Source organism: Talpa occidentalis, unplaced genomic scaffold, assembly GCF_014898055.3.
Source record: "Talpa occidentalis isolate TD23 unplaced genomic scaffold, MPIMG_talOcc4v2.1 talOcc4.9, whole genome shotgun sequence".
Taxonomy (NCBI): Eukaryota; Metazoa; Chordata; class Mammalia; order Eulipotyphla; family Talpidae; genus Talpa; species Talpa occidentalis.
Window position 1 is genome coordinate 20,481,170 of NW_023605305.1, and position 108,724 is coordinate 20,589,893.

The 108,724-nt window shown below is 46.6% G+C and overlaps 1 long non-coding RNA gene across 3 annotated transcripts; it reads right to left on the bottom strand.

Moving 5' to 3' along the window:
* Positions 1-3,750: 3,750 nt before the first annotated feature.
* LOC129145119 (uncharacterized) lies at positions 3,751-61,837 on the bottom strand. Of its 3 annotated transcripts, none has more exons than XR_008550208.1 (3): positions 61,803-61,837; positions 59,443-59,577; positions 3,751-3,773 (listed from the first exon to the last, which is right to left on the bottom strand). It is a non-coding gene; the product is annotated as an uncharacterized LOC129145119 (long non-coding RNA). The 3 variants fall into 3 exon arrangements; XR_008550207.1 differs by lacking the exon at positions 3,751-3,773 and adding an exon at positions 26,604-26,691; XR_008550206.1 differs by lacking the exon at positions 3,751-3,773 and adding an exon at positions 50,069-50,195.
* Between the last annotated feature and the right edge of the window lie 46,887 nt (positions 61,838-108,724).

Below are 108,724 nucleotides of genomic sequence, written 5' to 3' on the forward strand. Positions count from 1 at the left end.
GAGAATGAGCAATGAATGGGATGCTGCCTTACCTCCCTTCTCGCCAGGACTCACTGTGTTCTGAAAACTTCTGTGTGGCTAAAATGGCTTGAAAATCTAATTGGAGTAAAACTCTGCAGTTGCCACTACAGCCAGGGCAGCCCTCAACCCTCACCACCCTTTGTGATCAGATCAGGGGAAACTGCTCAAAAGACATGTGTAACTGACAAAGTGAAGCCATGTGGGGGGATTGCCATTTGTGGAAAGAAATAATTTTATTATTCTGTGGCTCTACCAGGAGCCCAGTGTGAAGGCAGAGAGGGGGTGTGAAGAAGCAAACAGAATCTAAGCTACTGCCTGGAGAACTAACAAAGCAAAGGACCAGCCTTGGAAATTTCTAGCAAATATTTGCAATGGGTGAAAACATCTGGCAATTGCTCTTACCTGGTCCAGGAAAAGGGAAACTGAAGCTGTTCCTGGGTTAGATGCCCTGGCTGCTGGTTCATCACCAAGTTGGATAGTCCATATACATTCCATTATTTAATCCCCCCACCACACCCAGAAATCTATGCCAAGGTATAGCTGTCCTCCTTTTACATATATGGCTCTTAAGGGAAGAGTTGCCAATAACAGGCAAGAGGTACTGAGGACTTAAAACATGCAGGGCTAATGCATTATGTTATTTCATTTATCTACATGGCAGTTCCATGAGGTAAGTACCATTATTATCTCCACTTTACAGATGGGAAAATGGAAGCACGAAGAGACTTGCCTCCATCCCACAGGGAGAGAAGGTGACTCAGGTATGGTGGTACATGACTAAGCTCCACAGCTCCTAGAGAGAAGAGCTTGGGTTTGAACCCAGAGTCCCGGCCATGGGTCCCAAGTGCTTTCAGCGCAGCGCTGCCTCCTGCTGCCATTCCTGCTCATCTGTGTTTACCTGCAACTGACCCCATGAGGGCCCACAGGACCAACAGAGTACTTGAGCCTGTGCTCAGGGGCTCAATCCTGCCTCCTGCAGTTCTGAATTCCATCTCCAGAGGGACAACAGCAGGGCCCTGCCATTCCCAAGGAGCGGAGGAGCCCACCTCCCCCATCCATGACTCCATGTGGTCTTGTGTTTGCTCCATTCCCCAGGAAGCAGCAGGGACCAGAGATGACTCTTCCAGGCAAGAGAAGACTAGCAGCATGGACTCCACTTGCAGTCCAGTAACTTGGAGGAGGGAGGGGTCAGGAGGACTCCAGTTGCACCACTCCCTCAGTGCTCTTGGATAAACGGCTTACCTGAGGTCAGCTTCCTTAGTGTCAGGTACAGAAAACAGTGCCCGTCTCTGAGATGTTTGGATGGGATGAGCTAGTCAGCCCGGCTGTGCTGGACTATAGAAGAGACCCCACCTGCCTCTTCCTCTCCCCACTTCTCTCTAAAGTGGAATTCATTTTTTGCATGCCTCAGAAAGCCTCTGTGAGCATGAAATGACATAAATCCAGCCTGACAGATATTAGGCACTCAGTAGATGCTAATTAAAACTGAATGTCCTAAAATGACTGACTTTATGTTGCCACTATGAGGCCTCAGCCTGCGTGCATTGAGCAGGGCACCTGGCGGGAGAGTCGAGCCCATTTTGCATGCTGGGACTAACCAGGCCTGTGGTCCTGGGGCCTGGCGGTACAGCATGCACAGACAAGCCAGAGTCATCTTTCCAGAAGACAAAACTAATCATGCCCCTCCTCCAAACTAAACTCTCTTTGATGACTTCCTATGGCCCTTGGAGTCAAATTCAAGTCCTTGAACATCCAGTATAAGCCCTTTGTCATCTGTCCGGTAACTATTTCCAGCTTCACCATGTCACTCCCTCCCTCCCTCTTTACATTTCTAAATACTCTGAATTTCTTTGGAGCTGGGCTCATTCCCTGATCATACACTCCCAGAACATCCCAGTGTCCCTTCCATGACAGATGTCATGCGTGCCAGGCATGGTTTATGTCTCTACGCTGCAAGAACATAAAGCTGCATGGGGGCAGGAGCTTCAAGTCCATGCCCCCTTTGCTCATTAATATATTCCCAATAATCAACACAAAACACATAGTAACAATTGAGCAGAAAAAATATATCATTGCTCAAGTGAGTGAGAAATGCCACTTTTTCTATGTACCCCGCTGTCTTCTTCCTTCTGGTAAGCCAGCGCAGATTTCTGAGGCCCCATTCTGCAAATGGAGCAATTCTGACTCCAATCCAGTCTCATGGCATGGGGAAGGGAAGGAGCAGGAAAGGCATAGGATTAATCCAGACTAGATGTCCACAAGGCTAAGTGCCAGAGAGCATGTACACACACACACACACACACACACACACACACACAGACACACACACATGCATGCACGCGCACACGCTCACACCATGGATTCATTTAGAGGCATCCAGCTAACACCACGGCAGGCCTGGGTGGGAGCATGCTCATATCTCAGTGTGACATCTCTAACACAATGGTGCGTTTCTGTGTGTGTATTTAATGTGAGTATGTCAACTGCTTTTTTAAAGTCACTCTTAAATGCTTCTATCTTTTCCCCAAAGTCTTTTCTATCACGGGTCTTTCCCTTCACCCCATCAATATCCTTCTCCCCTATTATTCAGAGTAATTCAGCTCTGTTCCCAGACATACATACCCCACTCAATCTCTTTGCTCAGCAAGACAAAAGTCCTGCAGTTAATAGCACCTACCCTCTTTAGAAGGTAGTTTAGCTATAATCTATTTTACTTAAGGATAATCTCACAGGTCTCACCCAATACCCAAACCAAGTCATTTATCAAAATAGCTCTTCTAAGAACATCTATCATTTGGTCCAAGAATCTTTCATTCCGGCAGCTTGGAGGATAGCATGAAAGGTAACACTTCCTCTTTAGAGTTACAAACCCATACATAAAATCAAGGTGGGGTTCCCCTTGCCAGCAGTGCTTGTGGGTAATGTGGTTTGCCTGAGTTTGGGCATAGGGAAAGGAAGGTAATTCATGCTGGGTGAGCACCTATGTTTGCCCAGCCTATTCCTTGATGATTTATGGCACTAATTTCAACCTCACATTATCCCTTTAGACTTCACTAAAAAGGCTGAGGGTCAGAAAGGGCAACAAATGTGTCCATGGTCCAGCAGCTATGGGGCAGAACTAAGATTTGAACCCAGATCTGTCCAACCCTGGGTCCATGCTCTTCCCACTACCCCAGGATGCCCCCTTTCAGTATAGCAGGGGTAGACATTGTGATGAGGGTTCTTAAATGTATATAGGACATCAAGTCACATTTGAAGTGAGATTGAGATCAACAAAGGGAATGGTTGAGGCTAATAAGGTGGCACAGATCACACATGTTAAAGCTAGGCAGGGCCTCAGAATATTTTGTCTATTTTGACTCTTTTCCCATATCTATTTTATAGGGAGGGAAACTGAAGCCTAGAGAAGAAAAGTAATCGGCCAAGTGAGACCTAGTCTCAGGTCTGATAACAACCTGGCCAAACTCCATCCCTCTGCTGTCCTGCAAACCATTGACATCTTACTCTCATGTTGACTTGCAGGAAAGTGCCCAGCATCTTGCAGAACTTGAGATAAAAAAAATGCATCTGTCCCAACCGGAAACAGCTGTTGAAAGATCTCTTCCCTGGCTACCCCCACATTCCCTGATCCCGATCTCATCACCCGCGGACCAAAGTCCCACCTGAAAACTTCATCCATGCAACCTTTGGACAGTCCAGCCGCTGAGGGTCATGGCTGATGCTATGGGTCTAGGTCTTGGTCCACGTCCTTCCTGGAAATGCAGGTAACACTCTGTTTTCCAATGAAAAGATCTGGAAGTTTCCCCTCCTTGCAGTGAAGTCTTCCCACCCTCATGGGGCAGATCTGGGGCTGCTCTGGGGGTGCTGGTAATGGGATGGGGGTCTTTACTCCTACAAGTCAACTTTGGAGCCAGGCCTCTCCACCTCTGGTGCAGTGCGCCACTCCTGAGAACCCAAGGCTGGATGCAAAAAGATATGCCTTTGGCTCAATATGTAAAAACTCTCCAGCAATAAATTTAAGCAATTCCATTTGGGGCTCTCACAATTTTCTCCACTCAGACAAACTGCTTTTTATTTCAAACGTTCCTGAAGGAAATTGGCCAATTGCTTACTTCAACTGTCAATGCCATTATGCTGAGCCTGGCGGCAAGACACAAATACAACCTGGGGATTTCTCTGAGCTGGATCCTTACAAAGCTGGCCACTGAACGGGGGTCCAGCCCAAGGGCATATGTAGACATTGACCCCCTAGGAACTGCTCAGCGGTCCCACAGAAGAGAAGAAAGTGGGACCAGGGCAGGGCTCTGGAGAACTAGGAATATGGAAACCTAGCACCCAACTTGGCCTTTCTGATTGATTATCACTTCCTAAATCCAAGGGGATGAGATGACCTCCAACCACCCTGGGGTGGCATCAACAGTCAAGGAAACCCAGGCAGGAGCAGGAGATGGCAGGAGGAGGCAGGAGGTGGCGTCAGTGTCGGAGGAGTCTGATATTAATGGCAGCAGCTCTATTTATGAAGCACATCTGCACACCAGGTGCTGTGCTGGGCATTCTACATGCACAGTAAATGGCAGTAAATCCAAACTCCTCGCTGTGTTCCCTGGAACAGAGCAGGTACCTGGTCAGTACTAGACAAGCACCAGCTAATGCTGTGGTGCTTAACAAGGAGGCCCCAATGAACCCCTGAGCCCACCGTTGCAGGCATGAAATAGACAATAGCTGTCAATCTCTAAGACACCCCAGCATCAGAGGTGGATGTGGCAGCAGGCATTGGTGGATAGAACGGTCCCCCTTTGGAGCTGAGACCTGATGGCTCAGAGGTGGGCCCTGACCCTGGCTCCCTGACCCTGACCAGCAAGGCTTCCTCTGGGGCCCACACCAGCTGGCTCAGAGGTGGCGCATGCCCAATAGGGGTGCCTCCCACCCTCACCTCACAGCAGGAGACGTTTCACCTGACACTTCAGGAAAAAGGAAGAAAGAATTCACTTTTTACGTCAGAGCAGAGTTGGGGTGAGCGGCTCCCGACTCCGGCATTGCCATGACAACAGCTGGAAGGCATCCCGGCTGAGAGCTATGGTCTGTGGAGCCAAGTGGCCGTCTCAGGTGAACAGGTTCTGGAAAGACTTCTCCAAGCTGAGGAGAAGGGCAGGCAGGGGCGTCATCCATTAACAGGACTGGCCTGGGGACGCAAGGGGTTGGAAGCAGGTCTCCTGGTGACCCGTCTCTTCTGAAGCGTGGACACACAGGGCTTCCACTCCCGCTCTCCAGAGGAACACCTGCTGCTTCCCGCCTCCAGAATTCATCTTGGACTGCTGACTCGACCCCCGATACCAAACTGGGTCACAGCCACAAGAATCTGCTGAACACAGATCATTTCCTGGCACTAGGCCAGGCACTGGGGATATAGTGATTTTCTTTTCAAAGGGCATTCCTGGGTTCCCTGGGAAAACAAAGCTTGAGGCCAAAACAATACCAGAGATTCCATCAATGTCAGCATCCCAGGAAAGAGTGGAGAAGAGCAGATGAAAGGGACTGGGCTAATCAAATACCCTGCAATGCATTAGAGACCTGAGAGAGAAGTCCTCTCCGGGAGCGTATTCTTTTTGCTTTGAGAAGACTTTGATATGCCGGTGGGGGGTGGGGTGAGTGGAGCCTCAAGACACCTAAGAAATAATGGGTGCCTTTCTGCCTTCTAAGGAGAAGGGCCTGATTTGCTTTGCTGAGTGGAGTGAGTGAATTTGGGGGGGTGGGGAGAGAGCTGCGCAGCTCAGCACAGGACACTCCTGTCCTGCTACCCCCCCTTCTCCCCAAAGAAACTGAACTGACATGCAGAGTGTTGCTTTGAAGGGGTGCCAAATGTTCATCCCTCCTGGGTACTCACACCCTGGCCTTGCAGTGGGCTCTGTACCAAGACCGGAAGACAAAGTGGCTTGAAGGCAGGCACCTGAAGGGTGGCCAGCTGGCCACGATACGTCTCAAGGTGTGAGATGGCCTGCAGACTCATTCAGCTGCCCAGGTGGGCCAAGCAGCCTGCAATCTCTCAGACTTCAGATCGGCCCACACCTGGCATGCAGAGTCGGCCCTACCTGGGCCAAGAGGCGCCGATGCTGAAGGAACCCATCGTGACCAGAGGGGTCTGGCTTTCCAGCAAGGTGGGCTCAGTTCAGCTCACAATGTAACGCTGCCTTCTCCTTCCAGAACCCTGAGGTCAGCCAAGGAAGGACGCCGTTCCCCTTGAGCCGTTCAAAGGTACTGAGGGAGACTGCTGTGCAAACAGAAAATTGCCACAACTAAACACTCTAGCCACACTGCTGTCCCAGGCCCTGGGAAGCGCTTTTTGGAAGAACAGTAACCTCAGGAAAGCTTCTGAGGTGTGGGGAGAAGGCTGTGTGGGGGACAGAGACAATGGGAGAGAGTAAAACCGGTTGACCAGGAGGAACAGGATGAACAATAGAATAAAGGCCTGAAATGCCAACATACATATGAGGAACAAGTCCTGGGGGTATTGGGTCAGAAAGCAGGTGCCAGTGCATGGGAAAGGTGATGCCATAATGAGAGGGAAGAGTAAGATTGTGAAGGGTCTCAGTTGCTACATGTGCCCAGAATTTTATCTTGAAGGCGCTTGAAAATGTAGAGACATTAAATGTCTACTCCCGCCACTACCATTAAGACAACTATTACTGTCAGTGTTATTTGCATGAGTGGAGTTCTTTAAATATTGAGTGATCCCTTAACTGTGGGGACACCAGTTCCTGCCAGTGAAATGCAGTTGGAGTTAATTATCCTGAATGGAAAGAGTTTGGGATGTACAGTCTGGGGGGGTGTATTCAAATCTCAGTTCTACCACCACTGAATGAAGAGACCCCCCAAAATCACAAAAATTCTGTTGCATAAAACCAAGAGGGTTAAGAAGCTTCTGGGGGGTCAGATTTCCCAGGAGTAACAGCTTGGTGCAATGCCCAGCCCTTTGTAGGAACTGGCCGATAGGGTTTCCACACATCAGAGGCACTTTGAGGAGCCAAATGGGCCAGTCTCCAACCCCAGCACCTGTGGGTAAAGCCAGGGCACCCACTTTTAGGCCTCTGAGTATGTCAAATGGCTGCATGGCAGCCCAGGTGTGAGTTCCCTGGGAACTGGCTAGGATAGGTCAGGTCAGACACAGGATGGCCCTGTGTCATCCTCAGCCTCCCAGAAACCAGTGGCTGAGGAGTGCTGAGGCCCGGAGCTCTGCAGAGAGGTGCAGCCAGCTGACCAGTCCTCCCTGTTGTCATTGCAGGGCAGACCCAGCATAGGAACTTGGGGTTTGTGCAGGAGACAAAGCAACACAGTAGATTTCAATGGAAATTGTCAGCAAACACCAACACAGCGAGAGGCCATCCAGCACAGCCTGTGTCCTCCTGCATCCATCACCAGAGAGGACATAGGGAAGCCAGCAGCCCACTGGTGGCCTGTCCTCCCACTCCCTCCCGAAGCTGCTGACCTGCCAGAATCTGGGTTTTTCTCTGATATAAGAGGGTTTATGTCATAAAACAAAAATGAGGGTGTGTGCAATGCGGAGCGCAGGGAGGGAGTGGTGGCCTCTTGCATGACCCAGGCCCCGCAGAACACCCCTCCAGACCCCCTCCTAGGTTCCCACCATCTCCAGGCCTCCTTAATGAACACTTGCTTAATGACAAGGGGCCTTATCAGACCACCTGTGGACTCGAGTACCACTCACATTTCCTCTTTGTGTTGTTGATTAGGTGAAGGGTGTCAGGAAAAGGCCAATGTTTTTCCTAAACTGGGATGGTCCTTTGGGTGCATGCTTTCCCTGGGCTGGCCTGTACATTTGGGTTCAAGGCTGGCACAATGTCCAGGTAAACCACAAACAACCTGCCAAACTGACCAGTGCGGGCCTGGAGGGAGAGGTACAGGCCAGTATGTGGAACAACTTTTTTTCTAAGCACCAGAATGACCTGAAGAAATAGCATGCTGCCTGCACAGTAGTGAGCTCCCTGTCCCTGGAAAGGTTCAAACAGAAGCTGGACGCCCACCTGGTGGAGAAGTTGCAGAGGGATAACTTGAGCCTATAAAGGTCTCCCCCAGCCCTGAGCCCATGAGTCTGTGCCTTCTCAAGCCTCTCCCTGTAGGGTGGGCTCCTCCTGCTTAAGATGCATGTGCCTGGGCCACCCTGAGCACCCAAGGCTTTGGCAGAACAGACTGTACCCAATGGCAGCAGAAGCCAACTCTGTTTCCAGGCCTGGGATTCCTCCTAAGCAGCAGGCCACCCCTCCCTTGTTCTTCCTGTTATAAACACAACTAGCATTTAGTCCAAAGAAGGGAGTTTGTTTTTTTTTAAAGCTTTGTTATCGACCAAGACATAAATAAAGATGATGTGAGTAAGCAGAAGAGGCAGGAATCCAGAAAATCTGCAGCCTTCTCCCAGGATTTTACTTCCTGGGAGAGACCCAGTGGGATTGTCCTGGGCTTCCCTAAAGCTGCAACGACCCATTGAGAGGAGTGTCCCTGTGTCTCTGGCCTCTCTCGCTGAGGCAGGCCTACTGGTGAGAATAGAGGTCTTCCCAGCAGAGGAGACAGTACTGGCCAGCTCCCAGTTACTTTGCTGCCCACCCAGGAGAGGCAGGATTCATCCTCTATGGCTTGCCACCATAAGGGAGGTAGACAGTTCCAGAAAGTGTGCATCTTCTCAACAGTTGGTTAGATGTGTTTATCTCCTCCAAGTCCCTAGTAGGGATTAGCAGTAAAACCCCTAAACTATAAATGCCCTACTTACTTTAAGGGGCAGGAAGACAATGCCCACTTGAAAGCCAGCCATAGTGGGGAGACGCTCCAGGGGTAGAGTGGCAGCTTAAAGACTCAGATGCCTGCTGTACCAGTGAGAGAGGGAGTCAAAGATACCCTACCATGTACCCATCAAACCCTTCTCAGCTTCGAATTCTTCCATGATACACTGGAATGGCCCTTGGGCAGCCGACTCTGTGCAGTGTGGCTCCACCCCCGGCCATAGGACTGGACGTGTGATTAAGATGGGCCAGTCCATTTTTCACCCAAAAATTTGGACAGAGCTGGATGTTGAGAGCTGAGTCAGGCTAATGGTAGTGTCTCCGGCCAACCAACAGGAACAACACTTAGATGCCAGTTAGAAAATCAAATTAGCGCTGGGGGTTGGGCCCAATAAGTCCACTGGGTGATTCTGACTCGAGTTAGAGAAGATTTTTGCTCCAGAGGGAAGGAAATCTGTGAAATCCTACTGCTTAACCCCTCCCTCAACTAGGTTGTTCAATGTTTCTGTGAACTCTGTGAGACACTCGACTATATTTCCAATAAATCAACTATATATTCCTTAAGCTACTTCAAATTGGTTTCTATTACTTGCAACCAAGAGAGCCTCAGCTGATACAGCTGGTTGAGCTGTAAGAGGTGGTTGAGATAAGAGAAGCAGCCCCTCCACCACCCAAGTCATGACCACCAGCTCCCAATGCTGCTCCACGGAGAAAGGTACCCCGTTCCCAGCCCACACGTTGTCCTCCAGCAAGAATCATCTTCCTGCCTTTCCCCACCTGCAGTTCTTTAGATCCATCCTTTTATGAACTTGCTTTTTCACTTCACTTTATTTCCCTGGTCCTTTATTACCATCTCGACCTGGAATCTGACATGTTACTCAAACACCCTGACTTCTCCTCCTTGAGTCAGTACTATATAAGCTCCTCCCAGATTGCCCCTCTGTTCTCCAAAGCCAGGCATGGCCCACTATCTCCCAGAAATGCATTGCTCTTCCATTTCCTTTAGGGGGCTGGAAGCCCCTCACAGGGTCACACAGTTACTAAGGGACACAGTCAGCCAACAAACCAAGTCTGTCTGACTTCAAAGCTCACATTCATTCCAGTGTCTCACTGCTCTTCATCTGCAAACTGTCTCCTTAATCCTCCTTCCTTCCCCTGAATGAAGAGTAGTGACTGCACCAAGTCTCCCCATCCCCTCCCCCAACCTGAAGATTGTGCTCTGCAAAGCACAGATTTCACCCTTCAGTTCCCAGCCTCTTTTATGGGTGTGCGTGTGTGCACACGTGTATGATGCACACCCATCATGCTGGCTTGTGTGCATGTGTGTGCTAACAGTAAGTGCAGCTCCAAAGAGCACTTGTAAATCCATCTGTTTGCAAGTCCAAAGAAGCTAGTGAAGGTTAAGCTTGTAATCCCTGGGTACATTTCCACCAGATAGAAGAGTGTGCTGATACTTCACATAATTTGTTTTGTTCTGATATATGTTCTTCATTTTTTCCAAAATATCCCTGGTTCTTCCATTTGAAATTCTGTTGTGGTAGGAAAATCCCTCTTTCAAGGTCTCTGCAAGAGAAGTCATCAGCAGACACAGTGTGTCACTTTGACCTGAGTGGACATCGGGCCCCTGAGCCTAGGGAACCATGCGTGGCTACAACAGGCTAAAGGTGCTGCCCCTCTCTAGCCACATACTCAAAAAGTTTTTTGACTTTTGATTTTTGTCAATTCCTTCTCATCCTATTTTATTGATTCTTGTCAAGGGCATGAGTACAGCATTTTTTAAATGTTACCTGATTCACTCTTGGTCCTTTACGATCAGAGCACTGTCAAAACTATGTCGCATTTTCACTTGCAACATCCATTTTTTTACCACTTTCAATTTCTGAAATTATTATTCCACTTCGGTTTCCAGCATAACCATATGCCTCTCCTCACTAGCATTTTCAACACGCTCGCTCGCTGCTTCTACGCTTATTGGTCATGATGATAACAATGTTTGTAAAATACCTTCAGTCTAAGCACCAACAGGGCAAACAAGGCCCTAACAAATCAAGTGGTAACCGTTATCGCCATCTATGGGTGGCAGGAAGAATTGAAGGGCTTTTGCTGTGGAGCAGAGGTGAACAGACTTTTATTTGTAAATAAAGTTTTATTGGAACACAACCATGCTCATTCATTGATTATCAGATGTCAGTTTTCAAGCTATCATGGCAGTTGAATAGTTGTGACAAATCAGATGATCCTTAAAACCTAAAGTATTTATGATCTGAACCATTGCAGAAAAAGTTTGCCACCCCTTGCTCTGGCGTATTTGTGGAAATTAATGAATTTGAAGTTTGCAAATAGAGTGCTACACAACTCGAGTCTGTGCATGACTCAGAGACATGGCCCTCCTGAAGCTCAAGAGCCTTTGAGAGAATTCATCCAAAGTAAAGTAGGCACCAAATCGAAGTCACTTGACCCACTCAGTCAGAAACTCTCAGTCACTGCACAAAGACAATTTCTCATTACTAGACAGTGGCTGTACCTCAAACTCATTGTGATCTCATTCCTATGGATGTGTGTCTAGATCTTGAGGGGAAGATGGCTTATCTAATTCAGTTATAGTCTAAATAATGTTGGATAACAAACCCTCTCGAAATTCAGCGACACGCAGCCACAAGCATTTATTCCTCACTTTACATCTGTAGGTCAAATAGAGAGGCTCTGCCTCAAGCCACAGGTGTGCTGTGTAGGGTTCTGCCCTGTGTCTCTTATGCTCCAGGGCCATGGTCCGGCAGGGCGTGTGCTTCTCCTGGCAATGGCAAAACCCAAGAAGGCAAGACCAACTGCACAAGCACATTTCAAGCCTTGGCTTGTTTTACATCCACTCATAGCCCTTTAGCCAAAACAAGTCACGTGGCCAAACCCAACATTAGCGGCTGGGAAATACAATTGTCTCATAGAACTACAGGGGAAGGAAATGAATATTTGCTGCACTATCGGATACCTAAGTACAGACTGGAGGGACTGTTTCATCATACTCTGGAGGACTTTGTGATGTCTCCAAGATGGAGCAGCACAAAGGGAGGAAAGTCTCTCTCCTCTCCTCTCTATCACCACCGACTACCATTCCACTCAGACTCTCGGAAATGTGTCCTCTGACAGCCAGGAGCAGTAACAGAGCTCAGGGAAGCAGCGGTGCCTGGAGGTGCCTGGTAGACACTGCTGGGCCTGGAAGAGCAGAAGCAGGACTTCACAGGTTGCCCAGGAGTGGAGAGGGAGAGGCTTGGTGCCCAGCAGGGCTGCAATGGTGCCCACGTCTCCAGCCCCTGCAGAGAAGCCATGGTGTGTAGATGCCAGCCCTGCCCAGTGGAGCAGCAGCAGCCCCTAGAGGAGAACACGGTGCTTGGTGAAACAGCAGCATCCTTGTCCTGAAATGCCAGGGACACACCTGGGACTCACAGGACAAGAAGAGGAGCCTTTTCACAGGGGGCGAAGGTGGGGAAATCTATGTCAGCTTATTGAGAAGTGCAGCTGGCAATTCCTGGGGAAATGTGATTATACAAACTAGAAGTGCTGGCTTCAAGCCCCAAGCCCCTGAGAGCAGAGAACAGATTCCCTTAAATACACACAAACACACACCCACACACCACTCTTAGGTCTCACCCATTAGAAAGAAATAGGAGCATTAGCCTCTCACTGAGGGAATTTCCTTCCTTCCATCAACTCACCAGATGTAGGCTCCAGGCTACTCTAACCCAGACAGGCCAGGGCACTGTAGCTAATCCTGTGCCCCGGGGATAGAGCAGCCTCAATTCTGGAGTCTCTGGGGAAGAAGTTGGCACTCCTTTTTGTGGGGAAGCACCTCCCTGCTCCCCATCTGCCCAGCCCCACCAGGGCCTATGGCTGGTGATCATTAAGCAGTAAGTGCAGTCCTAATGGTAGCTAATGGCAAGCTTAAGTACTCCTTACCCAGAGGAACTCCTGGGGTTGGCTCACTTTCATGTATTGAGTGGCCCTGTGGACCCAGGAACCGCTCTTCCTAATGAGAAGATCGACTAAATGCTGAATTGGAGCCCAGGAAATGGCTGGAGAGAGAAAGAGAGCCCTGCCAAGGGGCAGTGTGAGAGCACAGGCTCCTGTGCTGCTTCCCTGGGGCTCTGGTTGCCTGCGCTACCCTGCCGGGTTGGATAGTTAAGGTATTGTCAGGTGTTAATACTTAAGGCTTCCAGGCCAACCTTGACCTTCCTCTGCTCCACCTCACTCAGTGTTACTGTGACCACACCCTGGAGTGCATGCTTACCCAGAAATGCTGTGCCTCAGAAATCCATGTCACCTGCCCTCCAACTCTCTCCCACCTGCCTTTCCTTCAACATTCTCTAGCCCAGTAATGACCAGCATTCTTCCAAGTATTCAAGCCAGAAACCTCGAAATTACCCTAATTACCTATCTCTCCCCCAGCCTCCATATCAACCCATCATCAACCCTACTGATTCTTCCCTCTAAATGTCTCTTTTTTTTTTTTTTTTTTTTTTGTGGGACCCTCGCCAGTGGCCAGGGAACGAACCGGCGCTGCAAAGGCTGCGGGCAGCCTCGCAGCCCAGCGCTCAACTGCTGAGCCACCAGGGAGGCCCCCTCTAAATGTCTCTTAAATTTGCCTACTCCTCTCCATCTTCCTTGTCCAACTCCCCAGCACCTCTTGCTTAGATTTCTTCAGTGGTCTCCAATGGTGGGGACCCTACTGTATCCATCTGTATATTTCAAATATTGTACCCGGACTTGGCACAAGAGCTCAGGAAAATCTTACTGAATGAATGAGTGAATGAATGAAAGAATGAAAGTGACCAAACATCTTCATGTGTGATTGTTCTCAGCATGTCTCCCACTCCCCATGGCTTGTCACCTGAACTAGTCACCTCGCTACTCTGAATCCATTTCCCCACCTGTTAAGGAGAGATAGTCCAATCCCAAGTAAAGATGTAAAGATGAAAGAAAATAATATTAAAGGAATTGTGTTGTGCTATAATCATCTGAGAAACAATGACGTAAGCCAAGTGGGATTTTTCTTTCTACACTGGCAGGAAGCCTGGAAGAGACCACTGCTAGCTTTGGGCCAGAGACTAAGGAACACCTAGGCCAAGACTTCTGTGATAATCTTGCCCCTTTCCTTGTCTTTAACTCATGGCTGCAAAATGGCAGCTGTACCTCCAGCATCAGCCCACATTCCAAGTGAAAAAAAGGGTAAACGCCAAGGGCAAAGAACAAAAGGAGTGCATGTTGACTGAGTCCGTCCCCTTTAAAGAACTCCATAAACTTCCAATTTGGCTAAAAAAGTAAAACCTCAGACCAGATATCTGTCAGGTAGTATTCTTGGTTGCAATATCGGAAATTTCTCTGGCTATATTAACTTTAAAAAAAAAAAAAATTCTTACAATGCTATTGAGGCTTTCAAAATTATTAGGAGACTGGGTCCATGATTGGAAAATAAGCAAGAACCAAGGACACAACACAGGAAACAAGCTGGCCAGGATGCTGTGGCCACTACAGCAGGATGTCACAGACACTGGACACAACTGCTGCCTCCTCTAGGCACCACCAGGCCACCACATTTAAATTCCCAACCACGTTTTTTGTTTTTTGTTTTTGTTTTTTTTTTTTGCATTATTTGCTCCAGATTCACAGTCCTGGGCAGAGCAATCAACACACCAAGCCCATTGCATCAATAAGGGTTTTTGCAATGAAATTCATTGTCTTACTTCTTGACCAAAGTGTCCCCTGGTTGGAGGCATTATTGTGTAAGATACTATGGGGTAAATAAGGAATTCTCTAAGTCCAGAAGTGATGTTTCTGGAAGAAATGCTGTGGGCAGGAATGTCAAGTCCATCCTTGCAGTGCAACCTACTCAGTCATGCTGAGTGATAGACCGCGGAGAACTTTGTTTTCACCAAAATATTAGGAAACACATTGACCAGAGGGCAGCAGAATTCATGGAAGTTACTGGTCTTACTGTCTCTCTTGGAGCTACTCAGCTCTGCCCTTAGAGTGTCAAGGCAGCTATAGGCAACACATAACAAATAAGTATAGCTGTGCTCCAATAAAAAGTTACTTATGGACACTGCAATTGGAATTTCATATAATTTTCACGTCTCACAAAATATTATTCTTCTCTTGAAATTTTCAACTATTTAAAGATGCAAAAACACTCTTAGCTCCAGGTCATACACAAACATGCAGGAGGCTGGATATGACCGGTGGGTGTAGTTTGCAACCCTCAGAATAGACAATTAACACCACTCCAGTGCTCAAGCTGGGACACCCATGTCAATGAATTTGGCCTGAAGAAACTGCAAACCTTACTCTCCTCCTTTGCTAACCTCCTGCCCATGTACCCCAGTTGCTAAACTGCTTACTGGGACACAGAGCAAGATGGAGAAAGACGGGGAATAAACCTAGTGGGGGAGGGGTGGCATATGGAAGTTTCCCTGACACTCAAGGCACAGACAGGAGGAGGGAAGCCTCCCTCCTTCAGCTTCCTAGAGGAGGCCTGGGCTTGCAAAAGAAGGGGGTGGGGGATTGCAGTATTTAAATGTGAAATATCTCCCTCTGTTTTTTTTTTTTTTTTTTTCCATCGAAGTCAGTTGTTTGCTTGGTGTCATGTGGATACACACAGACAGGATCTGCAAATGCTGTCTGTGACTGCAGAGCAAACATATAGATAGCCCCCCATGTGTCCAGGGAGTGTCCACAGAACACTTGTCTCCCTGCTGAACCTCCAGACCATCACCACGGCCAGCCAGGGGTACTTCAGACACAGTCATCGCAGAGATGCAAACACATTGCATGCAAACCTTCCTAATGTCCAGCCTCAGTTGAAGGGGTCCACCAGCATTCAGCACAAGCCAAAACACCACCAACTGTGTGTGTGCACTGGGTACATTTCATATACCCTGGGCACTCAGCAAAACCACAGAGGTCAATGACAGTGGTTCACGAGGGGGCTCCCTGACAGCCATTTACTTGGCCAGCCTTGAGGTTACTCTCAGGCCAGAGCCACACAGGGATCCCCAGCTGTCATGAAGCATGGAGTTTCATGAAGGTGGGTGTGCACACACCCCATACTCAGCACACCACCCTCATCATCACAGATGCACACCTCACAGAGGGGCCCAGACAACACCCCAGAAGCAGCACCACACATGCTCTCAGACACCAATGCAGACCGTGGATCTTTCATTCTCTGGGGCTACAGAAAAGACTTCAAAACTACTTAGCAAGTCCAGAGGTTGGGGCCTCCCTGGTGGCACAAGGGGTTAAGCACTGCACTATGAGGCAATCCGTAGCCACTGCAGCACGAGTTTGATCCCCGGCCTGCCAGGGAGGGAGCAGCCCACATAGCGCAGCAGACCTCTCCTGACTTGCCCGCCGCTCCCCTCAGCAGTGTATTTCAGTTAATCTGCCTGTTCTGTTCCCCACTCTGTCTCTGGTGAATCCTCTCACCCCCTGCATCTCTGGCCTGTACCCCAGCTCTCTTGTATGCATAAATAAATAAATCTTTAAAAAAAAAAAAAAAGAAAGAAAGCCATAGGTCCTGTGTGGGAGGCAAGTCGGGGCCTGGGTGAGGGGAGGAAGCTTGAAACCAGACATAAATGGAGTAGAGGGAGGGAGGGCCTCCTGGAGTGACCATGCCGAACTCAGTGGTGGTTGACATGGCAGAAGGTAGGAAATGAAGAATGGAGCATCTTCCACCATGAGCTCAGTGAGACGGCTATCTGGAAGTGAATTCCAGGGGAGGGGAAGAGAAAGAGTTGGGGTTGGGGGGGGGGGTCTTTGTCCTCAGAGGGACTGAGAACACCCTCTCTGTAATGAAGAAAACCCGAGGCTAGAGACAGCCAGCCCGGGTTCCAGCTGCACTGATGAGCTACTTGACCTTGGTAAGCCACTTCCACTTCCCCAGTTTATAAAGTGAGCTGCGGTTTCCCAGATTTATAAATAGGGTGTCTGCAAGCATTCAAGGAGATGACCCTATAGGAAGTGCCTGGCGTGATGCCTCACATGGAGAAGACATCCACAAACGCTGTTTCTCTCCTCCTTCCTATGGAGGAAGCACAAGACGTGCACCTCCTTCCTCGCGACCCGCCGAGCCCGTCTCCCACGCCCAGTCACCCCCTCCCCGCCATTCCATCGTCATTTCATTTCTGTTCCTGAATTGATTCATCCCAGGATATTGGACTTTCTTGCGCCCCTGGTATTTGGATTCTGTCTAATTTTCGGCCCCAACACTGGAATTTCATTTTCTGTCTGCAGAAATGTATGTACAGTGAGTCCCTTTCACCAACCCTGCTTCCTGACTCAAGTGCATTCTGCCTTTTTCCTACTTGTCCCTCCCTCTCCTTCCCTGCCTCCTCCCTTCCTTCCTTCTTGGCTGAAATAGCTCTAGAGAATCTGCAGGGTGTCCAGTGCCACACGAGGCAGGCAGCCTAATGGGTCATCCGAGATGCAAGACAATGTGTTCCTTGATCCCAAGGCCCTGCCATCAGGTAGGAGAGACGGACAATGAGCAAACTATAACAGGATGTAAAATGGAAGTGTTAGCCAGGGCACCAAGAGACATTAGCTCTCATATTTCAAAGAAGGTGTTAGACCATATGCAGAATTTACAAAGGAGATTGTCAAAACCAGTTTCACACCAAGTGTACTTATAGGTCAAGAGTTGGATTTGGGGGAAATATTTTTGCAGAGAATGTCTTGGGGTGAGCTATGCTGTGCTCCCCCTGGGGGGTGCTTTCCACCCCCAGGGAGTACTAGGCAGCCATGGCACCCACCCACTACTACTACCCACTATTCTGGCGTCTGGGTTTTCCCTGAAACCAGAGATACTGGACTTGAGATTAGGGGTGACCACATAACTTGGTTTGGCCAGTGAATTTCATAGCAGTGCACTGCCCCTCTGCCCCCCCCTTTCTGTAACAATGGTAGAGAACATTTTTATTGTTATTAAACTCTATTAAAGTTATTTAAACCATCAATATCTATGCCAAGTGCAGAAAAGAGAAACTATCGACAATATCCATTGAAATTCTAGCTCCTACTTAAGGTCAAAATTATATCCTTGTATGAAGCAAAAGTTCACTAAAAATAATCTTTTTCCCCATACAATATTTTTTGTATAACATAAAATTTCCTGCATTAGCCATTTCTGAGTGTATGGCTCAGAGGCACTAAGTACACTCACATGGTCGCGCCACCATCACCACTATCCAACTCCAGAAAGTGTTTGTAGAAGCAATTTTGAGATGTTGATGCCAGGGATGAAAGCAGCCTGGCTGCTGAGCCAGCCTTGAGGATAGCAGCCCGTGGATTGTCTGGACCCATGGGGGCCTGAGAGTCAGAAGTGAACTTGTGTGGTTTTAAGCCACTTTGGGTGGACACTGTTAGTGAAGTCAGCATAGCCTATCCCAGCCTCATTAATGCTTAGAGGCTAACTCCTAACCCCAGGGCTACAAGAGAGTGGTTTTTAGAGACCACTTAGAGAACGTAAATGGGACCCCTGTAGTTTCACTTGAGAAATCCAAATGTCAAGAGGCTGGCTGCTGCAGCCTGTCAAGCAGAGGAGAGGGCTACAGTTTAGGAAGTAACTTATTTCTAGAGTTTGTCAGAGCAAAGGAATCTGATATGAGCCAAGTGAAAGAAAGAGCCAGTGTGACACGATTTGGGACAGTGTCAATGAGACAAACCAGAACACTCTGGGAAACAAGATGGAGGTTCCTAAAACTCAAAATAGATCTACCCTACGATCCAGTAAATCCATTTCTGAATATATACCCAAAGGATATTGAAAAGATAAGGGCATGCCCATGTTTTTTGCAGCATCATCCATAACCAGGCTAAGAAACAGTCCCAAGAGGCCATCGACAGACGAATGGATATATGGATTTATTATATATAATGGAATGTTATGTCTATGTATTATAATGTAATGGAATATTATTCAGCTATCTGAATATTATTCAGAAAGGCTATCCTAACACTTATGATAACACAGATGGCCTGAGGGCATTGTAAGTCAGACAGAAAAAGACAAATGCCATATGATATCGCTTATGTATGGGCTCTAAAACAACCAAAACAGAGTGTAAAACAGTGGTTACCAGGAACTTGGGGGTGGGAGATAAGAGATGTTGTTTAAGGTGAAAATTTGCAACATGTAATGAATAAGTCCTGCAGACCTAATGCACAGTATAGTGAATAGACAACAGTATTGCATTATAATCATCAAACTTGTTAGGAGCCTAGAAAATAATTATTCCAACCACTAAAGGGAAATGATAATTATATGACGTGACGGAGGTGCTAATTATCACTACAATGGCAATCATACCATAATATATAAATGCAGCAAATCAACCTGTCATACACCTGAAATTTACACAATTTACACAATGTTATATGTCAAATATATTTCAATTTAAAATAATGACAGCAACAACAACAGTCATAATTAAAGAGAGAGAAACCTGAGATGCTGCTGGATTCCCAGAAGAAAGCAAATAGCCAAAATAGAGATGCATACATTGTAGACCATGTATACATTGCTGCAGGTGAACCATCAGTGACCTCCTGCTATCTCTACCCCCTTGCTTCTCAGGAAGATGGTCTCTGCTTCGTGTTTTTCTGCAAAAATCTCACCTATTTGTATATTTTTCCACCCAGAACCCAATATGCAAGGGAGTCTGGAAAATATAAGTTTTTTTTTTAAGAAAAATAATCTTTCCAGTCACTCTAGTACAGGAAAGGGGTGGGCATCTCTGAAGTCCCACAAAAGTGATCCTGAGAAAACAAGTTCACTTTTAACATCTGCCAAGTCCAAAGAGTGTTGAAGCTGGTCACCCCCATGGAAAGAACCAAGTGAAGACTACTTCTGCTACAGCTCCTCTATCCCATTCTGGAGATAAAAGCGTGGCGAGAAGATGGGAAAGGGAGAACATGTCTCCTTTCCCCAAGAGCTTCCAGCCCTCAGCAAGTGTGAATGGAGGAGAAGCACACCCGACCTTGAAGGCAAGATTGTGGGCTGCATATTCTAGTTACTAAATTAGAAATATCCTTGAAACTTAAAGAATGCACAGGACTTTTTCATTACCTAATGACAACTATAAATGTCAAGGGCCCAGCTGAGTTTTTATCCAGAGACAAGAGAAGAATTTGTCCCACAGAACGGATTTAAACTGGGGCACTAAGAGACAAAAAGATCATTGTTTTATGATTACCTCCTTCAAGTCATGCTTATTCAACATAATGATGCAAATAAATCTACAGATATTTCCAAGATCAGCAAAATCAGATTAAAAAAAAATTGACAGGGATGTCATGGCTAAAGAAACAAATCAAAATAGGAAAACCACTGGTGTGTCCAACCTCACTGGGATGGTCTGGATCATAATGTTCTGCCGACTTTGATCCTCCCATTTTTGATGGTTTTTTGGTGGCAAGCACAGAGGTAGATTCTTTAGGATGTCTCAACTTCATGCTATTCAGCTTTAAAGCATAGAATTAAATCCCGTTGTTCTAATGCCATAATGCTAAGTGTAATGGAAAATGGACTATTCCTACCTTCTATTGAGCATTCCTGTACTAGAATGACTGGAAAGATTATTTTTCTTAAAAAAATTTACATTTTCCAGACTCCCTTGATATCGGGGTCTGGGTGGGAAAAATGTACAAATAGGTGAGATTTTTGCAGACAAACACGAAGCAGAGACTATCTTCCTGCTGACAAGCAAGGGAGTAGAGACAGTAGGAGGTCTTTGTCAGATTCTATGTCTCAATGTCTAGGGTGGTAGTGGCAGTAGAGTCCTGAGTCCTGGGTCACATAGCTATGCACCTTGACTTTGGTGGTTGCAGGGTCAACCCCTGGATCTCCCACATTCAAGATTATTTCATAGGCCACAGATCTCCTGATGGGTCCCTTCCTGGAGGCCAAGCACTTAATTCTTTGTAATAAATAAATCTCTTTCCTCTTCAACTATTCAGAGTTTCCACTTCCAGCCTTGAACCCTGAATGATGCACAAAAGCATCTTCTGGTTGTAAACTAACTTCTCACTTGGCATGGCCACAAAGAAAGAATACTTCCTTTGAACACACAAGGAAGCATTCCCCTGGTGATATTTCTCAATGATGTTCAATGTTATACATCAGACCCTTAGGAAGTTCTTTTACATAAGTCAATATTCCTGAATTTGAGCAATTCTAGGAGGTGGAGACTACTTCTATATGTAAGTCTTGGCAAAAGCCTTAGCACAGGTGAATTTACCCTGTAACATGCCACCTTGTAAGGCCTTGGGGGACTAGGACAGCTAGCTTTCTCTGGTGGTACCTCAATATTCAAACACCCCATGAGTCCTTGGCACCTTCTATGTCCACTTCAGTTAAGTCCAGCTCTACAGGGATCTACAGCTTTTCTAGCAGATCTGGATACCCTGAACATGTTCTCTGTCCCTTGTCCTGCTTCTGCTGCAGGCCCAGTCAGTGGCTCATCAAGAAACCCTGTCATTTAGACTATAAAAGCCTAATTTAGGGGCATTTCCACCCTGGCAAAATGCACCCAAATTGTGCTTCCATCAACCACATCAGGGAGTCATGAATCAAAGTCAGAGAGTTGGCAGAGTCCACCTTGATAATTTTTTCTTAATTCTTCCTTTGCTGTCTTTCACTTGAGCTACCTGGACAGTAGATAATTTTCAAGGCAGAAGCTGTCCTTTTTATCTTTACATCTCAACATCCAGCTCTAGATTATGTGGGGAATGGAGGCATAATCGTGCTTTGTTGAATGAATGAATGAATGAATGAATGAATGAATGACATTTCTATCTGCCTCATTTCTTTTTACTCTCCTCTTGCACATTACATATTAGCTGCACAGGATGATCTTTCCTACCATCTGCCTTCACATATTCTTTTCTCTCTATACCACATACACATGCTCCTTCAAGTCACCACTTATACATCCTTTTTCCCAAGAACCTTCCTTGACTCCTTCAACTAGTTTTATCTAATATAGGAGCAATTCCCACAGCTCCATGTTCTTCCTACCTCAGGACACATCACCTCTGAGTGTAGTTATTTGTGCTACATTCCCTACCGCATGGTAAGGGGGAAGGAGGAGTGGACCACAAGTTCTGTGAATATATGTTGAGTGGATAATTTCTCTTTCAAATGCACACACTAGGAATTAAGACCTTTCTCCCAAGAACTCTCAGCCTGATTCTATAACCATGGAACATTGAAACTTCTATCTTTCTGCCCTTCTAGAAGATAGTTCACCTTGTCCCTGATCTGCTGCAGCTTTGTCATGCTTAAGTCACCCGTGAGGTCCCACTGGTCTCTTGAGGATTGATATTTCTGTCCTTTTCTATGCTGTGTTTACTAGAGTGAACTGTTTTACCCTTTCCCAATTTTTCTTTTATTGTGCCATTTTTAGCCTGTCTTACTCCTTTTGTTATGCTTCCTCCTGTTTTCTTTATCGCCATTTTAAAGAAAGTTCCTTTGTAAGAAGGCATAGCTCTAAGCAGCTGACTGATCCCACCCAAGGAACACTTAAATGTCACTTTCTGTCTCCTTCCAAATCCTCCTCACGAGCTAGCAAAACAGCTATTTCCTGTGTCCAAAGGAAACCTCTGGTTCAGTCCTGGGAGAGGTCCTCGCCTGTAAAAAGTTTTCACTAGAATAGTGAAATTTCCCAGCAAACCCACTACATACAATCACAAAGAAAAGCCAAAGGCCGGGCCTTCCCTGGTGGCGCAGCGGTTGAGCGCTGGGCTGTGAGGCTTCCCACAGCCTCTGCAGCACTGGTTCATTCCCCAGCCACCAGCGAGGGTCCCACAAAAAAAAAAAGAAAGAAAGAAAAGCCAAAGACCATCAGGGAGTAAATAAGTCCAGCTTCCAAAATGACACTATTGCTTCTGTAGCCATCTGTGTTTCTCAGAGACAAGGTCAGGAGTTTCCATCTCTAAAGTGTCAGAAAATTCATGAAAAGTGGATAAATAACAAAAAATGAATGAATGAGCAAATGATTGAGAGAATGAATGCACAAATGGATGGATAGATAGGTGGTAGATGAGTGTTCTATTGAAACTACATAAATAAAAGGAATGAATGAATTGGTGAGTGGATTAATAAGCAAATAAATGGATGAATAAATAGGTAGATGGGATGGGCAAAGGTATGGACGAGTGAATGAAGGAGTGAGTGGGAGAGTGAACAGTGAGTGAGTAGATGAGTGATTGCATGAGTGAAGAGATGAATGAACAAATAAATAAGTGAATCAATAAATGAGTTTGAGTGAGCACTATAACTCAGGTATAACTAGGCGTGAGGTCCTGGCAGGAACCATAAACCAGGCATGTCCAGAAAATGGAACTGCAGTCTTAAAACACAATAAAGAAATTAGAAACAAAAGCTAGTGGTGATAATACAGTGCTTATTGATCGCTGTCCAGGATCAATATTTGCCTGGACAAGTCTTTTGTGTGGCCTCAGCCGCACCCACTGACAGTCACTGGAGCAGTGGACGTTCTGAAAAAGACAGACTGAGAGGTGTGTGTGGGTGTTGGGGGTGTACACTTGATCAGGCCAGTGGCTCGTTACACTCACTGTGCTTTAGTGTCACCTGGAGACTTTCAGGTAGAGCTTTCAAAACTTTTAATGCTTGGCCCCACCCCCAAAGATTCTGGTGCACCTGGGTTGAAGACAGAGGTGGCAGGTGGGAGGCAGTGGGGAGGAAGACACTACCTTCTTTCTTTGTTTTTTAAGGATTCAAATTTGCAGCCAGTGTTGAGAACCTCTGGTCCCGTGGAAAAATGACATTTTGGTGTGATAGTATAGACGCAATCATTTAGAAATCCTCATCCAATGACATCATCATAATGCCAGGGGAAAAATTAGCCTTCCTGCTGTTTTCCTAACCAAGTAATATGTGAGACTTTCATCCCTCATTCTACAAGACATTTTCCATTGCCAGTCCTACCCACACCTTCTGAGAGAAGCAACTTCACCACAAGACTCCTCCGACCTCACCCCCACACTTGGCTGATTTGTGGGGTGGACAACAGTTACAGGTGCAGAGCTTTTGGGCAGAGCTCAGAGAGGCCCCAGGTAGAGCTCCAGAATGAAGCACAGTTCCAAGGAAGAGGTAGCCACAGAGACAGAGAGGCTCAAATATGTCAAAAATTCACACTATCTGCTCATTAAATTTTTTTTTACATTTTGATGTCAGCACTTTGATATAGTAACATTGAAATGCTCAGCACAAAATGTCTCGTCTGTCAAAATGTCTTGCTTCTGAGACAAGGTGGCAGATGAACTTTGTGATACAGGAACAGCCAGACTCCTGGCTACCACCTGGCCAAAGGTAGGCAAGAAATCAGGTGGAGAGTGAACCAGTCACTTGGAAAATAAATAGGTGTTCTTGGTGCCTGGGAACCAGTGGCTTGAAGCTTCTCTGCCTCGGTGGAAGGGCGTAAACGTGGCCCTCTGGATAATTTCAACACTATTTTCTGCTTCTTTCTGGCCTGGGTTCCCTTTGTTTCCAAGGAAGTTCTTTTTTAGGAAGCTATTCCACTCTCTTCACCTTGTCAAAGAGATCAAAGGAAAGGTTTGGAGGGAAATGAGAACACAGAAAATCTCTAGTTCTCTTGTAAAGAACAATAGGGTCCATGCAGGGTAGAGCAGAGCATAAGAAACTTCTCACTTATTCCCAGGAGCTTCTTCCACAGGAAGGCAGAGAATGGGGGGGGGGAATCCTGGAACTTGAAATTTGCAGGAGGTAAATTCAGGATCAATAAAAGGAAGTGCTCCTTCACACAGCAGAGAGCAAACTTCCAGACCCATCCTCCCAAGAGGAGATGCATGTGAAAACACAAAGAGGACCCCCAAGCCTGCAGATGTAGGTCGAGTTGTTGAAAGAAGAGGGGGTGTTGCGTGGAAGCCTTTCCTCTTTCGTGTCCTGGACTGACAAGACCCAGGCCCACAGGCACCATGGAGAGGACCTAGTGATCTAATGATCTTGTGTTTGATCTGGGGCTAACAATTGCCTAGGAAACCAGCTTCTTCTTTCTTCCTAGTTATAAGTGCCAGTGACAGACTCCATCTGTTAAACACCTTCTATTTTCCAGGCCCTATTACTTTACACTGACTGTTTAATTTAAGTCAAGCATCCATTTTGCTTTGAGTACTTTTTTGTGCTCACCACCCAATGAGGTTCTGTGGTAGCGGAGAATTACAAGACTCCATCTAGGTCTTTAAGGAGTCTGTGATACATTTGAGAAAGCAGAATAAATATGCATAATTTATTCAACAATTGACAGATATAGGAAAGCACTAGACATGATTGATAGATATAGGCAACCACTATGTGTTTGAGATGTGTATGATAAGCGACCGGTGAGGACTGAGGACTGAGCAATTGTGTGTTTAATGGAGTCAGAGCAACGTGGCTGAGAGGAAGCCCTGCTCCAGACGGCCTGACTCAAGTCCCAGCTGTTCCATTTACTCACTGTGAAGTTTGGGTAAGTTAGCCGTCTCTCTGAAGCTTGGCTTCTTTCTCTGTGGCATGTGGATACCAATACCTTCCTCGAGGAGCCTTTGATAGATTTAAATGAATCATTGTAGAGCTACCCAGTGGCACAAGGGGTTAAGACACAACCTATGAAGCTATATGCAGCCACTGCAGCACGAGTTCAATCCCTGGCCGGCCAGGGAGCAACCACATGGCGCAGCAGACCTCTCCTGACTCACCCGCTGCTCCCCTCAGCAGTGTTTTTCAGCCAATCTGCCTGTTCTGTTCCCCATTCTGTTTCTGATGAATCCTCTCAACCCCCACACCTCTGGCCTGTACCCCAGCTCTTGTATGCATAAATAAATAAAGCTTTAAAAAAAATGAATCATTGTACCAACACACTTAGAACATGCCCAGAATAAAATAAGGACTCAATTAATGTTCAGTATCACTATTTTTATTAGAGCAAGAGCCATCACAGGGAGAGCGGTGAGCAGAAAGCAGACCAAGAAGTTCCTCAGCTGCCTGGTGGTCAAGACGAAACGCAGATGACTCTTAAGAGCTCGCGAAGTCCCAGAGGCTCTGCCCCCAACCTGCTCTCAAAGCTTACCTTGTGCCCCCTCCCTGCTCCCTGCATCCCAGGCAGGTGCCCTGCTCTCTCCGCTGTTCCTTGAGCACCACCAGCTCTTTGCCACCTCAGAGTTTCACCAGAGATCCCCCCGCCTGGAGTGTCACTCCGCCCCCATTCTTCACATGGCTGGCTCCCTCTCATCCCACCAGTCTAGCTTAAATGTCACTTCCTCGGAAAGGGTTTCTGTTGCCATCTGTATCCATCAGGGTCCTGCCGGGAAACAATAGCACCCTCACATGCGGATAATTCAGGAGGGTGACTCACATGACTACTTACACAAGTTTGGAGCAAGGTGTGGCAGAGACCTCTGGGGCCAGAGTAGAAAGAACCCAAGGTCAGAAAGACAGAGGAGCAGGACAGGGACGCTGCCAGCCCAGGCGATCCTGCATAAAGGAGTTAAGAGTCAAACACCCAACCACATCCTCTCTTCTCATCTCCTGCTGGGCTTTCCCTTGGGCTGAACCTACTAGAAACCAGGGCCTCACCAATGCCATCCATCCAGGCAGCCTACCAGGGCAGAGAGTGGAGTGAAGAAGGGTAAAGGGAGGGTCTAGGTGGTGCGAAAGGACAATACCTGGCATCCAACCTGACGAGCCGGTCCCCTGTTACCCTCACAGTCAGAACCTTGTTCTTTTTAAATCACAGTGACAACAATTTGTATTTCGGATCCATCTCCATGAGCTGCAGGACCAAGTTCGCTTTGCTTCCCAAGACCTAACACATTGCTGGGGACACAATATATAATTGTAAAGGTTTGAGACCAATGAATGAGTGAATAAAGTTGTTATTACCCAAGAAGTGATCACCAAAAGTCCCAACTATATTGTCTACAGATATGCAATCATCTCTAGCTTGGCCCAGACAGTAGCCAAGAACGTCAGTACACAAGAGACCCAGTTCAGTGGACAAAGATCCCCTTGGCTTCCAGGTGACTTCTCCATTTTGAGCAGGACCTGAATCAATAGCTGAGAAAAGAAATGGAGTCTGTGGGCCTCCCCAGTGACACAGCAGGTTGAGCGCAGCCCTGTGAAGCTGTCCACAGCCTCTGCAGTGTGGGTTCAATTCCCTGCTGGCCAGGGAGATTCCCACATGGCACGGCAGACCATTCCTGTTGCACCCACTGCTCCCCTCAGTAGTGTATTTCGGTCGTCTGCCTGTTTTGTTCCCCACTCTGTCTCTGGTGAATGCTCTCACCCTCCTGTGCCTCTGGCCTGTACCCAGCTCTTGTATAAAAATAAATAAATCTTAAAAAAAAAAAATGGAGTCTGGCCCCACAAGAGAGACTGCCAAGGGCCAGGCAGGGTCCCAGCTGGAGGCCAAGTCCATATGGGAACTGAGATGCTTGAGAAAAGACACTGCCAAACCAGCTTCCCTCCATTCCCCTCCTGCAGTCAGTGTGACTTTTCTAAATTATAAATCTGATCATGTTATTTCCCCACTGCAACACTCCCACTCACTTTCTCAACAAACATTTACTGCATGCCTATATCGTGCAAGCCCAATCTTTTTTTTTTTTTTGCAATCCCAATCTTAATAGCACATTTTATAAGTCCCTATGTATCCTGGACCCTGCCTGCCTCTCCACGTTCATGCGCTTGTACATGTGCATGTGTGCACATACACACATGCACACATACACACGTGCACACTCACACACACGCGCACACGCACACACACATACTCCACCCAGTTTTCCAATACATCTTTTCCTCTTTCCCCCTCTGTATCTTTTCCCATGCAATTCCCTCACCTGGCAAAATTTTGTTTCTTCAAGTCTCAGCTTAGACATTGCCTTTTCTAGGGAACCAACCCTGACTTTTCAAGGTAGAGATAAGAGCTTTAGGTTATCTCAGCACCCTGTACTTTGTGCTATATCTCCCTTCCAAATATTTGTCTCCCCCTTAGACAACAATGTCATGAAGGTGAGAAAAACTCAGTGTTATCCAGCATGGGGCACCTGATACCTGGCAGAGAGCCTGGCACATAATAGGTGTTTAAAATATTGCTGAATTATTGAGTGGATGGATGGATGGATGGATGGATGGATGGATGGATGGATGGATGGATGGGTGGGTGGATGTACATGACTGACTAGAAGAGAATACTTTGATTTAGGCCTGTTCAACAGAAATTCATCAAAACATACTGAACACAGGGCCAAAGAGAGGCAGAAAGCACTAGTCATTCCAGGCCCTCCCATGGAGTCTGATACTCTAGAAAGACTCTCACTAAGTGAGGTTTTATCACCAGCAAGTGACCAAGGTCAGGGACAACCAGAAGGATGTCACTCAGGAAAGAGTTATTCTGAGAAGTGAACACTGGCACTCAGAGGAAGTGATGCACAGGGATAATAATCCTGTTACAGCCTGCATTATGGACGGAGGGCTTATTTTATGTCAGGTTCTGTGCTAAGAGCTGTAGCCATTTTATTTCACTTAGTTTACAATGAGGAATGTGAACCCCAAAAGTCTGAATGAATGTACAGCAAAACCTCTCAAAGCTTGGGTGAGGAGGAAACAGAAAGATGTGTCTCCCAAGTGAAGACATCAACAAAGACAAAAATGGCAATGAGCAAGTCTTGAACAAGATCTGGCTGCATGTCAGCACTCAGGGGTACACCAAAGCAGAAGGCAGAGGATAAGGGAAGGGTTACTAGGTGAGATCGAACATCAGGCTAAAGGCTTTAGGGTTGCACCCATAGGCAATAGGATGTTGGGTGGAATCATGATTTACAGATTCTTTTCTTTTTTAAGATTTATTTATTTATGCATATAAGAGCTGGGGTACAGGCCAGAGATGTGGGGGTGAAAGGATTCACCAGAGACAGAGTGGGGAACAGAACAGGCAGACTGAGTGAAATACAGTGCTGAGGGGAGCAGCCGGTGAGACTGGAGAGGTCTGCTGCACCATGTGGGCTGCTCCCTGGCTGGCCGGGGATTGAACTCGTGCTGCGGAGGCTTCGGATTGCTTCATCATGCGGTTCTTAACCCCTTGCGCCACCAGGGAGGCCCCATAATTAGCAGATTCTTGAGACAGAGCCTTCCACAGGAGGACATCTGACAGGACAGACAATAAGGGAAAGAGGAAAGGAAAGCCAGAAGAGATTTCAGGAGATTTCAGGGTGACCCGGGTGACAGGTGACAAGTAACTGATCTTAGAAGGTGGCCTAGAGAATAAAGAAGTCCTGACAGAGGGCCAAATGGTCCTATTTGTGGTAGCAAGAGACATTGGGCAACCCCCATTCAGCCTTCCAGTTCTCTTTTTACTCTCAATTCAAACTAAAGTATTAATTCAGTTCTGGCTCTTGCCCCAGACCCAAACTTACTTCTGTTTCTATTTGTCAGCTTTAGCGGAACACGAGTCACCCACACTGGTTAATTGCCTTGCTGCTGCGCGGAGGGGTCCATGGACCTCAAAGTCATTAGCCAGGTCTGGTTTTAGAATCTCTGACCTCTAGTCTCACCAGGATGCTGAGAGAGAAGCTTAATTTAATTGCCCTGATTTAAAAAACAATTTCTGTGATGACTTGCATGGAAATAGGCCACTAGCAGGGAGGCCTTGGTGACAAATATTCAAATTCTTGAAGGGCTCCCACTTTCAACAGGTCCAGCACTGTGAGCCTGATTTCCCCAGTGACTTGGCTGCCCCCCAAGAGTACACTTGACCAAGCAGCAACAGTCCACCAGTAAGGGGACCACCTTGGAGTTAGGCCTTGATTGAAATAAATGGGCTTGTGAAAGAGAAGACCCCCAAACTTCCCCCAGATTGCCTGTCTGAATGGAGAGAACCAGCATGTACTACAGTGAACAAGTCATAAATCTAGGCCTCCTCTCTTCCCCTCATCTGTCACATCCCATTGATCACCAAGTCCTAGCTATTCTGACTTTAACATCTCTCTAAGCACCCACTCTTCTCCATCTGCACTGTCACAACTCCCATGGTTACTACAAAGCAGATCCCTTACCTGCACAATCTTACATTCTATGCTTTAATCACAGTCAACGGCCTTCACGCAACTCCAATGAAACTCCCCATACCCCATCATAACCACTGGGGTGGAGGCTACCCATACCCCACACAAGCTGACACAAGGGGCTGATGAAGTGCTAGTAAGTTTGAATGACTTCACACTTAACTTTGGGGCTAGAATTCATTTCTTAGGGATGGTATAACGAATCACCACAAGCTTGGTCACTCAAATAAATAAATAGGAATTTATTCTTTACAATTCTGGAGTACAGAAGTCCAAAATCAAGGTGTTGGTGGGCCCAAAAGCTAGAGGGGAGAATGCTTCCTTGCTCCTTCAAGCTTCAGGGGTGTCAACATCCCTTGGCCTGGAGCTGTGTGGCTCAGATCTCTGCCCATCTTTATAAACAAGCTTCTCCTCTTCTCTCCCTGAGTCTTCTTTCCTGTCTCTTATCAGGACACTTGTCATTGCTTATGGTGTCCCCAGATAATCCAGGACTACCTCATGTCAAGATCCTTAATGCAATTATATCTGTCAAGATGTTTTTACCAAAGAAGATCATTTCACAGGTTCTGGGATTAAGGACATGGTCAGATCTTTTTGGAACCTGTCCAGAGAAGGGTGTGGTGGAGGTGATTCTGGAGCAGGAAGACTGCTATAGACAGATTGTGGTGTCCCTTCATCCCTTCAACATTCACTTGTGGAAATCTAATCCCCAGTGTGTTGCTATTTGGCTCTGGGGCCTTGGAGAGACAGGGTGATTAGACTGTAAGGGTGAAATCCTCATGAATGGGATATGTTGCCTTACAAAAGTTTCCAGAAAACTCTTCTACCATGAGAGGACAAAGCAAAAAGAAAGCTGTCCATGAAGCAGAAAGAAGGTTCTCATTAGACATAAATCTGGTGGTGTCATGATCCTGGAATTCCCAGCCCCCATCCTAGAACTGTGACAAATAAGTCCTATAATTTATGAGACGTCCAGTCTATGATAGTTTTTTACAGCAGTCCAAATGGACTAAGACAAGGACCTTCCTGAAAATACAAGTAGCAGATGAAATGTGACAGCATGACCCAGGGAGATGACAGAAAGGGCAAAAGTGTCAGCCAATTTGTTCTTCAAAATGTATCCCAGTTTTGCACTGAAGTCCTGACCCCCCAAGGAATCCTGGGAGCAACCAGAAGTAGACCTGAACCTGAGACTTGGCTTCCTGTGAATTTGGTGCACAGTGACACAGTGCTCATCATCAGCCCCTGTCCAACATGCTCTAGCACCCCACACCCCTAATTCTGTCATATAAGCATCAGGAACAGAGCTGACAGAGGGGAAACTTAACAGTGAGCTGATTGGGTTTGGACCCTAGCTCAGCGACTTCCTAGATGCTTCTGTCTCCTTCACTATTAAAAGGGTAATGATCGTTATCTCTCAGGGCAACTAGGGCACATGAAGCATAAGCACTGTGCCCAGCACATAATGGGGGTTCTAAGACAGTCTCCCAACTGCTTCCAAGGCCAATGGTTCCTTCTGTCACTAACCAGGAAGGACAGCCCCACCCCTCCCCCATCCTGCAGTCATCCAGTTTGATGGGGAGGCTTAAAAAGATAGATAATCAATGAGAAGAGGGAGTTATAATAGACTCCACTTATGCAGCACCAAATAATCTTGAGTGAAAACTCCTCCTCCTTTGTTCTTGGGACCAGATAATGCTTCAGCCCCTGCCATCCTGCATTAAGCCACATTTCAACATTCTGTCTATCTTTATCCAATAAACGGGGCCACTGGGTGGACGCCTGTGCTCCTTTGGCCTTAGATTGCTTTTTGCTTCCCTGCTGGTTGCTATATAGGATATGATTTCATTCCCCTAATTCACTGTTGCTAGACTAAAAAGGGGCTACCCAGGTTATACTTCAGGGGATGAAAAAGTCTAGCAAAGCTCGTATTCCTCGAGTTTGACAAGTGCCAAATAACCCAAGATGCCCTAAGACACTTGTGGGCAGAGACAGAAGGGGACCAGTGAGAGCGAACATCACCACTTTGGGATGAGAGTCTTTGAACCTCCCTTCCCCCACAGGCCCTGCCAGTCTGCTTCTTGCTATGCAGCAGGAAACTCCAGTATGGGGAGGAGGCTGGCACTAGGGGATTGGCAGTGCTGGCAGTGGCTAGAAAACATGGCCTGAGGAAGGAGTTTCCTGCATCCTATGTAAGTCTTGAGAAGGGTCCTCCATTCGAGGTTTCACATTTTCTGCCTCCATGCCATTAGCTCCTAGGACCTGCCTGGAGAAGAAAATTTCCCAAGTAACTGCAAGCCAATCACTACATCATTGTTAGGCTAGCTTAACGCTCCCAGAGCCACAGTAACTAAACGTGGTTCCAGAGGCACAATTGAAGGAGACTCTAGTCTGGACCAGTGGTCTCAATAGTGGGGGTGTGGGGGAGGGGACAGTGCACCCTCCATCCCACCCCAGGGGATACTTGATAATGTCTGGAGACATTTTCAGTTTTCCCTTCTAGGTGGGGGTGCTGCTGGCATCTAGTGGGTAAAGACCAGAGATGCTAGAAACATCCTACAGAGCACAGGATGTCTCCATCACAGGGAGTATCATCCCCAAACGTCTGCAACCGAAGAAGCTGACAAGCTCTAGTCTAGACCCTTCACCCTCAATAACACAGAAATGCTTCTCCTGGTCACACCCAGCTCTGTCTGGCAGCAGGGGTCCGGCCCTGCATGCAGGTTGGGGGAGCTGGCTGTTCCTTCCAGCTGAGGGGGGCTCCCCCACTCTGCAGCCTGCAGCCCCACCCCCCGGGGGCAGCACTCACAGGGAGCAGATGAAAGGCCCCCATGCCAACTCGCCACTTGATTGCTTTTAATTAATTCTGCTTGATTACAGCACATGGGAGTCGCATCGGAGAGATAAGACAGGCTCTTTATATTCTGTCTTCATTAAAAAGTTTGGATCTGGAAGATTTTTCAAAGAGCTGTGTGTCTCCTTTACTTTTGTGTCATTTTTAATTGAGATGGGCTCTGGGAGAGGTGCTGAACTATGCTGAACCGAGACTTTGCAAATGAAAGATGAAATGTCTGTAGTCCCTTTTGGGGAAAAAGCAGCTGGGATGGGGTTCGGGGTGAGATGGCCAGAGCAGAGCCAGTCCTCTGTGGCTGAAAGGCAGGTGTGGGGAGAGATGTGTCTCTTTTGCTCCCTGTCTGATAGGACACTAGCCCAGACCTATGGGTCCTTGTGGGTTGGATTCTTTGCAATGCATGGGGGACTCCAGGGACAGAGCTGGGAGACTGCAGTGACGAGGTGGGGAAAGGAAGATGGCTAGAAGACAGTGTTGTCTGTACTCATTTTTTCTAGCTTTGGGAAACCTTGCCCAGCTTCTGCGTGAGGTCTAACCACTGCTGCCTCTACTCCTCCAGCACATGCTCCATCTCTCCAGCAAAGCAGCACGTCATATTAGTTATCTATTGTTGACAAACAAATTCCCTAAAATTCAGTGGCTTTAAACATACCACCGGGCAAGCCCCAGGCCAGGGGTTGATTCATTTCCAGGCTCATTGACGTGGCTATTGGCATGGCCTTGTCACTGGCCACTGGCCAGAGATGTCAGGTCCTTGTCATGTGAGCCTGTCCATGGAGGGGCCCCTGACACTGTGGCAGGCTGCTCTCAGAGCCAGAAAGGAGAGAAGGAAAGGGAAGCTCAAGACAGAAGCCAGCGTCTTTCTGTAACTTAATCACGAGATGATTTATCTATGTGTTTATCAAAGGTGAGTCACTAGGTCCGGCACACACAGGGTGGGGGGGGGAGGTATACCAGGGCACAAATGCCGGGAGGCAGGAGCCCTGGGAGCACCTAGCAGGCTGCACACTCTCCCTGTGCATTCTAATAATCTCTCTTCTCCTAAGATAGTTGCTCCTTAAACCTGTTTACTCACCTCTGATTCTCCAGCTCCTAGCCCAGTGCCATTCAAGGGCATTTGGCATAATGAACAAATGCACAAATGCTTGCATACATGAATAAATGAATGAATGAATGAATGAATGAATGCACCAATAAATGAAATAATCATTTCTTAAACCTTATTTGTACTTATCCAACCAGTCTTCAACAATGAAAACGTGTTTGTCTCCAAACTGCTATGCCAGGAGCCACTCCATCCAAGTCATCTAAAAACTTCAATTAACATAAGTTCAAAATAACAGTATGCAATCATTTTATTCCATTTAATATGGGGCCATAACCATTCTCTCTTATTATGGTTTAGTCAGAGTCTACTCAGATATTTTCTCTTTAGGGACTAATGACTGACAGTAAATCAATAATGCCGGAAAAACAAAGCTATCTGGTCATAGCAAAGCGTGCAGCCATGGTCAGGAGTAAATCTGTTGTGTCTAAACCTAGTTGGTCTTCATGCAAGGTTGGTCAGCAGCAGAGCCGGAAACTCAGGAGCAGGGGGCTGGGGGGACCAGATGCTGCTGGAGTCTGAAGACCCAGCACACCAGCAGGATGAGGCAAGCGCTAGAAGGTGAGTCCAGCTGGAGCAGATTGACATAAGTCAAGCCATCCTGTGGTGCCTCAGGCTAACAAGGATTGAGAAGATGGACAGTTGTCCAAGCAAGTTCAGCCACAAGAAGGCTTAGGAGATGAGGGAAGTGGGACAGGCAAATGCAAAGGCTCTGGTAGGGAATGAGGAAGCTAAAGTGCCAAGGCCCTTGGCTCAGAACCAGAGTCTCGTATCTCCAAGGATGGTGTGAGTCAGGTAAGTCCTCACTGTGAATAACACTGGGGTCCGAGGTCAGAACATAAGATGGGGAGGGAGGGAATGCAAATAAGCCCCGGACACCAGGGGTACAGAGGGCTTGTTTTCAGGGTTAAGCAGAGGACCTCGAGACTGGACTGAGCCCTTGAGCTACTGAATCCTAAATGAGAACTCCTGAAATGTTTCCTTCCCCGGAACTGAACTGGGTCCAAAGTTTGGTGGTGGTGGAAAAGAAGAAGCTGGGTTCTAGGGCGAGATCAAGGCACCTGTCCTATCCCACCCATAGGCCTCCCTACCTCCTAGAGGAGGGTGTTGCTCCCTGCGCTCAAATCAGGACCAGCACTTGGGCCACAGTGCCACCGTATGGGGCTCCCCAGGGGTCCAGGAAATGTGCCATTTTAGGGATGTTCCGCTGTGAGATTAGATAAGAGGAGTTCAAAGGAGGCCTCCTGGGAGTGGGGGTGAGGATGGAGGCTTGAGGGTGAGCTAGGCCAGCTCAGCTCTGAGCACTGAGATCAATCTCCTCTCAGCCCTTCAGATTCCATTCATAGACATGAAACTTTAAACTGCTCTTTCCTCGCACTGAAATGGTAGGACTGAGATGGAGACGCAAGCTTTGGGGTAAAAGGTGAAGGAGACCAAACACTGCAGGCCATTAATGCCAAGAAGCTAAGGCAAAGGGAGCCCCAGTGGCTGAGGCTGGCTGACTTGTGCGCCAGGCTGGCTTTGCACCCAAGACCCCTGCGAAAATCATTGCTATGCGTGGACTACCCTCCGGTCGTCCTGGGTCCCCGGCCTGTGACCATCACACTATCGTATCACAGGTACACACACAACTCCCAGGCACTCCCAGGGGCCCATGGGACCAATCTGCCAGCCCAGGAAGCTGGCTGGGAGACCAGGAAGCCATTTCCTTCGTGGGTACCGAGACCTGCACAGGGAGTTTGCAGAGGAGACAAATGGCATAGCACCAGAATGACCGTAATTTGGGAGAAAAAGTGTACACCTTTTAGAAGATGAGAGAAAACGCATATTGAGTTCATCCTAAGGGAACAACTTCCAAGGAGTTAATTAGGATAAATCGTTCGGTGAGGGTTATTTATTTATTTATTTAACAACCCTTTATTGATGCCTGCCTGCGATGTGGCAGGCGCTGTGGGGAATACAAACATGCCCAAGGTATGGTCTCTGGCCTCAGAGGAGCTTGTAACATAGCAGGGGAGACAGATGCCTACATGGTCAACACAAGGGGGGAGTAGAGGGGAGGTGAGCAGGTAACAATCTGAGCCCTCCGGCTCAGAGGCTGGGGTCCAATTTAGAGTTGCAGCTCACTGGCAGGGTTGAAAAGACAAAGCCCTCCCAGGCCTGGGAATAGAGGGACATCCAGACTTACAAAGAACTTGAAGGCAAAAGTGCCTCACGGATCCAGCCTGAATCTAGCTGTTTCTGGTACATTCCTAAAACGTGTCGTCTAGTTTTGTATAATGTAGCCAGGTCTCACTTCAGAGAAGAGATGTTGTGGGTAAATGCAATTATTGAACTGCCCTAAACACTGGGTATGGGCCAGGCACACACAAACAGGAAGCAGGGAAAAGGATATTCATTCATTCATCCAAAATTATTTCATGTTTCGCTACATGAAAAGTTCTGGAGATGTGTGGTGGTGAGAGTCACACAACAGTGCAAACAGACTTAACACCGCTGAATTTCACACTTAAAAAATGGTTAAGATGGTAAATTTTATATACCTTTTACTACCATGAAAAATTGGGAAAAAAGTCTTGGCTTAATAAATATGTTCCAAGCATTCTGTTCCATGGTAGGCCAGATAAAAATATGAACAACCCAGAATCTCTGCCCTTTGGGAGCTCACAATCTGAGAAGAAAATGCAAGAAATAAATAAGTAATCTCCACTCTAATGTCACCTTTTCCAAAAAGACTTCCCTGGGGTTCCCCCACTGGGGCAGGCCTATTTCAGATTCTCCCTCAATAGGGTGGGCTGAAGAATATGGCCTCACTTTCTATTTTAGCGTGTTCATTTTTAACATGGCTGGGGGAAGTGCAATTGAGTCTACAGAGAATAGTAAAGGGACCAGGTAAGAGATTTCCTTACATGGTACTATCTCAAATACAGTTATAAGAAGGTGACAGCAATTAAGGAACGTTTAGGAAGTATGGTAGACAGGATTTTGCCACAAATTGGGCTGGAAGGCTTGTTCGCTTATTTAATAAATATTTATGGGACATCTGCTACGTACTAGGCATTGGTCTAGACACTGGGAATTTAACACTAAATGAGAGCCAGTGTCTTACCCCCATGAAACTTACATTATGGAGAGAGAGGGGAAAAAGAAAAGCAAGCAAACAAAAATAAATAGGACGAAGATACAAAGATGTGTGAGCTTGGAGAAATCACAACTAGGACAGCCTCTATCTCTCAGAGCCCACCAGTATTATTCAAACTAGCCAGTCCTAAGCTGTTTACCCTTCCCTGCCTTGCTCCCTGTGGAAACCCCAACAAAGGCTGCACCCTATGCCTCCGCATGCTCCTTGCTACCTAACTGACCCAGGAGCTTCCCTCTGTGGCCCTGCATGGTACACAGTGACTCCCCTTTCTAGAGGAACCATGAGTGACATTAATTTTTCCCTCAATGATACTGAAGTCTCCATGCCATAACCCAGTCACCTTTACGAATTAAGATCTACGCATAAAAATCACTCCGCCACGCAAGTAAAGCCCGGACTAGCCTGTTGGAGGGCAGGGCCATGTAGAGCAGAGGCTGCTGTCCCAGTCAAGGGCCCCTAGACCAATCATCCCCACCTTAACTGTCAGCTGACTACAGCGGAGAGAGTGATCGCAGGTGACACCGGCAGCAAAGCCACCCAATTGAGCCTGACCCCAATTGCTGACCCACAGAATTGTGAGCAATGAAAATAGTTATTGTTTTCTGCCTCTGAGGTTGGGGGTGACTTATTACACAGCAGTGGATGACTAACACACCTCTCTGCGGAGAAAGGCTCTCTGGGAATAAAAGTTGAAGCCACTGTCAGAGCATTGGTCCAGGCAAGAGCAGACGTGACTTGGCCTACAATGATAGCTGTGGTGATGGAGAGCAGTGGCCGGGATCAGATGTCAGACCGCTTGGTTCCTCGCTGCTGTGATAGGAGGAGAGGACCAGAGAGAGGCTGCATTGTTAGCCTCACTGATTGGGTGAACAGTGGCGCCCTGACTGAGATGGGAAAGCCCTGGGGAGAAGCGGAGTTGGGTTGTGGAGGGAGATCAGCAGTTTGCTTTTTGATGGGGTTAGTTAAAAATGTCACGGATCTCCAAGTGGAAATGCGAGCTCCAGGTCAGGCATTCACAATGGGACCCAAGAGAGAGATTAGGCTGGACCTCCCTGCGAGTCTCAGCTTCTGCGGGGCGTGAAGCCATGGTGTCTGCAGGCAGGTCTAGGGGGTCACCTAAGAGAGAGAGGGAAGAGGAGAGGAGGAAGCTGTAACTCCCTGGGGCTTTGGCATTGCCTCAAGGAGGAGAGAGCAGGCAGACACAAGGAGCAGTGAGCCAGGCAGGAGAAATCCCAGCCTGCATGAGCAAAGAGTGCTCTTGACAGGGAGGAAAAGGCTGACTGTTTTCTGCTGCTGAGAAGTTAGGTAAGATGAGAAAAGAGGAAGAACCATTGGGTGGAGTGCCCAGGGGTCCTTGTTGAGCGCGGCAAGAGCACTTTCCCTGCGCAGTGAAGCCAGAAGTCATGTTCAGGTGGGTGGGGGAGAGACTGGGGTATGGAAATGAAGTCAGTGGGTTCAGATAACTCCTCTGAGAAGTTTTTTGGTGAGTAGAAAAATGGGGCAACGCTAGTGTTGGATGTAAAGTCAAGAGAAGGAATTGTAACAGGGTGGTCTCCAGGAAAGGGGGAGGTTCCAGGTTCCCTGCCCCACCCAAGGGAGGGTAGAGCTGAGCAGGGAGAGAAGAAGCTGCAGCGGAGACTGAGGAAGGAAGGAAGCAGGATGGAGCCAGAAGGAGACCTGGAGGAGGCACGTGGAGCCTAGAGACACATGAAGAAACTGTGCTTGTCTTTTGGTCGTGGACGGGGTGACACAGATGTGTGGGGAGGTGTCAATGGCAGCTTTTATCTTGAGTTTGATTTTGCTCTTTTCCTTCCAGGCTTGTCTGGTTGTTTCTGACCCTTTTCTGTGGGTCCCCACTGGAAGATGCTTTAGACTTGTGGCAGGCTTTGGGGCCTTGCTCAGGGCCAATCCCATATGGATGGAGTTTTACCCACGAGGGGACGGGTCACTTTGGGTGCTTGATTTAGAAACTCGATTCTTTGCCTTTCCTGTATCGTTTCCTAATTGTATTAAAGTTCCTTCCCATTAAAGTCTCATACGTTTTGTGTTGATGCGGCAGACGGCAGAACCCACTTAGAATAGGCAGGTTTGTTGGGTTTGGGCTGCCCCTCTCCCTGCCCTGTAACAGAACTTGTGTTTTATTTTTTTCATTCCTGTGGAGCGTGTCAGCCATCCGGAAGCACAGCCACCTCAGGTTTGAGCTGTTTGAAGGGAGACTCGTTTTTCTTTCTTTTTTTTTTTTTAAGATGAGAGGTACTACAGCGTTTTTTGTATGCTAATGGGGATGATCCAGTTGAGAGGAGGAAAACTGATGATGCAGGAAAGAGAGAGGATATTTACAGGAACAAAGTCCTTGAAAAGGTGAGAGAGAACGGGATCCAGGGCCAAGTGGAGGGGTCGGCCTCTCTTAAGAGCAGAGACACGTCTCCCATTGTAATGGGAGGAGGTTTGTCAGTTTAGTGATGGGGAGACACAGGAGTTCTCGTCTGATTGCGTCCATGTCTCCAGGAAGCACAGGCAATGTCGTCAGCTGCCAGGAAGGAGGGGGCCGCAGGCCTGGGGGTAGAGCAGAGAGGCTGCTGCCTCAGCATGGCAAAAGGATGGGAGGGAGGATGTGGCTTGGCATTGCCAGGCAGTGCCGAATGCCGCCTGAGGTCCGCAGTCATGCACCCAAAGTGAGAGCGGTCGGCCAGGCTACAAGGGCTTCACCAGCCAGGCTCTGGGGCTCAGGTGCCAACTCAGTAAGGACCACTGAGCTGGGCTAGTTAGAATGGGGGTTTTGTGAGGGTGGAGGTTTTGCCAGGGAGGCAGTTGACGGACATTTGTAAGGAAATGACTGTAATTCGTCCTAAGCTGGTGGAGGAGGGGCAAGGAGGCAGAGGGCAGTGCCCGGGTTTTTGCTCTGTACCTACAGATAGGTGTCATTAGCCAAGATGCCATTCCCAGGTAGGAGGAAGCCCAGGTTTGGGGTCTGAGTGGAGACACCGATCACTGTGTCTGTGAGGATGCAGGTGGATGGTATACCAGCTCCCCTACGCTGGTTCCTCTCACCTGCCAGTGGAAAACCACCTGCCCACTGCCCCGCCCAGCTGGCAGCGGTCTGCCTTTCTGTGGGAACCTGTCAGGGCCTGCTTGCTGGTCTTTTCCATTTAATACATTTTAATCAGAAAATTAATCAGGAAACACCAGTTCAGCAGATAATTGAACAATGTGGAGACACGATAATTGCTGTTTAGTCTAATTAACTTTGTTAAGTCTTTATTGGTACCAGAGACTTCCTGAGCAAAACTTATTAAATATCCTTCCCTGGAAAACTCAATTCCTATTCAAAGGAAAAGTTGTAGGTTCTGTCTTTCTCTTTGCTTCCAGAAAAGGGATTTCGGTCCTGCCACAGTGCGGTGGCAGAAGAGACCGTGCAAGGCTAGGCTCAGCCAGGCCTCCCTCTCCCCAGAGTCACTAGTACCCAGTTTGGAAGGACAGAGCTCACTGCCTCAGCCAGTGTTGGGAACCACTGCCCTAGGCCACCCAGCTTTCTCCAAACCATGTGACTTGCAGCCATTCATGATGCTCCCCTCCTATGTTTTGATCTTCTTCAGTAGTGCCACCAAGGTCTCGGGGAGAACACCCCTCCAGGGGCTGGGGCCACCTGCGCAAACCACCTACACGGGTGACCTGACATAGATTATGTACCAACAGGCATCTGGCTCCAAGTTCTGCAAATGCAGGCGGGTCACCTGAATTTTCCATAAAGCACCACTTGATTCACCCCTTGCGAAAGAGCTGGTGCTTCCCCGGGCTCCAACAGTGTACGAGGTGGCTGGTCCACACACTAAATGTTTTTCTCCTTAGAGTTTTCCTGCTGTTTCCTCTGTGATCATCTCTTATGAGGTCTTCTCAGAGGGCACTTGTTTCTAATATGCTGCCTCGCTGCACACAGCTGGTTCTAGGAGAGCAGCGCCTGTGTCCCCCCAAGAGAAGGACCCTGGTGGCAGCACCCACAGATACAGTCAGGGAGTCTAGCTGAGCCAAGGCCTGCAGAGTTTACAGAGTGAAGCTTCATGGAAACTAGAAAATGGGGGTGACCTGCCCAGTTCAAAAGTGGACAGTCAGAATATGCCTGAGGAAGAAAGAGAACACCTCCCACACCCATTGCAACTCTGCACAGTCGCCTTCAGGCTCAATCCCCTCTCACTGCCATGACAACAGGACCGAGAGGGCCACTGCTATTGTGACCACGGCCTCCGCTCCGGGGTGCTCACCCTGGGAGCACCCCTTCTCTTTCCCCGTGAACTCCTGGCATTTCTAACTGTCAACGCCTCTTCATGAGCACTGAAGGGCCCAAGCTGCTCTAGACAGTCTTGTCATAGGTGGTATTATCTTGGTACTCTCTGCCATATCCAACATCAATGGGCCAAACAAATATTCAATTTTCTTAGATCCTGCATGTCAACCAGGGGAAAGGTGACAGGGAAATATTTCAAAACAAAAGGAAATGCAGATAATTACCAGGTAGTTTTGTTTAACAGGCAGAGAAATGAAAGGTGACATGCCACTGTTTTTGCCTATTCTGGAAGAACATCCTAACTGTTGGAAGTTGACCCCTCAAACCTCCCTCCAGCTCCTTCTGATAGTTCAGCAGGTGCCGCTGGAATGCTCCAGAATGAGCATCTGGGCTTGTGTGCTCACTCCTGCCATGGCCTCCAGGGAGGTCGTCGGGCTGCTGAGCCCAGCTGACCTCTGCTTGTTACAGACACACCTCTGTTTTGCCCCCACTTACATGCAGTCATGCTGGATTCTAAGTCCTAGCATGCCGTGAACTGGGACTTCCTGAATGGGTAGCATCTGGGGAGGAGTAAAGTTGGTAAATAAGGGCGGCGAAACAGTGGAGGAAAAGGGACTTGGAGGACACACTTGAAGGAGAGACAGATAGAGACTTGGCAGAGACACACGGGAGGCTGCTCCTGGCAATTGGCAGAGACGATGGCAGTTGTTACCTTGATGTGGTATATTTTGAATGTTTAGTCTTTCCTCTGTCCAGCTCTCTGGGAGCTGCCTGATCCCTTCCTTGTGACTCCTTGCCAAAAGCTACCTTAGACATGTGGCACTTTGGTAGCTCAGCAGCCCTGCTTTGGACAGTCTGGGCACTGACCCATGAGAGGGTGGGTAATTTGGGAAGTTTTATTGAGAAACTATTATTTTAAATCCTTTCTTCTCTCTCTCTCTCTCTCTCTCTCTCTCTCTCCACACCAATTCCATTAAAAATCTTTCACACATTCTTTTCACAAAGAGTCTGCTTCCTTTGACTTTGTACACACGGCTAGCTGGACTGCTTTTACATGTACCCCTTAGTTAGAGGTCCCTGGGTACCCCTCAATCACTTACTAGCCTTCTGATGCCACCAGACATCCACCTCTGATGACTTTACTGAACTATGGGTCATCTCCTCCAAACCACTCCCATGGCCGAATTCACTGCTGTGGACAGGCTAGAACTTTAGCAAGACTTTACTGAAGATCTGGGACTAATGAAAGAGAAGTACAGCATAAAACATAATGCAGAGCTCCTAGAAGTGGCCACATTTGGAACATCCAAGCACAAAGCCAGATTCAAAGTCTCTTACTGGACTGGTTCGCTGCCACCCGTCCCACCGTCCCGCCCCAGGGCTGCCAACCAGCCTTCCCTCTCCCAAGCACAGACCTGCCTCCCAACTCATCAGTCTTACCCCAGAATGATGGATAGTGGGAACCCCTACTGAAGCTGACCCACACCCACCCACTGGGGTCCCTGTAGGGAACAAAAATTTCCTACCCCAAAATGTGCCTTTTTTGCCAAAAGCTTGATTGTAGGGAGGGGTGGACATGACAAAGGCGGGTCTTTCTTTCCTGCCCAGGAAGCCAAAGTCTGAACCACAAGTAATGCAATGCCTTGACACAGAGGAGTTTATTTGAATTGACCATGAAGGGAACTGGTGGAAAAGGCACCCAAAGAAAACTAGCTCCCAGAACGGTAGGAGTGCTGGGATTAGGGGAGGGTGGGGGGGCGGGACAGAATGTGAGGGAAGTACTGGGCCTCCCATTTCCAGGTCCAGGAAGGTGCCTGGCAGTCTAGGTGACAGGAGTCAAGGCGTGTGACTTTCCCAGCAGGGTGTTTTCTCAGCAATCAGCTGAAGTTTGTTTCTGATGCCACTACCAACCCCAGAGGGGCACAGAGAATTTTATCAGCGATGTAACACAATCAACCTTTCAAGTTCCCAGGAATGCAGATGGAGTGACTTAATGGTTAATCATGAATAGGGAGTGGTGGGGAGGGGCTGAGGAATTGAAGATGAGAAGTTAATTCCACTCATTCCTAATTTTTAGAGGGGGGCGGTTTATTTCATTGCAAAATGGAGGTTATTTGGCTGGGAGGGGGGGGACTCTGCAAACTGGGTGCTTTTGGTATTTATATTGAAACTTCTCTCTCTCTGTAAGAGTCTATTCTAGAAAGACCCTTATCATTTTCCTAGGGAGAGGATGGTACTTTTGTTTCCCCAGTAAACACCCTAACTGATGACCCTATCTTCCCCAACCTCCCTTGCCCTCGCTTTATTTTTTTTAGGATAGTGTCTGAAGCCACATGGGGAGCCACTCAGTCTAGCTGGGTATCCCCCATTTCCACAGGAGGTCACATGTTAAATTAAACTGCCCCATGGCTCTTGCCAATCTATCTGATGTGTGTTTGGTTATTTGCCAGCCGAGAAGGACCCAGATGGGCATGTATTCTCTCTGTGGCCTGACAGCCCCAAGAATCCCATAGTACATTTCCCAAAGTCTGGGGCTCTGTTCTCTGCCTTCCTAGTTCCACCTTTCCTTCCAATAACAGCTCAAAGAACAGTCTCACCTACTTGGTACAAATGCGACAATTTAAGGCCTGGATGAGATAGTCTCCATCCAGAATTAGAAAGGAAATGTTTCTCTAAAGGAAACATAATTTGCAGAGACATCGTTCCACTAAAGTACCCTCCTAATTTACATTACTAAGCAGCACACCTAACATCTCAGTCTGAAGCAATTGCATTTAGGTCTCCTCCAAGAACCAGGAAGAGTACTTGCTTCTCATTTACATGACTACAGGAGCCCGCTGGGGAGGTTCTACGAAGAACAAAGGGACAGTCTGCCCGAAAGGTAAATTCCAAGCTAACCCCTAAAGACACATAATTTTTAAGATGAGTATATTGTAAGGTCCAATGTAGCAGGCACCCCATTATATAAGGAGTAGAAAGAGCATGATGAATTTGAAGGCAGACATGATGTTGTTTTAATCCCTAGACATGCTAATGCTCAGCTCAAGACTACACATGTTATAGATTGTCAATAAATAGTTGTTAAACGAGGTGGCATAGACAGGGGTAGGTGTGAGAGACACATCTGGGGCTGCCTGGAAATAAAAACTGAGAGACACTGCACACCTCTCTGTGTAAAACAGAGTTGCCAGAGTAGGTCTCCTCAGGCAAAATTTGCTATCGATTTAAAGAGGTCAAGTGCTCTATCAAGCTGAGGGCACATGGTTCTGGGTTCATGGGATTTGCCAAGCAAGCCTTGTGTAATAACAGTACTAATAGGCAAGTAATAATAACACTGATAGCCATTACAGCACATATATATATCAGCTTGTTTTATAAGCACAACTCCATTGTAACAGGAGGAAGGTGCCATTACCCCCTCCAATAAATAAATGAGAAAGCAAAGTACAGAGAGTTTAAGATATTGCCTTCAGTGGGCCCAACAGTAAATATTTTCAGTTTTGCAGACCATATGGTCTCCCTTGCAAGCCCACAGCTCTGCACTTGTAAAACAAACGGCAGCCTTAGGTAACATGTGAATGAATGGGTGTGGCTGTATGCCAATAAAACTTTATTTATAAACTCAGGCAAGAGACAGCTTACAGCCCACAAGCTACCATTTGCCAGTCCTTGAGCTAAGAGGTGATTAGCTGTTAAGTTCTACCTTCTTCACCATGACTGGAGCCTCCCCTCACAGCTCAGCAGGAATTGTCTCCGCAATCACCACTGTCAGACACCCTGGCCCAAAAAGAGTGGCTCCTTTGTCCTCTAGAGAAAGGACTCAGCAAGGAGTGGAAGGTGAAGTTGCACCAGGGGAGCCCTGGCAAATGAACACAAGCCATTGCCTCTGTTCTGGGAGGCCAACTCTGTTATCATCCCAATTCTACACAACCAGTAACTTGCCTATAGTCACACAGAGAGTAAGCATAGCTAGAATTTGAACCTCAGTTCTGCCAGATTGCAAACAGATAAAGGTCCCCTATAGATATTCCAAACAGAATATTTCACTCCAAAATATGCCTCTTTGGCATAAGCATTATTTTGAGCTGGAGACAATGGAGAAAGAGCAGATAGAAGAAAAGCTCACTGCCTCCCCACTTTACCTAAAAATAAGACATAAACATACAAAGATATCCCACCTCCCCTCTGCACCCAGGAAGGACAACTAAGCCCCAAAGACAACTTTAGACTCGGACCAGTGAAGAAGGCACCAACCTTCATCTTCAGTTGAAGATGGCGTTTAGCCTGAATGCTAAGTTACCTCTCTGCGTTACTCCTGTTTCCTTGGATATCTCCCGTGTACGCATTAGCTATACAGTGAGTAAACTTCCATTTCTTTATTTTTTTCATGTTCATCTGTCATTGTCTACAGGGGTCCCGACAAAGATCATAGAAGGGAAGAGGAAAATCTTCCTCCCCTCTACGTATTTTAACCACTTATCTGCACACACTGCGTGGATACGGTGGGAGAGAGGGGAGAAAGGCCTTATTCCCTCTCACAGATCCCTCCTTGCTCCAGCCTTAATGGGCGGGCCCTAACTTTGCACACTTCTGGAAGCCCCCCCTCTCCTCCCCATATTCTGTCTTGGAGAAGAGCTGGCTCTATACTCATAAGAGTTGGTTCTAGGGCCTCCCCGGCGGCACAGCGGTTGAGCACTGGGTTGCAAAGCTGCCCGCAACCTCTGCAGTGCCGGTTCGATCCCCAGCTGCTCCCCGGCCACCGGAGGAGGGTCCTGCATGGCGCACAGACCTCTCCTGCCGCCCGCTGCTCCCCTCAGCAGTGTATTTCGTCAGTCTGCCTGCTGCTCCCCGCTCTGTCTCTGGTGAATTCTTTCACCTCCCCATGCTTCTGACTGTACCCAGTGCTTGTATAAATAAATAAATAAATCTTAAAAAAAAAAAAAATAAGAGTTGGTTCTAGGGAGTGGGAAGTTCAGGGACTGTCATTAAGCAGTATCCCCCCAGGAGAAATGTGATTTCCCCTCCAGCACTAAGGGGCCCAGGGAGCTGTCAGTCCACCCAGGAAGGGCCCTCCTGATCCCTGCAGATACCACCCCCTAGGCCCACCCAGCAGGCACTGCGGCTGGCCTGTCTCTGCTCATTAGGCCTGAGGGCACAGCCGGCAGCCGGGTGTGGTTGGCTGCTGTGTCCTCTGCCTGGAGACCAGGGCTGGCTCTGGAGAGTCGGTGGCTGCCAACTGAGTCACCTTGTCCGCTCAAGGAGCCTCAGCCTCCCTGGCTAATTATCCTAGGACTGTCCAGAGAGGCCTTGTGCACAGAGACAGCTGCACGCTGGCCTTTCATGGACAGGAGAGGCCTGCTGGGCTGTTTTAAGAAAGCAGAATTGTCAGAGTCCAAGAGGTAATTAGTATTTAAGAGGCACATGTTGGCAAGGTTAAAAGCTGAGAAATAAACACACATGATTTCAAATGATTCCTAAGGATAAACAGGGAGAGATGGCCCCTGCCTGGGAAGCTGTTACAGAAAGATGGGATCTCACACCGAAGAAGACAGGACCCTCCCCACTTTGCCTTCCAGCCCCCCACCCCCACCCCACCCCCACCCCCCACCAGGACAGGCAGCCCAACTGGCCGCTTTTGGGCTGGAGAGTTCTCATTTTCCTTTAAAACCTGTTCTTGCTCCACCATTCTTGTCTCTGAGGTGGCTTTACCATCTGCTGGCCACCCAACTGCCATCCTCAGAATGCCCCAGCTCCCTGCCTACTCAGATCCCACATTCCAGGGTCTTGTCTTTGGCAAAGCAGCTCATAACCACTACCCCCAGCCCCAGCCCAGGCCTGTGGACTTGCCCTCACTGCAGCCTCACCCCTGCCCAGGCCTGTGGACCTGCCCTCACTGCAGCCTCACCCCTGCCCCGAAAAGCTCTCATTCTCCTCGCTAGACCCCCACATTCAATCCCTCAACCATGAAGAGTGTCATCTCCTCCCTCAAATCCTTCCATGGCACCCACTGCCAAGATGCCCTCTGGGGTAGTGCCCTGGTCCTTGACCTTCAGCACTGGATTTAATCTGAAGCCCTACCTTGCTTTCAGATCCTTGGGGAAGGTTTCCGAGTCCCTCCAAACTCAGTGTCTCCTCTGTGGAGATAATGATCTGACCCAATAGGGCTGTTTTCAAGGTCCAATTGACCAGTGACTTCAAGATGCTATGACCACAAAGTATGACTTTCATGGGCTTGTCCAGGTTTATCTGATAAATTAGCAGCCAGTCCAGGCTTTCTGACTCCACTGGTGCTCCACTGCCTCACAGAGCAGTCTCAACAATTATTTGTTGGATGAGTGATTGTCAACCAGTCAATTCCAGCCTCCTGTAGTGAACTACCCTCCTGTACTAACTACCCTTGCCAGTCAACTAAAATCCACTCAAGACAAAGGTAAGGAAACTCAACTTTCTTTTTTTTTTTTTTTTTTTTTGACCCCTGCTAATCTTACTCAAGACTCAAGGGGGCCCCCTGGTGCTCATATTTAGGATTGTGTGAACAAGCCGTTACTGACTCAATTCTTAAGCCTTGCCCTGGTTCAGCTCAGCTTTTCAGACTGGGAAGGGGCTGACACTTTGGTTCCTCACAGGAGAGTGCCTTTCCCTGCCCTGCAGCCCAGCATAGATTTCCTGAGCTCCTGTAGCTGACTCAGGTGGGACTTCAGGTAGCCAGTTGACCAGAGCTGTATGGAATGAATTCTACCTGCTGAGAATGGAGCCCCTGAATCCTTGAATGTGGCAGTATCAGGTGCTGTGTTTAGAGGATTCCTTTAAGATGTGCAGAAGGTCAAGAGTCCTGTGGTGACCAGGCTCCATGCCACCACTGTGAATTCACCTGGACCCACATGACCTGCCTCATCCTCATCCTGACCCCCTTCCTGCCTGAGCCAGAAACATGAGCATCTTACTTGACCCCTTTTCCAAATGACTCCACACCAAGTCCTCTCCATCCTACCTCCCAAACTTGTCTTTTCCCTTTAGCACCACTTTTTTCTCTCCTGGGCTGTTACAATAGCCTCCTTCCTGATCTCTCAGCTTCAGCCTCAACCCTTGCTATGACCAAGACAGTCTTGCTGAAACACAAACCCTGTTGCCAGTTGCCAATTGCCAAACCCTCCTCCCTGTTGACAACTTTGTAAAGTCTTCTCATTGCCCCTGAGAGAAAGGCCAAAATCCTCAACAAGGTTGACAACATCCTAACTATCCCTCACCCCTGGTCCAATCTGACCAGACACTCGACCTGCCTGCTTGTAGATCTAGTGCCAGATGCCCTCTCTCCTATGGCTTTTGGCGCATGTTATTCCATCTGCTGAAACACCTTTCCCCCTTGTCTTCACATGTTGAGTTTATTCAATGAGTGTGGGTGAGGAGCCAGAGATGGGTCAGGAACTGTGTTCACAATGGACACTGAGTCTTTGAAGGACTCAGACTAATCCAGTAACCACACAGGTATACACCTAAAAACTAATATCAGTGCAATGGAAGAGAATGACCTGGAGACTTAACCTTGCCATCTGGGAAGCCTTCCCTGAGGAAGGAAGCCTTAGGCTGAGAGGTGAGCAGGTATTCTGGAACCAGCTTGTCCAGCAGCCATAACCACTACCCCCAGCCCCAGCCCAGGCCTGTGGACTTCTTAATTAATTTGAAATCAATTAAGAAGTCCCGTTTCCTACTAAGTGGAAAGCACATCCCTGTTGGGAGAATCAAGGAAACAAGGAGATGAGAATCAAGGAAACAAGGAGGGTCCAATAGGCTATTGTCCCTGTGGAGGGTCCTGAAGCATCTACCTTTTATTTTCCAAGGCACCCCCATTGTCCTTTTACAGGTAAATAATGAGCAACTCTGCCAATAAAATGATAAGGCTCCCAGTGGACTGTGGTATGGGCTTTGACATCACAGAAACTTGGGCCCAAATCCTGAACCCTCCACTCTTCACTGTATGTCCTGGGCCAGTCCCTTGGCCTGTGTGTACCTCAGTCACCTTATCTGTTCACCAGACAATAGTCCTCCCTTTGTAGGATTCTCATGAGGACAGAATGAGATGGAAGGTGTATTCCTTCCAGAATGAGCTGCAAAGGGATGGACAGGTTTATGCAATTCGTTATCTGAGAGGGTAAATTAGTGAGGGCGACTCCCATGCTACCCTGGGTAGGCTCAAAAGGGCAAACTAGAAACCTTGAACATCCTCATCACAGAGAAAAGTCAGACATAGCATTTAAATTGCTGATGTATTCCATGAAAATTGGTAACTTTCTGGTGGAGAAAAAGTGTAATTAAATCTCTGGATCACTCAATACAGGTTACACCTGCTATCCAAAAATAGAACATTGTGTTCAGTATGATTTGATAGGTTATCCTGGAGGTCTGGAAGCACTATTATCTTTAATTTCTATGGAAAATTTTTGAGTTTTCCCAGACCCAAATAATAACCTAGCAAATCAGACCAAGCAGATAGCGAGGGAAACCACTATTACAGAGGTTCCCAGGCTCCCCTCCCCAACTCCACTCCGCAGCCCTCCAACTATGAAAGAAAAACAAAGGTTGTGTTCAGAATGTCTGCTGACCACCCTCCAAACCAAAAACCAAAACCATCTCACTCTGGGCAGAAAGTGACTGACCAGGCCATGTCCGCTCTGACCCCTGCCCGTAGGGCCCAGCAAGTGGCCCCTTCATCCCCTGGCTGAAGTCAGGAGTCCAGAAGATGGAGATCAAACACCTGCTGTATTTCCTCGGGTACAAAGCCCCACGCGCTTCGGGGGCTGTGGTTCAGGTGGCATCACTGGGCTTCCTATTCTGCCCTCACATCCAGCCACACGGGCAGTAGGACTTCAGGCTTCACCCTGCAGGGCCAGAGATCCCCAAAGAAACCAAGGACATAGTTGAACCCAGCACATTCAGCTCCTTCTCCCAAACTCACTAGTCAGAATAATCACTTGTCCTCTCTGGGAGGAGAGAGGGAAGGGGTGGAGGTAAGCCAGCAAACACCAGGGGTCCCCCTAATACTCACCCCATCCTGTGCCCTGTCTACCTTGGTCTTCCTTTCCACTGTGAAAATGTCATGCTTCTTCCCACCCAGGACCTTTGCATATGCTTGCTTTTTGGGGGGGACACTCTCATCTTTTCTTTGGGATCCTTTGGTGATCCTTCACTCACCTCCCAGATTTTCAATTAAACATGACCTCCCCAGCAACAGCTTCCTGATCTCCCACACAAGGCATCTGCTCCTGTTAGATGCTCGCCTAGCTTCTGTGCTCCTCTCTGGAGCCTTTGTCTGTGTGGCTGTCTGACTCGTGGCTGCTCCCTCAAGAGCCCAGTGCACAGGAGGCAGAGGCCCCATCTGGAGGCTGTGCCCTGGCAACAGTTCCAGCACTGGCACAGCCCAGGGGGTCAAAGACTGCCTTTTACCATTTGTTTACTTTTTAAGAATACTTTTATAGTATGTTGAGCTTTATTAAGGCTGTACATATTTCATGTACACCACTCGATGGGCACTCAGGAAGCCCACACCACAATCAATGTCATGAAATAGCATCATCCCCAAAAGTTCCCTTGTGCTCTTTGTTGGTTTGTTTAGGGATTTTGTTTGGGGGTGGAGGGGTGTTCATTTTTTTGTTTGTTTTTGTGGTAACAACACTTAAGAGGAGAGCAACCCTCAACAACATTTTTAAATGCTCCATACAGTATTGTTTACTTTAAATACATCAGAACAACGAAAGTGCTACAACACATCTAGAACGTATTCAGCTTGCCAACTGAAGTTTTATAGCCATGTATAGCAACTCTCCACTTCCCTTCCCGCTAACCACCCTCCACCCCTGGGCAACATCTCTGCTTTTATGAATTTGACTCTTTTGGATAACTCTCATATGTGCAATCATGCAGTATTTGTTCCACTTTGACTGGCTGACTCTTTGACTGGCTGACTTCACTCATGATAATGGCCTCAAGGTTTATCCATGATGTAGCATATTACAGGATTTCCTTTCTTTTTAAAGGCTGAATAATATTCCATTGTGTGTATATTCCGCATTTTTTTAATCCGTTCATTCACAGAGGGATATTTACGTTGTCGCTATGTCTTGGCTATTGTGAATAGTGAAGCAATGAACATGGGAGTGCAGATATCTCTTCAGGATCCTAATTTTAATTCTTTTGGATAACTACCCAGATGTGGGATTGCTGGATGATATGGTAGTTCTATTTTTAATTAGTGGAGGAGCCTCCAAATAGTTTTCCATAGCAGTTGTACAGTTTACACTCTGTGGGTGCCTAAAATATTAATGAAGGAACGAGTAATATTTAGTACCTAAAATTATTTAGTACCTCATACATTAACTCCTTTAATGTTCTTAATAACTTTGAAGCAGATACTTTGAGTACCTCCATTTTACAAGGGTGGAAGCCAAGGCACAGAGAGGTTAGGTAACTTGCTCAAGGTCACACAGCCAGCAAGTAGAGCAGGGATTAGAGCACAGGAAGTCTGACCCCAGTGGCAAGCTCTCCACCATTGCACTATATTGCCTCTTGGGGAAGCAGGAGGTGAGAAGGGTGTTCCTAAGAATAGAGAGGTAGAGGAGGGGAGTGATGCAGAGGGCTTTGCTGGCACAAGAGAGCAGACAGAATACAAAAACTGAGAAAAGGCAGAAAGGCTTTCCCAGGCATCACACCAAGGTAATGAAAGGGGCAGTTGGTGGGGGGGGGGGGTTCCTGTGATTTGGGGGTGAAATGCATTTCTGTCTCACTTCTATCTCTGGAATCTTAAGCTTGGCCATCAACTCCCTTCTTGGGAGTAAGTCCCTGGGTGTGGCTAGTCAGTTAGCCAGCTGTGGTCCAGCTGTGGGGGCCGCTGACTCCCAGGGGTTCTCACACTCCTGAGGGATAATATCTCCCTCATCCCACTTGTCATGAGATGATATACACAAACCCATCAGCACAGCGCCTGGTATGGTAAAAGTTTGATAAATGTTGATAAAACCTTTTAGAAGGGCCCACCTAGGAGGCACAGCCCTGACCAAGGCCTAATAGATGCCACAGGGAGCCTCTCCCTGGAGGGGATCTCCCTGGGGGACTAATCTTTAATTAACTGGGCCAATGGAATCCCATAGAGATGGAAGGCCGCCACCTCCCGGTGCCCACACCTGCGCGGTCAGCATCTGGCAGGCTCATTGTTTTAAGTGATGAGCAATTGTCATTTTCTGTCGCCTCCATGATAAATCACTTTAAGAACTCCCTTCTCTCGACAGCATAAGTAATTACAGCCCTGGTGTCTGGGGCCCTGGCACCGATTAGGAGGGAAGCAAACTACGCTGGAGCTGATGCTGACTCATTTTTCTTTTTCACAAGGGCCTAGAGGCTGCAGGGTCAGAACCAGCTGGCTGGACCCTTCCTGGACTGAAAGATGACCCCCACCCAAGAACCCCTCAGCACCAACAGAGCTGGAGCCTGGAGACCCAGCCCTCTGTTACCCACCTTGCTAAGCTCTCAGTCCCCTTTTCTCTAGCTGTCTTAAAGGCATTATTCCCAAATGGACCAGTGATTAGGAGAAAATATATTGTATTGTATGGGGAGAAATAATTAGGCTAGATAATAAGAAAGGGAAGTGTACCTTGTAAGAGGTCCTCTGTGCAGGCCAATATTTTATCTATTATGTTTTCTTGGTAGACATGGCCATGTATTGAATCAGGAGAATTAATAAACATCTTGGTCAGCAAGAACACATCTCAGTCGGTAAGAATCTTGGTGACCCAGAAATGACAATAAAGAAAAGACAGGATGCTCCTGACATTCTTGTAACCTGAGAAGGCGATTCCAGAAGGGAACTCGGGGCTGTGGGGTCTGTTTGTGCACAGGAGAGACAATGAGAATAGCTGGGTCAGGCTGGCATGGTGGAAGGGACAGAAAAATCCCAATGCTCAGGAACATCATGGGCCTGGTGCCCGCTGTCACTTCGCCCAGTGCCACACAGAAGAGCCCAGAGAGCTCACGCCAGGCACATGTGCCTCCCTAGGCCCAGAAGCAGGAGGTCTCTCCCAGTAGCTGCTGTGGCTCCGCCTGGGTGCCGGCTATCAAAACAGCATCCCATCTTGATTATTCTCCCAGCCCCTTCCCACAACCAGAGGGGGTGAGCTGGGGGGACAGTTGCAAGGATTCCTGGACAGCAATGTCAAAACCAAAGGCTGGAGAGGTGTCCATGATTAAACAAAACCAGGTAAGCCGCCCAACCATCATCCTCTTGAAGAGAGTCACAGCACAGTTACACGGTAAAGGCTCTGAGAAGTCCTGCAGTGAACAACCTGCTTGACTTGGTTTAACCCACTGTTTCCCAAACTGCTTTCAGTAAGAATCTTGGTGACCTAGAAATGACAATAAAGAAAAGACAGGATACTCCTGACATTCTTGTAACTTGGTTTAACCCACTGTTTCCCAGACTGCTTTCCTGGAGAGAGCTTGTTCACACAAATCATCCTGAAGAACCCTGTTTGAGAAAATGTTGCTTGGCCCAACTACAACTCTTGACAGCAGATGAGGGAGGCTGAGGCCTGATTTGACCCAGAACCACAGTGAGCTGATGAGAGAGGGGACATGGGGGCAGCTGTGTTCACCCAAGGCCATGACTTCCCTTGAAAATAGCTACAGCTCATATTTGCAGGTCACTTATTTACAGCTCGTAGGTTTCCAGGTGCAGAAACCAAGGCTTGGGGGAACCAGAAGTTTCCTACCCAGTGATCTATACCAAGTGGTCATGCCAGGACTAAGCCCCCACCCCCACAGGGTTATGTCAAAAAACCCTCTAGGCTTTATTTATAATTTGAAGGGGGGGTGGCAATCCCTGTACTATCTGATAAGCTGCAGTGAGGATCAAATGAGATAAAGTGCTCAGTGCAGCGTTTGCCACACAGTGAGTGCTTCTGAAAGGTCAGCCCAGCAGACTCAATGCAAGGCTGTCCTTAGAACCTGTCCAGTGACGGCAAGCTCACTATCTCACAAAGTTCCTGCCACTTTGGGGTAACTGAGCTCTTAGAATTGCTGCCCTGCTATTGAGCCAAAGACACTCTCCTTTCCCCTCACCCTGCCAAGGCCTAACTCTGCCCTGGAAGCAGCCCCATGCCCCCTCCCCTTGCAGCTCTGCCAACGCACGTGGCCCTGACACAGCCCCAGGGCCGCTGGTCTTCACTCTGCCAGCCTGAGCACACTGAGCTTGACAGACCAGGCACTCAGCCAGCCGGGGGCATTTCTCCCTCACGCTGCACTGAGCACTTTATCTCATTTGATCCTCTGGGAAGGACCCCTAGTCTTCAAGGGCTCCTCCCTTAGACAGCATAGAGACGTTTCTCTCTCGGGAAAGGCCAACATCTATCACAGAACACTCAGCCCATGGAAGCTGAAGGGCAAGGGCAGCCAGCTCAGCTCATCCGGGTGACCAGGAAGGGGACGGGTCAGCCTCACGCCTAACGCAGCTCCCTAAAGAGACGCAAGAGCAGGAGAAGGGACTTGCTGGCCAGTCCTCCCAACCACTCACCTCACGTCCTCACCCACTCACCTCAGACTGACTGAGAGCATCTCACAGCTGTAAGGCCTGCAAGGGCAGGGTCAGCCTGCCTGCTGGACTTGGAGCCAGTGAGTACAGGTTCAGAGAGGGCGGCAGCAGGACACCTCCCAGTGGCATCTGAAGGTGAGAAGTCGTGGGAGGTGCAGAGGGTGGAGAGGAGACCAGCTCTGGTGGGTTAATCCTTAGGGGGCACATACCGTGAGCCTGGACTGTCCTGCACGCTTTACCTTTAGATTAACTCACCTAGCCTCACAAGGCCCGCTCTACTCCCATTTGGGAGGTGAGCAAACCAGGTCAAAGAGTGGTTAAGGGAATCTTAATGAGAACATACAGCAAAGAAGTCATACAGCTGGTATTCAAACTCAGCTCCGAAACGCACACCCTTAACTTCCGAATCACAGTCGTTCCAGCACTATCCCATCTCGAACAGTCCAGGGAAGAAAGGGCCATGGAAATGGGTCAGAACAGACACTACAGGAGCAGAGATTAGAGAAGTTTGGAGAAAGAGAAAGGGAACAGCCTGGAGACAAGTCTGCACTGTGGGCAGGGAGGGTGCTGCCGTGGAGAGGGTTAGGGGTTGGTTTTGCCCACACAGAAGAGACAGGGCCCGGGTAGACATGGGAGGCAGAGTCCTACCTACGGCCTCATCCCACCCCCAGGCGCTCGAGTCTTGTGGGCAAGGCCTTTGCGGTGTCCATAGCAACGGGGCAGCGCGAGGGCCCCTTCCAGGCCAGGGCCTGCGACTCCGCACTGGAAGGGGATGTGCTCGCTGCTCCACTGCACCCATAAAGCAAGTCAGACTCCAGTGGGAAATCTTCTGGAGTCCCATTAGTGCCGAAACAGCCCAACGCCGCCTCCCTCCACCCTCACAATGAATTAACTCCGTGACAGAGATGGAGGAGATGCCAGCGTCCCCCATCGTCTTCCCTAACCTTGGGACAAATTAAATCAAATTCCACTGCACGGCCTGAAGGCATAAACTTCGTTAGCTGCACCAATATATTCTGCCAGGCAGGCAGGCTCCAGGTACTAATTACTTCATTCAGCAAGTTAAACAAATGATATGATATCTAAATTCAAGGGAGAGGCACCCAAGAGTTATGGAACACACACCACTGGGACTCACCAATGAACAAAGCAAAACAGAATTGCTAAATCAACAGCTCAATGTGTTTATCTGTGTACCCTTCAAGATTTAGCTCAGGGCCTCTGCTCACCCTTCCTCCGGGAAGCCCTCTGTAATGACACCCTCTCCCTGGACTTGTTCTTTCTGGAAGGCAGTATGAGCCGAGGGTTGGGAATATGGCTTTGGCCTTGACTACAGTCAGGTTCCTCCATGGACTGGGCATGTGGCTGAGACCTGTTGCTTAATGTCCAAGTCACCCTAAGCTTCAGTTTCCTCCACTATGAAGTGGAGACAATAATGATCCCCACCTGCTGGGGTCACAGGCAGGGTCTCCAGGAAGCCTAAGCGAGGAGGTTAGCACACAGGGACAGCTCCATAAGTGAGAACAGTCTTTATTACAACCCCTATAGCTATGACCACTAATTGTGTTTTTAGTAGTTACAGCAATATTGTCGGGGTCCCCAAGGGGTTCCCAATAAGTCACAGTCCCCTTCTTGACTTAGTTCTGAAAAACAATGTAAATAAAACAAATAGATGGAGATCGAATCATTGACATTATACTGACTTAGGCAGAGATAGACAATGGGCCAGAGAATGGACCCTGAGTGTGAGTGTCACTGCAAGGCTGATCCTGTGGGATCCCATGGGGTGGGGTGGCCTGACAGGCAGCAGGGAAGAGCCCCCAGCTCCCCTTGGGGTGAGGATACTCCCTGGAGAGAAAAGGTACCAGGCAGGCCAACGCCGTTATTCTTCCTAAATTTACCATTTGGTAAGATAAAGACTCATCCCATCTCCCCAGGGTACCAAAAATAAAGGGTGTGGCATGCACCCCAAGTTACACTAATTGAACTTCCTTTACAGGAAGAACCAAGTGTCAGAGGAAAGCTCTTCCCCCAAAACACAGGAGACAATGAGCTCTGATGGCTTTGGATCGACCGGGATGGATCTGAGTCTGTGTTCCCCCTACTTATATGCAGTGTAACTGGTGGGAGGGGGGATCTTTATCGCTTTGATGAAGGTCCAATAAAATCTAACTTTAACAGCACAGAAATCCTTCAGAAGAAGTCTCCTGGATGTCCCTGAGCTTGAGCCTCTCGAGGACCTTTGTTCCTAGAATCCAGACACTTCCGTGGCTCCTGAGTCTGGATTCTTCTCCATCACTGTCTTCCCCATTGCTGATCCCGCCCCCACTTCTAGAGCTTCTAAAGCAGAGACAATACAACCAGGCAGAATCAGGGCCAGTCTGGACACCCCAGATACATGTCCCCTCACTCCTAGTCAAAATGCAACTTAAACGATCCCACACAGGAAGTTGGGCAGCTGCCCCTCCTGCTCCTTCCAATGCAGAACTCCCCACCACCACCACCAGCAAGGAGGTGCCATGTGGCAAAGCAGACTCCTCGTTCCCAGAGGACAAGCGGGCACAGAGCCATCATCTGCATGTGGGCTTGGAGAGCCGACAGAGAACCCCAGGACTTCGCTCCTTCACCTTCACGGCGAGTGGAAATTGTCAACACATTCCAGAGCAGACACCTGAGGGTAGGAATAACAGGCCCTTTGGGGGCCTTGTGAATCCCTTTCTAGATTCATGGCTGACAAGGGCAGCATTAGGTGACGTTCTTGACTTCACCCTCCTGGTTACAGTTGGTTGGACAGAAGTGAGCCTGTGACTCCAGCGGAGCCAATCAGTTTCTCCCCCGTGGCAAGTGTGGAATTCAAAATCCACACTGCTGGGGCTTGGAAACTGAGGAGGCAACCACTGGTGCCCAGCGTAAAAGGAACAAAGAATCTGCACCAGAGAAGGAGAGTGAGACTAGAAAGTGGGGCATCATTGCAAGGAAACCAAGCTCCCTGCACACAGATAGGGGAGACTTTTCTCCTGGTGGCTTCACAGTGAATGGTCGCGGTATCACTACCCCCCAAAAAAATCTGTTTTCATTAAAGCCAAGTTGGTCTCTGATATTTGCAAACAAAAGAATCTTAATTAAAATCTTCAGGATGGAGCCTCCCCGGTGGCGCAGCGGTTGAGCGCTGGGTTGCGAAGCTGCCCGCGGCCTCTACGGCGCCGGTTCGATTCCCGGCTGCTCCCTGGCCACTGGAGGGGGGTCCCACATGGCGCGCAGACCTCTCCTGCCGCCCGCTGCTCCCCTCACCAGTGTACCTCGGTCCTTCTGCCTGCTCTGCTTCCCGCTCTGGCTCTGGTGAATTCTCTCACCCTCCCGAGCTTCTGACTGTACCCAGTGCATGTATAAATAAATAAATAAATCTTTAAAAAAAAAAATCTTCAGGATGGTTAAGAGTCAAGCTATGGAAACCAGAGCACAGGCCAGTCTCCTCTCATTCCAAAGCCCACCCTCTTGGCTGTGTGGGTTCTGGAGGCATCTGTGGCCCCTTCAAGGAGGGAAGAGCGAAGTCCTAAAGCTTAGCTCATAGGAGATGGCCAGGCCCAAAGCCTTCTCTCTGTGTCCCAGGCCAGGTAGAGTCTGGAATCCCAAACCAGAGACAACTCACATTCCCTGACTCCAACCAACCCTTTCTCCCTCAGAGGGGGTGGTGATTCTCAATTCTCCTGGGGAATTTTCTTCTAGCAAGTTTTTGGATGCTACCAACAGAGCAGGACTTTGAACCTTGCATTGGAGACACCCCAGCTCCCAACATCCCCATCCTCCTAGATCAGAAATCCTTCTTGTTAACACCAGACAGAGAGAAATTCCCCGTTCCCTCTTCTGAATTTGGTGAACCACACACGGGCGGTCTGGCTCTTGCTGGTGAGAGGTGATGGGGCCGTCAAGTCACCTGTTCCCCAGATGTGCACCTCGAAGGGTAGGTGTGAAGCAGCCTCTGGGTTGTTAGTAGGGCAAGCCAGAGGCCATGGGGGGAGGTATGGAGGTGGACCAAGATTACTGAATAGACCCTAACACAGGTTTCCCAGGGATCAATAAATTAATCCCCTCGGTCACTCAGCCTTCATCCCCACACCAGTTCCCATTCGTCCTATCAACCTACACTCCCTAAATGTCCTTCAGATCCTGCCTTGCCTCCATCAGGACTGCCACTGTTCTTGATTAGATTCTTAATCCTGGGCAAAAAATAATTCCCCAGGATGCCCATGCACCCTCTCTGCCCCCATTGGACTCCCACACCAGCAGCTGCCCAGTGGTCTTCCTAAAATAGCCCGCCACAGCCCAGATAAGTGGCCTCCTGGAATCTCACCAAGGTCCCCTAAGACCTGGCCCCAATCTCCAGTACCTCATCTCATACCTTACGCCTTGATACAGGAGGGCTACTGGTTTCAGGATGTGCTGTAAAGGCCCCTTAGCTTCACACAGGTGGTTCCTGTCTCTGGAGTGCCTTTCTCTCCTCCACCCTCCATGAGCCTAACCTCTAATTCCTCCTTAGGCTCAAGACTCACCTGGGACACATGAGTCCTCTAGGAAGCTGCCCAGCTCCACGGGTCCACTTCCATCATACTTGGTCCTCCGTCCAGCACTGCTCACCACATAAAGTACAGTATTCTTGTCGGTACCGACCACCCAGCCGCGAGCACCTAAAGGGTGAGGATGCAGCTTATGGTATCAAGAAGAAACCATCATTGCTATTCAAATAAGAACTGGCTATAGCTGCTTTTGCATGCTAGAAGAAGGGGAACTTCCTATCAGAGCAGGTGACTTTTTATTTTGGAAAATATAGATACCCTTCTTGGGAACGAAATGTGATACCCCAGAGACATGGCCTAGAGGGAGCAGGCATGTCACAGAGGGAGCAGAAGTGCAGGATGAGGTAAGGAAATGCTTGTAGCTTTCTGGAAAGTCCAGGAGAGGAGGTGTGGTTCCTGGGGAAACAGCAGCCTGTGGGGAGGGTGGTGGGCCAGCAAGACCACTAAGGGTGAGGAGGAGGGGTACACAGCAGGCCAGCTCTGGGGCAGTGTGGGCTGAGGGGCTGGAGAATCAAGATGGCATCTGTTCTGGTTGAAGGTGCTTCTTGTTCTGTGCCCTCCTGTGCTGTTACCCCCCTCCACCAGCCCCACCTCATGACTTCTATCTTCAGGAAAAAGTTGACCATATGATAGTAGCCACGTGGTGAAAGTGCTTTGAGAGGAGTAAAGGAAAGAGACCTTGTCCAGCATGGGGAGATGCAATGCACAAAGGAACAACTCAAGAGGGAGTTGACAAGGGTGTGACTGACAGGTCAGGGAAAGCAAAGTGAGGGCAGAAAAGTGATCCTGAGAGAGACACCCCCTAGGAATTGGCAGAAAGCTTGAGGGGGGGCAGAAGGAAGGCATGGACCGATCATGTTTTTTAAGTACAGAAGGCTTGCTGCCCAAAGCATGCTCAAAAGAATTGGGTCAAAACTCGGGCCAGCTGGGGACCCCTGAGACTGACCTGCCTGCATTTGGGCAGCTCTCTTCCGAGATACCTGGGAGAGAAGGGGAAAGTCAAAAACGCTTAGCAAAGAATATTCCCATGGTTCTACTAGACAAAGCAAGAGGCAGGAGACTGCAGACAGTTGAGCACTGACAAGATTTTCCCTAGAAAGACTGAGGAAAACAGCAGAGGAAACAAAATGTTCAGATGCCTGAGCGAGACAGAACCTTAGGGAACATCTGGTCCTCAGATGCCAAGTAGAGTTCAAATAAGTGGTGAGGGATGGGCTGGGAGTGGCTGTCAGGAGCCTCTAAGGTTCTGCCTGGAGTGAGCACAGAAGAATTCAATGATCAGTTAATACTGTCTGCATGAGTGCAAGAGGGGGTGAAGACGTGTGTGCCATCTATTTGTCATCCTTAATCTAGCCCAGCATCTTGATAGATGGAACCTACTCCAAATCGCACAGTCACTGGCTAGAGTCCAGCGTAGTATCTGTTGTCATTCTGGGCTTTTCTTTGTACTATGCCACCTCCTCATACACAAAGCAGAGCTGGCAGGTGGTCAGGTTAACATCTTAGCTAACTTTCCGGTCAAACGCATCAGTTCAGAAGCACAGACTGTGCCAGAGGGAGGTGGAAGAAGAAGGAACAGATCTGGGCCAATCTCTGTGTCCACTTTGAGGATCTAGAGCTTCAGGATGGCTCAGAAGAGATGCATTTCGGCTCACATGAGACTATGACTGGAGCCCAAGCTCAGGATGTGAGAAATACCCATGGCAGGGAGGGAAGACAAGCTGACCGAGGCAGTCTTGGCTGGTGTCTTTAGAGTCTTCTTCAGTCATTCAATGTTTTTGAGCACTTTTGAGCAAATAACTGAACTAGGAACTGGGGTTACAGTTCTTGAGGCATTTATATCAAGAAGAGGGTGGAGACAGGCATGGAACATCTAATTGTGCAATTAGTTATTTAATTATAAATGGAGATAAATGCCATGAAGAGGTACAGGGAGCTCTGACTGCAAACAGCCTGGGGATTTGATGTCATCTGGAGAAGGAGGGAAAGCTTTCCTGATGAAGTGACATTTAAACGGAGACTCGTAGGATTAAAACAGGAGTTAGTGATAGATTGGTGGGGGGGGGGAGCAAGAAGAAAGACAGGAAGACAGAGGGCAAAGGGAAGCACCTGTTAAAGGGCCTAAGGAGGGAAGAAACATGACATATTTGAGGAATTGAAAGACAGAAGGGCTGGAACTCAAAATATGCATTTTTTTTTCTCAGATCTCTATTGTCAGGGGAAGGAGTTAGGAGCCAGCAAGGAGAGCGCTGTGACGGTGGGTCTCAACATTAATGGGACACTAACTCTGTACCTCTCTCCCTGCACTCCCACCTGCAGACTATGAGGATTCTTACATGAGTTTTTAGAAGGCACCACTCCTGGACTACAGCTCAGGCAATCATCTGGATGAGTCCCAGGCTGTCTTTCAGCCCCCACTTGCCCCTTTGTGAGGCAAGCACATTGTGCAGCAAGCACATAACCTGCACAGCTGTACAGGACAGTCCTGTTTCCATCTCCTCATCCGAACCCTCAGTTGGCATAAGAATCACCTGGAGATTCTAGTAAAATGCAGATTCTGGTTCATTAGGCTGGGGTTGGCTCTGAGGTCTTGCATTTCTAACACACTCCCTGTCGCTGCTGAAGATGGTCTCTAGACCACACTTCGAATAGCAAAGAACTAGTGGTCAAGTTGGGAAAGACTGGGTGCTAGCAATCCAGAACAAACTAGGAAGAAAAAGAACACAGAAAATGATACTGTTTGATGAAATGAAATCCCTTTGGATTATTTGCAATGGTGTGCCAGGCTTTTCAAGCTGGATACAGGCAAACGTGGTACAGGCCTTATTCACAAGAAGCCTCCCAGGGTCGGGTGCAGTAGATGAGCATTCGCACAGCACTGGAGCAGGAGGTAATCACCACAGGGCCCAGAAGGACTACTGCTAATCAGGGAAGACTCCCCAGGAGAGGTGACATTTGTGGAACGAATAGGATTTCAATAGAGGAGAGGTAACCAAAGGCACCAAAGTATATCTCAACCAATCAATATGCAGACATATGAAATGTTTTAAAAGGTAAAGAATAAATACAAAAAACTAAAATGTAAAGTGACATAAAGTACCCAAGTATGAACCTTTGAACCTTAAGATTCATGAAGGGGGAGGGTTAAGGGAGGTAGAGCTAGAAAATTTGCCCATTGCCAGGTTAATCTGGGCCTTGAATGCCAAGAAGAGGAGAGAAACTTAGGATATTTGAATGTTTTCACTAAAAATGTAACAGTGCGGCCCCACAGGCAGAGTCTGGCGCCAACTTGGTGAGCTCCGGTAGTGTCGGTGCCCAACAGGACGCCGGGGACAGACGAGCCCCTGCAGCTTGAGGAGCCTGGAAATCCTGGCAGAATCGATACAGAACAGCTTTCCAGTGTCTGGGCTTGTGTTGTCAACACAGGAAGGTCGGCACAACAATGCCGGAGGGCACACATCAAACTCCACCGACAGAGAGGAGGCCGAGGGAGAGCGGCGGGAGAGAAGGGTTGTCAGCGCAGAAAAGCGACCTCTGAAAAGGACTTGGTGAAGAGAGATGGAAGATAAAACCCAAGCCCCTCAAAGAGCAACCCCGTAAAGCTGTGTTTACAAGATTGAAACTGATGAGGAGAAATGGATGTTTTGAGGAGGAGCTTTAGAAGAAGGGCGCTTCAGAAGGGGCCGCAGGAAATAAAAGAGCTAGTCCACGAACTAAACCCTCCCCGGTTCCCTGATACCAACACTTCAGCCCACAGCTAACATCCTTTGGCCCACCCCTGCAACCCTGGTCAACCCGGGACATATCCTGCCCCAACTCTGGCCTTGTGCCCGCTTCTGCCAATGGCCTGTCTTGCCCAGAGATGAAGCCTCTGCCTCATGTTCTAAGATGGCTGGATATGGGTCCCGGCTTAGTGACCTGTCCAGGATTCCCCAGCCTGAGTCCCCCAGAGCACTCCTTCCCTCTGGAAGTCCTCACCCCAAACCACTAGGCTCCCACTGTCCACGGTTACTCCGGTCAGCCTGATGAGTGACAAGGACCCGCTGAGCCAGCTGGCCAGTCCTGCCCAGAGCCCAGATGCTGACAGAGACCAAGGGCTTTTCCCAAAGGCAACAAGCAACAGACCAGACTCAGAGCTGGAGGCTGCAGGGAGGTCATCTGCCCACTTCCCTCTCCCTCCCAACTCCCAGAGTGTCTCTTGGGCACCCATTCACCCCTGGAGCACTTGCAAATTCCCACTCAGGGTTCAGCTTTAGGCTGAAGGCACAGAGGTGATGCATGATACAGGCGTGGTCCTGCACCAAACTTCTAGTCACGTGAAAACACCTCTGTCTCCCAGGTTCCTGACTCTACACATATCCTGCTCTGCCATCTGGGGTGCACTCTGCAGGGTGCACCCTCTTTCAGAGCTGCATCAGGATGCTGCCAAGGCTCCTGGTAGGTGGCAGTACTAGCCCTGCGCCCAGCCCTGCCCTGAGGCCACAGTGGGAGAGCTGGAGGGAGAATCAGCAGAGGAGGGTCTACTACAGTTAGCTCCATGCAGGACAGCTGTGGAAAGGATCTTCCACCCAACCCTGCTGCTGAGTCATGCGTTCTTGTGCACCCCATGCAGGTGAGGTGCCGCTGGGCATCCTGAGCTCTATGGTGGCAGCAGCAGACCCTACCCCCAGCCCCTTCTGCCCGAATCTAAGGCAAATTGTCAGGTCCTTGAGTGACATCTCAGGATCAGCTTGCAGAGGTCACATCATCTTCCAGGCTCCCAAGGTGGATGCCAGGCCCCTGTAGCATTCACAACCACAGTTCAAATGGCACGCCCAGGAGATGTCTATCCTGGCAGGACAGACAGATCTGGCACCTGTAGCCAGTGCGGCTGCATCACAGCTAACAACAAACTGGCCATGGCAGGAGGGGCTCAGATGAATTCTGAGGGATTGGAGGTAACAGGGTGAGCCAGAGTTTATAATGTACACACAAATAGAGATGTAGACAGAAAACTGTCTTAAATACACTTGCGTGTATTTAAGAGTATCTACCTCTATCTCCCTGTCTGGTCTAGAAGCAAAGAAGTCCCTGTAACAACTAGTACACTTAGCACCTAGATCTTGGTTCCTAACTACCATTCCCTGCTAAAATAAACGAGTGCTTTTTGGGTTTTTTGTTTGTTTGTTTTTTAAAGAAATGGCTGATCCCAGAACTTGGGTAAGGGAAACATAAGTTGAGCTGAGAAGATCTGGTCTTTGCCATGAGTAACTAATTCTTCTCACCCCATCCTGTGACACCCATCAGATGAACAGCGTATCCATGAGCACTCGGCCTGCAGACCCTTCGGAAGCCAAAGGACCTGGGTGCAGACGTGGCTCTGTCAGGTCCTAACTTAACCTGTCTGAAGCTCCACGTTTTCCTCTATGAAACAGCAAAACTTAAACCTCCCTCAAGGGGTGTGGGAATGCCTCTGGCAGGTGATACTCATTGACTCACACTGTGTTGACCCAGCAAGTGCTGACTGGGGCATTTCATTCATGTTGTGTTCACCTGCCTGAGGACATCTGAGCGCCATCTCATTTACTTCCTCTGCCCTCAGCACAATGCATTGCGCCTGGCACCCCAAGGTGCCCAGTCCAGGTTTCTTGGATCGCTTAATTGAATCACTAGCTGATATTTACTGAATGACCCTTATTGACTGAGCTGCACCCACTGGCATCTTCTGGCTGGCACCTTATTGGCGTGTATCCACCTCATTGATTTGAGCTTTTCCTACTGATGCCCCCGACAAACATTTACCCACAATGTCCCTCAGACCATCTTCTAGCCCCCCAACCTCCTGAGTAAAACCCAGCAGGCACAGCTCTCTGATCTTCCCTCCACCTGCCTTTTTCTCGAGCTCTCTCTGATGCTCCCATTTCGCTGTGTCTCCATCCCCGTCAGCTCTGTCCCTGATCTTTGTCTGTGTCTGTGTCTCTGTGACCCTGCTCTGTGGCCGGGTCTCTGCCTGCCTGGCAGGTCCTGTCTCAGTGACTTTTCCTCTCTGCCACCTCCTCTCCCTCCCACAGAAAAGCCACCCTCACCCCTTGCGGATGGTCCTCACTGTCCACACTCAAGGACGTGGCACTCAACAGCACAAAATGATTCTTTGTTGTTACCTCCTTATTGTTCTCCTGGCGACAGACCATCTTTTTGTCCCTACTCTTTGGGGATTTGATGCAAATGGTTTTCTTTACCAGCTCCATCTGGGATGTCTGGTCTCCCACTACTGCCCCTCCCCCCAGTCCTAGACTCTCCAGCTGCATGTCACCTTGAGATCAGGGGAGGAGGCTCAAGGTGCAGGCAGGAGAGGTTTGTGGAATCCCCCTTCCACCAAGGTATCACCTGCGGGGGTGCAGGAGGATGTGGTCACACGTGCCACACACGAGAGACGGGCTCAGGCAAGAGAAACACATCTCAGGCTCCAGGTTGTCACAGCAGCACATTTGAGGACACAATGGACGCAGGCACTGTGTGCTGGAGGATGGGGCGTTGGCAGTACAGGTGTGAAGGGGGGGCAGATGCACTATTCTGTCCTTCTGTTAAAGCCCATAGTGACACGTTCCACACCTGAACCCACACACCCAGTGTTCTTTTCTTCTACCCCAGACAAGGGCTGCTCCTTCAGCCCAGCAGCCAGCATGAAGACACACCCACAGAGACTTGACACGAGGCTGCAGATAACAGGACGGTAGACACATGTTGTTTATAAGCTGCTGAAATTCAGGGTTGTGTGTTACATCAGCATGTGTAGATGGACTGAAACGCCAGGCAGACGCTCTCTCTGAGCTTCCAACCACATGTCCAGCTCCCAGTCCAGTCTCTACTTGGATAGCTGATAGGCATATCAAAGAAAACATCCACAATGTAACTGAGCAAAAATTTGAGAACTACTGCCCTTCCATGTGCCATGTACAAGTCCTGTGCCATCACTTAAAACCCTGTAACATTATAGATGTCTGTTGTCAACTTGGTGTCACTCCTACATACATTATACTACATGCTCTTGTATCAAAGAGAACAGTCTTTTCACTTGATTTTCAGGGTTTTTTTTTTTTTTTTTACAGAATGTGTTTCAGATTACAAAAGTAATGCATGCTTGTAACAATGGAAATGGACAATAGAAAGATTATAAATTACAGCTTTCCCATTCCTCACTCCATTACCTCTCCACTAATGTAACTAATGTTATCTCCTGTGATATAACCTTCAAGTGGATGCATATTATGAACAATTTTAGCTGTCCCTAAAATCATTAATGCAAAAATCTGCCATCTATAATGGCAATCTGTATGAGCAGGACAAGGTATGAAGATACATTCCTTGTTTTCATCTACACATTAATGAATCCCCAGAAGTCACCAGGGGTCTCGAACAAGAAAGCACTGGCAGGTGAGCATGCAGTTCACATGGGCCAGAAAATGGCAGACCCGGCCTCTCACAGTGACAAAGGCTCAGGGGACGAAGGCTCTGGTACAAAGCAAGATTTATATGCCTGAGATTGTTCAACAGCCTGATTTCCAGGTCCTTGTTAATAAAAGGTGAAGTCTGGTGAGCAGGACAGTGCATCAGGCAGACCTGCCTTTTTCTGTGTGCACCTGGTGATTCACCTCTCTGAACCTCAGATGAGTGATCTGCAAAGCAGACTAAGAATCACATCTATGTATTAGGATCCAGTCAAAACCACAGAAGCCACTCTCTATACTCCAAGTAGATGTGACTTTAATAAATGGAATTAGAAGCATCCCCAGCTGCCAGAAGGGCTGGAAAAGCAACACTTGCAGAAGGCACATGGAGGACCTCAGCTCCATCAAGGAAGCATTTCCCCAGGACACTCCTGCTGACCTTCTCAGACAGCAGATTGGGAAGTTTGCCTGGCAGGTGCTTCAGTCCTCATGTCTATGGATCTGCCTGCAATTACTTCCAGAGAATAATGGTCTTGACTTCTTTTCTGCTTTCCAAATCCTCCATCAGCCTCTCCCTTGGCTGACTCAAACCAGGAGCCACATGGGGAAGGACTTTCTTGGGAAAGTAGATCCCAGCTTCCCCTTTACAAAGCAAAAGACACCTGAGAACAGGTAGTAGTGGTGCCAGGTGACATTCCACAATCCAGCACGCCCCGCCCCACAGGAGTCTTATGAGATTAAATGAAAAGAATGCAGGTAAATTCCTAGTAACGTGCTTGGCACACAGTTAATGTTCACTCAGTGGCAGTTATTATAATTATTTTTTATAAATTTGATTGTGAAACTGCTGGCTTTCCACGAAGGCCAGCATATCCTCTCCATTTAGTGTTACACAAAGCCTGAGGCATTTGCGTTCCTGTGAAAGGACACATTCCCCACCCCCTCACATCACTCAGCAGGTTCTATCATTTCCTTTTCAGATCTGATTATAATGGCAACATTTGTAAATTGCTGATCCTTTAATTCCCCATAAGCACACATTCTGGCTGAACGTATTCAAATCAATTACACTGAGAGACAAGAACTAAATTCTTCTCTGTCTCCCCATTTTGTATTCCATGGCGATGGTACCCAATTCACGACCCAAAAAAAAAAAAATAGAGCATTATGCTACAGGTGTGTCTTCTCCACCATACATCAATCAGAGCATGAAGAAGTCCAATAATAACCCCCTTAATGAGCAAGCAGTTCTAGCTTCACAGTGGCCATCACCAAACAAATACATTTCAGCATGATGAAATGTTTCCAATCAGAATTAATTTTGCAAACCCAAACGGCATGCAAACTTACTTCCTTGAGACTTAAATTCAAACCATTCCATGGGTAACAAAATTATACTTGTAAAGAACTCAAATTGATTGGACCTAAAAATTCAAAATTCAATTGTAGAAAATAAAATCAATTCTACTGCAAGGCCTTTGCCAAGCCATTCCCTGCTCTGAAGCACAATCCAAACATCACACAGTCACAGGTCAGTGCTTGCTGCAAAGAAATCCACTTTACAAACAAACCTAGGGTGGCAGCCCCCAGACCTGTAATACCTGGTCCTGATTAATGATGAGCTCACACACTGTCACAGCCATGGCCAACAAAAGTAAAACTAACGTTCCTCAGAGCAACATTACCCTCAAAATTGCAATCATCTCCAGGGAAAATGACCCAATTTAAGTGTATTCTCTCTTCAGCTTGAATTTATTTCGTTTTTTAAAACTTATTCTGTACTATTATCTGTGTCCTTCAAAGACATGCCCCTTGTTATTCTATATAACCCCCTCTTGCAGTCAGAAGTCTTCAGTGATTTTAAAAGGAATTTTGCTCCATGTTACCATAATGCTTTTAAAGGCCAAGAGATACCCCAAACTAACTAATCACAGGGAGTCAACTTTCATTGGTATTTTTTTAACCTAAACACAAATGTACAAATATCCAGTCTGTTGATTCATGTCTCAGTGCTGGGCTAAATGAGTCAGGAAGTCTCTGACCTCCGGAAGCTCATATTCTTGTAAGGAGAGACATATAAATGTGCAAATAATAAGATCACTTCAGAATGTACAAGTCCTGATCTGAGTCTCTTTGTAAGAAGAATAGTGAGGAACAACCTCCAAACCAGTAGATGGCGCTCATAGCCAACTTGATGGTAAAAGTAGGGTTTTCTACCCCTGATGTCCTGTGGAGCTGATAAGAAATAGGGCCAGGGCTGGTGCTTTGGCAATTGAACCACTAGAGCTTGCTCAGTTGAACAGCTGGTGCCTGGACAGTGAAAATACTGGCAAGGACAAGTGTCTGTGGAGAAACAACCAACTTGCCATTTGTGGCTTCAGCGTGGACCTCTGTCTCTAGTCAGTAGATGCTATCTGTGGTAGGACAGATGGCATCTAGCCATATACCACCCAGTAATCTCTCTCTCTCTCTCTCCTTTTCCTTCTCTCACTCCCTGGATAAATAAACTCTGTTGCTAGTATTCTTCCCATATGTCTCCCTTTGACTCATGTTCTGAAGTTGTAAGCAGGGGGGTGGAAGACCCACCAACTGGGCCAACTCCAATCCCCTGGGATTATCCTATTTCATCTCCATTTCACTTGCCAGGGCTGAGGTGGAAGTAAATCTATGAAAGTCCAGGGAAAGAAAGTTCTTGGCACTGGTTACAATAAGTGCAAATGTCCTGTGGTAGGTAAGAGCTTGCCAAAGATCAGGAGTCAAATGCACATTGCCAAACACAAATATACACACAATACATACTCTGACACACACCAATGACTTTCTTAAATGTTTCATTAAATACTGAGTAGATACAAATGATACTTATAAATGTGAGGAATAACAATAAGTGTGAAATAACCATTCTGTGCTCCTCTCTGATCCCATTCTCTTTTCACCTACACAGAAGACCTTAAGCTGAATTGTGTTTATTTCTCTTATAGTTTTTTCTTTATGGCTTTACAATTGCAAATATCCCCAGACAACATGTTGATTCATTTTTATCTTTAAAACTACAATCACGCAGTTATTTGTTTCTATGAATTCATTGTTTTAATAGGTCAAAGCTATGATAATTTTTATTTGGGAATAGGAGTTAAAATTTTTATTGAAATTTTTATTGAGATAATAGTAATTTCAAGTGCATTTGTAAGAAATTATACAGAGACATCTGTATGCCCTTTACCCAGTTTCCAACAATGGTAGAATTTTCAAACTTCTAGTACAGTATCACATCCAGTATACTGACAGGATGTAATTCACCAGTCTTACCAGATATCTCTCATCTAATTGTACTCATTAGTGTATACACGCATGCATACTTAATTCTATTTTATTGCACGTGTGTGTGTGTGTGTGTGTGTGTGTATCCAACATCACCATCAAAATACTGGAAAGTTCCATCATCACAAGATTCCCTCAACCTGCCCTTTTTTAAGTACATCAATCTCCCTTTCAATCTTCTCCATCCCTATCCTTTCCATCACTAATCCATTCTCCATTTCTAATATTTTGTTATTTCGTAAGTGTTATATAAATATAATCATATAGTATGTAGCCTTTTGGGATTGACTTTTTCACTCATAATAAATCTCTAAAGATTCATCCAAGTTGTTGTGCAGATCAATATCCATCTTACTGCTCAGTAGTATTCCATGGTAATTATATACCACAGTTTGTTGAACCATTCATCTGTTGAAGGGCATCTAGGCTGTTTCTAGTTTTGACTATACAAACATTTGGCTATTACAAATAAAGCTTCCCAGGCTTCTATGTGGACCTAAGTTTTTATTTCTCTGGATAAATGCCCAGGAGTGCCACTACTGGGTCATATACATGCTTAGTTTTATAAGAAACTGTCAAACTGTTTTCTAGACTAGTACTATCACTTTACATTCCACCAGCAATTTACAAGCAATCCAGTTTCTTCACATCCTGGGCAACATTTGGTATGGTCATTTTTTTTTTTTTATTTTGACAATTCTAATAAATGTGTAGTGATATATTATTGTGGTTTTAAGGGCATGTCTCTAATAACTAATGATATTGAAGATCGTTCTATATGCTTGTTTTCCCAGGGACTGGTCTCTTCAGTGAAATATCTATTCATATCTTTTATCAATTGTTTGGGTATTTTACTGTTGAGCGTTGAGTATTTTTTTATATAATCCAAATACTAGTTCTTTGTCATGTATGTGGTTTGAAACTATTTTCTCTCACTCTGTAATGTGTCTTACAGCTTGCTTTTTTACTCAAAATTATCATGCTCAATTTCATACATACTGATGGTTTGTCATATTCATTGCTGTATAGTATTCCATTTGGATAAATTGGATCAATGTGTATTCATTTTACTGTTTATGAAGATTGCTTAGTGGTTTTGCTTTCCCTAGCAATGTTACTATGCACATTCTTTTATATATATATATATATAAAATCAAGAATGTATTTGAGACTAGAAATCATGATTCAGGACTATAGGCATTCTTGATGTATCTCCTGGTGCATATGTCTAAGCATTTCTCTCAGAAATAGTTCTAAAAGTAAAATGTGTGGGTCGCTGAACATGTAGATTATTAACATGAATACAATTATGCCTCAGGACATTTCAGTTAATGTCAGACCTCACATAGGATAATGGTTTCATTACACTAAACCATATAGCTTAGGTTTTATAATAAGCTATACCATCTAAGTTTGTTTCATTGCAGTCTAAGTCATTCACACAATGGCAAAGTCACCTAATGACATGTTTCTCAGAATATATCCCCGTCATTAAGTGACATATGACTACATATAATGCTAAATTTATTCCAAAGTAATTGTATCACTTTACATTTCCCTGCAGCAGTGACTTTCTGCCCTTGCCAACACTTGATGTTACCAGATTATTTTTTGTTTTGGCAATCTGGTGAGTGTATATATCATGTTATTTTATTTGTACTTCCTTTATTGCTAATGAGACTGAATGTTCAGTCTAGACATCCAGGTTTGCTTTTTAATTAAATGCATATTTAATTTCCTTTGCCTGTTTTTCTACTGAGTTGTCATTTTTGATTAATTTCTAAGAGTTTTTTACAATTCTCAACACTAATCTTTTACCATTTATGTGTGCTGCAAACCTCTTTTTCCAGTGTGTGACTTGCCTTTTTACTTTTTTAGTGTGCCTTTTGATAAACAAAACAAAATTCTTCATTTAAATTTAGTCAAATTTTTTAATCTCTTTGTTATGGTTGCAATTGTAGGGTTTTAAGAAATCCTTCCCTATCCCAAAGTCATAATTTAAGTCTTCCTTTTACATATCTCTGTAGTTACAGTATTTAAAAAATATGGATTCCCAAGTCAAACCAGCGCTGTTCAGATCTATATCTCGTGCCACCACCACCATCATCATCATCACCACCACTACAAATCACTACCACCAATTTTTACAACATTGTCTCATATTTAAACCTTTAATCAAGATGAAATTGATTTTCAGGTATGATATGAGGCATTTGTCCAAACTGTTTTATATGAATGATCAGTTTACCCAGAGCAACTCTGTCATAAATTGTTTCCATGTGTGGGGGAGAAGGTCTGTCAGAGATTTCTGTCCTCTTCCATTGGCCTACCTGCCTTCCCCAACCCCATGTAATAATGGTATGTGATAATACTAATTCTCCACCTTAATCTTTATTGGCAGTATTTCAGCTATTCTTGACCCTTTATTCCTTCATATACACAGTGTCAGAATCCTTGAAAGAAAAACCTATTGTGTTTTTATTGAAATTGCATTGACTTTATGGGTCAATTTGAAAGAAAAGGCATTTTTACCTTATTGTCTCCCGATCTATGGACTTGGTGTATTATGTCATCATTTTGAAAAGTCTTTCAATAGTCTTTTAATTTTTTCCATTAAGTTTTTGCACATATTTTCTAGATTTATTTCTGAGTATTTCATTTTATTGGAGTACTATAAATGATATCTCTTTTTAAGTATCATTCATTGTTGATGTAGAAAATGTAATTAATTTTTTTGTACTGACTTTATATCCAGTGACCTTGATGAACTTTCTATTAATTCTAATTATGCATCTATATATTCTTTTGGGCATTCTACATTTATAATCATATCATGTCAAATAATAACAGCATGATTTTCTTTCCAATCCTTCATTCTTGTTTTTTGATCTTTATTTGCCTCATTTCATTAGCTAGGGCCTTTGGTATATTGTTGAAGCAAACTGGTGATAGCAGGAATCCTTGTATTGATTATCACCTGGCCTGTACCCCAGTTCTTGTATGCATAAATAAATAAATCTTTAAAAAAAAAATGTGGGGGGAGGGGTGCATTTTCAGCAGAGACTTAGCCCTAGGCCTTGCAGACTTGTTCTCCTCTACTTCCATGCCCAAGGCCTCTACTGCAACAGTGATCCACCAGATCCTTGGTCAAGCCAATAAACATCTTAGCTTGATCCCCCTTCTCTGTATTTATGGGAGCCCAAGGAGCCAGAGGAGCAATGTAGGTCATGCATCTGACTTTGATCTATGCAGATGTCAGGGACAGAAAGAATAACCCAGAATCCTGGGACTAACTGAGTCCCAAAGATCAATACCAGTGCTACTCAGTGAGTATAGATGACAGAACACTGAAGAAAGAAGGTCCAGACTTCCAAATGAAATATTTCATGATAAAGCTGCTTAAGAAGAAGGTCTTCCAGAAGCCATCCACACAACTTTCCACTTAGCCAGGAAATAATTCCCCTCTAAATGCATGAAAACATGTTGGTGTTTTGTGTTGGGGTTTACACTGATTAATAAAGAGCTTCACCTTTAAGTATAATATTTGGTGTAGGTTTTCTGGGGGTGCCTATCATCAGGTGAAGATATTTCATTCTGGTTTGCAAAGCTTTTTTTTTAAAAAATCACAAATGGATGCTGAATTTACATCTATTAAAATGATCTTATTACTTTTCTTCTTTGCTTTCTTAATGTAGGCAATCACATTAATTTTTTATGCATCAATGTTTACTCAGTCTTATATACTTTGGGTAAAGTAGGTCATGCCACATTATCATTTTTCTACATCACAGAATTTGTTTACCAATATTTAGAATTCTATGTCTATGCTCTTGAGTGAGATTAGCCCATAAATTTCCTTTCCATTTCCATTCAGTCCTACCAGGATTTAGTATCAAGATTATATTAACCTTATACAATTAGAGCATATTTCCTCTTTTATATTATGGGATAGCTTATGTAAGATTGGAAATGCCTATTTCTTGATTATTAGGTAGAATTCACCAGTAAAATCATTTGGGAGATTCTAGTGTTTTCTTTAGGGTACATTTTTAAACTAGTAAGTCCATCCATTTAATAATTATGGTGCTGCTCAAGATTTATATCTCTTCTTCAGTCAGTTTTTGTAGTTTATATTTCTCCAGAAATTTTTCATTTCATTTGTTTTCCAAAATATTAGCATAAAATTAAATCGTTCATATATTTTGTTACTTATTAAATCTCTACAGCACCTAAAATTACATTCCCTTTTTCATTACTTGCATTGCTTTGTCTTCTTTCTTTTTTCCTTGATCAATCTCACCAGAGATTTTCAATTTTATTAGTTTTCTCAAATAACAACTTTTGGCTGACTTAGGTCTTTCTACTCTACATTTGATTTCCATTTCATAAATGTTTGCTCTTGTGTTTAATATATCCTACCTTCTCCATTTTTTGAGCAGTTTTTATGTTATTCATTTTTAAATTCTTAAATTGGGTATTTCAGAAGTTCTCAACCAGCATCAGTTTTGCCCCATAAAGGACATTTAACAATACTTGGAGACTTTTTTTGGTGGGAGGATATTATTGGCAACTAGTACATTGCTGCCAGGAATTCTGCTAAACATCTTAAAATGTACAGTACAGTCACCCCCCCCACCTGCCCAACAAAGAATTTCCAGCCCAAAATGTCAATACCGATGAGATTAAGAGACCCTGTTCTAGCTTATTAATCTTCAACATATCTTCCTTCCTAACAAGAGCACTTGTACTAAAAATTTCCTGCTGTGTATTGCAGTAACTGCATCCCATAAATATTTTTAAATTTTAAATACAGCAAAACTGACTTTCTTTTTGGTGTGCAATTCCATGAGCTTCGATACGTGTATCGATTTATGTAACTGCTACCACAATCAGATAAAAAACAATTTCATCACCCAATAATGCCCTCTCACTGCCCCTTTATAGTCAACTCTGCCTCTACCAATGGCAAACACAGCTCCCTTCTCTGTACCTGTAGCCTTTCCTAGATGTCCTATAAATAAAACCAGCCAGTATAAAACAAACATTTTTCACAATGGTTTGTTTCACCCAGAATAATGTCTTTGAGATTCACACAAGCATTGAATCAATAGTTGACTCATTTGCATTGCTGAGTAGTATTCTATTGTTGGAATGTATTGCCAGGTGCTTTATCCATGCACACATTAAAGGACTTTGGGGTAGTTTTCATTCTTTTGCCATAGAACTGCTATTTTGTATAGACTTTTGTTTTCATTTTCCTAAATGCCCAGGAATGATATAGGTGGATCATATGATAAAATGTATGTTTGATTTTATAAGAAACTGCCAAAATAATTTCCATGATTGGCTGTATCATTGTCATCCCCACTAGCAGTGCATGAAGGCCCCAGCTGCTCGACATGTTCACCAGAATTTGGTGTTTTGTTTAATTTTAACCATTCTAATACATATGTGGTCATTTTGGTTTTAATTTGCATTTCCCTCGTGGTGTTGCACATCTTTTCTTGGGATTATAGACACTCATATAGCATCTATAGTGAGATAGCTATTCAAATAATTTTTCAATACATTAGATGGCTTTTTTGCTACTGATTTTTTTTTAAAGATTTGTTTATTTATTTATTTATACAAGCACTGGGTACTGTCAGAAGCGCGGGAGGGTGAGAGAATTCACCAGAGCCAGAGCAGGGAGCAGAGCAGGCAGAAGGACCAAAGTACACTGCTGAGGGGAGCAGCGGGCGGCAGGAGAGGTCTGCGCGCCATGCGGGACCCTCCTCTGGTGGCTGGGTTGCAGCCGGGGATCGAACCGGCACTGCAGAGGCTGCGGGCAGCTTCGCAACCCAGCGCTCAACCGCTGCGCCACCAGGGAGGCCCTCTACTGATTTTTTTTGCAGCAATTTTACTGAGGTATAAATGACTCACAATAAACTACATATATCTCAAATGTACAATTTGGCAAGTTTTGGCCAGTGTATACACTCATGAGGCTATCACCAAAACCAGGTTAATGAACATAATCATTATGACTGAAATTTCTGTGGGCTCTCTCCCTCTCTTCTCTTCTCCTCAATCCCCAGGAAACAATCAAGCTGCTTTCTGTCACTGCCTTAAGTTTACATTTTCTAGTGTTTATAAAAGTGAAATCTTAATCCTTTAGTTTGGTTTCTTCCACTTTACAAAATTATTTTTGAGATACTGTTGTAGGGTAAATGATTTTCAGGCTTTTCTGCCCTCCTGCCATTTGTTACATTATTATAAGTTGTATTGTTTACGTCTGTGGGCCATGCATGGCTCAGTATTGAGAGAGTCACCAAGAGAAGCGGAAACAGGAGAGAACAGGAGAAAGAAGGGGAGAAAGAACACCAGAGAAGCCCAGGGTGAAGACTTGCCTGGGGCTTGGAGGCCTGTGGCCTCCTAGCCCACCTTCCCCCCGGGCACCCCTGCCTGCCATGTACCTGGTTGCTGCACTACATGTAAAAAGCTCAATAAAAGCCTGAGAAAGCCACCGAGGGCTCCAGGACTCTCCTTTTGGAGCCGTCTGCCGGATCAGAGACAACCTGCTCTGTGCCCTTCTTGCCATGACATACATTCATCTAACATGTGTATTAACAGTTCACTCCTTTTTCCTGCTTGGTATTTTTCCATTTATGGGTTACCACAGTTTACTTCCCCCTTCACTGGGGAGTGGACATTTGGGTTTTTCTAGTTTGGGGCTATTATTCAAGAACAAAAGCTGACAGCTAAAGACATTTGGGTACAAATATTTGACTAGTCATAGCTTTTCTTGTCTCTTGAGTAAATAGGAGTAGAATGAAAGCTCTTAAGAGTAGGTACATGTTTAACTTTTCAAGAAACTGCCAAACTTGTCCAGTCTGGTTTTTTTTTATTTTCTACTGCCATTAGAAGTATATGACAGTTCCAGTCCCTTTGATCCTTGACACATTTACTATGGCAGCCTTTTTAATTTTGGCCTTTCTAGCAGATGTGGGGCAGTATTTTGCTGTGGCTTTAATTTGTATTTTCCTAATAATCAATGATGTTGTGTAACTTTTCACATGCTTATTTACTATCTATTTATCTTCTTTGATGAAGTATATGTTTAAAATCTTTTGCCCATTTCTAATCAGGTGATTTGTTTCTCATGATTATTTTTATTGCGCTAGTTTTATTTTACCACAGAGTGTATGATTTAGAGGTGCAGGTTCACACTTTGGGTATGTGTTACCACACCAAACCCATCACCATGGTCCGTAAACCTCCACCATAAACCTCCACCGCGGTCCGCTGGGTGCCCTGCCCGCTTCCTCCCCAGCTTCCACCAGCCCCCTCGTCTAACCTCAATTCTGCAGTCAGATCTTTAAGGTTTGTACCCTTAGTATTGATTTTTTAGGGTTCTTTATATATTCTGCGCACAAACCCTTTATCGGATATATGCTATGTAAATATTTTCTTCCAGGTGTGACTTGTCTTTTCATTTTCTTTTGAAGAACAGGGGTTTTTAATTTTGATCAAGTCCAGGTCATTAATTTGTTCTTTCATAGATGCATTTGTGGTGTCTTATCTAGATATCTTTGTCTAATCCAAGGTCACAAATTTTTCTCGTTTTCTTCTAGAAATGCTCTAGTCTGAGATTTTATATTGACTTCATTGATCACTCTTGAGTAAAATTTTTAATATGGTATGAGATAAGGCTCAAAGTCCTTTTTCATTTATTTACTTATTTTTGCAGATGGAGATTCAGGAGCTCTAACACCACTTAGTGAAAAGAATAACCTTTCTCGTTTTTATCTTCACTGTAAAACGGGCACAGGAAGCCTTGTTTCTTCCCACTCACCTGGAATGAGGAGGCTGAAATGCTGTCCTGGTCTGGCTAGTTTCAAAGCCCCCCACCCCCTCCCACCATGGATGGGGGTGGGGGCAAGTGCAGGGCACTTCATGCATGCCCCTTAGTGGTCAGACCTGGTTCCGATTCTGGCTGCCAAGTCATATGCCTGAGTCTGACCCATACCCACCCTATTACTATTTATTCATATTTCCAGATCTTGGGAACGCTCAGTCTCCCTGCCTCAGGTTCCTCATATGAAAAATGGACCTAATAGACCCTTCCTTGTAGGAGTTATTGGAAGATTGAATGTGATCACGTTTGTAAAAAGCCACGCACGGTATCTAGCATATGCAAAGTATAAATAACAGCATCCATGTTGATTTTTCACTGTCACACCCTGAGCTCCTAGCAGAGGTGCTTAAATATGATTTAAGTAAGAAATAAAACCTGCCTGCGAAAGCATTTGCACATGGAAGCCCCCATGCAGGCCATAGCAGTACTGTTGCTGTTGTTAAGCTTATTATACAAGTCACCTAAGCCCCAATCCTCAGGGCACCCCGACTCCCCACTTTCATGGTATTTGTCATCTGCAATTATTTATAACCTCTCACCTCTCCACAGTATGAACTTTTTAAGGGACAGGATCTGCTGTGTTCATTTCTATATCCTCCACTTCCAGCACAGTTCCTGATACACAAAACAGCTCCAAATGCAGTTTCAAAATATTTTAAAGCACTCTTAGCTTAGGCAAACACCCACAGCTTAACTCCCAACTGTTCCCCAAATAGGAAGCTCTATAACATCAAAAATAGGAGATAAAAAAATAATAATTTTGATATGTGAATATACTAAAAATGATTTAATTGCACTCTTTAAGTGGGTGAATTCTGTGGCATATGAAGCATATCTCTATAAAGCTGTCCTTTTTTTTAATGTAACTAAAAGGACCAAGAAAGGTTACAGGGCTCTGTCACTTGACCATGTAGAGTATGGATTGCTTTGTTTGTTTGTTTGTTTGTTAAATAAATGAACAAAATTTTTAGACAGCATGACTTTTGGTTACCTTTAACATCCCACTCAGTAAGTAATCCTTTATGTTATATAAAACAAAAGTCAATAGACTTTTGCACAGCATTTGTCTTTTAAAAGAAAAGAAAAAAAAAAACAGATTTCACTTCAGTCTGCAGTCTATCAGGATGTCCTCTGTATGTCAAGGACCATACATGGATAATCTTCATTCTCAGTACACAGAAGAATAAGTGTCTCCAGAAAGGGCTTGAGTGTACCTAGGTAAGTGGAAAGAGTTCAAATGTCACACAGGAAAAGATAACCTCAGATCTAGTGTCTTATCTAAAGAACTCATAAAAATCACACCGAGAAAGAAAGAAGAGTTGCTAATTGTTATTTATATCCAGAAGACCAACAGATATGTTTATCATCATTTCCAAAAAGAAAGATGTAGGTTAAACCGCCATGAAATACCATCTCATGCCTGTGGGTATGGCACATATTTAAAAGATGCCCAACAACAGGTACTGGAGAGCGTTTGGAAAGAGGGACCCTGCTACATTGCTGATGTGAATGTAAACTGGTAAAACTATGATGGAAAATAATCTGGATTTACCTTTAAAAACTTAAAAATGGAGGGCCTCCCCAGTGGCGCAGTGGTTGAGCGCTGGGTTGCGAAGCTGCCAGCGGCCTCTTCGGTGCCGGTTCGATCCCCGGCTGCTCCCCGGCCACCGGAGGAGGGTCCCACATGGCGCGCAGACCTCTCCTGCCGCCCGCTGCTCCCCTCAGCAGTGTACTTCGGTCCTTCTGCCTGCTCTGCTCCCCGCTCTGGCTCTGGTGAATTCTCTCACCCTCCCGCGCTTCTGACTGTACCCAGTGCATGTATAAAACAAAAAACAAACAAATAAATAAATAAATAAATAAATAAATAAAACTTAAAAATGGAAATACCAGAAGATCTAGCAATTCCATTCTAGGGCATCTAGATGGTTTCAAAAAACATGAAACCATCAATGCAATAAACTATGTGCTTTTCAGAGTTCATAGCAGCCTTTTTTACAAAATCTAGGACATGAAGGCAGCCCATTGACAGACAACCAGCTCGGGAAGATGTGATATACCCACATTAGGGACTACTATTCAGCCATAGGGCAAGATGAAATGCAGCCATTTACAGCAAAATAGTGGGAGTTCAAGAGAATTATGTGTAATTCTAACTTGTAAAGCAAGTAAGAATGACAAAGATAAACAGTGGATATTTACATAGCAGGTTATTTGACAAAGTAAAACACTTACAAAAACAAGTGGACGTTGATAAACACCCTGAGGGCCTTGAGATGAAGAGAGAGGAGGGAAGGGAGAAAGAGGCACAGAAGTATCAGGGATGGTGGGGGGAAGACAAAAGAAAATTAAAAAATTTTAAATAATAATTGTTACGCAGTGCCCCCTACTGCTCAGGAAGGGTAAGGCAAAGGAGTCTGCCTGCAGTATCATTTTACACATACTATCATCTCATTTAATTTTCAGGCCACTGCCATGAGCTAAACACTATTATTATTTACCCTCTACCAGCAAGGAAACTAAGGTTTCACAAAGTTTATTTGCCAAAGTCACACAGATGGTAGTGCCCAAGGAGGGCTTTGACTTATCTTAGTAACATCCCATCTTCCAGCATATCCATTTTACATCCAGCTTATCGTGCAGTTTTTTGTTTCATGCACACTTTATAGGACATGAGGGTCTGTTGTATAATTAATGCACCTGTGCTTGCTCTCTAGAACTCAGCACTTGTTTTCTTGTTTTTAAATTATTGTCAAGGCTTAGGGTTATTGCATCTTTATGTTCTGGAGTTGGCTGTGTCTGTGATTATCCAAAGGCCCGGTGGAGAAGTGATTCACTTTAAAGACGACTCACCAAGGGTGGCTTCACCAGGTAGAACAGCCCTCAGGGAGGTGGGGTGAGCAACGCTTGACTCAGCCAGGGAAAAAGGAGACTTGGAAAACTTAGCCTGCTCTTTATCCTATTAGCAATGGTGATTTTCATAGAGTGTCCTAAACAGAGCTGTGCTTTTATTTTTTTTTTTTTATTTATTTATTTTTTTAATCTTAAATTTTATTTTTATATTCCCCCATACAATTGCAAACGCCCCATTCTGACCCCAATCCTTCCCCTCCCGCCCCCCACCCCCCAAAAAGTGTCTCTGGTTCATAGTTTTTTGTTGATTTTGATTTTCACTTTCTTATATTCATTTTCCTGGTCCCTTATTTAAGTTTTCTAGATTCCTGCTATGAGTGAGACCATCCGGTATTTTTCTTTTTCTTTTTGGCTTATTTCGCTGAGCATGATCCCTTCCAGCGTCATCCATGTTGCTGCAAATTGCATATGTTTATCTTTTTTGAATGCTGAGTAATATTCCATTGTGTATATGTACCACATCTTCTTGATCCAGTCATCTACTTTTGGGCATTTGGGTTGTTTCCAAAGCTTAGCTATTGTAAACAGTGCTGCTATAAACATAGGAGTGCAGGTGCTCTTTGGAATTGATGTTTCTGTGTCCTTTGGGTAAATACCTAGGAGTGGAATTGCTGGATCATATGGAAGCTCTATGTTTAGTAGGTCCAGAAATCTCCACACACAGAGCTGTGCTTTTAAAGCATCCTTCTCGTTTTGGGAGATACCAAGACCCTCCCAGAGGAGGGACCCCGCTGGTGCTGGGTGTCTGCCAGGATAAAGCATGTCTACCATCAGGCTTAGGTATGGCTGAGGATGGCGTGTCTGGCCCAGCACTGCCCGCAGTCTCATGTCTGGGGCTCCAGGTCCTGCTTCTCCAGCTGAATCCCATGCTGGTCCACACTGAGACAGCCCGCATTTGAATCCTAGCTCTGGCGTTCAACATCTATATGTGCCTCTGTGCCTCAATTTGTCCTCTGTGGTTTCCTCTGTGCCTCAATTTGTCCATCTATAAAAGGGGATAGCAGTAGAACTCACTGCCTATGGTTACCGTGAGAATTAGAGTGAGCAAATGACTATGAAGCTTTAGAAGGGAGCCTGGCATAAAGCAGGCATCATAGAATCTTTTGCTTGGATCCTAATCGGGGTCTCAGACTGGAGAGCCTTGAATCACGACTCCTACAAATTCTCAGGCTTCCTATCAATTTTTGATCCAAGGCTGGACTTTGAGATGAAGTCCTCACCCCGGCTCTTCTGCAGCCCTACGTCCTTTTTTTCTTCCCGCTATAAAAGCAGTTCATGTAAATGTCAGGGCTATGCCTCAGGTCAGAATTCTGTGAAGCTCTCTGGGACTCTTGGGGAAACCTTTGTCTGACTTCTTCTCTCTTTATGCTGCAGAAGGTGAGGCCTTGGAAGACTTCTGAGCTTTTAGCGAACAAGATCAACTTTCTTTTTAACCAAGGGACTTCTTAAAAGCTAGCCATTCCCGTGCTATTTCTGCATATCAGTAGTCCCTCCAGAGACCTTGGCAGGTTGAGGGGAAAAAAAAGAAGAACACTGGCTGTGCTTTAACTATTTCCTGACCATTTATGGGGGAGCCACATGGGTCTTCCCAGTCGCTCCCTTCTCTGTACTCGGGTCCCTTCCAATCAGAAGACAGTTGCCAAGGGAACCATAGGAACCAGTCTCTTGCCATCCACCTGAATCAAGGTCTAATCTACATTCAAAGAAATTTCCATTCCAGAGCTCAGCAGATTTCAACGTTTTACAACCCGCTCGGCTGGCAGTCACTTCTTCCTTAAAGGGACTGGCCTTCCTGGGCAGTAGTGAAAGCTTATCATTTTGCCAGAGATGTGCATGGTGCTAGTGAGATTGGCTTATAGGATTAATTTGGCTAATTGATCCCTACTGAGATATGACTGATGGAGAGCTGAGAGACAATGAAACCGGTCTGGCAGCGTCCTTGCAGGGATTGAATAAGATAATGCAGGTAAAGAGGCTGGCACAGAGTGGCGATGCCATGAAAAGCCATTCTGAGGTTAAGTGATGAATGACAGCTCAGTGCAGGCTCTGCTACCATGAGCAGCTGTTGGGAGCAGAGGACCGGTTCCAGACACAGTCGGAGGCTGCCTCTCAGCTTGTGCCTCCCACCCCCCACCCTTTTTCATCTTCCTGGGGGAAAACAGCACCCGTCACCTATTGCAGAGATCTAGACTCTCCTCTGGAAATGGTGTTGGGTCTTCTTAATCTGTAAGAGGATTCAATGATGTTTTTAAAGAACAAGAACCCATTGTTGCTTTTTGGGGTCCCCTATGAGACTGCAAGCCCCAAGCTGTTTCCCCAACCTTAGACCTTCATCTACAGAGATTCCATTGCCTCCTATACACTTCAAAACTGTAGGAGTCAGGCATTCAGAGAGCTTGGCTGGTGATGAGGCTCCAGGTACCCACACTGACCAGATAGGAGCCTTATCCAGCCTAGTCTCAGACACTGTCATTTCTGCTCACTCTACTTGCCCAAAGAGTCAGAAAAGCTACCCAATTTCAAAGGGAAGGGACATAGAACTCATTTCTAAATGAAAGTCATGTCAAGGTACTTGTTTACTAGGGCTGCCTTAACAAAATGCCAAGGATGGTGTGGTCGCAGTGTGCAGGCTAGAAGTCCAAGATCAGGGTGTCAGTGGGCTGGGTCCTTCTAAGGGCTGTGAGAGGTCTGTCCCCTGCCTCTCTCCTAACTTCTGAAGTGTTTCCTGCCATCCATGATGTTCTTTGGCTTGTAGAAATACCATCCAATCTCCGCCTTCATCTTGAATAGGCGTATTCTCTCTCGGTTTGAATTTCCCCTTTCTGAATGACACCCAGCACATTGGATTAGGGACTCACCTACTCCAGTTTGACCTCATCTTAGCTAATCACATCTGCAATGACTCTAGCTCTTAATAAGCTGCCATTGTGAGTGCTGGGTTAGGACACCAATATAGGAATTTGGGGGAACACAATTCAACCCATAATAGACACACTAGACGAAGAACAAGTAGGGTGGGAAATACTTCTACCTCAAGAACCAATTAATTTCCACACTTTGTGGGAAGCCTCTGATCACACAGAGAAGTTACTGTAACTGGCAAAATTCTCCCAGCACTTTCTTGCAATCTTAAGAATTCCCTGTCATTAAACAGAGAGGTCAGGATCTCTCCCGTTCTAAAATCTGCACAATCTGTTCCACCAATATCTTCATTTGAGACCCATTTCACTGGATATGTTTATAACCATGTTTAAATAATTAAGTGAAATCCAAATCAATCCTTTGCAGAGCTCTTGAGGCACCTGCTGAATATGACTTGGAAACCACCGAAACAGCCTGGATACAAGCACAAGGCCACTGGCCACAAGTAGAACATCAAATCCAGCCTTGCAGAGAGCCTGTGGCACTGTCTCAGCAGAGGAATCCTCATCACCCCAACTTCTGCTCCAGAAATAATATTCTCTACTGTCCACAACAGTTTCCAGAATCCCATCTCCTCCCAACCTTGCCACAAAAGCAAAGGTGGTGGTTAAAGCAGGACTGAGGATCCCGTTTGGATATTGTAGGGTTCCCCTTCCAGATGTGCCTAGAAGAGGCCAGCTTCTAGAGACAGAGAGTAGGACAGCGGTTACCTCCAACAGCAGGACAGGAGGGATGGGGAAGTGACCATTTGGGTTAATAAGACACTTCAGAAGTAGATAGTGATGTTACAACACTGTAAATATATTCAATGTCACTGGATTTCATCCTTAAAGAGCATTAAAATAAGTTCTTTTTGTGTATATTTTAATCACACTTTTTAAAAAATAGACCCCATTTGAGATAGCTGTAAAATGCCAAGACAAATTTTCTTCGGCTCTGACAGTGTCTAAAGCACTTTTATATCCCTTAACTTACTGAATCCTCTTTTAAAACACTAGAAATTGTGTCTAATTGTCACTGTTCTATAGATGAGAAAACTGAGCCCTGGAGGGGTGCACTGCTGGAGGTGACCGGCCGGGTAAGCGGCAGGACAAGCTCTGCCTCCAAATGCAGGCCATGGAGCCCACAGAGGTGACTTTTTAAGGAATGAATGTTTTTCAATCCATGCTCCTTGGATGCCAGAACTAAAGGAGCTCTTAGAGGTCAGGGTTAACCCTTTCAGAGGATTAACAAGCTGGCTGGCCTGCTCTTTGACCCTGACTGAAGATTCTGGACGCCTCTGGGCTCATTTCTCCCTTTATCTCCCTTCTTGAAAAGTGGTTGTCAGTTGTCCTGTAAGTCTTGAAGAGCATGGGCTCTGATCTCCTCCTGTGTCCCTCCCCCACATGCAACCTTGAGTATGTCACTTAACTTTCCCACACTACATCCATTAAATGGGTATAATCAAACAGGATCTGCCTGAAGAGGACTGAGGAGCTGGAAGACTGACCCACATCAGGTCCCCAGCACAGACTCAGTTGCTATTATTATCTGCCTGGAACGGTCACGTAGTCAGCCCTGCCCTGCCCTGCAAAGCACAGCTGCAAAAAGAACAAGAACAAGGATAAATAAGAGTGCCAGCTCCAGAGACAGAATGCTGTCTGGGCTTGTTTTTATTATTATTAGCAGCCTTGTTGAGGCATAATTGCATATAACACCCTGCACATGTTTGAAGTCCATCACTTGAGAAGTCTGGACATAGGCACACACCCTTGAAAGCATCACCACAATTAAGACAGTGCACCCCTCCATCCCACCCCGAGTCTCACCCATGTTTCCTTCTACCCTTGGTAATCCCCTGTAAGTCCTCCGCATTCCCCAACCCTCACCCCCAGGCCACCACTGATCTGATTGCTGTCATGTAGATTAGCCTGCATTTTCCAGAATTTTATAGAAATGGATTCATACAGTATGCCCTCTTGTTTCTGGATTCCTTCTCTCAGCATAAAATTTTTTTGAGATACATCATGCAATTGCACAGATCAGTAATTCGTTTCTTTTTATGGCTTAGAAATAGTCCACATAGGAGTCTCCCTGGTGGCGCATGGATTAAAGTCTCAGCACAATGAAGCTATCGCCAGCCATAGGCATGAGTTCCATCCCCAGCTAGGGAGCTAACCCACATGGCGCAGCAGACCTCTCCTGTCTTGCCTGCTGCTCCCCTCAGCAGGGTATTTCAGTAGATCCACCTGTTCTGCTCCCCACTCTGTCTCTAGTGAATCCTCTCATCCCCCACACACACCTCAGGTCTACACCCCAGTTCTTATATGCATAAGTAAATAAAATAAATCTTTAAAGAGAAAAGAAATAGTCTACATATGAGTTTGCCACTATTTGTTTATCAACTTGCCTATTGATCAATATTAAGTTGTTTCCGGTTTGGGGTCATCACAAAATAAACGGGTAGGGACATTCATAGGCAAGTTTCTGTGCAAGTATATGCTTTCTTTTCTCTTGGGTAAGTACCAGTGGAATGGCAGTTCCTATGATAGGTGTACACTTAACTTTTTAAGAAACTGCAAATTATGCCTGTAACTTTTTACGTTCCCACCAGCATTGCATGAGAGTTCAAGTTCCTCTATACCTTTGACAGCACTTGATTTTGCTTGTTAGCCACTCTTGTGGGTGTGCAGTGATATCCCACTGTGGCTTTGACTGATGATGCTGAACATCTTCTCATGTGCTTATTTGCCATCTGCATACTTTCTTTGGTGACATTGCTCCACCCTCCCTTGGGTGGGGCAGGGAACCTGGAACTTCCCCCTTTACAGGGTGGGGACCACCCTGTTACAACATGTCTGTTCAAATTGCATTCATAATATTTAGCAGCTGGGCCACTTCAAGCAAGTGACTTAACCTCTCTGTGCCTCCATTTCTGTAAAACAGATAAGAAGAGTCCCTAGCTCATGGTGTTGCTCTCCCCAACTGCCTGTCCCCAAATTACCCTGCAAAATCGTTCACCAGGCAGTAGCTCTGCAGCTGCTTCCTTCCTTCTCAAAGGAGCCTCTCCCCACTCAGGCCAACACACACTCACAAATCACACGACACCTCTAGCCTTCCAGTGGCCGAGACAAGAGACAGGCGTCAGGAGCAGAGGCATATTGGTCTGGGTACCCAGGGACTGCATTTGACAGTCTGTCTCTCAGGCCCTTTAAACCACTACTGAAAGACACAATATATTAAGATGTTTTCCTCTCTGCTTACAATTCCACCTGCCTGTCTCCCAGGTGAAGGCTGTGTGCAAGGCAGGGGGAGAGCAGGAGCCACTGAGCTGCAGCAGAGGCTGTTTGAACCCCTGAATCTGCATGCTTCCTGAGTCCCCAAACCCCTGCACCTGCTTCACGGGGAGAGAGCAGATATAGCCAATGTCCTCCACCCCCTTCAGGGGCCAGACCCTAACACTCCTCCCCTTCAGCTCATTTGACCTCAGTGCTGACGTGCTGGAGTCACAGAGGTGTGGCTACTTTGACAAGGAAGAAGAGGGAGCCCAGAGACCAGGCCAGTCCAGACCCAGAAAGGGCCAAGGAGCTGGCCAGGACCATGACAGCCATCCAGAACCCAGTTTGTGAGGCAACAAACAGGGAAGATGAAGATGCAAAAGGACACCATGGGACTTGGGGACAATGCCCAGGTTACCTAGCAAGATAGAACACATTAAAGAATAATTCGACATTGAGTCAGAACTTTATCAGCAAATGAAAGCACTTGTTGATTTGTTTGAGATGTTTTGGAAATTGCACTTCGGCCACACCACTGGGCCTGGCCATGTGAGCGTACCCACGTGGGAAGAAAAATACAAGCTTATAAAGGCAGAACAGACTCCTATGGGTAAACCAATACAATTCTTAAAGTGAAGGATGAAAAATATGCAAAAAAGAGGGCTATTGGGATGCAGAGATTGTGCTCTTAGCCAAAGTCCAACAGTGTTTGCCTGTTTTTTTGTTTGCAGGGGCCAGGATGTTGGTTTGCAAGGATGATATATGCAGTCGTAAATCTGAGTTACCAAAGCAGTCAGGTATGGTAGATATGATACTTTCTACTCTCTTAATAGCCTCTGGCTCCATTTTGGACATTCCCTTTTATAGATTTTAATTTCCTGATTTCTTAATCATGACCACAAAGATCAACCTAGCTCCACATTTCTCAACTGTAGCCCTCAGACCCCCTACTCTGGTTGCTTGAGAACCTGTTAGAAATAAAAATTCTCTTACTCTATCAGGCGATCTGGGAGTGGGACCAGCAATCTGCATTAATAAGCCCTCCAGGTGATTCTGATATAGCCTCAGGCCTTGCAGAGAAGTTCTAGATCAAAGGATGGATCTAAGAAGTTCTCAGCCTTTCTAAGGACAAAGCTAGAAGCCACTGGGGTTCAAGCCAAGTGGAGGTTTGAGAGGTAGATGTATCCTGGTCACATCCCAGCTCTGCCAGTCCCCAGCTCTGTTACCTGGAATGCTTCTAAGCCTCTCTTTCCTCCTCCATAAAAACTGGACAAAACCAACCTCATGAGGTTGTTGTGAGGATTTAAAGAGGTAATGTCCATGGAAGGCAGGGCATCTTCTAAGTATGCAAAATAAATAAAACCAACTGTATAGACTTGCCAAGCCCAAATGATGACTTTGGATACATTAGACAAAGTGTTATAGGACAGGGAGAGGGGTAGCCCAAGCCCCGCAAACCTGCCTATTCTAAATGGGTTCTGCCATCCGCCGCATCAACACAAAACATAGGAGACTTTAATGGGAAGGAACTTTAATAAAACTAGGAAACAATACAGGTAAGGCAAAGAGTCTAGTTTCTAAATGAAGTACCCAAAGTTACCCGTCCCCTCGTGGGTAAAAGTCCATCCATATGGGATTGGCCCAGAACAAGGCCCCAAAGCCTGCCACAAGTCTAAAGCATCTTCCTGTGGGGACCCACAGAAAAGGGTCACAAACAACCAGACAAGCCCGGAAGGAAAAGAGCAAAATCAACATCAAGATAAAAACTGCCATTGTCACCTCCCCACGGGTCTCACCCACATCTGTGTCACCCAGTCCACGACCAAAAGACAAGCGCAGTTTCTTCACATGTCTCTAGGCTCCATGCGCCTCCTCCAGGTCTCCTGGCTCCATCCTGCTTCCTTCCTCAGTCTCTTCTGCCGCTTCTCCTCTTCCTGCTCAGCTCCACCCTCCCTTGGGTGGGGCAGGGAACCTGGAACTTCCCCCTTTCCTGGGGACCACCCTGTTACAAAAGTAGTCTCTTCTTCACACCCCTTTACCGGTCCATGGGGAAGTGGTCATACTAATTTTCAAATCTAACAAACTAGATCAGCAACACTAACCAGAAGAGGTCACTACTGTGCATATTGTTATGAAGTACACGCCCTGAAGATGCAGAAGTGGGGCGCACAGCCCAGACAAGGCAGAATATAAGACTACCCTTTGGGGCCAACTTCCCAGCAGGGGATGCATGGTGTCTTCTGAGTGTTAGCAGCAGACTGAGGGGCAGCCCAGGACCCCTAACATGCACACTCTAAGGGGGTTCTGCATTCCACCAAATAAAGACAAAGCATACTCTTACTGTGAAAGAGCTTTAATTGGATTGGTACACATAGAGAGAAGAAAGGATAATAGTTTTCCAATAAAACACCCAAAGTTACCCATCTCTTCATGGGTAAGTGCCCAGCGAAACATGGTTGGCCCGAAGTGGGGCATTTGAGGCCCAAAAGCTTGCCACAAATCTAAGGCACTTTCTAGTGGGGAACCATAGGGAAGGGGCAGAAGGCGCAGGCAAGTCTGGGATGAAAGGAGCAAAATCGAAGTACAAATCTAAGTAATGGCTGCCATGATCAGCCTCCTCATGTGTCTCTCACTCACATCTCTTCCAAGTGTCTCTACATGTCTTTACTCTATGTGTCTCTTTCCATGTCCCCCAAGTCCCTGGTGCAAGTCCAAGGTCAAGAAGCAAGGGAGGGGGCCTCCCCTGGTGGCACAGTGGTTGAACGCTAGGTTGCGAGGCTGCCCACAGCCTCTGCAGCGCCAGTTCAATCCCCGGCCACCCGCGAGGGTCCCACAAAAAAAAAAAAAGAAGCAAGGGAGGACCTCCCCGGTGGCACCGCGGGTTGAGAGCTGTGCTGTGAAGCTGTCCGCAGCCTCTGCAGTGCAGGTTTGATCCCAGCCTGCGAGAATCCCATATGGCGCAGCAGACCTCTCCTGTCGTGCCCACTGCTCCCCTCAGCAGTGTATTTCTGTCGTCTGCCTGTTCTGCTCCCTGCTCTGCCTCTGGTGAATCCTCTCACCCTCATGTGCCTCTGGCCTGTACCCCAGCTCTTGTATAAAAATAAATAAATCTTAAAAAAAAAAAAAAAAGAAGCAGCAAGGGCACCCTCCTTCCCATGTCTCTGTTCCACATGTCTCTCCTGTGTGTTCTTCCAATTGTTGTCTTTCAAGTCTTCTCTATCTTTCCCTGGTCACTTCCTTCATAAGGTGGGATGGGGATATGGAATCTCCCTCTGTAACATGAGCATTCTTTCCTCTGCTAGCCACAGAAATAACCTCAGCCTCTGGAGGAGGAACAGACTTGTCCCTGGTCTTTCCTTTCGTTTTCCCAGTCACTTCTTGCTTCCAACCTCTACTTCCAACCCAGTTCTCAGCCCTTACACCTCACGGTCCTACCCCCACAGTCTATTTCTTACTTCTTCTCCCAGGACTCAGTGCCTGGACCTTCGTACCCTAACAACTAGCCAAAAAGTATCTCTCCTGTTACTATTAAGTAGGGCACTTGAAGTTTGCAAAATAAGAGAAGCTTAAGTATCTAAATTAAAATGTGGTACTTATCTTAAAAAGTGAAAAAGCAATAAAATTGAATAGTTACCACCCCAGAGTTCCTCAACCTGCCCACACGGTCATGAATCATGGCCCTTCTGGACCAAAGCCTGTCTCACCATGAACTCTCTTTAATCTCCTATTTTCCCTGAGTCTTCCAGGCCCTGACAACCCCCTTCCTCTCGAACTGCCAGCAGACAGTTCTCTGATTCCTACTAGTTTATTTTGTTGAGCAATTTACTGTCTCACAGAGCCTGTACCTTCGAGACTATGAAAGGTGGGGGCAGAGAGTAAGCTTTCCCTTGAATAATCAAAAAAGCCTATTTATAGTGTTTTCTTAAACAAAAGAGCAGTCTTCCTTCTGTCAGGCACCCCCCCTTACCCTCACCTGGAGTGTAAAAGTGGCTGTAAGCATTTCTGCCTTTAAATAGCAATTTTTTCCCTTGCTATTAGGCATATGCAGCACACAGAAACCCCTGGAAATTCCTGAAGTTTTTATTAAAAATTCCAGATGGTGCAGCAGAGATTTCAGACACTATAGCTTCTGTTAACAACAGGAAATTAATAACCAAAGTGACTTGCAGTCATCATCATCTGGATTGGTGACAATACATGAAAAAAAGGAAGCAGGGTAACGGAGCAGTTGAGATATAAGTTGTGGAATCAGCAAAGGGTTTGAATCCTGGATCTCCTGTTTATTAGCTGGTGTGAAAACTAACCCACAGAAAACTCATTTAAATGAAGTCAGGAGGCTAGAAGAGAGTTCTCACACACCACACTCAGCACGCCTTGTGGAAGAAACAGGCCTTGCTTTCCCACAGAAAGTAAGGCTGCTGGCTGCCCCTGAGGGAGGAGGCGCCGCCCTACCATGGGAGCACAGCCAATTCTCAGTGAGGGATCACTTTCCCACCAGTGAAAAGCCACTACACCTGCAGCTCCCAGCCCCTGCAATGGACTCGTCATTGACAACAGTCCCAATCAATTTATTTTAATTTTTTTAAAGATTTATTTATTTATTTATACAAGCACTGGGTACAGTCAGAAGCACTGGAGGGTGAGAGAATTCACCAGAGACAAAGCAGAGAGCAGAACAGGCAGACTGTCGAAGTACACTGCTGGGGGGAGCAGCGGGCAGCAGGAAAGATCTGTGTGCCACGTGGGACCCTCACCCGGCAGCCAGGGATCGAACTGGCACTGCAGAGGCTGCGGGCAGCTTCACAACCCAGCGCTCAACCGCTGCGCCACCGGGGAGGCCCTCCCAATCAACTTAATGAAAGAACTTTGCTCCTTGCCATGAAGCGCCCAAGTTCCAAACTGCTTTTCATTATTGTTTCCAAATACACCCATTTTGCTGGCAAAATGACCGGCTGCTTATTTGTTGGAGGCCAACACCGAGACCCTTCCTGGAGAAGCCACCCAAGCTCTCTGTGCCTCATTTCATTGTGTGCAAATGGAAAATACAGTCAGTTCTATTGTGCTGAGACATAAATGCCTAAAGCGGCCACCACCTAGGTGTGGTGTAATACAAAAATATATTTGGTCTTTGTCCCTGGTTCCCAGCACAGTGCTTGTAAAACCTTCAAATTTCCAGAGCAATGGGAGGGTTTTGTTACTCACAATAAGCCCCTTTCATCCACACCTGCATTTGAGCTAATGAGGTGACTCTCATGAGGTAAATCGGGGTGGTCTGCGATAGCCTCAGGACGGGGCAAGTCACCAGAAAGACCAAGTAATTAGGGTTGGAACTTTCAACCCCACCTCTGACCTCCAGGGGAGGGAAGGGAGCTGGAGACTAAGCTGGTAAAAACCTCCTCAGCAATGAGATTTGATGAGCTTCTGGGCTGTGAACACATCAGCTTACCCAGAGGATGAGGTGCCTGGGGAAAGCTTGGAAGCTCCGCCCCACACCTTACCCACTGCATCTCCTCCACTGGGCACTCCCTGACTTGTGCCCTCTTATAATAAATTGGTAAGGGCAAGTAAAGTGCTTTCCTGAGTCCTGGGAGCCATTCTAGCCAATTACCAAACCAGAAAGGGAGGCATGGGAACCTCCAAATTACAGCCATCAGTCAGAAGTACTGTCGACCCAGGACTTATGACTGATATGAGAAGTGGGGACAGGCTTATGGGACTGAGTCCTTAAGAAACATCCAAATGGGTGTCCGAAGAATCAGAGACTTGGTTGTTGGGGTTGGAAAACACACCAGCCCCTGGATAAACCAAGTGTGGTCTCTACATACAATGGAATATAATTCAACCCTTAAAAAAAAAAGGAAATTATGAAACCTGCTACAATATGAACCTTGAGCACGGTAAGCTAAATGAAATACACCAGTCCAAGGACTAACACTGTTTGGTTCCATTCCTGTAGAAACCATGGTGGTCAACAGTGATCATGTGGGATGCCCAAAGCCCCATCCTCAGGAACACTGGTCTGAGAACCTCCAGTCTCCTGACAGGTGACCTCACATTAAACTGGTTCTTCTCTCAAAAGCTCGTGGCTTGGTTTTTGGCTTCTGCACCACTGGGTAGCAGATCCACGTACAGCAGCACCAGGAGAGGCCTGGAGTGGTCATAATCAGAGCCATGGAAGGTAGAATGGGGGCTTTTAGGACCTGGGGGTTGTATGCAAGGGGAATGTAGTGTTTGAAGGATATAGTTCATTTTTGTAAAGTGATGAGTTCTGAGAATGGATGGTGGCTGATGGCCACAGGGCAATGGATACTTAATACCAGTGAACCGTATGCTTACAAGTGGTTAAGGCGGCACATTTTATGTTATGAGATTTTTATCAGTTTTTTAATGAAAAGTAAAATAAATCATACTTTGCAAAACCCACAGGGCGAATGGGAACAATGACGTTAGGACACCACACTCAAAAACTTCATCGGCAACATGTTCTTCTTTTTTTAAAAAAGCAACCTGATAAAAAATAGTAGCACTGTTTCACACATTTTAATAGCTAAGATCATGATAAATACTACCAAAAGCCTGGTACTTTACCTTGAAAAGTCTTCAATTTGCTTGTAGAACAAGCCCTGAAAGGCTTCCAGCTCCTGAGTTACTGTGAGTAGCGTGAGGAGGGTGAGAAATGGAAGCGGAAGCTGAGCACCAGATGGAGGTGGTAACACATAAAGCCCTTGGCAAACTGAGGCAGCTGGGAGATGCAGGAGGTGAGTGTAGCTGTGCTCAGTTCACCTGGCTGAGGTAGCGCTCACCTGGGTGAGCTCTCCTAGTGTTTCTCCAACAGGAAATCATGCATAAGCAAATAAAAAGTTAACAAAATGCTCAAATCATTCCCAATTTCAAAATTGCTATAACAGAGCTACTCTATCTACCTGGAGGGATTATGACAGGATATGGGATGAAATGCACATGAAGCTCAGTGCCTGGCACACAGTGGCTGCCCAGTGGCAAGGTGGGGTCTGTGGCTGTTGGGGCAAAGCAGTGTCACCGTGGTGCCTGTCTATTGTGGTTGTTTTCACCTTGTTCAGAGGAAATCACCCAGAGGTAGACCAAGAGAGGCTACATACCCATTTTGCAGGTGGCAAAACTGAGACCCCAAGAATCTGAGAAATCTCCTAAGAGGACACAAAAATCTGGTACAAGGTAGTTATTTACCTGATGCTAAAGTTGCATTTCCTGAGTACCTGGTGGTTAATGGCTTTGCCCTTGTCAACAGAGCTATCAGGAAAATGCCCTCCACCTTCAGGGAATTTGAGTCCTTATAAGAGGCAAAGGAAATGGATAAAACTTTCAGTTCTGTCTGAAAAAGCAAGACTAATTTTTCTGGTGGTTCCTATTGACTTGGAAAGAGCAGATCTGCCCATCAAATGGCATTTTACCAGCTGATCAATTTGGTGTCATTCTCATTGAATTAAATCAAATTGAAATGTAATTCCCTTCCCGGAACAAATCCCCCTGCGGGGACTCGCTGAGCAGAAGTGTTTGACCTTGTCCTGGCTGCCTCAAGGGCTTTCCAGAAAGCTAGGGGTACTGCAGGGTCTGCAGAGCTCCTGCCCTGCCCAGCGCCACTCACATACTGACTTCCAGGTTTGACTGCTGCTCATTCCTGGGTCAACAGAGGTGCCCAGGTAATGTCTGTTGACCCCTGAGAGGCATGGTCAATGCCCGTGTGTGTGCTTATACCCTAGAAAGTGAACTGAAAGTAGCAAAGAACAGTCCCAGCTGGAGAGCTCCTAGCACACAAGGCTCCCTTATATGAGTGAGGAGAGGATTCCTCCCCCAGGTGGTGGAATTACAATATAGTACCCCCCACTATGGCAGGAAGAAGTTGCTCCTTCTCCAGATTATGGCCACCCAAACCAGGATGCAAAGGTTGGTGAGTGCTAAGTGAATGTCAGGCCATTTCATGCTCAGACTCAACCTACCCAACCAAGCTAACTGTGCCAATCACCTCCCCACAGGGACCACCTTGTAGACTGAGCTCCAAGAGGTCTCTGAGGCTCAGCTCTGCAAGAACAAGGGTGTGGCTCAGTGTCCAGAGGCCATTGGCTGAACTGGCTGCAACGGTGCTCACCACTTCCCAGGAGGCTCTAAGAACAAGCCTACAAAACTCTGTCTGCCCAGAACTCCCCACAGAACCTGAGGTCTTGCCTCTCTGACCCCTGGCCCCTCCTGCCCTTTATCTACACCTCCATCCCCTGCCTTGGGAGCCAGGGGTGTGACATCAAATTCTGGCCCTACCCATTAGACAATCCTGGACAGGTGACTGAATCTCTGAGTTTCAGACCCTTATCAGCAAAACAGTAATAATACCTGTCTCCAGCACATGGGTGTGAGTATAGAACCTGGAAATGAAAATGCCCTCTGAGAGTTAGGTTAGCAAAATCTACACAGAAGGATAAGATATGCCATCTGTCAGCAGGAACCAGAAGAGGACCTGAAACTGTGATTAGCGTTTAAGAAGACCCCAAATGCCAATCATGGTGGCCTGGGTATGGTGACAGGAAGACAACACGGAGGGGTGACGGTAATTGAGGAAGTAGAAGCCTAATTAACTAAATCAGTTAGCAAACAATTGTGTGGACAGACAGAGCATGCCTAGTCTGGAACAGAGACAAGGGGAGCCGAAGGAGCCAGAAGCTGGCCATATTTAATCTGAGATAAATCCATAACGTTGATGCCAGGCTCAGAGGTCTCTCAGCAGCCAAACACTCAGCCTTCTCTTAGAGACGTCTGACCTCTTGTCAGTCCTTTTCAAGCTGCAACAATCCTTAGTCCCAGGGTTGTTATAGGATTAAATAGGAAAGCGCCTGGCACACAGCAGGTGGCAAATGAACTAACATTCCCCTCTCATTCCGTTCCCCTTTTTTCTACAATAATAAGCAATGTCAAGTCTTTTCGCCTGTTAGAGAGAGGGATCACCACAAAAAAGGGAGAGTCCATATTCCCTGCCCACCTAGGGAGGATGAGCTGAGTGCAGAGACTGAGCAACACTGGGAGGAGACACTTGGGAAAGACTTGAAGGAGGCACGTGGAGCAGAGACCTGTGAAGAAGTCCCCCTTGCTTCCCAGCTCTGGACTTGCACCAGGGACTTGGGGGACATGGAAGGGCACACGTGGACTCGAGACACACAAAGACACTTGGAAGAACATGGACAAGAGACCCATGGGGGAGCTGACTGCGGCAGCCTTTTCCTTGATTTGTAGTCTGATTTTGCTCCTTTCACCCCAGACTTGCCGAGCCCCAGTTTCTTCACCAGCCTGACCCAGGGGTGTGGATCCCATGAGTGCTCCCCAATTAGCCTCCCATACCCAACTCTGCCCCAGAAGCTACTTCCCCAGGAACTTACCCCAAAGAACATCAACGTCAGAGGGGTGGACACTGAGAGGGAGATACCAGAAGGGGAAATGGAGGGGATAGAAATGTTGGCAAGAGTTACAAATGAATCTCAATGAATTAATCATTTAAGTAACTCCCTTTGCTGAAAAAAAAAACATTATTCTATTGGACTAGTCCTAGAAAAGCAAAACATACTATGTATTGATGTCTAAGTCATTTCAACCACATCCTCACTAGCACCATCCTCTGCCCCTGAACCTGCCATCCTGCTCTCAATTTTTATTCAGGGATCCTTCTTTCCTCTCTGCTCCCATCTCAGGCCGGCTGCCTGCCAAGGACTGCTGGAGAAAATCAAATAACTGTGCTGATCCACTCCATTACAAATTCTCGGTCTCCAGCTCCTGCTGACTCTCCACTGCCCAGCATCTTCCCGTTCATTCCTGGTCCAGTCCAGCCCCCATCTGCTCTAGCATCCGCCCTCTGCTGCCCCCTGAAGGGCCCGCTCCCCTCATTCCCAGAAGCCCATCTGTGCGACCTCACAGAGAGAGGAGATGCTAAGAGATTCTTGTTCGGTTTCTTTCCTCACAAACTGGAAGAAAGTACATGATTTGGAAAAAATAAAACAAGGTTTGGCACCAGACAGTTTCATCACTTAAGACTTTCTTTCACAGGCAAGTTTACTTCACCTCCCTGGAGGTCTGTTTCTTTATCTATGAGGGAAAGAGCATCATACCAAGATGGCATCCTATCACACTCATAATAAAACCCAGACTCCATACCATGCCAGCAAAGGTGGCCCTGTTTGACCTGACCCTGGCTACTCTGAGCCCGTCTGCTGCCCCTCTCTCTGGCTGAGCTGTTCCAACAAGATTGGCTATTCCCAGAAGATACCAAGTTCATCCCTACCTCAGGACCTTTGCACATGCCACTCCCTCTGAAGGATCTTGGTATGAATCATGCCCCCACAGGCAGTTCTGCTCAGAAAGTTCTTCCCTGACTGCCACATCTAATGTAGCACCTCCCCCTCCATCTTTCCTAATTGCTTTAATCTCATTTCACTTAATACTCCCTAAAATTATGTCTTTGTTTACATGTTTATTACCTGTCTCCCTCATAAAACTGTAAGCTCCAGGAGAGCAGGGTCTATGTTTTGTAGCTGGTATTCATCCAACTTTTTTAAATAAATAAGGGGAAAAAAATCTAAGATGACTATCTAGGGTGTCATTTCTGTACCATCAATGCCAACTCTCCCTGCCCCATGACTTCTCTGAAGAACAATCACTCCACCTTCATATCCCAGTTCTAGCATTTGGTGGGATGGATGTCACCAGCCACTGCCAACAAGCCCCTCCCCACAGCTCTGGCGACTATCAGGGGGTAGTCACCTGACTGAGCCTGAGCCAATCAGAGCCCTTCCCTGGGATAGTTCAAGCTGCATCCAGGAAAGAGCAAGACTTCCCCCTGAGAAACAAAATCCATGCAGCTGGAAGCAGCTGGTGGCCTTTTCCTACCTGGCATGAAAAAGAGAGTCCTAACACCCTGTCAGCACAGCCCTTCCTGCATTTTGGACACCTGAGCCAACAACCATCTCTTTGTCTTAGCCACTCTGCATTGTGATTCTGTCACTTGCAACCGAAGGAATTCTGTTGTCATGATAAATGAATCAGGGTATGCCAATGTCTGGAACAACACCTGGGTCAAAACAGGTGCTCACTGTTGTTAGCTCTCCTCACGCTACCCGTATAATTTCATCTTCCTCTGCATCTCAGGTTGGGGTGTCCTGCTTCCTCCTCAGGGCCACCTCCACCAACATTCTGCGCCAAACACATGCTGCCCTCATTGCCAGAACCTCCCTCCTCCACCTCCTCAGCTGCAGGAGGCAGAGGCCATGCTCATCTTGCATGAGATTAGGCTAATAGCTCCTACGAGGCCAGGGTTGCACTGGCTCATCTCTCGACCCTTCATGCCCCATACACGGTGTGTCCCCAAAACGCCTGGCTCGTCAGCAGAGGTGGCACTGAATAGAAAGATGCCTCTGCCTCCTCACAAACTGGAGAGGGCCTCATAAAATGTGCAGAAAGGGAAAGGCTGTCTGTATTGTAGGATTGTGATTGCAGTTTTATTAGCCAAATAGATAACCCTCATCATGAAAGGAACCTTTCTGGAGTGATGGATGGCTCCGAGGCCCAGAGGGACATGGGTATTTCTCAAGGCTGCCGCCAGTCAAACACGTTAACCGCATAACATTTCTCTCTCCATAGCAACCGCCTGGCCTCCTCTGCCAGGCCCCAGCACCTGTGCCTCGGAAGGTCCCTCGGCCGCCGTGACTCTGCCTTCCGCAGCCTGTCATCAGCTGGGCACATTCATTCTGAGCCCCCGCCCCTCCTCAAAAAGAAAGGGTCAAGCAGTCCAGGAAGGATCTGGGCTTTGGGCTGCCATCTCTGAGCTCCTGCAGCACCCTGGTAGGCAGCTCTGTCCCCCTCCCACAGCCCTGGAAAGGAGGCTCCCCCCAGTATGGTTGAGCAAGAGGGGGAGACTCCAGGTACCGGGTACTGAACACATTCACCAGCAGGATGATCCAGAGGCAGATCATCTCATCCCCACTGTGGAGGTGAGAACACTGAGGGTCTCGAGGTGAGGAGGCCAGCCCAAGGCCATCGTCTGACAAAAGGTGTGGTCCCCCAGGCTTCTCTGATGCCCCAACTTGTGTTTTTCCTCTTCATGATCCTGCTTCCTGCCCAGCTCGCCACAAAATTGGTGAGTGAGGGGAAGGGGCTGGGGACACATGGCAGGGAGGGGGGTATTCAGCAGGCAACCCCCACCCCCACCTCTCCCAGGCTCCAGCTAGAGAATGGTCATTGGTATCCACAAACACCCTCACTCAGGGCGTGTCCACATCTCAAAGTGGAGATGTAAATGTAGACAACTCCTTCAACAAGGGTCCAGCAGTGAATGGGCAGAGGGAGGTTTATAGGTTGCAGGCAAGTGTCTGGGCCAGAGAGAAAGGAACACAGGAGATGGAGAGGCTGAGGACACAGAGGGACAGTTGTAGCATGAGCTTTTAGGGGTGAGGAAGGTGGGAGGGGGCAGGAAGTGACCAGGTCCTAGACCAAGGAGCGTAAGCTTCTGTGAAAGGACAGAAAAAGCAGCATAGATAATGTGTAATGAATATATGTGTCTGTGCACCAATAAAACTTTATTTACAAAATAAATGTTGGGTTGAAGTCTCCCAAACCCTGACCAACAGGATGTAGTTCTTGTTTCTCAGAAAATCCACATGCAAGAGCCTCTGACATACCACAGAGGGGAGGAAAAAGAACCAGGCAAGGATCTGGCTGATGTCTTAAGTCCCTGGGTCCCTTGCAGTGACATGGAGGACAGTAGAACAGGGTCAGAGCACCTCTGTGACAGATGACACAAGGTCAAGGCTGTCTGCGGGCACCCCTGTTCCTTAGAACAGCTTCCCAGGGCCTCTGTGATCAAGGGATGGGACCCTGAGACCATCACTGTGCTTGCTGCTGCTTTGCACTTTGGAACTCCCTTACCCTGCCAGTTGCTAGACTTGGTCCCCAGCTGATGCTGTAATGGATGGCCTGCAGGGTGCCAACCAAGAAGAAAAACAGACCCAATCTTTAACCACCGTGATCACACCACATTTATGCAAGATGGACTTGAATTGAGAGGTCACATAAGGGCTAAGTCAAGCTTTTCTTCCATCTTACCCAAGGTGTAACTCAGCTGCCTTCAGGACCCGAGCCTATAAGGCAGATCAAGCTGGCTGGGCAGAAGTGCCCAAGCACATGGTTGTGGTGTAAGAAACTGTGGCAAATGAAAAGGGGAGCAGTGACTCATGGTTCCCCAGACTGCTGCCACGTGCAGGAAGCTGGAGTGGGCCTAGCCTCACCAGATCTTCCAATTATTTAAGAGAAGTTAGAGTTTTAAGTGAAGTTTCCAGATATTTGGAAACTGATTCAGAATTTCTTAATGCTACAAGGCCAAAGAGAACACATCTGCCGACCAAATCTAATCTAACCCATAGTACCAATCTGCCTCCATTGTACCCTATAAGCTATTTCTATTTTGTCTTGTTAGGTTCATCAACCAGCTGCTAGCAGGTAAATAATTCGCATGCCCATTTACCAGACAGGACACTGACACTCAGACGAAGGCCAGGGACTGCACACAGGCACACAGCTGGCATTACCAAAACTAGTCTATGTTTTCTGCTGGATCCTGATCCACCCTGCCAACACCAGACTGCTGAGAGCCTGGGGTGGCGATTTCTCAAGTCCCTGATGTCTGTCACTCAAGGCTGCATGTGGGGTAAGGGCAAACTGATGCAGCACCCTGATGTGCTGCTCCCCAGTGGGATCCTCACTCTTACTTGGGCTCAGCTGGTATTGTCAGTCATTTCCCCAGGGCTGTCACTGACTGATGGGGAAGCAGTGACCCCGGGGAGCCCTCCACCTGGGTCACTGAGAAAGCAGTGAGTAGACCAGGTGGCCACGTGCCCCAGCTAAAAAAGAAAACAATGGGGGCCCATTTCTCCACCCAGAACCTGAGCTTCTGCTTCTGAGGATGGTTTCTCTTGACTGAACCTGGATGTTGAAACCATCTGGTCCAACTTTGTTTTATGAAGTTTATTATAAACTTACAGGGGATGTGAGCTGAATGCAGGCTCCAGTACGAGAATTTGTCACTTGCTGAACCTGATCAAATGTGGAAGTTCTCTGGTGCCAGCTACAAAGTCGTGGCCTCAACTTTGACCTGGAAGATGTCTTTATTAATGACTTAGTTGAAAACCTAAAAGGCCTGCTTACCAAATTGGTAGTTGATTTAAAAAGAAAAAGAAGAAGAAGAGGAAAGAATGGCAGATTGCAAAAAAAAACATCAGCAGGGGCCAGATGGCTGTAGACAGGCTAGACTGATGAGCTGCGTCTAGTAAGATCAAGTAAAGCAGAGATGCATGGCAGGCCCTGAACTTGGCTCCAAAACAGGAACTGCTTGAGGACAGGATTGAAGTGGGTGGGGCAGTGATGGAACTGAGGCTCAACAGGTTGTAATAAAACTTGGAGCTTTAGCCAACACAGTTACTGTGGCCTTGGCACTAAAGAATAACCAGGATGTTCATCACAGCGTTGTTTATAATGTTGTAACTGAAACAATTCAGTAGACTTAGTTCTTCTGGGCCACTGATAACTATGTACCCATGAAAGAGAATAATGACGTAAGAATATATTAAATTACATGGAAAATACCACTAAATTTAAAACAGTAGGTTGCAAAGCAATATGTGAAATTTGGTTCAATTTTTATTTTTGAAAAGAGGATGAGAAAAAACTTGGTGGCAAGAAATACCAAATGTGAACTTGACCGTTTCTGGGTGGTATTGTGGTGGCTTGGGAATAGAGGGGAAGTCTTGGTAAGTGTGTAGTTTTTGAAGGTTTTAGAAAGCTGATGCAGTCCTCAGACACATTGAATTCTAGTGTCTAAAAGGTTGGAGAAAGAAGTTCTTCTGTACTTTGGTACAATCAAGCCTGGGCTCTTGAATCTAGTTCCAGAGCCTCCCTTTACAAAGGACAACTTAGTGATCCATGGTGAGAGCAAATGTTCATGCTTACAGTGTGCCTGGAAGTGAGGGAGTCATCTTATTCAATAGTTCAAGTATCTTCATTCCCAATAAGAGAGATACCAGTGTTTCCTCCATTTGGCAGATGAGGTGCAGAGAGGTCAAGCAACTTGCCCAAGGTCACAGTTTGAACCTCAGCACCCAGATTCCCTGGCAACATTAGACCCAGGAAAAGGAAAGAAACACACAACATCCCTGCACATATTACAAGAGCTGCCAAGCATGAGACCTGCAAGTCCACCTGGCATTCAGAACTGGCCTCCATGGGTTCTAACTAACTAGGGTCCCTAGCCTTCCTGGAAGAAGTTGGGAAGGCACCATTGGGGCAGAATGTTGGGATCATCAGGAGTGAATTTCAGAACTCAGATTCTGGTATTTAAGACTCTCTCTCTTAGACAGTGGAGAAAGTTCAACTTTAGGGGCAGGTTTAGGGCAAAAACATAAGATTGGGCTTGGAGGAAAGTTAGCACAGGTTGATGTCAAGAAATTTGTCATAGTCTCCCACCTTAATCCAGCCCAGACCCCAGCTCCCTCTCATCAAGAACTGAACCTAAAAGATGTGTACCTCCTGAGGTGCCAGTCCATATTATGTCACCCAAAGGATCTGTCATGCTTTAGAAAAATCTCCACTTGGAGATGAAGACCCATGGCAGTGGGTCCAGGGAGCAGACAGGCAAAGCAAAGCCGTCTCAGTCCTGGGGGAGGGGCAGGCAGCTCTCAACACACCTTCTAAATACCCTCCCCCACTTTGAGACACACAGGAGTATGGAAGAGGAAGAAACATGTTCGGTGGGAACCCAGAGGGCAGAGTCAAATTGATATAGAAGGAACAAGAGCTGAACATTTCAGCTCCCAGCTGGGGATGTTCCACCGTGGAGGACCACGGGTCTCAGAAGGCAGGGGTGACCCTGCGGCAGGTATTCCAATGCATGCGAGACAGTCACTTGTCCAAAGGAGCTCAGAAGGGATCTGTGCCCTAAACATTGAAGGTTATGAGGCCCAATTCCTTTGAGTTGAAGCTCTGGGTTTGCTCAACATTATTTCCCTAGGTCCTTGGCACATGCCTGGATTTTAGTAAATGCTCAGAAAGTTACCTATTGAATGAACTGATTCATTTATTAATTAGTGAGACAAAGGGTTAGACCAGATTACCACGAAGCCTCCTTCTGGATCTATGAGTTCAGAATCCTGTGGAATTTATAGTCAATGTCTATAAAGTCCTGATTATTTTCATCATCACTCATTCCTTCCAATGTCCACGCCCTCCTTTAGCCCAGCTAGCCCAGTATGGCCCTTTTTGCTTCGCCTTGAGACTCTACATAACACCCCCCATAAAGCCACCATGCCCCAGGCCACTTAATCCAAGGCCCAGAATAATTTATGCACTTAGTTATTTCCCAATATTTTTCATTAACAATGTAAACAGCCACAAACAAGGGCATTCAAATATTTGTTTATTTCCTTCTTGGTTATTTTCTTGGAGTCTACTTTGCAAAAGGAAATTGTGGATGTCTTCACCCATTGGTGACTAATCTCCTCTGGCAGATTTGGGACCTTCAACCCGAGTTCTTCCAGCTAAGCATTGTAATGATCTCCGAGTGCCCTAGCAAGTAGACCGAGAACCTTCTAACTCAGACATCAGTTTACTAGAACAGCAAGAAACTACAGAGGATGGAAGGTGCACAGGGCTGTTCCTTAGCTAGTGGCTACCCTAAATCACAGGAGTGAGGATCAACGTCCTCCCCTATACACACCCTGCCCGGAAGCTCTTTCCAACACACCATAGTCTGGGAAATAGGTCCCAGGAGGGTGTCTCCTGGCACAAAATGGTTCTCCTGAAATTCATTATTTCCTTTCTTCTTACTTCAGCTTGTCAGGGGTTCTGGAGGTGTGGGATGACTGCAAATAAGACGCACAGGCACTGGAGCTTCTGTGACATGCTCACTGCAGAGAGTGAGGTTTATAGGCCTCAGATACATCGTCAAGAAACATGAGCAGAAAACTGTCCCAGGGATCCCTAAGCCAGTGCAGTCACCTCCCATGCTGCCCAGCAGTCACCTGGCCAAAATCTTAGTTTTCCCACCATTTACAAGCCCATCCTCCAGCAAGATGGATAGACTTCCAGGGCCACCAGCAGGATACAAACGTGTGTCCCTCTGTCCCCACCACACAAAGTCAGCTCCTAGCAGAGCCATCCTTCCTTGCTAGCTTAACAGTCACAGAGCAGGACCCACACGTGCTGTGATGTGCTGGGCATGCATCAGTGTGTTGATAGATGGCGCGTTTCCCACCTGATGGGATCCTTACATACGGGCACTGATTCTCCCCATGCTGAGGCAGTGAGCTCAGAGTGCTGCTGTCCCCTGCATGCCCCATTACGATAGCTTCCTTGGGTATTTGCTTCATTACAATTTGTTGTGCAAAAGGTTTTCTTGCAGTATATTCCAAGCTAATTTTAGAAATTTGTTTTCACCTTCCAACATTGATTCCTGGGCCAGCTTGCAAGCTGCCTGGAACGAAAAATCAATGGTGACAGCAGCAGAGTGGGCTCCAGTTCTTCATTAACCTGGAGCTCCTAGCAGCCCCAGCCCTGTCTCCTCCCTCAGGGCTAGCCCTGGGCAAAACTGGGCAGTCAGGGAGCTTTTCTTTGGTGCCCCAGCTTTCTGTTTTGAGCCCTTACAGTCTGCCTGCTCTCCTCTTCTCATTTACCGAAACTTACTCTCCTCCAAGCAGGAAGAACGGGTCAAGGGAGGAGGGGTAAGATCCCCTGTGTGCCCATCCATATGCCAGGCTTTGGACTAGGCTGTCCACATGTATGATCCCTGTGTATACCAATAACTCTCAGGTTGGTATCACCCCCACTTCACAAAAAAGGAAACTGAGACACACAGAGAATAAGAGCAAACTCAATCTCATGCAGCTAGTAAGATAGAGCTGGGATCAGAACCGCACCCCCTGCTGCCGCCCTGCAAATGGCCTGTGCTCTGCCATTGCACCCCACTGCCTGCCAGGACACTGATAGCCAATGTGGTGCAGATATCCAAGAGTAAGTGTTTGGGGAGCGGCAGCCCCCAGACACAAAAATTGTGGTTTGCCCCACATCCAGCCAAGGTCTCTGCTGAGTTCTGCACACAGGGACTGGCCCTAATGAAGTCTCCAGGGACCTCAGGCTGTGCTCCTGAGTCTCAGCTCCACCCACGGGAGATGGAAGAAGGGCCAAGAAAGTTCTGATGGAGAAGCCACACAGCCCAGGGCAGACGCACAGCCCTCTGGCCAAAGGTCATTCATAAAATGTGCAGAGGGGCAGATGGATGCTGGGAACCTTTGAAATGAGTTAAAGTGAAACGACTTCAAGAAAGCAGTGATAAGGAGTTGATGCTCAAAAAGTCTACATTAGTCCTGTTAGTAGAAATAGAATGAGCCTTGTAGCTGATGTTCAATTTTCAAGAAGCCACATTTTCAAAATTTTTAAAAAATGGGTAAAATTAATATGAATAACATATTTAACCCAATGGGTCGCAAATATTATTTCAACATGTAATCAATTAAACTTATCAAGACAATGTGGTTTTTTTTTTTAATTTATTTTTATTTTTAATAAAAATTATTTTAATTTATTTTTATTTATACAAGCACTGGGTACAGTCAGAAGCACGGGAGGGTGAGGGAATTCACCAGAGCCAGAGCAGGGAGCAGAGCAGGCAGAAAGACCGAAGTACACTGCTGAGGGGAGCAGCGGGCGGCGGGAGAGGTTTGCGCGCCATGTGGGACCCTCCTCTGGTGGCCCGGAAGCAGCCCGGGAATCAAACCGGCGCTGCAGAGGCTGCAGGTAGCCTCGCAACCCAGCGCTCAACCGCTGTGCCACCAGGGAGGCCCCAATGTGGTTTTTTTAATACTAGGTCCTTGAAATCCCAGGACATCATAATTTGGCCAATTTCAAATCCTCAATAGATACAGGTGCTAGTAGCCACCACAATGGACAATGTGGGACTAGATCTGTTTTTTAAACTATGTTCCATGGAATCCGGGACTGTATTCTGGGGATTCCCTTCATGTTTGGTTTTAATTTCATGTGTAAAGGTATTTCACTCTTTAAAATATTAACATAAAAAGTTCACATTTAAAAATGTCCCATCCCAAATAAATCACATGGAAGACTATCAGTAGGAAAACTTGTGTTCATATTTGAAAGGTAATATTATTCATTTATCCTGTTATAGAATAAATTTGCACTAACAAAGCATCTCTTAATCTGTTTTAAACATCAGTAATATATGTTAGATTTCAGTTAAGTAATAACAATAGCCCCCAGCCTGATGAAACATTTACTGTGTGCTAAGTGCTTTATGGGCATCCGCTCATCAAATTCTCACCACAGATCTTCGAGGAGGGGGATGTTATTCCCTTTGATTGCAGAGGAGGCACTAGGGAGACTTACAACTTGCCCAGGTGTTAAACAGTGGTCCATACCCAAGGCCAGCCATCTAGCTTCTAAAACAAAGTTCTGTAAGCAGCAGGTGCTTACAGAGAAGCCCACTATGCCGTGTAAATTCTGACCTTGTGAAACATCCGTCTACTTCGCAGGGTAGAGGTCCTCAGACCTCCAGTCCCCCAGGGCCCCAGCCTAAATTGCCCACCCTGGTCGGGCCTTTATGCACATGGCATTCTCGGACCATGCACATGGCATTCTCCATATTCCATTTAGTTCAGCCAAACTATGTTTCAGCATTAGCTGTGGTCCCTTTGTAGCTGTGATAAAGTTCTCCAAATCCCAATAAGCCCCCAACCACCTGGGGAGACACTGTACTTCATCCTATAATGATGTGAAGCCAGTGACCAGTTTAAACAGGCGGGTGATAAGACAGAAACCATAAAATATATAGAAGGAAATATAAGCGAAACACTACATGACATACACCTCAGTAACATCTTTAAAGGCACATTACCCAAAGCAGTGATAGTGAAGGCAAAGATAACAGCTGGGACTACATCAAATTAAAGAGACTGTACAGCAAAAGAGACTGTAACCAAAACAGAGAGACACCCTACCGACTGGGAAAAAATTTGTGCACACAACACTAATGATAAAGGACTGATCACAAAAATCTACAAAGAGCTGATGAGACTCAACAAAAACAAAGTAAAGAACCCAGTGAAAAAATGGGCAGAAGAGCTAAAAAGAAACTTCTCCAAAGAGAAAATGCAAATGGCCAACAAGCATATGAAAAAATGTTCAACATCATTTGTAACCAGGGAAATTCAAATCAAAACCACAATGAGATACCATCTTACACCAGAGAAAATGGCACATATTAAAAAAACTAGCAACAACAAATGTTGGTGAGGATGTGGAGAAAAAGGAACTCTCCTGCACTGCTAGTGGGAGTGCAAACTGGTCCAACCACTATGGAAAGTTGTGTGGAGATTCCTCAACCTGCTAAAGATGCTTCCATATGATCCAGCAATTCCACTCCTAGGTATGTACCCAAAGGACACAGAAACATCCATTCCAAAGAACACCTGCACCCCTATGTTTATAGCAGCACTATTTACAATAGCTTAGCTATTGTAAATGAAAACAACCCAAATGCCCAAAATTGATGACTGGATCAAGAAGATGCAGTACATATACACCATGGAATATTACTCAGCAATCAAAAAAAGATAAACTCATGCAATTTGCAGCAACCTGGATGGAGCTGGAAGGGATCATGCTCAGCAAAATAAGCCAGAAAAAAAAAAAAGAAAAATACTGGATGGGATCACTCATAGGAGGAATTTAGAAAACCTAAATAAAGAACCAGGAAAAAACCTAATTCTAATAAAGTAAAAATCAAAATCAGCAAGCAACTATAAACCAGAGACACACTGTGGGGCGGGGGGAGGGAGTAGGATAAAAACAAGGTGGGTGGGAATTGTATGGAAACTATGACCAAGATGAAAATGCATACATTGTGCAAAAATGAAAAATGATGTAAAAAAATGTATAAAATAAAATTAAAAAAAAAAGATCAGATTTGCATTTTACAAAGTTCACCTTAGTACCGACACAAGGATAGATGGAGGGCTAGGGGGGCACTGGGACTGGAGAGAGGGGACCAATCAGAAGATTTTCAAGTGGTCGCAGAAATGAGAGGGGTCACAAATGACAAAAGTTCTGGGTCTTGAATGAATGGGCCCAGCATGATGCTATGAAGCTTGAAAGAGGGGTATTTGTAACATTATTTTTCCAGGGAGGAAATGGACTCAGAGACACTAAGTAACTAGCAAAGGTCACACAGCAAATAAATGACACCCCTGAGATTTGAGCAGGTTACATCTCTCCCACTACACCAGGCTAGCAGGATGCCTGCTCCTGCCTAGGATAAATCATTGAATGGGGGCAACAGAGAGATAATTGAGGCTGACTGGCTTCCGGTTAAAGTAGTGGAGTTAATGGTGAGACCATTAGCTGAAACAGCAAATAGAGGAGGGAGGTCAGGGTTGAAGGGAATCAGTAGACAT